This window comes from Centropristis striata, chromosome 14 (assembly GCF_030273125.1).
Source record: "Centropristis striata isolate RG_2023a ecotype Rhode Island chromosome 14, C.striata_1.0, whole genome shotgun sequence".
Taxonomy (NCBI): domain Eukaryota; kingdom Metazoa; phylum Chordata; class Actinopteri; order Perciformes; family Serranidae; genus Centropristis; species Centropristis striata.
The window spans coordinates 36,083,805-36,213,339 of record NC_081530.1 but is presented as its reverse complement, the minus strand read 5'-3'; the positions used below and the strand labels follow the sequence as shown (position 1 = coordinate 36,213,339).

Genomic DNA, 129,535 nt, shown 5'->3' with positions numbered 1-129,535 from the left:
GTGTCTTTTTGGTTGTTTCGTGTCTTTTTGTTGTCAGCTTTCGTTTCATTGCGGTTGTCATGTGTCTTTGCAGTCGTGTTGTGTCTCTTTGTGGTTGTGTTGTGTTTCTTTTTAGTCATTTAGTGCCTCTTTGTAGTCGTCGTGTGCCTCTTTGTGGTCGTCATGTGTTTTTGTGCTCTTTTTGATTGTTTTGTGTCTCTTTGTTGTCATCTTGTGTCTCTGCAGTTATTTTGTGTTACTTTGTAGTCATTTAGTGCCTCTTTGTAGTCGCCATTTGTCTCTTTGTGGTCGTCTTGGGTCTCTTTGTGATTGTCATGTGTCTCTTTGTGGCAGTTTTGTGTCATTGTGGTCATTTTGAGTGTCTTTTTGGTTGTTTTGTGTCTTTTTGTTGTCAGCTTGTGTTTCTTTTGGTTGTCATGTGTCTTTGCAGTCGTGTTGTGTCTCTTTGTGGTTGTGTTGCGTTTCTTTGTAGTCATTTAGTGCCTCTTTGTGGTCGTCTTGTGTGTCTTTGTGGTCGTCTTGAGTGTCTTTTTGGTTGTTTTGTGTCCCTTGTGGTCAACTTGTGTCTCTTTGTAGTCGTCTTGTGTCTTTGTGGACATTTTGTGTCTTTTATTTGTCGTTTTGTGTCTCTTTGTCACAACATTTCGTCACCTTCGCTCATTTTGTTTCCTTGTGGACGTTTTTTGTGTCTCTTTGAGGTCGTTTTGAAATCCGCTCTGAGAAACACAGAAGATGAATCTGTCTGATGAAATGTGTTGCCAGATATTAAACATATTGATATGAACATGAACTGATTATTGGCTGCAGCTTTAAAACACTGAACACTGTTAGAACTTGAAGTGTTGTTGTTCTCTGAGAGAACGAGGAGACGGAGACTGTAATCACTGCAAACCTCAAATTATCACACACACACACACACACACACTATAGAGGGTGTGTGTGTGTGTGTGTGTGTGTGTGTCCCAGCTGCAGTGACAGACAGCTGTGTTATTACAGGATGTTAATGTTAATGTGTGATGGAGGCGTCACAGCAGCTGCAACAAGACACAATCAGCCCTGTGTGTGTGTGTGTGTGTGTGTGTGTGTGTGTGTGTGTACTCCAGGTATAACAGTGTGTCGGTGTGATTCAGACTCAAGATGTTTGATCGGGACGTTAATGGATCAGTGTGGAGGATTTATTGGCAGAGATGGAATACTTTATATTCTCTCTCTCCAGTAACTAATATATATATATATGGGTCAAAGACGAGACGTCTCAATTTCAGGGTCCGAAGCATATTTATTATGTAATAAATAAATAAACATTTTAAAACACTACATTATGTTCTCCAACTCACTCCTCTTTACTTACTTATATCATTACCTATTGTAAGAAATAAACATTTAAGGAGCTATGGTGCTCCAAAGTACCCAAATGTCCTTCCTGAGTAACGTCCGGGCTTAAATCTAACTATAAAAATTTGACAAAATATTAAAAAAAATTAAGAAATGTATACATAATCTACTTGGGCATAATTGTGGTGTTGTTTGCAATAATACCTACTAATACAGTAACAACCAGAGGCTTTTTTACATTTTTACACAAGTAATACTTTTGTCCGCATTTTTGGATTTCCCTAATGTCCTCACTGGGTAACAGACATTGAAATTCCACCATTACCCATAAAGCATTTCTGTAGTCATTTGACCAGCTACAGCATAATCAAGAAGACTCTGATGGACCCAGACAACTTCTTGAAAGGTCAATAAGTCTCTCTTTAAATGCTGATATTTGGACCTTTTTGGTCACTGGTGTATGATGTCCTAAAATCATGTGTCTTCCTGGATAACGCTAATAAAACATATGCTGGTTTTATTATTTAAAAAATGGCTTTTCCATGTGAAATCTATCATTGATGTGATGAAGACTACGTTATGTTTTAGTTATCTAGGCCATTGTTTGGCCAAGTTTTGGCAGGAAAATAGCTTATTTGTCCTCCCTGGATAACAATATGTCCTCCCTGGATAACAATATGTCCTCCCTGGATAACGAAGATCTTCTGTTACCCAGGACATGTCCTCTGTTATCCACAATGGACATGTTGATGAATATAGTATTTTATTTCATATTTTTTAAGCATCAAGTTGATATTGTTATATTATATTAATAATAGACTTATGTGTGTCTGATATTTTATGATGTTAAGTTGTATTTTTTCTTCAATTCATGATAGAAACAGTTAAGATTTCCTTCTTCTTCCAAGTTTGAACTATGAACATGTCCACATATTTCATACTACATGAACACTTTATACAGTACATCCCTATACATCAGGTCCTACTCTTTCTGAAAATTTATGAATTTACATAGTGAGACCCTCAGTTTTGAGTTATGAAGATTTGTTTGGAGGCCTCATTTGTGATCATTCAAAAGGCAGAGTCGTTAACCCCCCGCACACAATTTATGAAATGCCAGCAAAATTAATTTATGAAATGCCTACATTTAACCCTCATACCGTCCTCAAGGGTCAAATTGACCCCATCTCTTTCTTTCTTTCTTTCTCTTTCCTTCTTTCTTTCTTTCTCGACCTGACTTGTCTTCTGTTAAACAGTCAGTTCTGTTTTTGAAATTAAGATTGAAAAATTATTTTTCAAATATTTAACAGTTCTCAGTGTCTCTCCCTTTGTACTATGTATGACTGTTGAAAAGATATATTCATGAGTAGTGAAAAACTTTGAAATCTTGCAGTACGTCATTCCTGGATAACAACATGTCACTCCGGGTAACAGTGATGCAGTGAAGTAATTTAAGCTAAAATGTAATATTATCTTACACAATCAGGTTTTCTTGAGTTGAGGATACAATGACAAATATTTTTGCCTTTACTCTAAAGTATTCTAATACATTTTCCAGTTTTCTTCTCTTTTTGGCATGAAAGATTGTACGATCAAGAGCACCTAATAAGCCCATTCCAGTATAACTAACCAAATATATCGCAAACATTTTTGATAAAACTATGTTTTTCTGAGCAGTAATTGTTTGTTTAACTCTAAAAATTGATATCTATTAACTTTTATAAGCTAACAATGGTAGAAATTTGAATTATTTTAAAATCCATTCCCGTTACCCGGGAAGGACATTTTTCATACATTTTGCATACAATCCACAAAAAATATGCAAATTTCATTCTTAAAGTTATTCTCTGTTGTTGAGTTGTATACAGAACAGTCTAATAAACATAGAAAGAGCTTAAATAGGCATTTTTAGACACTTTCATATATTTTCACATTTTAAATCCTTATTCGTCTTTGACCCATATATATATATATATATATATATTGAAAATGACACATCAAGTTCTTTAAAAAACAGAAAAAGGAATTAACTTGTTCATATTTTGGGAGTGTGCACTTAAAATTTAAATTGTTGGTTGACAGATTATTAGTAGAAGTTATGGTTGTTATTTAACAGAAACAAAGGAATACTTGCAGTAGTTTGGTTGAACCCTCTGACCGCACCAGCTAGTTCAGGGTGTTTATTGTTTGTTTGAGTTTCTCTGATCAATTATTTGTTTTAAATGTGAATAAAACTGAATTCATGCTCACAAGTGTCACAATTTCACAAATATTACAAAAAAACAACACAAAATGGCCAAAAAAAGAAGTAAAATTATGCAAAATTTTGTGTTTATTTTGATAGTTTTGTCTAATTTTTTGGTCATTTTTACATACATTTTTGGTCATTTTGTGTTTTTTTTGTCATTTTTACATCTATTTTGGGTCAATTTGAATCTTTTTTTGGTCAATTTGTGTCTATTTCGATAATTTTGTGTCTTTTTTTGTCATTTTCACATCTACTTTTGGTTATTTAGTGTCTTTTTTGGTCACTTTGTGTCTATTTCGATAATTTTCTGTCATTTTTTGGGTCATGTCTACATCTATTTTTGGTTATTTAGTGTCTTTTTTGGTCAATTTGTGTCTATTTCAATAATTTTGTGTAATTTTTTGGTCATTTTTTCATCTATTTTTGGTCATTTTGTGTCTTTTTAGTCATTTTTCCATCTACTAAGGGTAAATTTGCATCAATTTTTGGTCATTTTGTGTCTTTTTTAGTCATTTTTCAATATATTTTTGGTCAATTAGATAATTTTGTGTCTTTTTTTGGTAATTTTGTGTCTATTTCGAAAATGTAGTGTCATTTTTTTGGTCATTTTGCATCTTTTTTTGGTCAATTTGTGTTTATAAGTGACGTTTAAACTTGAATAATAATCCCATATGAGCTGCTGTGACTGTTAGACATTACCTGAACAGTTTACATGGATTTATTTACTCTAACTGACCGTTTATTGTAACTTTAAACACTTTATTTAGCTTATGCTAATGCTAATGCTAACCTCAGTGGCTGACAGGTGTTATGGTTTAACTGGTGACCATGGTAACTTGGTGACTTTCAGCCAAATGAACGTCTGTGGTTTAAAACACACTTCAACCTTTTTATGTAGACTTTTATAAAGACTCCAGACTTCATAATAAAATAAGTAGATACAGAGAGCAGCCATGTATTTTCTTTATTTGTGTTTAACTGTTGCTCTTCCGGTCACCAGTTAAACCGGTAACCAGTTCAACCGCAACACCGGGAGAAAGTCCGGGGAAGCGGCTGTTTGGAGCCTTTTTACCGGTTAACCAGACGGACCAAAACCAAACTAACCAGCTAGTCTTCATCCTTACAGTCTTTTCTGTTAGAGAAATGTAAAAAACGGGTTGTAAACACTCCCAATAAAGAATAAAACTCACTTTTGTGTCCGTTGTAGACGTTTGTTGTGTCGCCGGGTGCATTCTGTCCTCCGGCCACAGGAGGAGAGGGGGGCAGTAGTGAGCCCGCTGCCGCTCGGTGCCGCGAACAACAAGCGATGAAGAGTTGTTCAAATGTTACTTTTAAGGTTTTAGATGATAAAAAACCCACAAAATGACCAAAAAATAACTAAAATGACCCCAAAACAATGTAAAATTTCCACAAAACACCTTAAAATGAGCAAAAGACACACAAAATGACTAAAAACGGAGAGGAAAAACAGTAAAAAGACTTTTAAAAAGCCACACAATGACCAAAAAAATATGTAAAATGACTAAAAGAAGACACTAAATGATAAAGAAAGACACAAAATGACCCAAAAAAGAAGTAAAATTACTAAAAAACCACACTAAGTGACCCCAAAACAATGTAAAATTTCCAAAAAAGCACCTTAGAATGACCAAAACACACACACACACACACACACACACAATGATTAAAACGGACAGGAATAGAAGTAAAATGACTAAAAAAAGACACTAGATGACCAAAAAAGAAGTAAAATGAACTCAGTTCAGTATCATCTGCAGCCTAAACAAACGTGAAAACGTGAAAACATCTTTTTTCCTGCAGTTTAACACACTAATAGTGACTTTTGAATCATTGTTACCTGTGTAAAGGTGTTTGTCGTCCTGTGTGTTAATTCAACAGAATTACTGAACTGAGCTGATAGAGAAATAAGAACCATAACAGAGGTTATGACGCCACCTGCAGACTGCTTTTATTATAACACATAATATCATTTGTGACCTGCTCCACCAAAATGAGTCACATTGAGCCAGAAACACATTTAGAGATGTTGATATGTATATAAAGAGGAGACTCTTAGCTTCATGTCAATACCAACATTATGTTTCTACGCCAAATATTCCATGAGATATGATCATCCAAAGTTCCACTGTTATCAAACATTAGTTTAGAGAAAAAGGGCTTTAAAGGAAATGAAACAGATTCATCATGTTTCACATTAAAACACATTTATTAAGACTAGACTCCAAATAAACACAATATTTTTGGGTCAAAGGTGAAACCCCACATCTGTATGTGTAGTCTACTCATACTGTCACACATACACGAGCACATACACAACACAGTACAGGCCTAGAAGCCCATGTAGACAAGTATCCAAAACATAGAATACAATAATGATAAAATGTGAACAAATATACTGTACATATGATGTAATACAGAATATATGATGATGGGTATTTAAATATAATAATACTTTAAAAATATTAATATAAAGAATATTTATAAAATATCAAATATTGAGCCACATGTACTTAAACTTACTTACAAGTTCATATCCATACAGTTAAAAATATATATACAGACAATGTCCCTTTTCATATAATAATACAGAATATATTTATTATTTCATATTTGTTCATTATTATTTCATAATTAAACCGTCACATGCATCAAGGAAGCAGGCAGTCCTCTGGTGTTGCTGCTTCTCACACTGCATCCTCTCATAGAGTCGTATGGAGCTTCACAGGATGTTGAATTGTTGAATGAGGCCTGATCATTTCTGTATTATTGCTTCAATGTGATCATTCACTGACAGACAGACTGCAGCACAGGATTAATACAGCCCCATATTCAGAAACATAACATATTCACCATATACAGTTTATGATTCACCATATCAGATCTTTTAAACAATACTTTTACTATACATTAACCATACTTTAGGCTGTTTATTTTGTTATAGCCTGAAGATCTCCTCACCTTTGTGTCTCACAGCAACCCTGTCTCCTACAAATTATGTTTGTATATTACTGTCTAATAATTAGCCTCAGTTATGAGGTGATAAGGTAATCACTGCCTGGATTATGTTCACAAACAACACTTTTTTTTTTTTTTTTTTTAAGATTATTTTTTTGGGCATTTTTACATGCTTTATTGAAAGTGAGAGACAGATAGAAAGGGGGTGACAGAGGGGAGGACATGCAGCAAAGGGAGCTCAGGCCGGATTCCAACCCGGCTCCACCGCAGCGAGGACTGTAGCCTCTATACATGGGGCGCCTGTGTAAACCACTACGCTACGGACCACCCCACAAACACCACTTTTTTTGAGTGAATGAAACACTGATTTCCTCATTATGTTAATAAAAGTAATTTATAGGAGACAGTAGACACCTGAGACACGCCCACCTGGGCTAACGTTACACCTGACGTTATCACACATTAGCCTGCTCTAGTGATTTTATTAGCCCTTATTACCAGAGAAAAAGAGGATTATTAGCTATAACCACTATAAGAACTTACCATCAGTCGTCTCTTTAACTAGGTCGCATCTTCTCACGTCTCCTGCGGTGAACAGCAGCTAGCAGGCGCCGCCGTGGTGAAGTTTGCGGCTCCACTTGTACTCCCGAGCTATCACAGTCTCTTTAACATTGTCCTCCTTTAGATAACTACAGTCAGAGACATTGTCCTCCTTTAGATAACTACAGTCAGAGACATTGTATGCTACCATCGGCTCATCCATGAGCGCAATATCTTCCTCCTCATCTTCCTCCAAAACTCACTCTCTCCGTCATTATCTCGGCTAACGTTAGCCGGACCGTTAGCGTCCTAGCCGGAGGTCCCGCTGTCTCTCTCTCCTCTCGTCTCCTCACCTAGCGGTGTGGTGAAATAGTCCATAATTAACTCTGTCCAGTTATCATCACATGTCAGGCTTGGGCAAAAAGGAGGAGTCAGATGCAGATAGGCAGCGGTAATGACAGGTTTATTTATCTGAATAGATTTCTCTTTAAACAGCAATGATAAATAAACAGGCTATGAACTTCTAGGAGGTCCGAAGACACAACAAGAACACAAAACAAACACAGAACAAAAGGCGCTCCCGAAGGAGGAAAAACCTACTCTGATCTAAAAGGAAATACTCTATGAAAATTAGAAACAAAAACAAAACCACTCCGAAGAGGAAAAGCACACAGGCTAAGAAACTATCTACTCTATTTTATATTACAAAATTTACAAACAAAAAACGCTCCAAAGGGAGGAAAACAATGCTACAAAAAATTACTTAGACTTAGAAAATAAAAGAAGCTAACCAGAAAACTATGAACAAAAAATCACTCTGTTTCAGAGGAAAAGTATTCAACAAACAAAACTTGACACACTTAACTTGGTTCGAGACAGGACTGTGAACAAGGCTGGAGGTATTTGACAGGACGACGAAATCCTCTGGCAACAAGGACAGGGGAAGACAAAGACTATATACAGACGGGGGAGGGGAACACAGGTGGAAACAATCAGGAATCAGGGAAGACACCAGACCTGACACAGGAGGAAGGGCAAGTGACCTGAAACGAGAGGGAAGTTACTTTTCAAAATAAAACCAGAAGTTACTTTTCAAAATAAAACCGTAAATTCACAAGACAAAAAACCCAAGACAAGACATCCCTCACCGCGGTGTGACAGTAGCACCTCTATCTCTGATTAAATTGAAAAGTTTTCATTGTTCTCCTCACATTAATCCATCTAGTTAAGCCAGCGATCTTCACCACTATCTGAACCACGTCATCCAGCCCGTCTGTGTGCCGCCAAAAACTTTCTGACAACGCTACGTTTAAGAGCTTAAAAACTATACTTATCATTTGAATTTCATATTAATGTTAACATTGTCTTAAAGCTGAGACTTTATTTATTCAAAACGCATAAAACCCCAAAACAGCCCTAAATCACTTTTTCATGTTTAAACGTGTTTTTACAAGAACGGGCGGCTGCGACTTCCGACTCATTTTGATGGAGCGCCTCACATATTGCTCCCCCCGCTACATCCACCTGCCATAGGCTATGGGGGCCATAGACATGTATATATATATATATATATATATATATATATATATATATATATATATATATATACATGTCTATGATGGGGGCACGTGGGTCACTCCTAATTTAGATCAATCAGCAGCCACGTAAGTTACGTTACATTGCGTGACGTAACGTGCAATTAGAGTGATTGACAGAAAACCTGACAAGTTACAAAACAATGTGACCTTTTCAGCTCATCGTGAACCTGAACTTGGGAGGCCCCTGGGCTTCAGCCCAGGTAAGCCCGTGCATTAAAGCGGCCTTGTCTGCAGCCTAAACAAACGTGAAAACATCTTTTTTCCTGCAGTTTAACACACTAATAGTGACTTTTGAATCATTGTTACCTGTGTAAAGGTGTTTGTCGTCCTGTGTGTTAATTCAACAGTCTGAACTGAGCTGATAGAGAAATAAGAACCATAACAGAGGTTATGACGCCTCCTGCTGACTGCTTTTATTATAACACATAATATCATATGGCCAAGAAATGAAGTAAAATTACCAAAAAAGACACAAAATGACCCCAAAAAACATGTTAAATGACTAAAAAACTACGTAAAATTACCAAAAGACACACAAAAAGGCTAAAAACAGACGTAAAATGACCAAAAAACAACATAGAATTTCCAAAAAAAAACGGGACAAATAATACAGAACAACTTCTAAATGTATTTATTGTGTATATCCTCTTAAATAAATATATAAATGCCAATAAATCGTCAGAGAAGTCTTAGAAAACAGACGCTTGTTAAAACAGCAGAACTTGCCTGAGAAAAGTCTCATTTTAAAGTTTTATTCAGTATTAAAGTCATCCAGTGATATTTTTAACCAAACATAACAGAGGTTATGATGCCACCTGCTGACTGGTTTTATAATAACACATAATCTAATCTAATCTAATCTAATCTAATCTAATCTAATCTAATCTAATATAATATAATATAATATAATATAATATAAAATAATATAATATAATACACTACAATATGATATAATATAATATAAAATAATATATAATATAATATAATATAATATAAAATAATATAATATAATACACTACAATATAATATAATATAAAATAATATAATATAATATAATATAATATAATACAATAAAAGACAATATAAAATAATATAATATACTATAATATATAAATAAGAACATCTAAATGTATTTTAATGTGTGTATCCTCTTAAATAAATATATAAATTCCCATAAATCTACTGAGGAGTCAGCTTTTTCCTGATTGTGTTTATGTATTTAACACACACACACACACACACACACACACACACACACGCACACGCATACACACACATATTTCTATAAATGTTATATATATATATTTTCTATTTCCTATATTGCTAGAATTAACATATATATATATATATATATACATACAAATATATTCCTTTATTTCTTTATTTTAATTTTTAATTTTATTTATTATTATTATTATTATTATTATTTTAATTTAAATTTTTTATCTCTTTTCTATAAATATTAGATATTTTTTTCTATTTCCTATATTGCTAGGATTGTCATGTATATATATATATATATATATATATGCATGTGTGTGTATTTTTTATTTTTATTTTCTATATTTCTATAAATTTTCTATATTTCTATAAATTATATATATTTTTTCGTTTTTCTATATATCTATAAATGAAATTTTTTTTTACTATTTCCTATATTGCTAGGATTTATATTTTTCTATATATACATACAAATATATTCTTTATTTGTATTTTTTCTTCATTTTTTTTCTTTTATTTTTCATTTTAAAATTTAAGTTTTTTTTATATTGTTACATATTTTCTTTTTCTTTTTTCTTTCTTTAATTTTTATTTTCATTTTTTATACTAGCCGTCCACACTGACAGTAGATCTCTGTGTTGTGTTGTGTTGCTGTTGTGTTGTTGTGTTGTTGTGTGTCCTCTGGGAGGCGCTGTGGCTCCGTCACTAACAGGAAGACATCCTCAGCTCTTCATACAGGAGATGAATTATACATCACCTTTTATTTTTATTCAATGATTCTATGTATATATTTATTGTTTTAACGTTTATGTCATTTATTTAGTTTTAACACTGTGGAGAAACATTTGTTTCAGGTTTAATATCCGATGTTTCCTCTCTCTAAGAACCCAGAAAATCCATTTCTGCAAAAAATAAACTGACAAAAACACAAACATGTTTGCAAACTAAAAGCTATCGACGATAAAAAAAACACTAGATGACAAAAAAACGGTGTAAAATTACCAAAAGACACACACAATGACTAAAAACAGACAGGAAATGATGTAAAATGACGAAAAGAAGACACTAAAAGAGAAAGAAAGACACAAAACGACCAAAAAAGAAGTAAAATGACTAAAAAACTCCAGACTAAATGACTAAAAATGACATAGAAATACCAAAAAACACACAAAAATACCAAAAAACTGCGTAAAATTACCAAAAGTTGCACAAAAAGATGTAAAATGACAAAGACATACACAAAATAACAAAAAAAAATAACTAAAATGACCCAAAAACAATGTAAAATTTCCAAAAAAACACCTTAAAATGACCAATAGACACAAAATGACTAAATACGTATATTTTTTTCTTTTCTATATTCTATATTCCTATAAATAATATATTTTTTCTGTCCTTTTTTCTAGATTGCTACAGATTTATATATTTTTGTCGAATGTTGAAGACACAAACGTGTTAAAATAAAAACTGGAGTAATAAAATAAAGTTTGTTCTTCTTTAGATTAAAACTTTCTGTCACTTTTCATCTTCGCTTGATTTTTTCTGACTAAACTGATAAAATCCAGAGAAATACTGTAGAAGTACTGTACCATTGCAATTAATTGTTCTTTTCAAAATCATGTTCATTTCATAATCTTTTTCAAGTTAATTTACATGGAAACGAGGTGACAATGTGACAGTGGGCTCTTACAGGGCTGCAGAGCAAGGCTCCTTCCTCATCTCACATTTGGAATTCTGAGATAATTCCCATAACTTGTTCCCAATTCATTCCAAAATGATCATCATTCATCAAATCGGTCATTCGCTCCATTCCAAGGAGATCAAAAAATTCAAGTAACCATGATTCTTTTGAAAAACAATTTCTCTTACGTGTCTTCCAATTCATCTAAATCATTCATTTAGCAACCAAAAAGCCTCGGCCTGCTATTTTCCTATCTCTCTTTGACCTGAGTGGTGCAGCCCTGTACCCCAACAAACAAATGAGAGGACAAGGACAGAGTTCCAACTTCAGCATGAGTGACATTGAATGGACCACATCCTCCCAGAAGGATTTAACTGCCGGATAATGCCACAACATGTGGATCAAAGGAAGGATTTAACTGCCGGATAATGCCACAACATGTGGATCAAAGGAAGGATTTAACTGCCGGATAATGCCACAACATGTGGATCAGAGTAAGGATTTAACTGCCGGATAATGCCACAACATGTGGATCAGAGTTCCTACCTGACCACACCCATGCCAACAGAGGTCAGAGGAGCTGGGGTCTATTTTTTCATTCTTGCTGGTGTGATATATGCTCTATGATGAATTTTCATTTGTATGACTTAATCTGACCGATTTGGAAATGGCTGCCGGGTCCCTCCATATTCTTTCCCACTGTTTTGAATTTAATGAGACCCCTAAATCCTTTTCCCACTGTGGCTGAGTGTGGGCGTTAGGATTTGAAGAGGAGCATATTAATAATTTATATAGACCCGAGACTACGCCTCTGTGCGATACTAAACCTCTCAATTTATTATCTATTTCAACATTGTAATCCAAATTTTCTCTTGGGAATTTTGACAATATTGATGTTCATTGTGCATATTTTAAGAAAGCATTGGCATTTAAACTATACCTCTTTCTGAGCTCCTCAAAAGATAAAATCATCCCATTTTCTACAATTAGTCAAATAAGTCAATGCCAAAGCCATCCGGACCAGGTGACTTTCCGCTCAGAAATTCATTTATAGCGGTGACAACCTCCTGTAATGTAATTTCAGCATTAAGTTCATTTTGAGCATCGCAGTCTATTTTAGGAAGCGGGAGGGAGCGTCAGAGTTAGAATATCCTCCTCTGTTGCAGGACTTTGGGATTTATATAAGTTTTCATAGAAGTCCCTGAAGCACTTCTTTATTTCAACAGGGTCTGTAACAAGAGAGCTTGTCTGATTTTTTATCTCATTAAATAGCCCTGCTAGCTTGCGCCCCTCGTAGCTGGCGTGAGAGAAGAGGGCCAGGTTTATCCCCCAACTCAAATAGTTTGTGCCTCACTTTCAACAATAAAGTATTGATTTGTTGAGAGAGAGTACAGTTATATTCATGCTTTAACTTAACAATTCCCTTCAATAAAGGTGAGGATGGAGCCTCTCCATACTGTTTTTCAAGGAGGGAAAGCTGTGGGTCTATAACTGACAACCTCTGTCTCCTCTGTTCTTTCTGTGCAGCTTCATAGGATAGAACAAAACCTCTTATCACAACCTTCAAGGCCTCCCAGTGTTGAGTCTGAAACATCACCTGTATCATTAAAAGATAAATAGTCCTTTATCGAAAGTGAGCATTTTTCCAAAAATATTTTGTCATTGAGAAGACTTGAATCGCCAATTATAGTGGGGTTTTTTCCACCCAAAGTCCATACCTACAGAAACTGGGCTGTGGTCTGAAATGAAGATGTTGTGATATTTAGATGACTTAGTTATTGCTTTCAACTTAGAATCAATTAAGAAGTAATCAATCCTTGTGTATGTATTATGAACTTGTGAGAAAAAACCATATCAACCAGATTAAGCGACTTCATTAGATTATTTAGGACATTTGTGGAGTTTGAAGGACTAACTGGGCGGGGGGAGGACCTGTCCAAAAAAGTATCTAAAACACAGTTGAAATCACCACCTGCAATCAAGTTGGTTGTTGCTAGGTATCAGACGGAAGACACCTCGAAAATAGCCAGGGTTGTCAAAGTTTGGTGCATATAAATTAATGAGGGTAACGTGAACAGTCAAAATTTTGCCCGTCACTATTATGAAACGACCATTTGGATCTGATTTGGTTGAGATGTGTTGGAAAGGAATATTCTTTTTGATCAAAATTGCCACACCACGTGCCTTGGCTGTAAAGGTTGACCTAAAGATTTGTCCTATCCAGTTACACCTAAGTTTTGAGGCCTCCGTGTGTTTAATATGCGTCTCTTGCAAAAACAAGATATCAGCATGCAAATCAAGTAAATGAGAGAATATCTTGGCTCTCTTTGATGGGTTATTTAAACCTCTGACATTCCAAGAAGTTAGATTGATAATGTTAGTCATCATATGATCATTCGTTGGGCCACCCATGACACCCCTACAACATAAAAATGCAAGATGCCATTGTATTCAAACAAAATAAAATGAGTACAGCGTGAACCAAACTGATAGAAAATACCCCCCGAACTCCCTGCTTTGCCTTCCCCAAAGAAAAAGGGTAATATAAAGCCCACATGGCAGCAGAGCTGCTGAGGAAGGAGCCTATACATGCAGTAAAGCACCTGAGAAAGGGAACTAACACCTTATCCCCCATGTCAGCCCCTCACCACCCTCCTGGAAGTGAGTGGTGAACACTCCTTATAAATCAGGTAATTAGCATTTAAAACCTGTTTTCCAAGAAAATAAAGAACAAGAGACATGAAGAGTAGTAAGAAACAAAACACATTTTAAAGACTGCCTGTGACTCTTGTTTTTAAGTTTGTATTTTGTTTTTGTTTTCCTCAAGAAGGAATAATGTAACATATGAGCCAATCATAATAACTGACAGCAATAACTAAAAGTGACCTTACACAGACGTCGTAACGTTAAGGCAACAGAAGTGAACATAAACCCTGATTCTGAGTTCTGTAATTATTGCAAAAACACGTTGGCTTTTGCCTCACCGTTCGTTTGCTCCATCCATAGTGAGAATATCCACACCTGTGCAGGTAAGTCTGTGTCCCTCATACCAGATCCCGTCGCGCTGGCGGTACCCGGTCACTCAGCGGCATCAGCTGGTGCCGGCTGCATGAGTCTCAGTTTGGGGCTCGTGACATCGGCGGCAGCCTGAAGGTGGAGCCAGAGAGCAGCGCCCTGTACAGCACCGCCGTCGTCTTCAGCAGGGTCAGTCAGTCCACCTTAAATCAGTCAGTCAGTCCACCTTAAATCAGTCAGTCAGTCCACCTTAAATCAGTCTGTCTTTCCACCTTAAATCAGTCTGTCTTTCCACCTTAAATCAGTCTGTCTGTCCACCTTAAATCAGTCAGTCATTCCACCTTAAATCAGTCAGTCAGTCAGTCCACCTTAAATCAGTCAGTCAGTCCACCTGAAGTCAGTCAGTCCACCTTAAATCAGTCTGTCCACCTTAAATCAGTCAGTCAGTCCACCTGAAGTCAGTCAGTCCACCTTAAATCAGTCTGTCCACCTTAAATCAGTGTGTCCATTTTAAATCAGTCTGTCCACCTTAAATCAGTCAGTCAGTCCACCTTAAATCAGTCAGTCCGTCCACCTTAAATCAGCCGGTCCACCTTAAATCAGTCAGTCCACCTTAAATCAGTCTGTCCACCTTAAATTAGTCTGTCCACCTTAAATCAGCCGGTCCACCTTAAGTCGGCCCCCAGGTGTGAGGTGCTGACCTGTGACCTCTGACCCCCAGGTGTCCTGCTGGCTGTCGGTGGAGAACGGGTCCTCTGAGGTTCTGGGGTTCCTGCAGTGGAAGCCGGTGGCGTACCGGCGTGCGGCGCCGGCGCGGGAGGACGCCACGCCGTGCCGCCACTCGGAGCCGCGGCCTCAGAGCGGCACGGCGGCGGCGGAGGCGTCCGCGGGCCTTCGGGCTCATCGTGAGCTTTGGACTCGCCGGAGAACCGTTCTACAACAGTACCAAGTTCTTCAGCTGGTCGGTTCCCATGACGACGCTCGTTAGCTACAGTCACTAACGAGTTAATCAATCAATTAATTAATTAAGTCATTAACCCTTCTAATGCACAACATGACCCTCGTTCATTCCCATGTTAGCTAATGCTGCTGTGTGATTGATTGGATATTCCAAGTATTCTTTAAATATCTAACAGATCATTATTTCCATTTAGCCTCTCATACTTCATGAAGAAAAAAGGTTTTGTGTTATTATATAGCTAACTACTTAGCCAAGAAGTTAGCTAAGTAGTTAGCTTAGCAAGGTACTTGGCTTAATACTTAGCCAAGAAGTTAGCTAAGTGGCTAGCTTAGCAAGCTACTTAGCTAAATACTTAAGAGTTAAGTGTTTAGCTACATGCACACACAGGTAACTTTATTCGATTTTCGCTACACATACACACACAAACACGTTTCACACACACACACACACACACACACACACACACACACATTTTAAGGTTAAAGGGCATAGTTATAAATCTCTCAAGAATCTCATCATAGTGTACACACACCGGCAGTAGCCCCCGTGGCCCTTTCAGAATTTCCCCAGAGGAAATTTTCTAGTTATTAATTTAGGGTTCGACTGTAAATATGTTTGGTTTGGTTTTTCTCTGTTTCTGACAAAATAAACTGATGAGAAACAGTTTGTTGAAAAGTTTCTGAAGCAAGAAGAAAACATGAAAATGAATCAGGATATGAAGCCTCAGGGTCTTATTGTTCATATATATTCATATTATAATATATATTATAGATATATAATGTAATTATATCCTTTATCACAGCATCATTTCTACGTACAAACGTACTCGTGTCTCTTTTTTATGAGTCAGTTTATCAGTTTCCTCAAATTTTAAAATGCCTAAAAATGCTTCAAATAAGTCAATTATAGTCTGTTGATACATATTAGAGCATAATATGGCCAGAAATGACAGAAAACACCAAATTATGGGATGTCCAAAAAATGACCCAGGTTCATGCTGATTTTAAACAGCAGAGGGCGTGTTGAGACATTTTCAAACCACTAAATGATGATTTTTATACATTTGGTGATAAATGTGAGCAGATTCATCACTGATATACTTTCCAGTTGTACAGCGACCACTTTAATGAAAGATGAGTGTTTCTCTTCTTGCTGCTCACAATAAACCAACAGAGAGAAACAGACGTTCAGAGAAGAAACTTGAACAGAGAGAAAAAGATGCTGATGATCCAGTGAAGTGATTTCACAGAGTTTATTAGTATTGATTCACCTTCAGACAGACATCAGTGTGTTAACAGCAGGAGGTGGACTGGAAGCAGCTCCCCTCTGACTCTGATCTACTGTCAGTACATTCAGCTACAATAGAAATGAATCAAAGCCTTCCACCTGGAACAGGTCATCAACATAGTTCAACTAGTCACTACAAGCATGCAAACACATGAAGACACCAGGGTTTAATAGTGATATACTGTGGTTACATCAAATACAAGCAGGTGACATTTGATGGTAATGTACGGTGGTTAAATAGTACATCCCATTTTATAGTAATGTACGGTGGTTAAATAAGAGTACATCCCATTTATAGTAATGTACGGTGGTTTAATCAGAGTACATCCCATTTTATAGTAATTTACGGTGGTTAAATAAGAGTACATCCAATTTGATAGTAATGTACGGTGGTTAAATAAGAGTACATCCCATTTTATAGCAATATACGGTGGTTAAATAAGAGTACATCCCATTTGATAGTAATGTACGGTGATTAAATAAGAGTACATCCCATTTGATAGTAATATACGCTGGTTAAATCAGAGTACATCATGCAGTGAACGCAGCATTAAAGTTGGATTGTTGTTGGGTTCAACACAGCAGAATATTTCTCTCTGACTTCAGCTCTTCTGGACAAACTGATTCACATGTTGAAATGCTTTATATGTATATATATATATATATATATATATATATATATATATATATATATCAGGAATCAGGAAGTCCAGGTGGACGTGAGTTGAAGCTGAATTAACATTCAGGGCGATCTTCTCCAGACTGAGGACATGCTGATAGGCCTCTTCCAGCCACTCATCCTTTTTATTCTGAAGTTCTTCTATTTCCTTCTTCAGGTTTTCCAAAAGGTCTGTTGACTTCTCACTTTCTGCTTTGCCCTTTTCATATTTCTCTTTCATTTGTTGCTTGGTCTTCTGAACTGTTCTTGTCTTGGGCTCATAGATCCAGAAAGTTTTCACATGTGTTGAATCACGACACTCTCCCTCACATTTAATCTTTCACATGAACTGATGCAAGACACTTCCCGGTGCACACAGTGCAGTGGCCCCCTTTCATGACCTCACAGTGTTCTGGATACCAGGCCAGTGTGCATGGATAGTGGCAGTTCTCCTCACAGACAGTACAGCAGACTGCTGCTCCGTAGTTTAACCCAAACGCCAACACCCTCCACTCTCTGTCGACCGCTTTTTTTACTTTGTAGACCTCCTCTACTTCTATAGTAAATTCTGCTTCTTGTTTCAGTTCAATGAACTCGATCCTCTCTTGCAGGTTGTTGATGCAGGCTGCCAGTCTGATTCGCTCCTTCAGAACATCTACAGTGGTCTCCAGCCTTTGAGGTGCAGATTTTTCCAGGAAGTCTGTGAACTGACTCATGCCTTTCATTGATATTTCATCTGAACGTTGAAGTTCTTCTGGGTCCTCTGACCTGTCTTCATCCTGGTAGTTATCAAACAGGAAGTAGACAGGCTGATTCTTATCGTTTCTGGCACACTTAATGTTTGCAGTCTCGAGTGCTTCCAGAACATTTTTAGGTTTTCTTCCATTTGAGTGTGTGATGAGGGCGACTATGTTCTTCTCCATGTCTTTTCCAAACAGAGACACCACAGAGTCAAAGATGTACATCAGTCGGTCACTCACTCGATTCTCACTGGCTTTCAGCACCAGACCCACCGCATCCATCTCATGAACTCCTTCATCTGAGTGGAACAAGTCAAATAATCGTTCACTGACAATGGCATCTTGTTCGGGCCCTCTGGTGTCTCCGTATCCAGGAGTATCGATGATGGTCAGAGAGTAGGGCAGAGTTTTATCTTCAAAACCAAAGATCTGGTACACCATCACATCTGATGTCTGACTCTCTGATTGACTTTTCTTCTCGTCCTCTACGATCTGAAACCAGACATCGTCCTCCCACTTCACTCCCATGGCGTAGTTCACCAGAGCGTTGACCAGTTTAGATTTTCCTGTTCCTGTTTCACCCACAAGTAAGATGGTTTTGTTCATCTTTGTCACATTTCTTTCACCTAGAGTCATTTTTGTCAGAGTTCCAATGTTCTCTTTCCTTGGTATCAGCTGCCAGACTTCAGGAGATCCTGGCTGGATCAGAACTTTGCAGACAATGTGGTCATATTTGGGTGAGATTTTCCTGTAGAAAAGTAAAACATGAGCTCAAAAACTGCTGAACCATCACTACAATACGGTGGCCCTGAAGTGCAAAACACACCAGCAATTCACACAACACGCCAGCATTTCACCAAAACGCGCCAGCATTTCACCACAGCACACCAGCAATTCATCAAACCGGAAAGGGTAGCTACATATTGGACACTGATCCTCCTCCTGATTGGTTCCTGCCGTCGTTCACTTCTCCATAGTAAAACCAGTCGCCCATTTAGTGCGCCCGTATTGTGATATTTATGGTAAATTCATTGAGCCGGTCCAGAGCGAGCTGACATGAAGGATAAACACTTTACTGTCATTCTTTTTCACTTTGCAGTATAAAACTCTTACCTGCAGAGAGGAGATGAAGTGTTAACTTTACATGGACACTCCACGTGATATAATCAAATTGCGTCGCGCCGAAAATGTATTTGTTGTGTCGGCGAAATTCATAATAAAATGCGCTTGGATAATTACTGTACAGTAAATATCAAAGGGCATTTTATTCTGATATTCCACAGAGACACGTTCTGTGAGTTTGTGAGTGAGAAGACCCGAGGTCCTCCGGTATTAGACTGGAATTATTGATTGGAAACAGATTATTTTTTAATGTAATGTAATATTTACTGGGCTACACGGTGGTGTGGTGGTTAGCACTCTTGCCTCACAGCAAGAGGGTCGCCAGTTCAGCGGCTCCTGCTCAGGGTGGACCCCGCTTCTCCCCCAACGTCAGCTGGGATCGGCTCCAGCCCCCCGCGGCCCGAGTCCGGATAAGCGGAGAGGCTGAATGAATGAATATACAAGGGCATTGTATTGTGAATTTCGCCGACACAACAAATACATTTTCGGCGCGACGCAATTTGATTATATCACGTGGAGGGTCCATGTAAAGTTAACACTTCATCTCCTCTCTGCAGGTAAGAGTTTTATACTGCAAAGTGAAAAAGAATGACAGTAAAGTGTTTATCCTTCATGTCAGCTCGCTCTGGACCGGCTCTATGGCGTCATATTTGAGTGAAAAGTCGCGTGAGAGATAACACATCTGCACGCGCATTATTTCAACTGCGCCCCCACTTTTTTGATCTTCGTGCACATATTCAGCAACCGTGTGAAGCAGATTCTCCCCCATGCTCGCTCGCAGTGGAGCTCTGCTCACGCGGACCGAGGACTTTTGACACATTGGGGGCGGGGCCAAGGCTGACCAAGGCCTCTTATGATTGGTCATTTTGTGACCACTCACTCTCAACATTACAGAGGAGCAGTGCAACAACTTCATTGCCTTATTTAGAGCAAAAGTTGACACTATCCACTTTCTCTTCAGCTCCACCTGCCCGGACTGCTGAGCCACAGCCCTGATTCCCCAAATCTAACATCTCTGCTATAAATCACCTCATCACCAAAGTCAATAATCTCTCCCCACAGGCCGGCCATGTTCCATCTGCCTTAAAAACTGCTGTCATAACAACCACTCCTGAAAAAACCCACCCGACACCCAGATGTTTTTGCCAAGTAGAGGCCCATCTCCATCATTCTGTTTATCTCCAAGGTTCTGGAAAAAGCAGTTTCCACTCAACTTCACGACCATCTGCAACACAATGAATTAAAATGTCATTCTGGTTTCTGCTCTGCACACAGCACTGAAACAGCTCTGATCAGGGCCACAACCGACTTGCTGATGGGCCCTTGGCCGTGTCATCAGCAAGGCATGGAATTCAATTCCACTGCTATGCTGATGAGACTCAGCCTTACCTAAATGCAAATCCACCCCCCTCTGCACTCCTGCCATCCTGGAAGCTGACCACCTGCCTGCAGGAGACAGAGCTGTGGATGAAGAACTGATGATAAGGAGTTGAACAGCTCAGAATGGGCCTTCACCTGACCATGGAGGCCCAAGTTAAACACCTGTGCAAGAACTAACTACCACCTCAGGAGCATTACCAAACTTCGTCCCACACTCTCCCTGTCAGACGCCGAGAAATGTGTCCACGCCTTTGTCTCCTCCAGTTCCTGGTTGGACTCTAAAAGACAGTTTAAAGAGGAAATAAATGATGCAAAAGATAGAGTACCTCGCTCGGCACGGGTAAACCAGGGCCCCCTCCTGGAGCCAGACCAGACTAGAGGGCAGCACACAGGCGAGCACCTGGTGGCCGGGCTTACCCCGAAGAAATCACGTGGACCTGCCAACCTGTGGGCCCACCACCCACAGAGTTAGGCTTAAGAGTCGGGTGCAGTGTGAGCCGGGAAGCAGGTGAAGGAGGCTACCTGGGCATGCTGACCCCTGACCCCCGGCTCCAGCGGCTCTGGGGACGTGGAACGTCACCTCGCTGGCGGAAAGGAGCCCCAGCTTGTGCAGGAGGTGGAGCGTTACCAGCTAGAAATAGTTGGTCTCACCTCCACACATAGCCTGGCTCTGAACCAAACTCCTGGAGAGAGGCTGGACTCTCTCCTGTTGTTGCCCAGGGTGAGAGGCTGTGGGCGGCTGAGCTCCGCTGTGTTGGAGTTCTCCCAGAGGAACCAGAGGAGGAGAAGGTCTCTGACTGTTGTCTGTTCTTATGCACCAACAGCAGTCGGAGTACCCGGCCTTCTTGGAGTCTCTGGGTGGTGTCCTGCAGGGGAACCACCTGGGGACTCTATAGTTCTTCTGGTAGACTTCAACGCTCACGTGGGAATTTCTTCAGCATCCCGGGTGAGGCTGGGGACATGGAGTCCTAATGGGCCATGTTCAAAGCCTCAATTGTTGACGCGGCTGGTAGGAGCTGTGGCCTGAAGGCCATCGGTGTCGTGTCGGCAACCCAAGAACCTGCTGGTGGACACCAGTGGTGAGGGAGGCCGTCAAGCTGAAGGAGGAGGCCTTTCGGTCTTGGCTGGCTGAGGGGTCTCTGGAAGCAGCAGACAGGTACCGTTCGGCCAGAAGGGCTGCAGCTGCAGCAGTCGCTGAAGCAAAAACTCGGGTATGGGAGGAATTCGGGAGGCCATGGAGGAGGACTTTCAGTCGGCCTCAAAGAGGTTCTGGAAAACTGTCAGGTGACTCAGGAAGGGAAAGCAGGGCTTGGCCCAAGCTGTGTTCAGCGGGGGAGGAGACCTGCTGACCCAACCTGGGGATGTCCTCAGACGGTGGAAAGACTTTGAGGAACTTCTTAATCCAGCCAACACGTCCTCTGTAGAGGAGGCAGAGTCTGAAGACTCAGGGGAAGATGAGATTCTCCCTGAGATGAGTTTGGCTGATCAGGTGGGAGAGGCTAGCGGGTGGGAAATGTATTCGCTGTAGGAATGAGCAGCAGGATGTGGTGCTGAACTCTGTTATCTATTATCTGTACTGTTGTTATCTCAACGGCCATGAAGGTCATTTTTTATGGTTTGGTTTGTTATCTATGACAGTGTAAGGAGTGGTATGGAAATATCAAAAAGGAACAAAGGTTTGTTTTATATCAGTTGTAAATATATTTTAAAGTGATACATTTAAGAACAGAATTAGGAAATAATGTGTGCGTGCGTATGTGAATGTGTATGTGAGTGTATGTCTGTGTGTGTGTGTGTGTGTGTGTGTGTGTGAGTGTGTGTATGTGAGTGTGTGTGTGTGTGTATGTGTGTGTGTGTATGTGAGTGTGTGTATGTGAGTGTGTGTGTGTGAGTGTGTGTATGTGAGTGTGTGTATGTGTGTGTGGGTGTATGTGAGTGTGTGTGTGTATGTGTGAGTGTGTGTGTGTATGTGAGTGTATGTATGTGAGTGTGTGTGTGTGTGTGAGTGTGTGTGTGTATGTGAGTGTGTGTATGTGAGTGTGTGTGTATGAGAGTGTGTGTGTGTGAGTGTGTGTATGTGAGTGTGTGTGTGTGTATGTGTGTGTGTATGTGAGTGTGTGTATGTGAGTGTGTGTGTGTGTGTGAGTGTGTGTATGTGAGTGTGTGTATGTGTGTGAGGGTGTGTGTAGGTGTGTGTGTGTGTGTGTGAGTGAGTGTGTGTATGTGAGTGTGTGTGTGTGTGTGTACGTGAGTGTGTGTATGTGAGTGTGTGTGTGTTTGTGTGTGTATGTGAGTGTGTGTGTGTGTGTGTGTGTGTATGTGAGTGTGTGAATAAGAAATAGACATAGTTCTTATTAGCCTACTGTAATAATAATAATAATAATAATAATAATAATAATAAATAATAATAATAATACATTTTATCTATATTGCACTTTTCAGGGTACTCAAAGACGCATAAAGTAATTTCAGACATAAACAGTCTTGATTTCTTATATCATCATCACAATCAATTAGTATTATTATTGTTATTATCTCCAGATGGCCACAAATCTGTCTGTTTTTTGGTGAAAATATGTCGTCTAAAAACATATTCCTCGGGGCGTCCCTCTGTCACCCCCTTTCTATCTGTCACCATCAATAAAGCATGAAAAATACCAAAAAAAGAATCTTAAAAAAAAAAAAAACATATTCCCCATCCATAAATCCTGTTGATTGGTTCTGAGGGTTCAAAGTCCAGATCAGCAATAAAATTTGCTGATCTGGACTTTGCTTTAGCGATGTTTTCATCAAGATCTCTTCCGTCACTTACTGCTGAGCTCCTCCGCTATAGTCGTCTTCCACCATGATTTCAGTTCTGGAAAAGTCCCATGATGCATTCTGACACTCCCACATGTATTCTGATGTATTTCATTGGCCAAGAGACCGAAAAAAGGTGGAAAAAACTACAAATACTACAAAATGATGTATCCACTTTCTGCTTTAATGGTAGAATAACACAACAGCGCCCCAACAGGTTTTAATGGTAGAATAACACAACAGCGTGCCCGGTTTTAATGGTAGAATAACACAACAGCGCCCCAACAGGTTTTAATGGTAGAATAACACAACAGCGCCCCAACAGGTTTTAATGGTAGAATAACACAACAGCACCCCAACAGGTTTTAATGGTAGAATAACACAACAGCGCCCCAACAGGTTTTAATGGTAGAATAACACAACAGCACCCCAACAGGTTTTAATGGTAGAAATGCGATAATGCTTTCCAGCCTTAAATGGGTTAATGGTTGATGAAAATGATTTGGGGTCAAAAAGGAGGCAGGAGGGTTAACAAGGTAGTTCAGGTGCTTTCAATCATTCACCATCTGATGTAACCATCTGATAAGACGGAGTCATTAAGATCACATGTTTCTCAATAATTCACTGCTGTCTAAGTGACTCAGCTGTTTGTCTCCAAATCTGTTTCTGTGAAACCACCTGACTACAGGTGTGTCCCTCCCCTTTCTGCTGATGTATAACATGTTTTCTGCTTTCTTCCTCCTCAGCATCAGAGACCAACAACACAGGAAAGAACACTTTCAAACAGGAATGATGAGAAACTTTAAAATGTTAAGATTTGGAGGAAAAAACAGAAAATGTATTTGATGTAAAGACTGCACATTTATTTGATGTATTCATATGGTTTGATAGAAAAACGTTGAAATGAAAGAAGCTAAAGTTAACCTGAGAAATGTTTTCTTCAATTACATTTTTACTCAAAATTCAGAGAGACTGAACATTTTATTCTCATTTTCCAGCTTTAAGGCAAGGCAAGGCAAGGCAAGGCAAGTTTATTTGTATAGCAGAATTCAACACAAGGTAATTCAAAGTGCTTTACATACACATTAAAAACAGCAAGACACAATTGAAAACAGTAAAAACAGTCAATTAAAACAGGGAAGATACAGCAGGATAAAAAAAGAGATAAAATAATAAAAAGCACAAGTCAAACATTGTGTAGTTAAAAAGTAAGGGCAGTAGAGTAGAGCAGATAAGTGTTAAAGTTAAGAGTACGCTTCAGTAAACAATAGTGTTTTTAGTCCTGATTTAAAGGAGCTGACCGTTTGGGCAGACCTCAGATCTACAGGTAGTTTGTTCCACAGGTGAGGAGCATAATAACTGAAAGCTGCCTCACCCCGCTTAGTTCTTGTTTTTGGGACACGCAACAAGCCAGTTCCAGATGACCTAAGGGGTCTGGATGCTTCATAGAGAGGGAGCAGATCAAGCATGTAATTTGGTCCGAGACCATTCAGAGCTTTGTAGACCAGCAGTAAGTTTTAAAATCTATCCTCTGACTCACAGGAAGCCAGTGTAGTGATTTAAGGACCGGTGTAATATGGTCCAGTTTCCTGGTGTTTGTGAGGACTCTGGCGGCAGCGTTCTGGATCAGCTGCAGCTGCCTGATTGATTTTTTGTTAAGACCTGTGAAGATGCCATTGCAGTAATCCAACCTACTAAAAATAAATGCATGGATAAGTTTTTCCATGTCTTGTTTGGACAGAAGACCCTTAATTCTAGCTATGTTTTTCAGGTGGTAATAGGCAGATTTAGTGATAAGCTTTAGATGGCTGTTGAAGTTCAGGTCTGAGTCAATAATTACACCAAGATTTCTGGCTTGATTTGTAGCTGTCAATGACATAGAGCCAAGGTGAGCGCTGATCTTAGATCTTTCATTTTTAGGGCCGAAAATGATCACCTCTGTCTTCTCTGCATTTAGCTGGAGAAAGTTCTGGCACATCCACTCATTGATTTGATGAATACAGTTACTCAATGAGAGTAAGGGACTGTAGTCGTGTGAGGACACTGAAATGTAGAGTTGTGTGTCATCGGCATAAGTATGGTAGGAGATGTTGTGATGTTCCATAATCTGAGCTAGCGGTAGCATATAGATGTTGAATAGAAGCGGCCCGAGAATGGAGCCTTGAGGAACCCCACATGTGATCTTAGTTCGCTCAGACTCATGGTTTCCAATTGACACAAAAAAGTCCCTATCTTGTAAGTAAGACTTGAACCATTGTAGCACAGTGCCAGTGAGCCCCACCCACTGTTCCAGTCTGCTGACTAGTATGTTATGATCAACTGTGTCAAATGCAGCACTGAGATCCAGTAAAACCAGGACAGAGGATTTGCCTGCGTCAGTGTTCAGATTTATATCATTTAAGACTTTGATAAGTACAGTCTCAGTGCTGTGGTGTCGCCGAAATCCAGACTGAAATGCGTTAAAAAGATCATTTTGCATAATAAAAGCATGAATTTGCTCAAAAACAACCTTTTCAATGATTTTCCCCAGAAATGGCAGATTTGATATTGGCCTATAGTTACTAATTGTTGTGGAATCCAGATTAGATTTTTTTAGGAGAGGTTTTATTACTGCAGTTTTCAAAGTCTGTGGAAACTGTCCTAGATAGATAGATAGATAGATAGATAGATAGATATACTTTATTTATCCCAAGCTGGGAAATTACAGTGTAGCAGCAGCATTACACACAGAGACAATAACAGCACAATTAAATAAAAAGAACAACCTAGGCATACTTCAAGCAATAAAATATAAAAATACAATAAAAATAAAGTGTCTACAGAAGAGTATGTATTAAGGAGTGGAATAGAATTCCAGTGCAGAATAAATATGAATATACAGTATAAAAATGTTGGTGCTATGAAACAAATAAGGTGCAATGAACAGGGTGCATAAAAAACACATAAAGTGCATAGACAGCATGTAATGAACCAGGTTATTATTTGTTATTGTACAGTGTGATGGCATGTGGCAGGAAAGATTTTTTATATCTGTCCCTATGACAGCGGAGCTGGAGCAGCCTGTTAGAGAAGCTGCTCCGCTGTCTTTCTACTGTGTGATGGAGAGGCTGCTGATCATTGTCCATGATGGAGAGGGTGCTGATCATTGTCCATGATGGAGAGGGTGCTGATCATTGTCCATGATGGAGAGGGTGCTGATCATTGTCCATGATGGACAGCAGTTTGTTCAGTGTTCTCCTCTCCACCACAGTCTCAAAAGTCTCCAGCCTGAGACCGAGTACAGAGCCAGCCTTCTTGATAATCTTATCAAGTCTGTTGGTGTCGCTGGCTCTGATGCTGCTGCCCCAACACACAACAGCAAAGAAAATGGCGCTGGCAACAACAGACTGGTAGAAGATGTTAAAATAATTGATTATTTTCTATATTGGTAAATGGTTTTATGCTTTATTTCTGTGGTCTGTCTCTGTTCTCTGTGAGTGACGCAGGTCACTATCAAAGGTCAAACCTTGACTGTAATAAATATCTCTATGCATTTATATTAAGTCAGACAATAAGATTTGATACATTGATTGTGTTTGTGTGTTAATATTGATGTAGAAAACTATGATTACTTTAATTACATATATTCCATTTGCTTAAACTGATTAAGATTCTATAAATCACAAAGAATGACATCCAGATATATTGATACACAGTTTTTGCTGTGTGTGTATGTGCATTTGTGAGTGTGTGTGTGTGTGTGTATGTGTGTCTGGAGAGGGGAGACCACAGAAGGCCGAATGAAAATCCCGTGTGAGAATCTCTGTAAGTCATAACAAGGAAAAATGTTTGTGCTAACAAGTTTGTTAGTAGGCCAAGGCAAGGCCTGGTTTCGGCAGCAAGCAACCAGGTGGCATGACGTGCCGTTGTATGCATTAAAACTGGCGAATGAGCGGATCAAGAAGGCGGGACTTCCTGGAAGAAATGGACCAGCATGTTTTGAATGAATGAATGAATGAACCTTTATTGTCATTGCACAGAGTACAAGTACAGTACAACGAAATTAAGCCATCAACCCGTCCAGAACGCATAATACACCAACAAACAATATCACAAGGTAGACAGGACAGGAAGACAGGGTGTGAAGAGAGATAAAATACAGCACACATGGGGAGAGGAAAGGAGGAAAAAAGCATGAAAAAAAACCTCAGCAACATGGCATGGTACACTTTCACAACATGAATAGACGTATGACGTGCGGGGGGGGGGGGGCAGCAGCATAGCCAGGCGGCCATCCGGACCTGCAGCCATTTGCGGCGCTGTTCACAGACCCGCCTGTCTCGCTGGGGGTATGAAGCGTCGAAGGCGTGGGTTGGGGGGTGGTTGGGGGAGGGATGTAAGCATATCAGTATATGTGGAAGTTCGTGTATAGGCCTGAGACCCGCCTTTGTCAAGCACCAAACAGTTCGCATTTGTAAACAAATGTTAGTATTTTAATGGTTCCAGGGAGGGAGTCGTGGTTCAGACTTCACAAACTGAAACACGTCTGTTTGTATTCAGGGACATGAGTTAATTTTGAACCCGGAGATCTCTGTAAAGTGCACATTTTTTGACGTATTGTAATAAAACTTTTGTTAAACTGAGAAACTTGGACGTCTCCAGCTCTTCATTTCCCCATCAAAGAATGCGCAGAAAAATGGTGAGGTTTTTTCTGTTGGTGACAGATTTTTTCTGTCGGTGACAGATTATCAATTTTCAAGGTTTCCTCATGCAATTTTTCTAACAAAGATCTCCAACATCTTGCTGCACACATTGAAGGATCTCAGCTTCCTCAGGAAATAGAGTCTGCTCATCCCCTTCTTGTACACAGTCTCTGTGTTAGATTTCCAGTCCAGTCTGTTGCCGATCACCACTCCGAGGTATTTGTAGTCCTCCACCTCCTCCACCACCTCCCCCCTGATATGAAGTGGCTGTGGAAGCATCTTCTTCCTCCTGAAGTCAACCACCATCTCTCTGGTCTTGTTGACGTTCAGCTTCAGGTGATTCTGTTCGGACCACTCTACAAATCTGTCCACCAGTGTCCTGTACTCGCCCTCCTCTCCCTCTCTTATACACCCGACAACAGCTGAGTCATCAGAAAACTTCTGCAGGTGACATGACTCAGAGTTGTACTGAAAGTCAGTGGTGTATAAGGTGAAGAGGAAGGGAGAAAGCACAGTTCCCTGCGGAGCTCCTGTATCACTGACCACCACATCAGACAGGACACTGCCCAGACGGACAAACTGTGGCCTGCCTGTCAGGTAGTCAGTAATCCAGGAGATCCTAGAGTCGTCGACACCCATCCCCCGCAGCTTCCCACCCAACAGCAGAGGTTGAATGGTGTTGAGAGCACTGGAGAAATCAAAGAATGTGATCCTCACAGTGCTTCCTCCACCATCCAGATGCAAATGGGCTCGTTGCAGCAGGTAGATGACAGCATCGTCGACTCCTAAATGGGGCTGGTAGGCAAATTGCAAGGGGTCCAGAAACGTCCTCACCTGTGGCCTCAGCTGGGCCAAGACCAGTCTCTCCAGGACCTTCATCACATGAGATGTGAGGGCGACAGGTCTGTAGTCTGCTGGGTCAGATGGTCTTGACTTCTTGGGGACTGGGACCAAGCAGGAGGTCTTCCACAGCAGCGGGACTTTCTCCTGACTCAGACTCAGGTTGTACAGGTGTCCTAGTACAGGAGACAGCTGGCTGGCGCAGGTCTTCAGGATCCTGGGTGCGATACCATCAGGACCTGCAGCTTTACGCTGATGGAGTCTTTCCAGCTGCCTCTTTACCTGGCCTGTAGTCACCGCTGAGGGGGGGTTGGTGCAGATGTCATCAGTGTAGGAGGAGGAGGAGGAGGTGGGGGAGAAGGAGGGGGGGCAGATGGAGAGGTGCTGCACTGGAGAATGCTGGGGGGAGGGGGGAGCCATTCGGGACAGTGTGGATGTGTGGGGGGCAGGGGGAGTAGAAGGGGTGGCAGGCGGTGAGCTAAACCTGTTAAAAAAGCTGTTAAAGTGGTTTGCTCTGTCCAGGCTCCCTGACAACTGCCTGTCCTTCCCCTTCATCCCTGTGATGTGTTTCATTCCGGTCCACACATCCCTCACACTGTTCTGTTGGAGTTTGGCCTCCAGCTTCCTCCTGTAGGTGTCCTTACATGTCCTCAGCATCTCCCTGAGTTCGTGCTGCACTCTCCTCTGCTCCTCTCGATCTCCAGACATGAAAGCCCTTGTTAAAATAATTGATTATTTTCTATATTGGTAAATGGTTTTATGCTTTATTTCTGCTTCTCTGTGGTCTGTCTCTGTTCTCTGTGAGTGACGCAGGTCACTATCAAAGGTCAAACCTTGACTGTAATAAATATCTCTATGCATTTATATTAAGTCAGACAATATGATTTGATACATTGATTGTGTTTGTGTGTTAATATTGATGTAGAAAACTATGATTACTTTAATTACATATATTCCATTTGCTTAAACTGATTAAGATTCTATAAATCACAAAGAATGACATCCAGATATATTGGTGCACAGTTTTTGCTGTGTGTGTATGTGCGTTTGTGAGTGTGAGTGTGTGTGTGTGTGTGTGTGTGTATGTGTGTCTGGAGAGGGGAGACCACAGAAGGCCGAATGAAAATCCCGTGTGAGAATCTCTGTAAGTCATAACAAGGAAAAATGTTTGTGCTAACAAGTTTGTTAGCAGGCCACAAGGCCTTGTCCTGGGCAGCAGTGATTGTATTGCCCAGGTGGCCTGATGTGTGACGGTATGAAAGAAGACTGGCGAATCAGCGGATCAAGAAGGCGGGACTTCCTGGAAGAAATCGACCAGCAGGTTTTGTAAACAAATGTTAGTATTTTAATGGGTTCCAGGGAGGGAGTCGTGGTTCAGACTTCACGAACTGAAACACGTCTGTTTGTATTCAGGGACATGAGTTAATTTTGAACCCGGAGATCTCTGTAAAGTACACATTTTTTGACGTATTGTAATAAAACTTTTGTTAAACTGAGAAACTTGGACGTCTCCAGCTCTTCATTTCCCCATCAAAGAATGCGCAGAAAAATGGTGAGGTTTTTTCTGTTGGTGACAGATTTTTTCTGTCGGTGACAGATTATCAATTTTCAAGGTTTCCTCATGCAATTTTTCTAACACCCTCTTCTTCTTGTTAAGAAGTACCTTCAGGTCACTGGTAATCCAGGGCTTGTTGTTGGAGAATCAGCGTACCGTCTGGGCTGGCATGGTAGTGTCCTCACAAAATGTAATGTACTCTGTGATGCAGTCAGTCATATTGTCGATGTCCTCCCCATATGGCTCACAGAGTACATCCCAGTCTGTCGACCCAAAGCAGTCCTGCAGTCCTGCTTGGAGAGAAGAATTTATTATCTGCAGTACATCCGGAGCTATGCAGTTGAAAACAGTTTTAAAAAAGTTTGAAGGCAGAATATCAAGGCAGCAGGTTGTGGGCTTTAATTTTGAAACCGTTTCCGTGAGTGTTGTGTAATCTAGGAGACTAAAATGTCCTAGCTTGACTAGAGGATTTGAAGGCACCAGTGTTATCATTCCTGAGCTGGAGCTGCACACTGCTTGTCTTATCTGTAATATTTTGTTTGTGAAGAAGGCTGCAAAGTCATTGCATGACTTGTTAGACAGCAGCTCAGGAGGGACTGATGCTGTGGGATTTGTCAGTCTGTCTACTACAGAAAAAAGTGTGCGGGCATTATTACTGTTTCTATTGATAATCTCTGAAAAATATGACTGCCTTGCATTCTTCAGTTCCTGATTATAGTTGCGAAGACCCTCTTTATAAATATCGTAATATACCTGGAGTTTGTTCTTTCGCCACCTGCGTTCAGCTTGTCTACATACTTTTTTCTGCACTTTAACCAGTTTGGCGTTTCTCCAGGGTGACTTTTTCCTCCCCGACAGAACTTTGGTCTTAATTGGGGCGATAGAGTCGATAACAGTCATAACATTGGAACTAAAACTGTTAACAAGGTCATCAACTAGTGCTGAGGGCAGGGTTGGTGATGGTGTAAAATCCTGGGTGAATAATGCACAAGTGTTTTCATTTATATAGCGCTTCCTGATTACCTCTGCTTCACCTTTTGTTGGATTGGCAAGGGTGGTCATTTTAAACAAAACACAGTAGTGATCAGAAAGAGCAACATCGTTCACCACAACCTCAGAGATATTAAGACCTTTGGTAATAATTCGATCTAATATGTGTCCTCTGTTATGTGTTGGATCTGAAGAAAAAGAAGAAAAAATGAAGAAAAAATGAGAAAGCCCAAAGTTATCCAGAATATTTAAAAGTTCTTTAGCACACCCATCTTCAGGATTATCAACATGAATGTTAAAATCACCTACTAAAACAACACAGTCAAAATCTATGCACATGTGACCGGGTGAGCCATTTCCCTCCTGGTCACTGCATGACGCTGTGCCAGCTGTGTGCAGGTTAATTGGGGCGTGGCGCGGTGTGTGTGTGATTAAAACAGGTGTGTTGGTCACCACTCTCCCTTTTCTGATTCTACACCGCGGCGCGTCTGGTGTGTCAGGTCGCCGTGCATGTCCGTGTCTCCTCGGCGCAACATTAAGGTAGGCATCCTGTCCTAACTGCCGTCTTGTGTTACTTTTATTTGGCCCTGGGGCTTCATCCTCCCGCTCCGTTGCAGAGGCATTGAGCGACGGTGAGCCGGAGGGGGCAAGCAGTTCGGTCGGAGCGGGTGCTTGGGTGCAGTAGAGCTCAGAGGTAGGCTGCTCTTAATTGTCTGCTGTTGCAGTTTGCCTCTCAGTGCGCTAGTTGTGACACTCTCTCTTTGTCGCTGTACAGTGGGGCGCTGTAACCAGCGTCTCCCACTCTCCTAGTTCTGCACTTATCCGTTTGGCATCCTGGTGTGTATCCGGTCATCGGCCACCACGACGAGGTCTGCTGCTGTCCTGGCTCTGCTGGGTGTGGACTGGGAAGCTCCACTGTCTCGGGTCACTCCACGTGTCCACAGTTTCGGTCCTTTGTGGACGAGATTCAGATAAATTAAAGCCAAGTTTGGCTCGCCTGTCGCCTGTCTTTTTAATTAGTTTTCATAAGTCAATATTAATTTCAAGGAGTAAATATTTCGTTTGTTCAATTAAGCTTGTTTCTGTTTAGGGTTTGATTAATAATAGTTTGGGGTTATTTTTCTCATTATATTAGGTTGATAAGTATATTCTTTTGTTTAATTTTTGATTTGTTTCTATTTAGCCTAAGTTGGGTTATATTAGGATTGTGTTTAGAGCTTTTGATATTTCTATTCTGTTAATTGTGTTATCCCTTTGGCTCTTTTAACTGAGATGCCCCAGATGTCCCCACACTGTGCCTGATATTAATTGGTGTTTTCTTATTTTTACAAGGTGCTGGGTCCAAGCGAGCGGCAGCCTTCCCCTGGTGGTGGTGTTTGACACAGTTTGGTTGCAGTGCACTGGTGGTTTAGTTTGCATTTATCCCCTTTTGAGTTCCCTGCCGCCGTGGTAAGCCCAGCCCTGATTGGTATCTTTTGTTTTCCCCCGCCAGTGTGGTGGCCCCATCTGGGTGCACTTGTTCCACCTTGCAACACACTTATTTTAGTTATTTTAATAATTTTGTTAAATAAAATTGATTTACTTTGAAACTACGACCTCTGGCCCGTGTGTGATTCCAGACCTGTGTTGGCCTTTGTATGGCAATTTCCTGGGTTAGAATCCCAGGTGGCGTTGTTGGCAACTCACATTACACATATACACGCATACACAAACACACTCACACCCGCTCCCGCCACACACACAACAGACAGTAGTTTGGCAAAGTCATCAAAAAACCTTGCATCATATTTGGGGGGTCTGTAGATGGTCAAATAGATTGCTCTATAGGGTGATTTTAACTGAATGTCAACATATTCAAAGGAGTCAAACTGACCATAAGACATGTTTTTGCATTGGAAGCTGTCCTTGAACAGGGTGGCAACTCCACCTCCTCTCTTATGTATTCTTGCTTCACTGAAGAAACTAAAATTTGGCGGGGTTGACTCAATAAGAACTGCTGCACTATTATCCTGACTTAACCAAGTTTCAGTTAAAAACATAAAATCAAGGTTGTGCTTGTGAATAAAATCATTGATTAAGAAAGATTTGCCAACCAGAGATCTGATATATAAAAGAGCTAAATGTAAATCCTTAACAGGAGACGGCGGTGAGTTTCGAGGATGACATGCTATACTCAGTAGATTGGCAGAGTTAATTGAACTCTTTTTATTTCTCACCAGTTTGATCCACCGGGAGGGCGGTGACTTTTGGTTGAGCGTTCTTTCCGAGGTGGTGGAGTGGGAGGGGCTGGATGTGGGAGGTTAAGGGGGGTAAATAAGGGATTTTGGCGAGGTGTTAGCTGGATTCCAATCTTGACAAGGCTCTTCATCCTGTCTGCGAAATCCAGAAGTGGGGAGTCCTGGCTGCATGGAGAGAGTTGGAGGCTGGGTGGGGTCTGGGGGGGTGAGGATTGGGGGCTGGGTGGAGTCTGGGGGGGTGAGGGTGGGGGCTGGGTGGAGTCTGGGGGGGTGAGGGTGGGGGCTGGGTGGAGTCTGGGGGGGTGAGGGTGGGGGCTGGGTGGAGTCTGGGGGGGTGAGGGCAGTGGTCTGGGTGGGATCTGGGGGGGTAAGGGTTGGGTGTCTCCTGCCGTGACTCGGTGAGACTCCTCTCGTTGGGCTGTTGGGGCTGGTGGAGACTCCATTTTTTGGGGAGAGGATGATGATGCTGGCGGCCCTCTCAGACTTTGCTGTCCTCCATGGTCAGTCCTTATCATAGCGCCCTCACCAGAGCGACGTCTTATCTGTTGTTTGGGAACGTCTTGCCTCATGTCCTTGACACAGGCTGCTTGTGTGTGATGCAAATGATAAAAAATGTTGGAGCTTAGCAACTGCACTCCTGCCTTGTTAAGGCGAAATCCATCTGCCTTAAAGAGGTGCCTGCGTCCCCAAAAGATGTTGAAATTGTCAATAAAGTTCATTGATTGAGCGGCACACATATCTTTGAGCCATCTGTTTAGCATCATCAGCCTGCTGAATCTCTCATCCCCTTGCCGAACTCCTGGTAGTGGTCCACTGAAAAACACCTCAGTATTTAAACATCGAACTTTGTTAATCAGATCAGTGAAGTCTTGCTTTAATACCTCTGATTGTTGCTTCACAACATCAAGGGCTCCTGTGTGTATGATGAGAGCATTAGCTGTTGGATGCTCAGCAGCAATGTTCAGGATCTTCTTTGAGATATCAGACACCATGTCGTTGGTAAAACAGAGTACTTTGGTGTTCTTGCTGCAAGAGCGTTTTATCTCATTCAAAGCTCCATCACCCACTATCAGAGTTTGGGGCCCAGTGGTTAGCTCTTTCTGTAGCCTTTTAGCATATGAATTAGCCTCATACCTTTCTCTGGAGCTGGAAGATGAGCCCACTTTCGGGGAGTCAGGATTCTGGGAGAGTGGAGCAAATCTGTTCTTCCGTAGAATTCCTGTGTCTTGGGGCAATTTGCTCTTCGTTTTTGTTGTAACCTTGGTCCATGGTTGCTTTCTCTTTGGTACTGGGGTTGAAGCGACATTCCTGTATGATGGTAGTGCAGGCCACTCGGTGTCATCGTAAGTCTCCAGGTGCTGGGTTCTGCCTGATAACCGTCTTCCCAAAACTGAGGGAGGTGATTTGTAGTGCTTTGGCTTTGCACCAAGAGAGTTCCAGGGAGGACTCGTTGGTTTATTGCCATTTACACCCAGCTCCTGCTGCGTCTTGGTGGTGCTAGTTAGCTTTCCGTTAGCCTGCTCCCTTTCACTGTTAAGGGAAATCGGCAGAGTAGTTTCATTCCCATTCTGTCCATTTACCTCCACATTCACTTCGAGCCGGTGAATTTTTGTTTCCAGTACTGCTATCTTCTGGAACAGTTTGTGGTAATCATCCGTGGAAAAGGGAGGCGTCTTGCTGCTGGAGTCTGCTAATCTTATAAGAGCTCACAAATACACGTCTGCACTCCTCTGCTGCCGGAAGTCGGACCCAATCTGTGCTTTTATTGATTTAGTACTTTGGCTTCAATCATCTGTCAGTTTTTAGATTACTCAAATAATTTCCTAATTCTGTTCTTAAATGTATCACTTTAAAAATATATTTCCAACTGATACATATTAAAAGAAACCTTTGTTCCTTTTTGATATTTCCATACCCATTCCTTACACTGTCATAGATAACAAACCAAACCTAAAAAAGTACCTTCTTGGCCGTGGAGATAACAACAGATAATAGTACAGATCATAGATAACTGAGTTCAGCACCCTGCTGATCATTCCAATAGTACACTTTTCCGCTCCACCTGCTAGCCTCTCCCACCTGATCAGCCAAACTTTAACAAGGGTGTCAGCTAAGGGAACTAAATACCTACCCTTCATCTCCAAAATCCTGGAAAAAACTGTTGCCTCCCAGCTCCACTCCACAATAATCTCTATGAACAGTTCCAGTCTGGTTTCCGCCCACTCCATAGCACTGAAACAGCACTCATCAAAATCACCAATGACCTCCTTATGGCATCTGATTCTGGACTCCTCACCATCCTCATCCTCCTCGACCTGAGTGCAGCTTTCGATACCATCTGTCACACCACCCTCCTCCGCAGGCTTTCTTCCATTGGCATCACCCACACCTCCTTGGACTGGTTCACATCATACTTCTCTGGCCGCACTCAGTTCATTCAACTCAAGTCGCACAAATCCATCCCTTCCTCCGTCACCTCAGGTGTGCCCCAGGGCTCTGTCCTGGGGCCCCTCCTCTTCATCATCTACCTCCTTCCCCTCGGCAATATCTTCCACAAATTTAACATTCACTTCCACTGCTATGCCGATGACACCCAGCTCTACCTCACCACCAAACCCTCGTCCTCTCTTCCACCTACCTCCCTCACCTATTGCATCTCTGAAATAAGAACCTGGTTCACCTTAAACTTCCTTAAACTAAACAGTAATAAAACAGAGGTTCTCCTCATTGGTACAAAATCCACTCTATCCAAAACTGACAGCTTTTCCCTCAACATTGACAACTCCTCTGTTTCACCCTCCCCCCAGGTTAAGAGTCTGGGTATCATCCTGGACAGTACACTATCCTTTCAATCCCACATCAACAACATTACCCGGTCTGCCTACTTCCATCTACGAAACATCAATCGCCTCCGCCCCTCCCTTACCGTCACTTCCCGTCTGGATTACTGCAACTCTCTCCTCTTTGGCCTCCCTCAAAAATCACTCCATAAACTTCAACTGGTCCAGAATTCCACTGCCCGCATCATCACAAGAACCGCCTCTATCCACCACATCACCCCTGTCCTCCAACAGCTCCACTGGCTCCTGGTTCAGTTCTGGATTCAATACAAAGTCCTCCTGGTAAATTTCAAGGCTATCCACAACCTCGCCCCCCCACATCTGTCCCACCTCCTCCATGTTCCCACTCCCTCCCGCTCCCTCAGATCCTCTTCCTCAATACACCTGTCTGTCCCCTCCGCCCGTCTCACCACCATGGGGAGCAGAGCATTCAGCCGCTCTGCTCCCCGCCTCTGGAACTCACTACCAGCCCAACTCAGGAACATTGACTCACTCCCCCATTTCAAGTCACTACTCAAAACACATCTGTTTAAAACTGCTTATTCCGTCTGATGACTTTTACCCTGTCCAATCTATCTTTTGTATTGTATTGTTATTAATTCTGTGTATTTTATTGTATTTTATTGCTGTTTCTTTTCTATCCTTTTGTACGTTGTCCTTGAGTGCCAAGAAAGGCGCCTCCAAATAAAATGTATTATTATTATTATTATTACCTGCCAGGTATGGTCTGTGGAGACTTTTCTCTGGTCTGAATAAAACCAGGACGTTGCACTCAGGGTGGGAGAGAGGGGAGGTGGACGGGTCAAACAACCAGGATTTACAGCATTTATTTCCTCTTTAAACTGTCTTTTAGAGCCCAACCAGGAACTGTTTGGCCCTAACCTTAGACAAGTGCTGACGGAGCACTAATTCAACCAAACCAAAGCTTTTTTTTACAACCTTGAACTGTACGTGTATGTATAATGACGTGTGCTGTTTGTGGATCTAAAACAATATGTGCATGCGGTTGTTTGATTTGCGCGCGAGCGGGTCTCATTACGCATTTGTGATTTATGTCAGTGTTCTAATCCCACACATGACTATTTTAGTTTAATATAAACCAGCAAACTGACAGGCAGCACTCAATTTCTAAGAATTCCAATAATTAAAAACTCTCCATCCTCACTTCACTTCTTGTTTTATTAATGGTTCCTCAGATTATTTGGCACCAAAAATTCAGAAAGCATCTTTTAACCCTCATTAGTCCTCCTGTCGACTATACACCCATCCTCCTCAGGGGTCAACAGGGACCCCATGAAACAAGACTGTTTTCAGGACATGTAGAACAAAAATATTACCAACTTTTTTTATTCACCTTTTAAAGCAACTCATGACCAACACATTGATGTATAATTTTCATATTTTTTCATTATTATTGGTCAATTTTAGTCAAATATACCAAAATTAGGGCCTAATTTCAAAGTTTGACTGTGTGTGTGTTTGTGTGTTTGTCTGAGTGTGTATGTGAGTGTGTGTGTGTGTGTGTGTGTGTGTGTGAATAAGAAATAGACATAGTTCTTATTAGCCTACTGTAATAATAATAATAATAAATAATAATAATACATTTTATCTATATTGCACTGTTCAGGGTACTCATCGACGCATAAAGTAATTTAAGACAAAAAACAGTCTTGATTTCTTATATCATCATCACAATCAATTAGTATTATTATTGTTATTATCTCCAGATGGCCACAAATCTGTCTGTTCTTTGGTGAAAATATGTCGTCTAAAAACATATTCCTCATCCATAAATCCGGTCGATTGGTTCCGAGGGTTCAAAGTCCAGATCAGCAATAAAATCATCGGCGCTGTTTTCATCAGATCTCTTCCGTCACTTACTGCTGAGCTCCTCCGCTATAGTCGTCTTCCACCATGATTTCAGTTCTGGAAAAGTCCCATGATGCATTGTGACACTCCCACATGTATTCTGATGCATTTCATTGGCAAAGAGACCGAAAAAAGGTGGAAATAACTACAAATCCTACAAAATGATGTATCCGCTTTCCCGGTTTTAATGGTAGAATAACACAACAGCGCCCACGGTTTTATTGGTAGAATAACACAACAGCGCCCCAACAGGTTTTAATGGTAGAATAACACAACAGCGCCCACGGTTTTAATGGTAGAATAACACAACAGCGCCCCAACAGGTTTTAATGGTAGAATAACACAACAGCACCCCAACAGGTTTTAATGGTAGAATAACACAACAGCACCCCAACAGGTTTTAATGGTAGAATAACACAACAGTGCCCCAACAGGTTTTAATGGTAGAATAACACAACAGCGCCCCAACAGGTTTTATTGGTAGAATAACACAACAGCGCCCCAACAGGTTTTAATGGTAGAAATGTGGTCATGCTTTCCCGCCTTAAATGGGTTAATGGTTGATGAAAATGATTTGGGGTCAAAAAGGAGCCAGGAGGGTTAACAAGGTAGTTCAGGTGCTTTCCATCATTCACCATCTGATATAACCATCTGATAAGACGGAGTCATTAAGATCACATGTTTCTCAATAATTCACTGCTGTCTAAGTGACTCAGCTGTTTGTCTCCAAATCTGTTTCTGTGAAATCACCTGACTTCAGGTGTGTCCCTCCCCTTTCTGCTGATATATAACATGTTTTCTGCTTTCTTCTTCCTCGGCATCAGAGATCAACAACACAGGTAAGAACACTTTAAACAGGAATGAGGAGATACTTTAAAATGTTAAGATTTGGAGGAAAAAACAGAAAATGTATTTGATGTAAAGACTGCACATTTATTTGATGTATTCATATGGTTTGATAGAAAAACGTTGAAATGAAAGAAGCTAAAGTTAACCTGAGAAATGTTTTCTTCAATTAAAATTTTCCTCAAAATTCAGAGAGACTGAACATTTTATTCTCATTTTCCAGCTTTAAAGGACCCAATCTGTGCTTTTATTGATTTAGTACTTTGGCTTCAATAATCTTTTAGTTTTTAGATTAATCAAATTATTTCCTCATTCTGTTCTTAAATGTATCACTTTAAAATATATTTACAACTGATACATATTAAAAGAAACCTTAGTTAGCCACGTGGCAATCGCACCGAGCACTGGCCCCTACAGCAATAGCTGCACTATTGTTATACTGTGGATTTTTGTGTGTGCTTGCTTGCAAAAGCACACTAATTGTTATTCCATGGGCTTATTTTTATTTTGTGTGCTTGCAAAAGCACACTAACTACTATTCAAATCCCCCCAACTTAACCCTATGGAGTCTAGAGTGATGAGGTTATCATGCAGTGTCGAGGGAGAGAAAAAAATTTCAAAAAATGAATTTGAAAACTGCGCTCCAGGCCGCAAATTCCACTCTACAGAAATAATGTATCCATAGAAACGTAGGAAAATTTGTCTTCTCCCTCACAATCCTCTGGTAAAGCTGTCAGAGTTATAGTTTGGGCGTACGACGCACAGATGATCCACCAACACGCACCAACAGCCCCTCTTATCTAAGCCCAGTTACATTACTCACAGTCCAGTTGGAAAGGGGGGAAATCCTTTTTCAGTGGCGGGCGTGGAAAGAAGGAAGTTTGATCTCAGGTTAAGTTTCAATAATTTGCCGTCTTGCAAATGAAGTTGCTGGTTGTCCTTGTTGTTGAGGTGAAGCTTTCTCTGGCAGTTGCAATGAACATTGTGTTCATTAATGCAACTTTGGTGCGCAGAGAAGGTCAGAGTTGCAGTTGTTCCGGATTCCTTGTGTAAAGGAGGCCTCAGAAGGAGGAGGATGGGGGCTGGTGGATCCAGGCCTCTGGGTCCCCTCCTGAAGGAGGTGTTTCTGCTCCGGGGCAGTGGAGAAAGAGAGAGATCACGCTCTGTTAACTGTTGTGTGTGTATGCTGTCAAACCCACCTCACTGTCCTCACCTGTTGGACGGTTGGGTTCATTTCACCTGGGTCCTCAGACCCACAGAGACTCTGATCTGTTCTGCTGAATTGAACTGTGCTGCCACTTGCCTGTCAGCTGATTATCTCCTGCCGTATATAAACTGGTCTGTTGTCGGTTGAGCTGCAATTGGGTGCAAACTTTACCTGTAATAAGGTAGATATTAATAACAGTTTACTGACTGTTTTTTCTTTCTTCACAGAACATTTAAGGAGCTCTGTCCTCTTTCCTCTGTAAAGCTGTTACCATGGCAACGTGAGTAACTCTAATGTTTCTAAAACAGCACAGTTTCAGTTTTGATGTTTTTATTCCAAAAATGTGATGAAACACTGCTGGATCAAATTAACTACATGATTAAACAATTTATAATATGAGATTATAATAAGACTGAAAAGTCAGTTTACCATAATTGTGTAAACAGTTCAAATCAGGTACTTTAAGAACCAGAAACATGTTTTTACTAAAAAGGTTAAACAGACACAAGTAGAAGTTTAAAGTGCTCGTCTGGTGAGTGAGCTTCTTACAGGTTATTGATACATACGACTAAATCCACAATAAACCTATCGGGACCTTATTACGGTTAATGGGAGCATCTGGTTGAGACAGCAACTGTTTTCACACAATGATAGTATTGGAAACTATACTACGATATCGGTTAAAATGTGAACAGTAACCCAGTAACAACCCTCATTACTACATTATTACATTTATACATTACTTAATTATTATTTTACTATATAAGTGTACTAAGTTAGTGATTCCCAACCGATGTGTGTGCCGTTAGAAATCATCAGGCGTGCCGTGGAAGATTATCCAATTTCACCTGGTTGGTACTCTAAGTGAGCGGCGTGAAGTGAGAGGCAGAACAATTAAATGCTCTTCCAACAGAGAGCAGTGTATCAGCGAATCTCGCAAATTCAAGTGTAATCAAATGATATAACCGGAAGAGAATCAACATCTCCTCATTAATGACTGGAGACAAATCCAGCAACTCCGTCTTAACGAGTGCTAACTTAGCGGCAGTTAGCTACAGCTAGCTCTGTAGCAGTACAGTGTGTATGTGCTAACAGGCTAACAGTTAGCTCTGTAGCAGTACAGTGTGTATGTGCTAACAGGCTAACAGTTAGCTCTGTAGCAGTACAGTGTGTATGTGCTAACATGCTAACAGTTAGCTCTGTAGCAGTACAGTGTGTATGTGCTAACAGGCTAACAGTTAGCTCTGTAGCAGTACAGTGTGTATGTGCTAACAGGCTAACAGTTAGCTCTGTAGCAGTACAGTGTGTATGTGCTAACAGGCTAACAGTTAGCTCTGTAGCAGTACAGTGTGTATGTGCTAACAGGCTAACAGCTAGCTCTGTAGCAGTACAGTGTGTATGTGCTAACAGGCTAACAGCTAGCTCTGTAGCAGTACAGTGTGTATGTGCTAACAGGCTAACAGTTAGCTCTGTAGCAGTACAGTGTGTATGTGCTAACAGGCTAACAGTTAGCTCTGTAGCAGTACAGTGTGTATGTGCTAACAGGCTAACAGTTAGCTCTGTAGCAGTACAGTGTGTATGTGCTAACAGGCTAACAGTTAGCTCTGTAGCAGTACAGTGTGTATGTGCTGCTGCTGCAGGAGGTGTTAGCTTAGCGATCTCTGTTTGTTTACAACAAGCAGCAGAGTGAGCGGTGTCAGTGGGGTGAAAAGACGAGTGAAAACCTCTAACCTGTTGACTTCAGGTCTGTCGCCGCCCGTCATGACATCTTCAAGTTGTGAAATTTGAAAATATACCGGATGTTTTATTTTGTGTCTGTGCACGACTTCCTGCCACGAACGATCTGCTCTGTGCCGAATTGATGCGCCGCGCTCCGTCGGCCGACAAAATAGTCTGCAAATGAATCGTGCAAAGTCGCCAGTCTGTTTTGGGTCACTTTTGCCGGTTCCTAGGCAGATAAAGTAGGAGGGTTGGTATGGTGACAGTAAAAAACACCCTAAATATGTTTAGAACTACATGTGTCACCTGTCTTTTTGACATTTTGTTTTGGTGGTATGCAATGTGATTTTTCTAATGTAAAATATGTGCCGTGGCACACAAGAGGTTGGGAAACACTGTACTAAGTAACTAAATAGTATTATGTATCACATGACACAAAAGGGTAAATAGTCATAAGATAATGATGGTAATGGACTATCTTGTAAAAACGATAACTGTTTGATTAACCTCCTGAGATGTGAGATTTTATTTGGTAGTATTTAATTAATTAATCAGGGATTTATAGAACCTGATAACTATGAAAACTTTTTAGGAGAATAGTTTAAAAAAAAGATTTACTCATATTTGGACAATCTATTTGACAGTATAATGCAAGTGTGTGCCAGTGTATAAAACTGGTTATTTATGACTGAACATGGCTTTAAAAAACTAAATTACAAACGTAGCAACACATCTAAAACCCTTGTGATGTGTTTCATGTTCTGTATCATCATTCATATTATATTTGAATCATATTGTAGAATTATTGGGAGCTCTGGTATTAAGACACCTGACAGCTTTAATCAGAGGTTGTAGTTATGGTTCAGCAGTTTTTGAGCTCATGTTTTACTTTTCTACAGGAAAATCTCATCCAAATATGACCACATTACCTGTAACGCTCTGATCCAGAACAAGTCAGGATCTCCTAAAGTCTGGCAGCTGATACCAAAGAAAGAGAACAATGGAACTCTGACAAAAATGACTCTTGGTGAAAGAAATGGGGAAAAGATGAACAAAACCATCTTACTTGTGGGTGAAACAGGAACAGGAAAATCTAAGCTGGTCAACGCTCTGGTGAACTACGCCATGGGAGTGAAGTGGGAGGACGATATCTGGTTTCAGATCGTAGAGGACGAGAAGAGAAGTCAATCAGAGAGTCAGACACCAGATGTTATGGTGTACCAGATCTTTGGTTTTGAAGGTAAAACTCTGCCCTACTCTCTGACCATCATCGATACTCCTGGATACGGAGACACCAGAGGGATCGAACACGATGCTGAGATCAGTGAACGATTATTAGACTTGTTCCGCTCAGAAGAAGGAGTTCATGAGATGAATGCGGTGGGTCTGGTGCTGAAATCCACTGAGAATCGAATGGATGACCGACTGAGGTACATCTTTAACTCTGTGGTGTCTCTGTTTGGAAAAGACATGGAGAAGAAGATAGTCGCCCTCATCACATACTCAGATTTTATCACAACTGGAAATGCTCTGAAAGCACTCGAGGCTGCAGACATTAAGTGTGCCAGAGATAATGAGAACGAACCGGTTTACTTCATGTTTAACAACCACCAGACCACTCCGAGAAACAAAAAGAACAAGGACGCTCTAAAAGGAGCATGGGACATGACAATGGACCAAATAAAAAAATTCAGTGATTTCCTGCGGAAAACTAAACCTCAGAAGCTAGGGAAAACAGTTGAGGTGTTGAATTCACACGTTACAATAACAGCCTGCATTCAAAACCTGCAAGATAGAATAAAGTTGACTGAACTGAAACAGAAAGAAATCCAACAGACCTGGGAAGCTCTGGAGAAACAGCAGGGAGAGATGAAGAACAGTCAGGACTTCACTTATTATGTTGACGAGTCCTACAGAGCAAAAGAAACCATCAGTGGTGGGAGTTGGGGCTTGGGGTTGTTTTATGAAGGAGCAGTCACCTGTAACGTCTGTGAGGAGAACTGCCACTATCCTGGATGCACAGTGGCCTGGTCTCCAGAAGGCTGTGAGGTCATGAAAGGTGGCCGCTGCACTTCATGCTCCAGGAAGTGTCATGTATCAGTTCATGTGAAAAAACAGTGGAGGTACGTGACCAAGACAAAGAGAGTTGAAAAGACCAACGAAGATATGAAGAGAGTGTATGAAAAGGGCAAAGCAAGCTGTGACCAGACTAAAGGCATTCTGGAAACTCTTCAGGAGACCAAGAACAAACTTCAGAGAGAAAAGGATCAGTGGCTGGAAGAGGTCTATCAGCATGTCGTCAAGCTGGAGGAGATCGCCCTGAATGTTAATGCAGCGTCCACTTACGTCCACCTGGACTTCCTGATTGAGAAGATGAAGGAGAAAGGAGACACAGAGAAGGTCCAGAAACTGGAAGAGATGAAAGAACGAATGGAGAAAGATAAAGGAGTCAAAGCAGCGCTGTGGTACGGTTTGGTAAAGTAGCAGCTGCTGGTAAAGCTTTTACAGCAAGGTTTACAGAATGATGGTGAGCAGACAGCTGTGTAGGACAGGAGGTCTACACTGGATAAATCTGTCTCATTCTGTATCTAAAGGCTGTGATGATGATGAAATAGCAGAACATACATACAGAACATACATACAGAATATATATATATATATATATATATACAGAATATATATATATATATATATATATATATATATATATATATATATGTATATATATATATAAACATATAAAGCATTTCAACATGTGAATCAGTTTGTCCTGAAGAGCTGAAGTCAGAGAGAAATATTCTGCTGTGTTGAACCCAACAACAATCCAACTTTAATGCTGCGTTCACTGCATGATGTACTCTGATTTAACCACCGTACATTACCATCAAATGGGATGTACTCTTATTTAACCAGCGTACATTACTATCAAATGGGATGTACTCTTATTTAACCTCCGTACATTACTATAAAATGGGATGTACTCTGATTTAACCGCCGTATATTACTATAAAATGGGATGTACTCTTATTTAACCACCGTACATTACTATAAAATGGGATGTACTCTTATTTAACCACCGTACATTACTATAAAATGGGATGTACTCTTATTTAACCACTGTACATTACTATCAAATGGGATGTACTCTTATTTAACCTCTGTACATTACTATAAAATGGGATGTACTCTGATTTAACCGCCGTATATTACTATAAAATGGGATGTACTCTTATTTAACCACTGTACATTACTATCAAATGGGATGTACTCTTATTTAACCTCCGTACATTACTATAAAATGGGATGTACTCTGATTTAACCGCCGTATATTACTATAAAATGGGATGTACTCTTATTTAACCACCGTACATTACTATAAAATGGGATGTACTCTTATTTAACCACCGTACATTACTATAAAATGGGATGTACTCTTATTTAACCACCGTACATTACCATTAAATGTCACCTGCTTGTATTTGATGTAACCACAGTATATCACTATTAAACCCTGGTGTCTCCATGTGTTTGCATGCTTGTAGTGACTAGTTGAACTATGTTGATGACCTGTTCCAGGTGGAAGGCTTTGATTCATTTCTATTGTAGCTGAATGTACTGACAGTAGATCAGAGTCAGAGGGGAGCTGCTTCCAGTCCACCTCCTGCTGTTAACACACTGATGTCTGTCTGAAGGTGAATAAATACTAATAAACTCTGTGAAATCACTTCACTGGATCATCAGCATCTTTTTCTCTCTGTTCAAGTTTCCTCTCTGAACGTCTGTTTCTCTCTGTTGGTTTATTGTGAGCAGCAAGAAGAGAAACACTCATCTTTCATTAAAGTGGTCGCTGTACAACTGGAAAGTATATCAGTGATGAATCTGCTCACATTTATCACCAAATGTATAAAAATCATCATTTAGTGGTTTGAAAATGTCTCAACACGCCCTCTGCTGTTTAAAATCAGCATGAACCTGCAGAGCAATGCTCAGATTTACTGTTCACTTTATTTATTGTGCACAAGTTGATATGAACATAGAACATATAGAAACTATAGGAAACAAAACATAAAAATATAATGTGTTCACATTTAAACTGCCAGAGTTTAATTACAGTTTTCTGTTTTTAACAATAAATTAGATGATGCTATAGTGTTAAAATTAATTAATAGAGGAAAGAAAAGTTTGGTTCCAGACCATTTTAGGCCCAAATCCTTTTTTAGGAAGTCTGGACAGTAAAAATAAACATTATGAACATTATTTTACATTAAACCCTCTAACAGGCCTTTAATATATTGAGAATGTCAGCAACAAATGATTTATTTTCCATGTTTTCTGTCTGTATTATTTCCTCTCAGCTCTTTGTGACTCACTACAAACACCAGAGACTCTACAGATGTTGACAGTGATGTAATAAACATACAAATATAGATATATTTTTAAATCTTTATTACAACTGACTCTATTTAACATTTAACTGAAATGTTTCAACAGATTATAATTGGCCCATTTTCAGCATTTTAAAATTTGACCATTTTTGACAAAAATCAACATTTCATAGTATGAGTTTTTTTTGATTGGGTCATTTTTTGGACATCCCATAATTTGGTGTTTTCTGTCATTTCTGGCCATATTATGCTCTAATATGTATCAACAGACTATAATTGACTTATTTGAAGCATTTTTAGGCATTTTAAAATTTGAGGAAACTGATAAACTGACTCATAAAAAAGAGACACGAGTACGTTTGTACGTAGAAATGATACTGTGATAAAGGATATAATTACATTATATATCTATAATATATATTATAATATGAATACATATGAACAATAAGACCCTGAGGCTTCATATCCTGATTCATTTTATGTTTTCTTCTTGCTTCAGAAACTTTTCAACAAACTGTTTCTCATCAGTTTATTTAGTCAGAAACAGAGAAAAACCAAACCAAACATATTTACAGTCGAACCCTAAATTAATAACTAGAAAATTTCCTCTGGGGAAATTCTGAAAGGGCCACGGGGGCTACTGCCGGTGTGTGTACACTATGATGAGATTCTTCAGAGATTTATAACTATGCCCTTTAACCTCAAAATGTGTGTGTGTGTGTGTGTGTGTGTGTGTGTGTGTGTGTGTGTGTGTTTGTGAGTGTGTGAAACGTGTATCTGGAGGAGTGTGCGTGCTTATGCGCGCATTTGTGTGTGTGTGTGTGTGTGTGTGCGCGCGTGTTTGAAGCATATGTATGCATGTGTTAGGAGTGTGGCAAAGGCAATCAGAGCAGAGCAATCAACAGAATTAACTGCCACCTGAATGTTCCTGAACAGCGACAGCAGCCAGAGGTGGACAGACTGGAATTTCTGGCCTCGAACAGAAAGCATTTTTGGCAAAACCATAATACCTATCATTGATCCGACTTCACTTTGAGCGTCCTGAGTTCTTCATTAACATCTACATGTTTTTTTTAAGAAAAATGAAAAAATAGCTTTGTTAGAGCGATCTAAAAAAACTGTTACATCTCCCTTTTTATCTCTGTTTTTAATATGGGAGCCAATGAGGCTGTTGGTGGTGTTGGTGGATCATCTGTGCGTCCTACGCCCAAACTATAACTCTGACAGCTTTACCAGAGGATTGTGAGGGAGAAGACTAATTTTCCTACGTTTCTATGTATAAATTATTTCTGTAGAGTGGAATTTGCGGCCTGGAGCCAGTTTTCAAATTTATTTTTTGACAGTTTTTTCTCTCCCTCTACACTCTGGCGATGACGTCACACACTGTGGCACGAATATTCCGTGCAATACACGCCCATTATAATCTCAGAATTTCTCCAAAAATGATCATGGTCATTGAACAGGGATTGATAAAAAACTATATGACCTATCGAAACGTGGATTAATACACCGATACACAAGACTTGTGTCTACTGTTTAAAGTTTAAATGGAGTCTCTAGGTGAAATTATGCCGGAGACGGAGATGTTTAAAAATCTCCAATTATTTTTTTTCGCTCATTTTTTTCAGCCGTCCCATTCATTTCAATGCAAAATTTTGGGCAGTTTTTCGCGACGTAAGTAAGTATTCTGTAGAGAAAAGTAATAGCACACCGATCCCGATCAAACCGCACGTTTTGATATATAATTTGTCCTGCAACTCTTCAAGTTGCAGGACTAGTAGCGGGACGAAATTGCGTCCGGAAGAGGAAGAAGAAGAAATCCACAGTATAACAGTAGTGCTCGGGGCTTCATTGCTGTTTTCAGTTGCTTTAATAGTGCGGACCACATGATATTTTCTCCTTGATTTACAATTTTGGAATCGAGTCATGGGCCGGATTGGACAGTTCGGCGGGCCGGATTCAGCCCGCGGGCCGCCAGTTGATGATCACTGGTCTAAAGTGACCCGACAGAGTTTTTATGTTCTATATCTTTACAATAAATTATTTTCATCTTTCAGTATTCCAAGTTTCCCTCAATTAGTTTGTTTTTGATCATCATACATAATAATTTTATGTTTTCCTTTATTCATTTTTAATAAAATGCCTTTTTGTGTCACTGCTCTTTTAATGCACAACATGTAGCTAAACACTTAACTCTTAAGTCGTTAGCTAAGTAGCTTGCTAAGCTAACTACTTAGCTAACTTCTTGGCTAAGTATTAGGCTAAGTAGCTTGCTAAACTACCTACTTAGCTAACTTTTTGGCTAAGTAGCTTGCTAAACTACCTACTTAGCTAACTTTTTGGCTAAGTATTTAGCTAAGTAGCTTGCTAAGCTAACTACTTAGCTAACTTCTTTGCTAAGTATTTAGCTAAGTAGCTTGCTAAGCTAACTACTTAGCTAAGTTTTTTGCTAAGCATTTAGCTAAGTAGCTTGCTAAGCTAACTACTTAGCTAACTTTTTGAGTCTGCTTCCTGTCCCCAGCTGTTGGAGTATGATGACGTGAACGACACGGCCGAGCCGACCTTTGACCTTTTCCCGCCGTACGAGCTGCAGAACTTAACGAAAATGATTAAATAATAAAATCATCAAAGACTAAACTGATCAATAATAAAATGAATAAATAATGAAACAATACAATGATTAAATAATAAAATGATCAAAGAAAAAAATGATTAAATAATAAACTGATTAAATCATAAACTGATTAAATAATAAACTGATTAATTAATAAATTGATTAAATAATAAACTGATTAAATAATAAACTGATTAAATGATAAATTGATTAAATCACTGATTTGATTTGATTAAAAAGCATCTTGTAAAAAGCACAAACAGTTTGTTATTAAAACTTATTTATTATTTATTAAACCACAGAAGGAGAAAAAAAACACTTAATCACATTTTGAAGGAAATTAATAAAAATAGATGTTTATTTTTTTATTAATTCCTGTTTTAAGATTCAGTAACTTTTTATAATAATTAATCTAATAAATATTTAAACTCACAGCAGAAACATAAACAAATAAACATTTAAATAAATAAAGACTGTTTACTGAAACAACAAACAGAATCCGGATGTTTGAGTTTTAAACTCTTTATTTGTGTTGATTAAAATGTGATTATTGTTTTATTTTTCAACCTTTAAAGTTCAGAAATCTGAAACTTTTGTAACTTAAATCATCAAGTAGATTTAAACTATTAAATGTATTTAAATAAATATAAAATACTGAGATAAATTAAACGTTTCAACGGATTAATTTCTGTCTGAAACTAAACAATACTCAACTCAACTTTCAACTTTTATTTGTAAAGCACTTTAAAACAACAACAGCCACAACAAAGTGCTGTACATAAACAAACAGAACAAGAGACAATAAAATAAATAAAACAGGAAATAAACACTAAAATAAATAGATTCATTGCTTTTTAAAAGACAATAAAAAAAAACAATAAATAAAAGCAAACCACAAAACACTAAAAACAAGAGCAAAGTGTTCCATAGTTTGGATTTAATTACTCTAACTGACCGTTTATTGTAACTTTAAACACTTTATTTAGCTTATGCTAATGCTAATGCTAACCTCAGTGGCTGACAGGTGTTATGGTTTAACTGGTGACCATGGTAACTTGGTGACTTTCAGCCAAATGAACGTCTGTGGTTTAAAACACACTTCAACCTTTTTTTGTAGACTTTTATAAAGACTCCAGACTTCATAATAAAATAAGTAGATACAGAGAGCAGCCATGTATTTTCTTTATTTGTGTTTAACTGTTGCTCTTCCGGTCACCAGTTAAACCGGTAACCAGTTCAACCGCAACACCGGGAGAAAGTCCGGGGAAGCGGCTGTTTGGAGCCTTTTTACCGGTTAACCAGACGGACCAAAACCAAACTAACCAGCTAGTCTTCATCCTTACAGTCTTTTCTGTTAGAGAAATGTAAAAAACGGGTTGTAAACACTCCCAATAAAGAATAAAACTCACTTTTGTGTCCGTTGTAGACGTTTGTTGTGTCGCCGGGTGCATTCTGTCCTCCGGCCACAGGAGGAGAGGGGGGCAGTAGTGAGCCCGCTGCCGCTCGGTGCCGCGAACAACAAGCGATGAAGAGTTGTTCAAATGTTACTTTTAAGGTTTTAGATGATAAAAAACCCACAAAATGACCAAAAAATAACTAAAATGACCCCAAAACAATGTAAAATTTCCACAAAACACCTTAAAATGACCAAAAGACACACAAAATGACTAAAAACAGAGAGGAAAAACAGTTAAAAGACTTTTAAAAAGCCACACAATGACCAAAAAAATATGTAAAATGACTAAAAGAAGACACTAAATGATAAAGAAAGACATAAAATGACCCCAAAAAAGAAGTAAAATTACTAAAAGACTCACAAAAAGATACACAAAATGACTAAAAAACACACTAAGTGACCCAAAAACAACGTAAAATTTCCAAAAAAGCACCTTAGAATGACCAAAACACACACACAATGATTAAAACGGACAGGAATAGAAGGAAAAATGACAAAAAAAAGACACTAGATGACCAAAAAAGAAGTAAAATGAACTCAGTTCAGTATCATCTGCAGCCTAAACAAACGTGAAAACGTGAAAACATCTTTTTTCCTGCAGTTTAACACACTAATAGTGACTTTTGAATCATTGTTACCTGTGTAAAGGTGTTTGTCGTCCTGTGTGTTAATTCAACAGTCTGAACTGAGCTGATAGAGAAATAAGAACCATAACAGAGGTTATGACGCCTCCTGCTGACTGCTTTTATTATAACACATAATATCATATGGCCAAGAAATGAATATATATATATATATATATATATATATATACACACATACAAATATATTCCTTTATTTGTTTTTTCTTCTTTTTTTCTTTTATTTTTCATTTTAAAATTTAAGTTTTTATTATTATTTTATCTTTTGTTTTTTCTTTTTTTTAATCTTTTATTTCTTTTTTCTTTTCTTTTTCATTTTTTATACTAGCCGTCCACACTGACAGTAGATCTCTGTGTTGTGTTGTGTTGCTGTTGTGTTGTTGTGTTGTTGTGTGTCCTCTGGGAGGCGCTGTGGCTCCGTCACTAACAGGAAGACATCCTCAGCTCTTCATACAGGAGATGAATTATACATCACCTTTTATTTTTATTGGATGATTCTATGTATATATCTATTGTTTTAACGTAAATGTCATTTATTTAGTTTTTACACTGTGGAGAAACATTTGTTTCAGGTTTAATATCCGATGTTTCCTCTCTCTAAGAAACCAGAAAATCCATTTCTGCAAAAAATAAACTGACAAAAACACAAACATGTTTGTAAACTAAAAGCTATCGACGATAAAAAAACACTAGATGACAAAAAAACGGTGTAAAATTACCAAAATACACACACAATGACTAAAAACAGACAGGAAATGATGTAAAATGACTAAAAGAAGACACTAAAAGAGAAAGAAAAACACAAAACGACCAAAAAAGAAGTAAAATGATTAAAAAACTCCAGACTAAATGACTAAAAACGGCATAGAAATACAAAAAAACCCACACAAAAATACCAAAAAACTGCGTAAAATTACCAAAAGTCGCACAAAAACACAAAAAAAAAGATGTAAAATGACAAAAAAATTACACTAAATGACAAAAAAAAATACACAAAATTACCAAAAAAAGAACTCAAATGACCCAAAAACGACATAAAATTTCCAAAAAAGCACCTTAAAATTACCAAAAGACACACACAATGATTAAAGACGGACAGGAAAAGAAGTTAAATGACTACAAAAAGACACTAAATTAATAAAACATGATGTAAAATGACTAAAAGAAGACACTAAAAGATTAAGAAAGACACAAAATGACCAAAAAAGAAGTAAAATGACAAAAAACTCCACACTAAATGACTAAAAACGACATAGAAAAACCAAAAAACACACAAAATGACCAAAAAACTGCGTAAAATTACCAAAAGTTGCACAAAAAGACATAAAATTACAAAGAAATACACAAAATAACAAAAAAAGAACTAAAATGACCCAAAAACAATGTAAAATTTCCAAAAAAAGCACCTTAAAATGACCAAAAGACACAAAATGACTAAATACATATATTTTTCTCTTTTCTCTTTTCTCTGTTTCTATAAATAATACATTTTTTCTTTCCTTTTTTCTAAATTTCTACAGATTTTATATATTTTTGTCGAATGTTGAAGACACAAACATGTGTTAAAATAAAAACTGGATTAATAAAATAAAGTTTGTTCTTCTTTAGATTAAAACTTTCTGTCACTTTTCATCTTCGCTTGATTTTTTCTGACTAAACTGATAAAATCCAGAGAAATAATAATAATAATAATAATAAATCTCCTGCGGTTGTTTCAGAGTCCAATAACAGAAAGAATCGTCTTGTTTTAGGTTTCTCTGCTTCATATTAAAGTCCATAAATTCACAGCAGCTCCACTTTATGCTTTTAATATTTCCTGATGAAATCAAACTCGTATTTCTGCTCAAAGGTTCAAATGTTTCAGACGATCAGATGATAAAACTACTTCACTGATCCACGTTAATGAAATAAAATCAATAATCTGATGTTTGTTTCACTCATCGGACATTTAAACATGTTAATTATTGTCGTCATCATGCCGTCTTTCTATTTTAATAGAAATCAAATGTTCTCAATTTACTTGATTTTGTGTCTTTTATTGGTCATTTTTTGTCTTTTTATTAATTTTGTGTCATTTTTTAACAAATTTGTGTCTTTTATTGGTCATTTTGTGTCTTTTTATTAATTTTGGGTCATTTTTCAACAAATTTGTGTCTTTTATTGGTAATTTTGTGTCTTTCTTTGAAAATGTACTGTCTTTTTGACAATTTTGGGACATTTTTCTGTATTTTTATGTCTTTTTTGTGTCTTTCTATGATAGTAATGTTGTTTTTTTTGTGTAATTTTTGTGTCTTTTAATTTGTAATTATGTGTCTTTTTTGGACAAATTTGTGTCTTTTATTTGTAATATTGTTTTTTTTTGGTAATTTTGTGTCTTTTTTGACAATTGTATGTAAATCAAATGTAGTTTGTGGTAGAAACCATGCAGGTTTTCTCATGGAGATAGTGAGAAAAAAATGACATGTGGAGTTCCACAAGGCTCCATTCTGGGTCCTCTAACTCTTTGGAACCAACCACAATAACGTTCCAGGAGAAAAGGAGTAAAATGTGTTATTGTGTCCTCTTGTGTGAGTCTTTGTGCATCCTGGGGTCCTAAACAGTCTGTGAGCTGCATCAATGGGGTCTTTTTGTTCCTTTTTTGCTAATTTTGTGTCATTTTTGGTAATTTTGTTTCTTTTATTCGTAATTGTGTGTCCTTTTTGGTAATTTTGTCTTTTTTGGTAATTTTGTGTCTTTTTTGTTGATTTTTTTGGTAATTTTGTCTCATTTTTAGTAAATGTATTTATTTTTTGGTAATTTTGTATATTCTTTTGGTAATTTTTTTGGTTATTTTGCATCTTTTTATTAGTAATTTTGTTTCTCTCTTGTGTAATTTTGTGTCTTTTTTTGGTAATTGTGTGTCTTTTTGACAATTTTGTGTCTTTTTATCAATTTTGTGACTTTTTTGACAATATTATGTATTTTTTAGTAATTTAATCTTTTTTTTATCGTGATGCAAAAAGTTGAATGATGTTTGAATCACATGGTTTACTCTTTTCATTGTAATTATTGTGTCTTTTTGTGTCATTTTGTGTCTTTTTTGTGTCATTTTGTGTCTTTTTTGTGTCATTTTGTGTCTTTTTTGTGTCTTTTTTGTGTCATTTTGAGTCTTTTTTGTATCATTTTGTGTCTTTTTGTGTCATTTGTTGATCCAGAGATGGTTGTCTGAGACTCTCAGGTCTAGAGAAGCTGCTGTTGACCTGCTGTCCCCCCCTGATCAGCCCTGAAGACGTCCCGCCACAATAAGACAGAACGTCTCTGTCGGAGGTTAGAGTCTCTTTGTGTTTCTGTCTTTAGAGAATCTCTTGATTCTGTTTTCTCTGGAAAAATGGATTCATAAACACATGAAACAGTTTGTTATCACGCCACAATCTGACCTGCTGCTGGTTTACACTGTGTGTGTGTGTGTGTGTGTGTGTGTGTGTGTGTGTGTGTGTGTGTGTGTGTGTGTGTTCTGGCTGCAGCTTTAATGAACTCTGAATGTAATAAAGCTGTTTTTCTTCAGGGAGCTGACTGATATCAACACTAAATAATCTCATCCTGCCCCAAACAATAACACACTCCTTTAATATTACACTGAGTGTGTGTGTCTGTGTGTGTGTGTGTGTGTGTGTGTGTGTGTGGCCTCAGATATTATGACTGAAAATAAACACCGTGCAGTTGGAAAAAGCAGTTAAATTAAAGCTGAGAGCAGATTTTGCATGTTGCTGTCAGACGCTGAGCGGCCTGTGGACACACAACAACACACAACAACACACAACAACACACAACAACACACGACAACACACTACAACACACGACAACACACAACAACACACAACAACACACGACAACACACGACAACACACGACAACACACGACAACACACAACAACACACGACAACACACAACAACACACAACAACACACAACAACACACAACAACACACGACAACACACAACAACACACAACAACACACTTATTTATATATATAATAAATAATAATATATATCATAATAATTTAACCTCCTTTTGGTAATTTTGTGCCTTTTCTAGTAATTTTGTGTCTGTTTTTAGTAATCTTTGGTCTTTTTTAGTAATGTTGTGTCTTTTTAAGATAATTATGTGTCTTCTTTGGTCATTTTTATTTTTTTGGACAATTTTATGTCTTTTAAAAAAAAAGTAATTTTTAGTCTTTTTTAGTAAATTTTATGCTTTTTTTTTTTAGTAATTTTATGCTTTTTTTGTAATTTTATGTCTTTTTAACCACTTTGTGTCTTTTTTTAGTAATTTTATGTCTTTTTTGATGATTTTGTGTCTTTCATTGGTCTTTTGTGTCTTTTTTTGGTAACTTGTCTCGTTTTTAGTCAATTAATATCTTTTTCTTATCTTTTTGTTGTTGTTTTCACTGAGGAAACAACAACACGATGCAGGTTAAAAGATGAACCGGAAAAGACAAAAAACAGCAGAATTTATGAGAACAAAAGTAACTCGTTGTTGCACCAGGTTTATCTATAATCACTGTTTGTCAACAAACTGTTTGTCAACAAACAACTGTTTATCTATCAGCTGTTTCCTGTTGCCTAGCAACCAATGTTTCATATGAGAAATTTACAAGCTGCTCAGATTACAGAAAACACACACTGCTGCTGATAATATCAGATAATATAAAAGGTGTGTGTGTGTGTGTGTGTGTGTGTGTGTGTGTGTGTGTGTGTGTGCTGATTGAGTCATAAAATCAGTCCTGGTGTTGATTGTTCTGAGACACAAGAAGGTCTCTGAACAATCTATTTAATTAACACACACACACACACACACACACACACACACACACACACACATGAAAGAGTTGATTCTGGTAATATTTATTTTTTAGGCTAAATTAAAAATCAAAAGGTTAAAATATTACATTTATATAATAACAAACATGACAGCTTCAGTTATTTTACACCTTAAAAACATTGATCTTATAAAACGTTTTTGACTGAAATTTTTTTTCTCTTTTTTTGTTATTTTGTGACTCTTATAATTTGCCGTCATGGGACTAATAAAATAAATGTTCATCTTTATCTTTTTTTGGGATAATGTTGTCCTTTTTTTTCGTAATGTTATGTCTTTTCTGGTAATTTTGTTAATTTTGTGTCTTTTTTTGTTAATTTTGTGAGGTTTTTTTTGTTAATTTTGTGTCTTTTTTTAGTAATATTATGTATTTTTCAGTAGTTTTATGTCTTTTTGATCATTTTTTCTTTTTTTCGTAATGTTATGTTTTTTTCTGGTAATTTTAGTAATTTTATGTCCTTTTTTGTTAATTTTGTGTATTTTTTTGTTAATTTTGTGTATATTTTTTAGAGAGAAATAAATGTCTCCTCTTCTATAGGAGGAACTCCACGAGGTTTTAATCTGCTGGACACAAAAGATGTGCTTTAATATTTCATCTGCATTTAATCTGAAGCTGAGAGAGACAAGATGAGAGACGAGGAGGACTCCTGCTCCTGGCCCAGATACTGCTGCAGGGAGGAGGAGGAGGCGCAGAGAGGAGGAGGTGCAGAGGAAAGGAGGAGACAGAGAGGTGAAGAGGATTTCAACTCTTTTCTTGGAGGATTTCAGTCTTTTGTGTTGTGAGGAGTCAGTCTGGGCTGCTGCTGGATTACTCTCTGAAGAAGAAGGAGAAGGAGAAGAAGAAGAAGGAGAAGAAGAAGAAGGAGAAGAGGAGCTGCTGGTTTTGTTAATCTCAGTAATCCTCCTTTCTGTCTCCTCCTGCTGCAGCTGGGAGGAGACTCTGCACCTCCTCGTGTGGCTGCCAGATGAACAGTCTGACACTAAAACACTTTATTTTCTCATTATTAGGAATAAAGAGGGTAAACAGTCTAAATCATTAGGAATAAAGAGGGTAAACAGTCTAAATCATTAGGAATAAAGAGGGTAAACAGACTAAATCATTAGGAATAAAGAGGTAAACAGACTAAATCATTAGGAATAAAGAGGGTAAACAGACTAAATCATTAGGAATAAAGAGGTAAACAGACTAAATCATTAGGAATAAAGAGGTAAACAGACTAAATCATCAGGAATAAAGAGGTAAACAGACTAAATCATTAGGAATAAAGAGGTAAACAGACTAAATCATTAGGAATAAAGAGGGTAAACAGACTAAATCATTAGGAATAAAGAGGGTAAACAGACTAAATCATGAGGAATAAAGAGACTAAATCATGAGGAATAAAGAGAGTAAACAGACTAAATCATTAGGAATAAAGAGGGTAAACAGACTAAATCATTAGGAATAAAGAGGATAAACAGACTAAATCATTAGGAATAAAGAGGGTAAACAGACTAAATCATTAGGAATAAAGAGGGTAAACGGACTAAATCATTAGGAATAAAGAGGGTAAACAGACTAAATCATTAGGAATAAAGAGGGTAAACAGACTAAATCATGAGGAATAAAGAGAGTAAACAGACTAAATCATTAGGAATAAAGAGGGTAAACAGACTAAATCATTAGGAATAAAGAGGATAAACAGACTAAATCATTAGGAATAAAGAGGGTAAACAGACTAAATCATTAGGAATAAAGAGGGTAAACGGACTAAATCATTAGGAATAAAGAGGGTAAACAGACTAAATCATTAGGAATAAAGAGGGTAAACAGACTAAATCATGAGGAATAAAGAGAGTAAACAGACTAAACAGACTAAATCATTAGGAATAAAGAGGGTAAACAGACTAAATCATTAGGAATAAAGAGGGTAAACAGACTAAATCATTAGGAATAAAGAGGGTAAACAGACTAAATCATTAGGAATAAAGAGGGTAAACAGACTAAATCATGAGGAATAAAGAGGTAAACAGACTAAATCATTAGGAATAAAGAGGGTAAACAGACTAAATCATTAGGAATAAAGAGGGTAAACAGACTAAATCATGAGGAATAAAGAGGTAAACAGACTAAATCATTAGGAATAAAGAGGGTAAACAGACTAAATCATGAGGAATAAAGAGGGTAAACAGACTAAATCAATAGGAATAAAGAGGGTAAACAGACTAAATCAATAGGAATAAAGAGGGTAAACAGACTAAATCATCAGGAATAAAGAGGGTAAACAGACTAAATCAATAGGAATAAAGAGGGTAAACAGACTAAATCATTAGGAATAAAGAGGGTAAACAGACTAAATCATCAGGAATAAAGAGGGTAAACAGACTAAGTCATTAGGAATAAAGAGGGTAAACAGACTAAATCATTAGGAATAAAGAGGGTAAACAGACTAAATCATTAGGAATAAAGAGGGTAAACAGACTAAATCATGAGGAATAAAGAGGTAAACAGACTAAATCATTAGGAATAAAGAGGGTAAACAGACTAAATCATGAGGAATAAAGAGGTAAACAGACTAAATCATTAGGAATAAAGAGGGTAAACAGACTAAATCATGAGGAATAAAGAGGGTAAACAGACTAAATCATTAGTAATAAAGAGGGTAAACAGACTAAATCATTAGGAATAAAGAGGGTAAACAGACTAAATCATTAGGAATAAAGAGGGTAAACAGACTAAATCATTAGTAATAAAGAGGGTAAACAGACTAAATCATCAGGAATAAAGAGGTAAACAGACTAAATCATTGGGAATAAAGAGGGTAAACAGACTAAATCATTAGGAATAAAGAGGGCAAACAGACTAAATCATTAGGAATAAAGAGGGTAAACAGACTAAATCATTAGGAATAAAGAGGGTAAACAGACTAAATCATTAGGAATAAAGAGGTAAACAGACTAAATCATCAGGAATAAAGAGGTAAACAGACTAAATCATCAGGAATAAAGAGGGTAAACAGACTAAATCATTAGGAATAAAGAGGGCAAACAGACTAAATCATTGGGAATAAAGAGGGTAAACAGACTAAATCATTAGGAATAAAGAGGGTAAACAGACTAAATCATTAGGAATAAAGAGGGCAAACAGACTAAATCATTGGGAATAAAGAGGGTAAACAGACTAAATCATCAGGAATAAAGAGGTAAACAGACTAAATCATTAGGAATAAAGAGGGTACACAGACTAAATCATTAGGAATAAAGAGGGTAAACAGACTAAATCATCAGGAATAAAGAGGTAAACAGACTAAATCATTAGGAATAAAGAGGGTACACAGACTAAATCATTAGGAATAAAGAGGGTACACAGACTAAATCATCAGGAATAAAGAGGGTAAACAGACTAAATCATTAGGAATAAAGAGGGTAAACAGACTAAATCATTAGGAATAAAGAGGTAAACAGACTAAATCATCAGGAATAAAGAGGGTAAACAGACTAAATCATCAGGAATAAAGAGGGTAAACAGACTAAATCATTAGGAATAAAGAGGGTAAACAGACTAAATCATCAGGAATAAAGAGGGTAAACAGACTAAATCATCAGGAATAAAGAGGGTAAACAGACTAAATCATCAGGAATAAAGAGGTAAACAGACTAAATCATTAGGAATAAAGAGGGTAAACAGACTAAATCATTAGGAATAAAGAGGGTAAACAGACTAAATCATTAAGAATAAAGAGGGTAAACAGACTAAATCATTAGGAATAAAGAGGGTAAACAGACTAAATCCTGCTGTTGTTTCTCTAATCACTGATCTGTTGGAGTTGAACTGCAGCACAGAGACTCTCGTTCTTTATGAAGAGATGAATTATTCTCTGGGAGACAAATCCTGCTTTTATTTCTGCAGCCAAACATCACAACTCACAGCGGTGTGATGCTGAGCTGCTTCTGCAAACGTCCGCATGATTTAACTGACTGAATATTGTAATATCAGGTGCTGTGCATCGCCCAGAATGAAGTTTTTATGAGAAATGAGAAGGACATATGTATGATTTCCTACAACATTTTGTTCTGTGAGGAAACAAAATGAACCTAAAATATCTGATTTAACTGACATCAAGTCTCCTGTAGAACAAATGACGAAATTATTAATTATAACTCTGATTGATAATCAACTTAATACTTTAACACATCGATGTTGAGAAAAGGTTTAAGAGTTTGAAAATTAATAACAATGTTTATGATCATGAGTTTCTTCTGATTGCCATTTTGGGAATAAATGCAAATGCTCTTCTATGCAAAGAACTCCAACATCTCTCAGCTTTTTCTAAATATTAATATCATAATCTGGTTATCATTATTAAATTGATCAAACTGTTCGATAAAATCAATCTATCGAACAGTTTATTCAGTTAATTTCTTCTGATAGCCATCTTTGTAATAAATGTTTCAGAAGATAAATATTACCTATTTAATGTTTCACATGAGTGGATGATGCCAACCTCTTCTATGCAAAGAACTCCAAAATCTTTCAGCTCAAAATATGCCCAATATTGCCTAATTTTCAATTATTATGTGAGACAATAAAATAATGCATTTTCTTCATTTCATAAACACATTTTTCCCTGATTAAGGTAAAGAATGTCTCATAAGGATAATTTTGTCGTCTATTTTACAAAACTGTGAAAAAAGTTATCATTAAATTAATAAAACTTTAATTAAAATGTTTTTTTTATTAACAGGAAGTGAAACAAATCAGTACAACAAGCAAGGAAAATTTAGCTAAATCCACAAATGTAATAACATTTGTTATAACAGCAGCTGGGTTAATAGAGTGTGTATAGGCAAACAAACAAACAACAACAACCAAAACGAACATTATTCACTACGTTATTACATTTGTGGGAAGTTGTTGAAGATTTTCACTTCCCCACAAACGTAATAGTTATTACTATGATCACAACCTCTTCTATGCAAAGAACTCCAAAATCACTTCTCCACAAATGCAATAAGTCTCTGCAAACGTAATAGTTATTATTACATTTGTGGGAAATCTCGTGTTATGTTTGTTGTAGGCAGTGGCGATTACGTTTGTGCAATTATTTTTGTTACGTTTGTGGGATTATTGCATTAAAAATTGCAGATTTTTGTTACGCTTGTGGGATTATTGCATTAAAAGCTGCAGATTTTTGTTACGCTTGTAGGATTATTGCATTAAAAATTGCAGATTTTTGTTACGCTTGTGGGATTATTGCATTAAATCTGCAGATTTTTGTTACGTTTGTGGGAATATCGCATTAAAAGCTGCAGATTTTTGTTACGTTTGTGGGAATATCGCATTAAAAACTGCAGTTTTTTGTTACGCTTGTGGGATTATTGCATCAAAAACTGCAGACTTTTGTTACGTTTGTGGGAATATCGCATTAAAAACTGCAGATTTTTGTTACGTTTGTGGGAATATCGCATTAAAAATTGCAGATTTTTGTTTTGCTTGTGGGATTATTGCATTAAAAACTGCAGATTTGTATTACGTTTGTGGGATTATTGCATTAAAAACTGCAGATTTTTGTCACATTTGTGGGATAATTGCATTAAAAACTGCAGATTTTTGTTACGTTTGTGGGATTATTGCATTAAAAACTGCAGATTTTTATTACGTTTGTGGGAATATTGCATTACAAACTGCAGATTTCTGTCACATTTGTGGGATAATTGCATTAAAAACTGCAGATTTTTGTTACGCTTGTGGGATTATTGCATTAAAAGCTGCAAATTTTTGTTGCGTTTGTGGGAATATCGTATTAAAAACTGCAGATTTTTGTTACGTTTGTGGGATTATTGCATTAAAAACTGCAGATTTTTGTTACGTTTGTGGGAATATCGCATTAAAAACTGCAGATTTTTGTTACGTTTGTGGGATTATTGCATCAAAAACTGCAGATTTTTGTTACGTTTGTGGGAATATCGCATTAAAAACTGCAGATTTTTGTTACGTTTGTGGGATTATTGCATCAAAAACTGCAGATTTTTGTTACGTTTGTGGGAATATCGCATTAAAAACTGCAGATTTTTGTTACGCTTGTGGGATTATTGCATTAAAAGCTGCAGATTTTTGTTACGCTTGTAGGATTATTGCATTAAAAATTGCAGATTTTTATTACGTTTGTGGGATTATTGCATTAAAAACTGCAGATTTTTATTACGTTTGTGGGAATATTGCATTACAAACTGCAGATTTTTGTCACATTTGTGGGATAATTGCATTAAAACCTGCAGATTTTTGTTACGCTTGTGGGATTATTGCATTAAAAACTGCAGATTTTTATTACGTTTGTGGGATTATTGCATTAAAAACTGCAGATTTTTGTTAAACTTGTGGGATTATTGCATTAAAAACTGCAGATTTTTATTACGTTTGTGGGATTATTGCATTAAAAACTGCAGATTTTTGTCACATTTGTGGGATAATTGCATTAAAAGCTGCAGATTTTTGTTACGTTTGTGGGATTATTGCATTAAAAACTGCAGATTTTTATTACGTTTGTGGGAATATTGCATTAAAAGCTGCAGATTTTTGTTATGCTTGTGAGATTATTGCATTAAAACCTGCAGATTTTTGTTATGCTTGTGGGATTATTGCATTAAAAACTGCAGATTTTTATTACGTTTGTGGGAATATTGCATTAAAAGCTGCAGATTTTTGTTATGCTTGTGAGATTATTGCATTAAAACCTGCAGATTTTTATTATGTTTGTGGGATTATTGCATTAAAAACTCCGGAGGACGGGGAGGTGATGGGATTCAGCCTCAGACTCCAGAGGAAACTCCACCGAGAGAGACTTGAGACTTGAGAGACGGAGCTGTGGGAGGACTGCAGCTCATTATCAAGTCTCACTTTAATATCACGCAGACAGGAGAAGAAGAAGAAGTAATTATCACCTGTCAGAGGAGAAGAAGAAGAAGAAGAAGAGAATCCTGCCAGAGAAACAATTTTGTTAAAAATATTCATCTGGACAAAATGATTGACTGTGTGAATACAAACCATCAGGAAATCACATTTACTGATAAATATCAATACATACAGTGATCTATTATTTGTTATGTATTACAGAAACAGGCGTTATTATCAGAGTTTGATCTTTCCGACGGTCCATGAACGCATCGTCAGTTATAAAAAGTGACCGTTACTTGTGTTTAATGTTGATATTAGTGGGCAACGAGAGGCTGTTTACACAGAGCAGAGGGGAGAGGACAGGAGAGGCTGTTTACACAGAGCAGAGAGGAGAGGACAGGAGAGGCTGGAAACATGACAACACTGAGAATATGTGGAGAAAACAGTTTATTTTGTGTATTATGGTCATTTTACGTCTGTTTTTGTAATTTTGTATCTTTTTAGGTCATTTTGTGTCTTTTTGTGTAATTTCGTGTCGTTTTAGGTCATTTTGTGTAGTTTTGGTGTAATCATGTGTCTTTTTTGTGTCTTTTTTGCGTCATATTGTGTCTTTTTGTGTGTTTTTCAGTAATTTTGTGTCTTTTTGTGTCATTTTACATCTTTTTTGGTCATTTTGTGTGTTTTTCAGTAGTAGTTTTTTGGTCATTTTACATTTGTAACAACATTCCTGACACTTCTAACTCATAATTCATCAGAGAAATTCTCCTTTTCTTCTGATTTCTGAAAATCGTCTCGTTGGGTTCAGAGGGTTAATAAACTGATGATCTGCCCCTCCTGTATGTTGTGGGTTATTTATGAATTATACTTCCTTATTTCTTGCAGCTTTTAGAACAAACAGGAAATGAGAGAAACGTCTGAGACACTTTCAGACTGATGAAGCTTCGAATGAAACTTCAATCAAATCATTTTCTAAAGCATCGTCTCTCAAAACTTTCTGGAATTTATTGAATTCTGATTGAAACTTTCAGAAAATATGAAAATCTTGAATATGACTTAAATTTCTTTAATATCTCTTATAAAATAGTTACTTTCATCTGTAGCATTCTATAGAAATATTTCTAAATATACTTTGGTTTCCTTTTTTTAAATATTTTTCTGATTTTTATTTATCAGATTTTTTATATTTTTAAGTCTTTTTATGGTTATTTTGTGTTTTTTATTTATTTATTTATCTTGTGTCTTTTTAAATATATTTAGTTTGTGTCTTTTTTATTTATTTCATGCTATTTTGTCTTTTTCTTTAGTCTTTTTTAAAATGTTGTGTCTTTTTAAAATGTATTTTGTGTCTTTTTGTGTTTTTTTATTTATTTATTTTGTCTTTTTTTAAATTCATTTCATGTGTTTTTGTCTTTTTCTTTAGTCTTTTTTAAAATGTTGTGTCTTTTACATTTTTGTGTCTTTTTAAAATGTATTTTGTGTATTTTTGTGTCTTTCTTTGGTCTTTTTTAAAATGTTGTGTCTTTTTTGTGTCTTTTTAAAATGTTGTGTCTCTTCAGAGCTTCAGATTTGTAGAAAGGGTTTGAATGGTTGCGGATTTTTGTGCAGCTTCACTCTGTTCATCACAGATGTCTTTCTGCTTCCTGTCTGATAATAAACTTCTCCTTTCTTGTTGTCGTCATGTTTGTGAGATGAAATCATTGGTGTGTAAAGAAATAAAAGGAAGTGAGTCGACCTTTAGTCTTGATCTGCTGCTGCTGTCGTGGAAACACGTCGTCGTGGAGACGAACCGTGAGTCCAAAAACTCAGATTTATTTGTGATTTCTCTGCAGCTGTTTGTGTTTTAAAACATATTTATGAATAATAGATTCTGCTGTTATCAGTCGCTCTTTCTGTTTGGTGTCAGGAGTTTCCTAGAATGCACCAGAATCTTGAAAAATGTTATTTAAATCTTTTCTTTGTCGTGTTTGATGCTAAACTGGAATGTTTGGGGCTGCAGGAATTTAAATGAACCTATTTCACCATTTTCTGACATTTCAAGAATGAAGCAACCGATGAAATAAATAATTGTTTGATTATTAGATAGTAAATATGATCTTTAGTTGCAGCCCTGAATGGGGACAACCATTGTTCTGATGTCCACAAATGTCCAACTTTAATACAGAAAAATCCAACTTTAAAACAGAAATGTCCAACTTTAATGCAAAAATGTCCAACTTTAATGCAAAAATGTCCAACTAATGCAAAAATGTCTAGCTTAAAGACAGAAATGTCCAACTTTAATGCAGAAAGTCCAATTTTAATGCAAAAATGTCCAACTAATGCAAAAATGTCTAGCTTAAAGACAGAAATATCCAACTTTAAAACAGAAATGTCCAACTTTAATGCAAAAATGTCCAACTTTAATGCAAAAATGTCCAACTAATGCAAAAATGTCCAACTAATGCAAAAATGTCTAGCTTAAAGACAGAAATGTCCAACTTTAATGCAGAAAGTCCAACTTTAATGCAAAAATGTCCAACTTTAAAACAAAAATGTCCAACTTTAATGCAAAAATGTCTAATGTTAAAACAGGAATATCAAACTTTAATGCTAAAATTCCAACTTTAAAACAGAAATGGCCAACCTTAATGCTGAAATGTCAAACTTTAATGCAAAAAATGTCCAACTTTAATGCAAAAAGACCAATTTCAAAACAGAAATGTCCAATTTAATGCAAAAAGTCCAACTTTAAAACAGAAATGTCCAACTTTAATGCAAAAAGTCCAACTTTAATACAGAAATGTCCAACTTTAATGCAAAAAGTCCAACTTTAAAACAGAAATGATAAACTTTAATGCAAAAAGTCCAACTTTAAAACAGAAATGATAAACTTTAATGCAAAAAGTTAAACTTTAAAACAGAAATGTCCAACTTTAATGTGGAAATTTCCAACTTTAAAACAAAAATGTCCAACTTTAATGCAAAAATGCCCAACCGTATGTGGAAATGTCCAACTTTAATGGAAAATGTCTAATGTTAAAACAGGAATATCAAACTTTAATGCTAAAATTCCAACTTTAAAACAGAAATGGCCAACCTTAATGCGAAAATGTCCAACTTTAATGCGGAAATATCCAACTTTATTGCAAAAATGTCCAACTTTATTGGAGAAATGTCCAACTTTAATGTGGGAATATTCAACTTCAATGCAGAAATATCCAACTTTAATGCTAAAAATCCAACTTTAAAACAGAAATGGCCAACCTTAATGCTGAAATATCAAACTTTAATGCAAAAATGTCCAACTTTAATGCGGAAATTTCCACTTTTAATGCAGAAACGTCCAACTTTAATGCAAAAAGACCAATTTTAAAACAGAAATGTCCAATTTATTGCAAAAAGTCCAACTTTAAAACAGAAACGTCCAACTTTAATGCAAAAAGACCAACTTTAAAACAGAAATGTCCAATTTAATGCAAAAAGTCCAACTTTAAAACAGAAATGTCCAATTTAATGCAAAAAATCCAACTTTAAAACAGAAATGATAAACTTTAATGCAAAAAGTTAAACTTTAAAACAGAAATGTCCAACTTTAATGTGGAAATTTCCAACTTTAAAACAAAAATGTCCAACTTTAATGCAAACATTTTCAACTTTAATGTGGAAATTTCCAACTTCAATGCAGAAATGTCCTAGCCTGGGTATACCCATACTGCCTTGCACGCTCGAATTTCATTTCAAAGAACGAAAGTTGATTTTAAAAGAAGAACGTTTGACCTTATACTCCTGTTTCACCACCAAAAAGGATGTTTTAGCCTTGCTTCCGACAGGATTTGGGAAAAGTCTAATCTACTAATCTACCAACTTGCGCCGCTAACAGCCCCGCTACTAGCCCTGCTACTAGTGCCGCTACTAGCCCCGCTACTAGCCAACTTTAAAAGAGAAATGTTCAACTTTCATGCAGAAAGTCCAACTTTAAAACAGAAATGTCCAACTTTAATACAGAAATGTCCAATTTTGATGCAAAATGTCCAATTTTGATGCAAAATGTCCAACTTTAATGCAGAAAGTCTAACTTTATTACAGAAATGTCCAACTTTAATGCAAAAAGTCCAACTTTAAAAAAGAAATGATAAACTTTAATGCGGAAATTTTCAACTTTAAAACAAAAATGTCCAACTTCAATATGGAAATGTCCAATTTTAATGTTGAAATTTACAACTTTAATGCAGAACTGTCCAACTTTAATGACATGTTGTCTTCTCTTGCAGCAGAAACTCAACACACCAGCCGGTCGTCAGCGATGGGACGTTTGTCTTTCTCCTTAAAACGGAGACTTCTTGTCTCACTTCTGTGTCTCCTGCTTCATCTGAACTCTTCACGGGGTTATTCTCTGAAGCACTGCTCAGTCGGTTTCTCCCAGGATGCCTCCTCTGAGGTGGTTGTGGATTGTGGGAACGCTCAACTTGTGGCGGTTCCTGATGACCTCCCCAGAGACGCCGGCGAAATAAGACTCTGCTACAATCATCTCCGACAGATTAACAGGGGAGATTTCGGCAAACTGTCACAGCTGAGAATTTTGTACTTGGACTCAAATCAGATCTTTCACGTGGACGACGGAGCTTTTATCCACCTGGGGGCGTTGACGGAGCTCACAATGACCAACAACCAACTGAGCAGCCTGACAGGAAACATGTTCCAGGGATTGTCCAACCTCACCCTGCTCAACCTCAGCAGGAACAACATTAAGCTCATACACCCCTTGGCCTTCCAGTCCTTGTCCCGCCTACAAACTGTGATTCTCAACATAAACAAGCTGCAACATCTCCCCGACCTGCAGCCCATCCTCCAGCTGCCAAACCTGCACAAACTCAGCATCAGAGACAACCTCTTTCCGTCTTTTGAGACCAAAGATCTGCAGCTGAACGTGTCCTCCAGCCTGAAGGTGTTAGATATTTCTGATAGTAAGTTGGAAAGGTTCAGCATCACAACGAAGATCTTCCCTCACCTTCAGATGATCGATTTCTCTCGCTGCGGCCACGCTGAAGGACTGAAGTGGGACATACCTGACAAGACTCTACTGAGCAACATCACTGAGTTGTATTTCAGTATCGTTCCTCTTAAAGAGATCCGAAAAGTCCTGCAGAGTCTCGACTCACTGACGCATCTGACACTGAATTATATGGAGATGTTGATCAACAGAGGTCTCTTAGCTACAGTCTGCCGGATCCCGACACTGAAGACACTCGTCCTGATTAACAACAATGTTGCCAATTTAAGTGCCAAACTCTCAAACTGCTCTCAGCTCATTGGGCTCGATTTGTCCGTCATGAAAATGAGCGAGCTGCCTGAAGGCTCCCTACGACTGATGACGCAGCTCAGCTCCCTGAATGTAGAAACCAACTTCCTCTCCAGAGTGCCAGACGACATTCGGAGTCTCTCCTCCCTCGAGATCCTGAACCTCAGTGACAATCTGATCTCCGGGTTGAACTGTGAGGATTTCGCAAACACAACGCGGCTCACAAACCTTTTTCTGAACACCAACCGTATCTCCAAACTGGACAGGTGTGTCTTTGAGAATCTGAATGAGCTGCAGGTTTTAGATCTGAGCGACAACCTGTTGTTGACATTCGGCGGTGTCTTTAAAACCGGCCCGCAGCAGCTCCAGCTCCTGGATTTGGGCAAAAACCTTGTATCTATTCTCGAAAAGGGTGATTTCCAAGGTTTAGGCTCCCTAAAAAGTTTGGATGTGGTGTCAAATAACATCGGAAGGGTGAAACATGAAGCTTTTCAAGGACTGAGCAGCCTCAGGAATCTCAGCGTGTCTCTGCCACTTCAGTTAGAAAATGACTTCAGAAGTTTACGGCAGCTAGAAAATCTGACAGTTTACTTGTTTATCGAAGACAGTCTCAAAATTCCTCATCCAAACTTTTCTAAAGCTTTCTTCCAGTTAAAGTCTTTGAAGGTTTTCACGATAATATGCAAAGGAGCTCACTATTCCTTGCCCGACATCCCGGCCGAGACGCTCCGTGCCATGAGACATTTAGAGGACTTCACAGCTGAGAACTTCTACGTGTCCGCCTCAGATCTGAACATGGTTGACTTCAATCCCCAGCTGAAGAGTCTCACAGTTCACCAGTCTGACATGTCCGGTTTAGAACCTGAGCAGTTTCATCCGATCCCAAACCTGCAGCTTCTCGATCTGTCCGGGACGAATGTCAAGACTTTGGACTTCCTGTCCCGGGCCAACCTGTCCGCCCTCAGATGTTTGAAACTAAGAGACAATGAGATCACAGTGATCGACGAGTCCATCTTCCAGTCTCTCCCCGCTCTAACATACCTGGACCTGTCCGTTAACCCTTTCACTTGTGACTGCTCCAACGCCGGATTCATCCAGTGGGCGAAGAACAACAACCAAACTCTGGTTGATAACGGACATCAGTACGACTGTGCCTTTCCTGCGGCTCAAAGGGGGAGAAAGCTGCTGGACTTTGACGTCCAGTCCTGTTGGACGGACTTTGGCTTCCTCTGCTTTGTTTCCAGCACCTGTCTGACTTTACTCACTCTCCTCACGTCCTTCACCTACCACTTCCTGAGGTGGCAGCTGGCCTACACCTTCCACCTCTTCCTGGCCTTCCTCTACGACAGCAGGAAGAGGAAGAAGGGCGCCGCTCATCAGTACGACGCCTTCATCTCCTACAACGTTCACGACGAGGCCTGGGTCTACAGGGAGATGCTTCCTGTGCTGGAAGGAGAGCAGGGCTGGAGACTGTGTCTGCACCACCGAGACTTCCAACCAGGTAAACACTGAGTACACCTGTACCTGTTCCAACCAGGTAAACACTGAGTACACCTGTACCTGTTCCAACGAGGTGAACACTGAGTACACCTGTACCTGTTCCGACCAGGTAAACACTGAGTACACCTGTACCTGTTCCAACCAGGTAAACACTGAGTACACCTGTACCTGTTCCAACCAGGTAAACACTGAGTACACCTGTACCTGTTCCAACCAGGTCAACACTGAATGCAGGAATGTCCAACTTTAATGCGGATATGTCCAACTTTAACACAGAAATGTCCAACTTTAATGCAAAAATGTCCAACTTTTATACACAAATTTCCAACTTTAATGCAAAAATGTCCAACTCTAATGCGGAAACATCCAACTTTAATACATAAATGTTCAACTTTAATGGAGTAATGTCCAATTTTAATGCAAAAATGTCCAACTTTAATGCGGAAACATCCAACTTTAATACGGAAATGTCCAACTTTAATACGGAAATGTCCAACTTTAATGGAGTAATGTCCAACTTTAATGAAGTAATGTCCAACTTTAATGCAGAAATGTCCAACTTTAATGGAGTAATGTCCAACTTTAATGCAGAAACTGTCCCCACAAGGTAGAAGATGTTCAAACCAACTATCTATTTTTAAGATTCCCTGAAGAAACTCTTGATGCAAATAATTTAGTTTGCATCAATAAACGAAGTGTTGGACGTTGTTGTGTGCTTTTTGTAGGAAGTTGCGATCTTCTAGAAATCACATCGACATGTTATTAATTAATACATTGCTAGAAATATAATGTGCCGTTTTTTGTCAATACGAAGTATTGTGTTGTTTCTGCCAACAAACAAAGCATGATTTGTTTTTATCATTGTTCTGTTTAAAGCGGTAACCAAACCAACCAACCAACCAACCAACCAACCAGACGTATATGTGTACATACATTTATTTCAGGTGTCAAACCTTCATCAGGCAAAGTTAAAAAAAAAAGAGAAGCCAGTCTAAGTAACGGAGCTAAATAACAGACAAGAAATACAGAAAAACATCGATTAGCATCAACGAGAACAAATCACCCTGAATATAAAACTCATAAAAGCCCCCAAAACATCCATAAAAAAGAAATATTTGATGATGAAGAATACTAATTAATGTTCCATGTCGTGCAGGTTCAATGTGAAACTGCAGTTTACAGCCTGGAAACACAGTTCTGCTCCGTCTCTGGAGTCTCACTGAGGAAAGAGTCCACAAATGCTCTCGTTTGAATATTTTCACTGACTTTTATTTCCACTGAATTTATTTGGTAGCTGCTTTGAGATTTAATATAAAAAATAATTTATCTGTCAGCACTGGGGGAGTTGTTTCAAACTACATTTGTCACTTTAATCGCCAGAGATGACATTTAGATTTCTCTCGTCTGTTTCCTCTTTCTCTTATCTTCTTCCTGTCAGATACAGTTTATTTTTAAAGAACGTCTCTGAGAGGTTTCACATCTCTGTCTGTTCATCTGATTCACTGGTTTTGTGGTTGTTAGATGCATTCAGCAGCTACGTGGAAAACATATCTGAGTCAATATCAAGCTTTAGAAAATCAAAGGTTTGCAGCAGCTGCAGAACTCAACCTGCGAACAGCTTACAGTGATTTAATTTATGTAGCTAAAACATTTGATTTCAGAGTGTAGTGGAAAATCTTAAGAGACAAGAGTTTCTAGAAAGGCAGCCCAGGTCCTTGGTCTGAACAGCAAATGAACAGTTTTCCTATTTCTGTTTCTGTTACTTTATACCTAATGTTCGTGTGTCAGGTCTGTTGTTTTCATGTTATTGTTCCAAATGGTGCAGTGGGATTTCCTAAATCAGAGCTGCTCTGATCTTAATCAAGCAGGATTTTCCTTTAAAAAGACTGTGACTGTTGGCCAGATTTCTGTGTGTTTGTCAAAACATGTGATGCATATTAAACTGCTTTATGTCTGATACTTTTATACATCTTCAAATTAATTCACAACAAGAGCATTCCTACCATGCAAACGGATAATATTAACTTATTGTAATTAAATGTTGTTTGCGATGTTAACAGGACAAAGTTTGTCTTACTGTGACTTTGTCCTTTTTTTTAATGCACATTTTTAATTTTCTTTCTGAAAAATCTAAAAGCTCCAATAAGCTCAGTGACCTTTTATCAGAAATCTTTTTTTTTCCATCAACTGTGGGTAGCGAGTTTACTGTGCTCCTGTTGGCTCCATTGTTTGGTTTATTTAATGTCTTTACCACCAGTTGCTGAGCTCCCTGTGTCTCCTGTCGTCTCTCAGGTAAGCCCATCGTGGAGAACATCACAGACGCCATCTACGGCAGCAGGAAGACCATCTGTGTGATCAGCCGGCGCTACCTGCAGAGCGAGTGGTGCTCCAGAGAGATCCAGATGGCCAGGTGGGGGCGCTCACGTCCATTGATTGATTAATTGAATTTGACCATTCTTGATATAAAAATATGGGTGATTCGTGCAGACCATTGCACCTGCCGTGGGCCTTTTTGAGATCGTACTTCTCAGCATCAGACCATTGATGTATATATCAGATAGCAACAGGCAGATGCAAATCATCAATTTTCCGCCGTTTACTTGCCGTTTGTCGCCGTTCTTATCTTTGCGCCTGGCTCACAATTATGATTTTCACTTATTTAAGTTCAAAAAAGTTTTGTTGTGCTTTAATGCAGAAAGGTTCAACTTTAATGCAAAAATGTTCAACTTTAATGGAGAAATGTCCAACTTTAATGGAGAAATGTCCAACTTTAATGGAGTAATGTCCAACTTTAATGGAGAAATGTCCAACTTTAATGGAGAAATATCCAACTTTAATGGAGAAATGTCCAACTTTAATGGAGAAATAACCAACTTTAATGCGGAAATGTCCAACTTGCTGTTTTGTCGCCGTTCTTATCGTTGCGCCTGGCTGGATACCAGCATGGACAGAGGAATGTGTCCATGAGGATTTTCATGCCATAACCAAACTGTCTATTAAGTAAAGGTTTGTTTGTATTGTCACAAAAGTTGTGCCCTTCAAACCTGATTTCGGGTCCAGTGTCTAAAAATATTTTTTTAATCATGTTTGCTAAAAACACTACAAGCACACCAGACTTGTCACCAATCACCACCACAGCTCCTGCTTTGACCTCCCGTCCTCTGATGTGTCCTCCGTCTGTCCCAGCAGCTTCCGTCTGTTCGACGAGCAGAAGGACGTGTTGATCCTGCTGTTTCTGGAGGACATCCCGGCCCGCCAGCTGTCTCCGTACCACCGCATGAGGAAGCTGGTGAAGAGACGCACCTACCTGAGCTGGCCGCTGGCCGGCCGCCACACGGGAGTCTTCTGGCAGAACGTCCAGAGAGCTCTGGAGACGGGGGACGCCCCCACCGAGACCCCCAACCTGCTCGCTGCCAGCCTGCCCCACTGTATTCTTTCAAGATAGAAATACGTTTCTAGATAAAGAATCTCAGGCTGCAGCTCATAGGTCCATTATAGATTAATCTGATGATTATTTTCTTGATGCTTTTGCAGATTAAAATGAGCAAAATCACAATTATGATTCACATATTTAAGTTAAAAAAAGTTTTGTTGTGCTTTAATGCAGAAATGTCCAACTTTAATGGAGAAATGTCCAACTTTAATGCAGAAATGTCCAACTTTAATGGAGAAATGTCCAACTTTAATGCAGAAATAACCAAGTTTAACGCGAAAATGTCCAACTTTGATGCAGAAATGTCCAAATTTAATGGAGAAATAATCAAGTTTAATGCGAAAATGTCCAACTTTAATACAGAAATGTCCAACTTGAATGCATAAAAATCCAAGATTCAAAGGCCAAACCTCGTGCCTTTATCTGGGCACATTTGACTTTTCTGAATTGATTGTTAAATATGTTTTATATTGTTTTTTATTGCAGCAGAGTTCAGGCTGTGACCCAGTTCTGGTTTCAGCCGGTTTGAAGCAGTTTTGTACTTTATACTCGTGTGTTTTTGTCTCTTTATTTGTATGCGTTGGTGGCAGAGGGTAACTCAATAAATCAGTGAATGATTAATACACAATCCAAACAGTGTCATCATGAAGTCCTTCAGCCTGAACGTCCCTTTAAACCTGCAGGAGGGACATGTGTCCTGCCCAACTCTGAGCTAAAGGTCAAACTGGGGACAGCACTTTTTTAAAGGCTGATCGGCTCGATGAGGCTCAGTCAGAGATCGACTGAGCTCTTCTTCACTTAGATTCTGAGTCCTTTCGACTGGAGCATCATGAACCTGCAGCTCGGCGGTCTTCTCCTGGTGGCGGCGCTGTTTCTGAGCAGCTCGGCTCTGACGCCTGACGAATGCAAACCCTTACTGACGCCTCTGTCTCTGGACAACGTCTCCACGGTAAGCCCTCATCCAACCCTTCCACTCAGAGAGTATCAAGATGCACACTGCAAAAAAGGTGTTTAGTCTAAAAACCAGATAAAACACTAAATTTGAGGGAAATGGTCTTGCTGCATGGACAGATAATTGACCTTGACAAGATTTCTTAAATTAAGATTATTAAATCTAGAAATAAGCATGTTGAATGTTTAAAATGAGAAATTAACTCTTGAAACAAGATCAATTATCTAACTACGGAAGTCCTAAACGGCCATGCATCCATTTTTCCCCCCTAATTTTTCTCATGATAACAAGTTAATTTCATTAGTTTTCTCGAGATAATGAGATAATTATCTCCAGATCTGTAGTCCAGACGTGTAGCCAATAATGGGACAACAGAAAGGTTAAAGGCCGGTGTTGTGTCCTTACTGGTTTCCACACTAACTGGTTGCCGTAGGCTATGATCTGAGCATGTTCTGTTACGCATGAGCTGTCCGTGGTACTGAAACAACAATCGCCGTTAATGTGAGGATTCTGTCTGATGTTATGCTGTACTTTAACACATTATCTACTGTTTGGGTTCATCTGTAGTCGGCACTTTGTGCAATAAAATTATTTATTGTGCCGTGCGATAGAGCCGATACGCATGTTTTGTCTTTCCTGTTGTATTGTGAACAGCCTTTATAGAGCTCTGTTGGGAGAGCTTGTGTTATGGGCAGTGTTTTGCTGTCACTTCCTTTGCCACTTTAAATCTCATAAATGTGCCACTTTTTTCTCATAGATTTGCCACTTTAATCTCAAATTTGCCAGTTTTTCTTCTAGATTTGCCACTTTTAATCATCTGATACACATACACAATCACTGTACACATCTAAAAAAATTCCACTGTTAGAGGTGCTCAGATCTTTTGCACCAGTAATGCCTTCACACTGCTGCCACTGACCGACTCCTGGTTCTCTGCAGATGTACGGCAGGTGGAACTTCCACATGGGTTTCATCGATAACGAAGCGTTTCGTGCGATCCTGAAGGTCACCGAGAGCTCCTGGATGAACATCACGCTGTCAGACGATAAAACATTTGTGACTCAGCAGGAGAAACTGTGAGTTGATTAAACTGCTACAGAATCTATCTCTAGGATTGGTTGACAGGAGGTCGAGCATCACCACGGTACATCGATGAGAATGTAGGAAGAACAACTGATGTTTACGTTTAAGCCATTTATTGTCACTATGCACACATTCAGAGCAATAGGAGATGAGACTTGGCGGTTATGGTTTTCTAATCATGATGAACAGAAAAACACACAAGAATTACAATACAGTTAATCAATGTATGACATCACACTTAATTAGGTAACTAACAAACAATCAATGTTGGTACTCTTATGTGCCACCAGAAACTGAATTTGAACTATTTATATTTGAATTTGAATTGTTTAACTTGAATAATTGCATTAAAAAAAATGAATTTGAATCACATAATTTGAATTTCTATTGTTCAATTTGATTCATTGCATTGAAAAACTGAATCTGAATTGTAATTTGAAATTGAATGTATTAGTTTGGAACAGAACATTCAGTTCTAACAAATCAAATTCAGTTTGCAAAATTCAATTTAAATTTTCTGCGATCAAGATATACAGAGCGCCTCCTCGGCCAATCAGCACCTCCGTTTTCTTTTGTAACATTTGTTGCTACCCGGTTGCCATAGCGCCTCTTCGGCCAATCCCTGGTCAAGCCAGACTAACTTCTTCCTCTGTTTAGTGGCGCCATGGCAACCAGGTGGCAACAAATGTCACAAAAGAAAACGGAGGTGCTGATTGGCCGAGGAGGCGCTCTGTGTACTTCGACCGCAGAAAATTGAAATTGAAGTTTGCGAACTGATACTCAATACCTTATTTTATCAATAAAACCTTTTAAGTCAAAGGACAATTTCTCCAACTGTGGACTGGTGAATACCTGAAGTCTTTGAGGTTACTTTCTAACTCGTTACAGATCAACAATTCTTGATCGCAGGTCTTCGGACATCTTTTTTGTGAGGCATGGTTGAGCAGATGCTTCTTATGAACAGCAAACTCAGAAAGTTTAAGTTTTTTTTTACATGTCAAAGTATCTCTACACCGCACTCACATTTCACTTAATTGTTAGGACTCCAAGTTTGCTAATTCCTGACTCCAATTAGCTCTTAATGGAGTCGTTAGCCAAATCATTCACTTACTGTTTCCACCAGCATTATGAACGTTTAATGGATGTGTTCAATAAAGACATGACATATTATAATGGTTTGTCTGGTATTAGGTTAGGCATGTTGTGTTTGTCTATATTTGGGACTTAGATGCAGATCAGATCACACTTTTTGACAAATGTATGCAGAAAACTCTTCTTTTGCAACTGTAATTGTTAACTAGCAGCCATGAATTCTACCAGCTGAACCTTTAATAAACAGGTCTCAGGACAAAGTCAGCATCCTCACCATCAGATGATTCATTTAGAAGACATTTAACCCTTTATAGGGTTAAATGTCTCCTGGAAATTAAAAACATCAACCCTGAAGTGTTATTGGAGGATATTACAAGACTTCTTGCAAAATGTTTCATTTTTATATTGCAAATCGAGGTCAGTTGAGTCATTATTATTATTATTATTATTATTATTATTATTATTATTATTATAGTTTATTTCCAACAGCAAAATAAATAGACAAATACACATCATCTGCATCCATCACCACTTTATCTTTTACCTTAAAACTATTTATTATCTTTTTAGACTACTTATTACATATGCGTTATGTCTGAATGTCTTTTTTAAAGCACCTTACATATGAGAAGCACACATACATTTAGTTGTATACTTTTTTAAATACAATGACAATAAAGGAAAGCTTGAATCTTGTATGATTTACTGATTGGTCAGATGCCACAGTGTCACTATCTGTGATGGAGAAATCCATGTGGTTCTATGAGGAGACCTGTTATAGATGTTAAGTTAAGTTTAAAAAAAAATAAAAAAAAATAAAAGAATGTCCGCTCAAGTTACCAAATATGGTTCTTTGCCTGATAAAGGGTTAAAGATTCAGATACAAAATACAGAAATAGATAAATTACAGAGGTAAAATGTATACTTTTGAAAATGAAGATGGAGCAGGACAGTTTACCTGATCTTACTTTTATTTAGACGCCGTCGCCGTTTTCCCTTCCATCCATATGTCCTCAGGAATGACCGGCCTTAATGGACACTTTTATCCAAAGTAACTTACAATAAATGCATCCAGTCATGTTGGTTCAGCCTGAACAAGTGCAAGAAACCTGCCGGTACATCAGCTGATTTAAGCACTGTGTTTAGAGACGATACAAGAAAAAGAAAGTCCGTTTTTTCAGCTGACTGAACAGTATTCCATGATTATTTATTCACAGAAGATAGGAACATTAAACTGTGAGGTCTTCAGCTTTCAGAATCCGTAAAACAAATGATTTCTGATTAGGAAATATTTTAAAAGGTGGTATGTTCCTCTAACATCTCTGTCAGAATGGACTCATTGTTTCCTCTTTTTGTTTTTCACAGAAATGGAACGTGTCTGGCCACAAAGGTCGAAGTACACATTAACGGAGACACTGTGACAATTTCAGGTGAGTTAACGGATCCGTTAGTTCTGTTTCTGATCAATTAAAGCTGCAGATTCTTCACATGACTGTCAGGTTTTAATTTACTGAAGGATATAAAGTAGCTTGGGACGCTTCTAAGAATCAGCATTGGCCTTTTTCTGTGTACAGACAGATTCTCAAAGTCAAGGAATTTACAAGCAGTTTTAACCAAACTAGCATCGCAGCTCTGAGACGGTCAGTCCACCAAGACTCCAAACTAGAGATTGTTGCAGTAATGTTGCCACCAGAACTTCCTCTGAGGTAATAAATGAGGTGAGAAGTCATCTCGGTTTGTATTGAGTTAGATAGGATCGTGGCAAATCTACAAGAAAAAAGTAGCAGATTTGTGAGATTGAAAGTGGCAAATCTAGGAGAAAAAGTTGCAAATTTATGAGAATTAAAGTGGCAAATCAACAAGAAAAATGTTGCAGGTCTATGAGAAAAAAGTGACAAATCGAAGAAAAAATTGCAAATTTATGAGAATTAAAAGTGGAAAATCTAGGAGAAAAAATTGCAAATTCATGGGATTAAAGTGGCAAATATATGTGAAAAAAGTCACAAATTTATGAGATTAAAAGTGGCAATTCTAGGATTAAATGTTTCAAATTTATCAGATTAAAAGTGGTAAATCAATGGGACTTAAAGTGGCAAATCTACAAGAAAAACATTGCAGGTCTATGAGAAAAAAAGTGACAAATCTACAAGGAAAAAAGGGGTAAATCTAGGAGAACCATCCTGTAGCTGCTGCCTGGTTCAGATGCAGATTATTGTTGTTTTTTCTGTCTTTGTTTCTGTCCTCAGTCCCCAACAAATAGGCAAATCTACAAGAAAAACTTTGCAAATTCATGAGATTAAAAGTAGCAAATCTACAAAAAAAAAGTTGCAAATTTACAAGAAAAAAGTGGCAAATTTATGAGATAAAAAGTGGCAAATCTAGGAGAAAAATTTGCAAATGTGTGAGGATTAAAAGTGGAAAATCTAGGAGAAAAAATTGCAAATTAATGGGATTAAAGTGGCAATTCTAGGATAAAATGTTTCAAATTTATCAGATTAAAAGTGGTAAATCAATGGGAATTAAAGTGACAAATCTACAAGAAAAAAAGTTACAAATATATGAGATAAAAAGTGGCAAATCTAGCAGAAACAGCCTGTAGCTGCTGCCTGGTCCAGATGCAGATTATTGTTGTTTTTTCTGTCTTTGTTTGTGTCCTCAGTCCCCAACATCACCTCCCACTTCCACCTGATCCCGGGCTGTGACGGCTGCATGGTGATGAACATCAAGAACACGGCCAGGAACCTCGGCAGCCTGGTCCAGAAGCTCCACCTCAACGCCAACGTCACAGACGAGGAGCTCCACTTCCCTGCTCTTTATCTGATGGGTAGGAAGGAACGAACCTCAGAGCTAAATCACTCATTTTATATATCTGAAACATTCATTAATTGTTGATGTTTTGTCTGCAGCCAGAGAGTCGAGCCTGCAGGACTCGGACCTGGAGCGCTTCAAGCAGCAGGCGAGCTGCCTCGGGTTCTCCGGAGAACCAGACTACCACTACGACCCCAAGAACGGTGCTCCACCTGCTACACCTGCCTGGTTAACCCTTAATACAGGGGTGTCAAACTCAAATACACAATGGGCCAAAATTTAAAACTTGAATAAAATCGCGGGCCAACATTGAACAAATAAACCTTTTAATATCTACCAAACATGTTTTGCTTTAACATTAAATATGGAACCAGCAACGCTTATAAACATACAATATATAACTAAATAGTGCAGACATGCAAAATCAATTTTCAAATAAAAAACAACATCAATGTCATTAATTTATTAAATAAAAATTAAATAAAAATCGTATGCCTCTTTTCTATTTGCATCCTTCTGATTTAAATATCAAAATAAACTTTTTCAACAGGTTAATACATTTAAAAATAAAATAACAATAATTTATCTAGTATTAGTGGTAAATGCGGCATATAATACCGGCGGGTCAGCTTTTATAGTACAATAATTATATAATAATTTGATATTGGCTCGCGGGCCAAATAAAATTACACTGCGGGCCAAATTTGACCCGCGGGCCAGAGTTTGACACCCCTGCCTTAATAGGACACTCATTGAAAAACTTGCAAATTCCAAATTTGAACCCTAGAGAATATTGGAGGATATTACATACCGCCAGAATGTGTAAAAAAAACCCATATGAAAATAACATTTTGAGAAAAAAGTTTACTAGATTAAAGTGGCAAATCTACGAGAATTTTTTTTGCAGATTTATGAGATTTAAAGTGTTGAATCTGGGAGAAAAAAGTTGCTTTTTTTCTCGTAAATCTGCTACTTTTTTCGCACAGACTTGCCACTTTAAATCTCTTAAATCTGCGACTTTTTTTCTTGTAGATTTGCCACTTTAATCTGGTAAATTTTTTCTCAAAATATTACCTGAAGTTACTAAATATAGTTCTTTGCCTGATAAAGGGTTAAACAATGCGAGATGTGTGACGTCAGGCAGAAAGAACTGATTCCTTTCTCTCTCTCTTTCTGTCTGCAGAGTTCTGTGCTGAAGGCGAGGGCGTGATGCAGAAGTTTGTACTTTGAAAACAGCTTTCCTGAACACTGAAACTGAGGAAGTAAAGAGACAAAACGTGATCAAACATCAAACCTGTGGTCTGTGTTTTTTTTATTCATAATTAATGAAAAACGATACAGTTTAAATCCCTTCAAATCTGCATCTTTGCTGCGCTTTGCTGTTTTAACTTCTCATAATGAAGTTAAAGCCAGTGTCAGTGTTTAGTTTGTTTCCTTTAAGCTTTTACTTTGAAATCCTGTTCGCTAAACGTTGTGAAAATGAACGCTCGATTTAAAGGAAGTGACTGTGAGTCGTGTCCGACTTTTTTAATCTCATAAATTTGCCACTTTTTTTCTTCTAGATTTGCCACTTTTTTCTCATATATTTCCCACTTTAATCTCATACATTTGTGACTTCTTTCAATCTGTGACTTTTCTTCTCATAGGGTTACCGCTTCTAATCTCATAAACTTGCCACTTTTTTCATGTAGATTTGCCACTTTAAATCTGATAAATCTGTGACTTTTTCCTCCTAGATTTGCCACTATAATCTCATAAATTTGCCACTTTTTTCTCCTAGATTTGCCAATTTAAATCACATAAATCTGCTACTTTCATCTCGAAATATTCCCTCCCCCTAAACATCCAGTGGGGGTCGAACACTGAGAATGATGCATGCTGGTCCGATGGGCGGGGCTCAGCAGAGATTATAATATATTTAACAGTGATGAGCGAATGTTTGCCTAAACATTTCTGCCTGCCTCTCCAGCTTTAATCGTAATGTAACACAACTAAGTGATGGAAGAGTTTGATACGTCCAGGCTGTCTCCGTCCTGACCTCTTGTACTTTATTCTCTGTGTTTGTACAAGCAGGACGCCGAGTAAATCAGTAACTTAATAATACACAAAAACATCAGTGTTGTTATGAAACCCTGCGTCAACACTGCAAAAAAGGTGTTTAGTCTAAAAACCAGATCAAACAGTAAATCTAAAGGTCTAAAACCAGATCAAACAGTAAATCTAAAGGTCTAAAACCAGATCAAACAGTAAATCTAAAGGTCTAAAAACCAGATCAAACAGTAAATCTGAGGGAAATGATCTTGCTGCATGGACAGATAATTTACCTTGACAAGATTTATTAAATTAAGATTATTAAATCTAGAAATAAGCATGTTGAACACTTAGAATAATAAATTAACTCTTAAAACCAGATAAAGTAAAGCTGCCAGCAGTGATGAACTGGCCCGAGCAGAGTGACCTGATGATTATTTGGTTCTTAGCAAGATAAAAAAAAAACTTTAGATTTAGAAGTGTTAGATAATGTTAATTTCTTAGTTTAAGCTTTCAACATGCTTATTTCTAGATTTAATAAAAACCAGGAAAAATTGTCAGAAAAGCAGAAAAAAATAGTTAGAAAATCTGAAAAAAGAGTCAAAATAAGAAATGAACTCTTTCTGTTTTTCTAAGTGTTCAACATGCTAATTTTTAGATTTAATAAAACAACAAAAAATAGTCTGAACAACAGGAAAAAATAGTCAGAAAAACAGAAAAAAATAGTCAGAAAAACAGAAAAAAATAATCAGAAAAACAGAAAAAATAGTCAGAAAAGCAGAAAAAATAGTCAGAAAAGCAGAAAAAAATAGTTAGAAAATCTGAAAAAAGAGTCAGAAAAACAGAAAAAAATAGTCAGAAAAACAGAAAAAAGAATTAGTCAGAAAAACAGAAAAAATTGTCAGAAAAACTGAAAAAAATTACCATGAAAAACAGAAAAAAATCACCATGAAAAACAGAAAAAATTGTCTGAAAAACAGGAAACAATAATAAGAAAAACAATCATTAAGTTATATGTCCATGCAGCAAGATCGTTTCCCTCAGACTTACTGTCTTATCTGGTTTTGAGACACTCCTCTTTTACAGCGTACAGCTTCACCTCAGATCTCCTCTGAACCTGAAACAGGAGGTGGATAAACAAACAAACAATCATTTTATGTCAATAAAACCCAGAAGCTTGTAAGTGTATAAAGGCGGAGCGGCTCCCGGAGCTCAGTCATTATATCCTGAATCATCATGAACCTGCAGCTCGGCGGTCTTCTCCTGGTGGTGGCGCTGTTTACCAGCAGCTCGACTCTAACGCCTGGATGCAGATTCTTTCGTCCTTTTTCCCTGACCGACCCCTCCACGGTAAGTCTGACTCCTTCTGACTCCTTCTGACTCCTGGCCCGGTCGCTGGGTTCGTTTATGGGCGCTGAAGGGACAGTTTGGGGTTTTGGATGTGAAGTTGTATGAAATAAAGAACTTCTGTTTTCAAATTTAATTGATTTTTATTCGTTTTAAACCTCTGAAGTTCATCAGATTTTGGTTCAAATTAGTCAACTTCCTCTGCATTAATTTCTGTCTGTTCAGCATCTTTCAGTCTGTCCTTACATCACATCATGGCTCCTTTTTCTACACAGAAACTAGCTATCAGTCAGATTTTACATTTTATTTTAATTAACAAAGTATAAAGCTGCCAGGAACCCGAAATACAAACAAAAGACACAGGTTTCTATGGAAATGTACCTTTTTTTTGTTTTTTGTTTTTTTTGTTTTACCATTTATACATACAGAAACAGCAGTCATTTTGTTTCTTTGTAAGACATTTTGTGTCTTTTTGTGTCTTTTTTGTATCTTTTTTTAGTCATTTTATGTCTTTTTTGGTCTTTTTGTGTCTTTTTTGATCATTTTGTGTCTTCTGTGTGTTTTTTTGGTCATTTTGTGTTTTTTTGTGATCATTTGTGTCTTTTTATAGTCATTTTGTGTCTTTTTTGGTCATTTTGTGCCTGTTTTTAGTCATTTTGTGTCTTTTTTTGGTCATTTTGTGCCTTTTTGTAGTCATTTTGTGTCTTTTTTTGGTTATTTTGTGTCTTTTTGTGGTCATAGTCTGTCTGGATGTGATGAAGAAGTCATGATTTGGAGCTTTTGGAGACTCCAGAGTTACAGGAACCTCTGAAGTCAGGAGATTTTGGTTCAAATTAGTCAACTTCCTCTGCATTAATTTCTGTCTGTTCAGCATCTTTCAGTCTGTCCTTACATCACATGCATGGCTCCTTTTTCTCCACAAAACTAGCTATCAGTCAGATTTTACATTTTATTTTAATTAACAAAGTATAAAGCTGCCAGGAACCCAAAATACAAACAAAAGACACAGGTTTCTATGGAAATGTACCTTTTTTAAAACCATTTATACACACAAAAACAGCAGAAAAAACAATAAAAATTAACACTACAAAACAGTCTATTTGCATGTAAATTAAAAATAGTAATAGTTTTCATTGTAGAAAGAAAATTCACATTTTTAAAAATGGTCTAGAAACATAAATGTCACACTCTGATTGACCTTACCTGTAAATGTTTGATATATATGAGAATATGTTTTTCTGTATATTCTGTGTTGTTCCTGTGGACCCCAGGAAGACTAGCTGGTTACTAAGGTACCAGCTAATGGGGATCCTTAATAAATAAACAAATAAATAAACAAACTGTGAAAGCTCCTATGATTGAACTTTAACTGCTTTCTCAGCTTGTCTACATATCAGATATAAATAAAGTTATTACTGTAAATAAAACGTGTATTTTCAATAAATCGATGGACTCCAGAGGGTTATGGGTGAGTTTGCTGGTTTTTAATTTTTTTGTTTTAGTTTTTTTATAATCTGCCACTTTCTTTTGTAGATTTGTCACTTTAAATCTCATCAATCTGCCACTTTTTTCTCCTAGATTTGCCACTTTTAATCTCATAAATTTGCCATTTTTTTCTCATGAATTTCCCACTTTTAATCTCATAAATCTGTGATTTTTCAAAAGGATTTTGTATTAAAAAAAGTTGACAATTTTACTCAGTTTTTGTTTAGTTTTGTAACCACATAATACAGTTTCACTTAGTTATCGTTTTTTTAATTCTTATTTCAGTTAACAAAAAATGTTTTTTCAATTCTAGATTTCGTTATTTTGTTATTTTCCCTTAACTACAATAACCTTGGTGTGTGTGTGTGTTTGTGTGTGTGTGTGTGTGTGTGTGTGTGCAGATGTACGGCAGGTGGAACTTACTCGCCGGTTTCAGCGATTGTGAAATATTGAACGCCATGTCGAGTAAAAACCGGAGCTCGTGGCTGAACATCGCGCAGTCACCCAACCCCAACGAGTTTGTGCTGACTCAGCATGACCGGATGTGAGTCCAGAACTGATGACTCATCACTTCTGTCAATTACATTTTTGAAATATTTTCCTGCTGTTTTGCTGGAAGACAGAATCCTTCTGTCGATGCAGAGGAACGGTTGTTTTCAGATTGTTTTCCACTCGCGAGACCTTTTCCAGGATTTCAAATATGTTCTTGAATCATCAGAAGAGGCTCCGCTAGATTTGCCACTTTAAATTTCATGAATTTGCCACTTTTTTTCTCTTAGATTGCCACTTTAATCTCATAAATTTGCCACTTTTTTATTCTAGGTTTGCCACTTTATTCTCATAAATCTGCTACTTTTTTCCAAGATTTGCCACTTTAATCTCATAAATCTGTGACTTTTTTCTCCTATATTTTCCACTTTAATCTCATAAATTTGACACTTTTCTTCTCCTAGATTTGACACTTAATCTCATGAATTTGCCACTTTTTTCTTCTAGATTTGACACTTTAAATCTCATGAATTTGCCACTTTTTTCTTCTAGATTTGACACTTTAAATCTCATGAATTTGCCACTTTTTTATTCTAGGTTTGCCACTTTAAATCTCATAAACTTGCCACTTTTTTATTCTAGGTTTGCCACTTCATTCTCATAAATCTGCTACTTTTTTTCCTAGATTTGCCACTATTAATCTCATAAATCTGTGACTTTTTTCCTCCTAGATTTACCACTTTAAATCTCATGAATTTGCCACTTTTTTCTCTTAGATTGCCACTTGAATCTCATAAATTTGCCACTATTTTATCCTAGATTTGCCACTTTTAATCTCATAAATTTGACACTTTTCTTCTCCTAGATTTGACACTTAATCTCATGAATTTGCCACTTTTTTCTTCTAGATTTGACACTTTAAATCTCATGAATTTGCCACTTTTTTATTCTAGGTTTGCCACTTTAAATCTCATAAACTTGCCACTTTTTTATTCTAGGTTTGCCACTTCATTCTCATAAATCTGCTACTTTTTTTCCTAGATTTGCCACTATTAATCTCATAAATCTGTGACTTTTTTCCTCCTAGATTTACCACTTTAAATCTCATGAATTTGCCACTTTTTTCTCTTAGATTGCCACTTGAATCTCATAAATTTGCCACTATTTTATCCTAGATTTGCCACTTTTAATCTCATAAATTTGCCACTTTTTTCTTCTAGATTTGCCACTTTTAATCTCATGAATTTGCCACTTTTTTCTTCTAGATTTGCCACTTTATTCTCATAAATCTGCTACTTTTTTTTTCTAGATTTGCCACTTTAATCTCATAAATCTGTGACTTTTTTTCTCCAAGATTTGCCACTTTAATCTCATAAATTTGCCGGTTTATCTTCTAGATTTGCCACTGTTAATCTCATAAAGTTTCCACTTTTTCTTCTAGGTTTGCCACTTTATTCTCATAGATCTACTACTTTTTTTCTCCAATATTTGCCACTTTTAATCTCATAAATTTGCCACTTTTTTCTTCTAGATTTGCCACTTTAAATCTCATGAATTTGCCACTTTTTCCTCCTAGATTTGCCACTATTAATCTCATAAATCTGTGACTTTTTCCTCCTAGATTTACCACTTTAATCTCATAAATTTTCCACTTTTTTATCCTAGATTTGCCACTTTTAATCTCATAAATTTGCCACTTTTTTCTTCTAGATTTGCCACTTTATTCTCATAAATCTACTACTTTTTTCTCCTATATTTGACACTTTATTCTCATTAATCTGTGACTTTTTTCTCCTATATTTGCCACTTTAATCTCATAAATTTGCCACTTTTTTCTTTGTCACAACTCTGTGTTTTCTTCCAGAAATGGAACCTGCGTGGTTACATCTATGACTGTTGCCGTCGACGGCGACACGGCCACGATGTCATGTGAGTTACTGGAGTTGCCATGTGTTTGTTCTGTTGCCGGGCAGATTACGTTTCTGACCTTTTACTGTTATTCTCCTAGATTTGCCACTTTTAATCTCATAAACCTGCAACTTTTTTCTAGTAGATTTGCCACTTTAGTCCCATAAATTTGCATTTTTTTCTCCTAGATTTGCCACTTTTAATCTCATAAATCTGCTACTTTTTGCTTGTGGACTTGTCACGTTAATCTCATGAATTTGCAACATTTTTCTCGCAGATTTGTCACTTTTTTTTCTCATAGAACTGCAACGTTTTTCTTATAGATTTGCCACTTCAATCTCCTGAATTTGCTATTTTTTCTTGCAGATTTGTCACTTTTTTTCTTAGAAAATTTGCAACTTTTTACTTGTAGATTTGCCACTTTTAATTATCATAAATTTGAAACTTTTTCTTGTAGATCTTCCAATAAATCTGCTACATTTTGCTCATGGATTTGCCACTTTAATCTTATGAATTTGCAATTTTTTACTTGTATATTTGCCACTTTTGAATGAACTGAATGAATGAACTCTTTATTGTCATTGCACAGAGTAACAAGTACAAGTACAACGAAATTGAGCCATCAACCCGTCCAGAATGCATAAAACACCCACAAACAATATCACAAGGTAGACAGGACAGGAAGACAGGGTATGAAGAGAGAGAAATACAGCACACATGAGGAGAGGAAAGGAGGAAAAAAGCATGAAAAAAAACCTCAGCAACATGGCATGGTACACTTTCACAACATGAATAGACTCATGACGTGCGGGCGGGGGGGGGGCAGCATAGCCAGGCGGCCATCTGGATCCGCAGCCACCCGGCGCAGCTCTCAGACCCGCCTGTCTCGCTGGGGGTATGAAGCGTCGAAGGCGTGGGTTGGGGGGTGGTTGGGGTAGGGATGTATGCATGTCAGTATATGTGGAAGTTCGTGTGTGTAGGCCTGAGACACGCCTATTGTCAAGCACCAAACAGTTTGTCTCAGTTCGCTGGAATTACAAAAGTGATAAGCCTGGACGTTGCTAAGGAGATGACCTTCCTTCCTGGGCTCCAGGGCAAAGGCAGACAGTTCAACAGGTGGTTGTGGGAGTCGAGAGGGGGGGAGGATGGGATGGTAGTGTCCCACTACATATCTCAGCAGGGAAGATTAGCAACGGCCTTCGAGCCAAGGCTGTTGTTTTGGGGAAGCCAGATAAGATTGGAATTTGAGCTGTGGGTGGAAGTGGTTTCGATTTCTGCTACTAATCCTGTCGATGGTAAAAATGTCCCTCCCGGTCTCCGGATCGTTCCCTCTCCAGGGCTGCCACCCTTTCCTGAATGGTATCCACGGTGCGGTTTGTGACCACAGTCTGAGCTCCGACAGCCCTGGCCATACATTCAATCATCACGGGCAGCTTAATGGGGCCTTTGACAGCTGACACCTTTTCCTTTGTGTTGTGTGATAAACCAGAGCAAAGCCCAATCCAAACAGCAAAAACCCTGTTATCATGGTTCCGAATAGGTAAAGATCTTCAATGTCCTCCAGAGACAGAGGTGCCAGGCACACGACACGCCACCTGCTCCAGGCGTCCATCGTGTACCCAGCCACAAAAGTCCCCTCGGGACAGGCGGGCTCCCCAGAACTGCGACTTCTCGTCGAGAAGATGGTGTCAATTGCGTTAAGAGACCAGTTGATCAAATCCATGGTTTTGGTTTTTTTGAGAGCAGTGTAGAGAGAGTCTTCCAAAAGTTAGACAGTAGACGAGACGAGACGAGAGGAGCGAAGCAGGGAAAAACACAATGGGAGGGAGAGAGAAAAAAGATGCGACCGCCTCCGTTGAGAGCCAAACAAGCTTTTTTTAATTAAAATTTAATTTAAAGCACTTTTAATTCTTATGAAGATTCTAGCAAACACAAAATCAGTTTCCAGAAATGTTACAATGCACACGTTCTTAGGACTTCAGTCTAAATATCCATTTTCTCTTTCCAAAGTCGGCAACGTCTCCTCACAGTTCCAGCTGCGTCCGGCCTGTGATGACTGCCTGTTCATGAAAATGAACAGCACGGTCAGGAACCTCAACAAGATGCTTCAAGGGACCAACTCCGACGGCAAGATAACAGCGGACGAGACTTCTTTTCGTCATTTTTATCTGATTGGTAGGAATGAACGGGACTGAGAGCTAAATCACACATTTTATATGTGAAACATTCATTAATTGTTGTTGTTTTGTTTGCAGCCAGAGAGTCGAGGATGCAGGACTGGGAGCTGGGGCGCTTCAAGCTGCCGAACTCGGAACTGGAGGGATCCGAGTACTCAGAACTGGAGATCTTCAAGCAGCAGGCGAGCTGCTTCGGGTTCTCCAGAGAACCAGCATTTCAGCACGACCCCAAGAACGGTGCTCCACCTGTTACACCTGGCTGACTAAACCATGACGTCTATATTGTGTGACGTCAGGCAGAAAGAACTGATTTCTCTCTCTCTTTCTGTCTGCAGAGTTCTGTGCTGAAGGCGAGGGCGTCAAGATAACAATCTGAAGTTAACAATAACAACTTTCCTGAATCTTTCAAACAGAAACTGAGAAAGTAAAGAGACAAAAAGTGACATCCATAGTGTGATTTATTCCTCTGGATTTATTTAGTCAATGTTGTAATACAAAGGCTTTAAAACTGCCACCATCTCACCATTCCTGCAGCCTTAAACCCTTAATAGGACACTCATTGAAATACATGCAAATTCCAAATTTCAACACTAGAGAATATTGGAGGATATTATATACAGCCAGAATGTGTAAAAAAAAAGAAAAAAACATACAGACCCGGGGGAGTGGAGTAATATTTAGAAAAAATAGTTTATGAGATTAAAGTGGTGAATCTGTGAGAAAAAAGTTGCTTTTTCCCCACTTTTTTTCTCGTAAATCTTGTAGATTTGCCACTTTAACCTAGTAAATTTGCAATTTTTTATCTTAGATTTGCCACTTTTAATCTCATAAATTAACCACTTTTTTGTTCTAGATTTGCCACTTTAATATCATAAATCTGTGACTTTTTTCTCCTAGATTTGCCACTTTAAATCTCATGAATTTGCCACTTTTTTCTCCTAGATTTGCCAATTTAATCATATAAATTACCAACTTTTTTTTCTCCTAGGTATGCCACTTTTAATCTCATGAATCTGCAACGTTTTTCTCCAAGATTTGCCACTGTAATCTCATAAATCTGTGACTTTTCTTCTCTTAAATTTGCCACTTTAATCCCATAAATTTACATTTTTTTCTCCCATATTTGCCACTTTTTATCTCATAAATTTGCAACTTTTTTCTTGTAGATTTGTCACTTTTTTTCTCGTAGACCTGCAACATTTTTCTTGTAGATTTGCCACAAAATAATCCCATAAATTTGCAACTTTTTCTTCTAGATTTGCCACTTTTAATCTCTTAAATCTGCAACTTTTTTCTCCTAAATTTGGTACTTTTTATCTCCTAAATTTGCAACTTTTTTCTTGTAGATTTGTCCCTTTTTTCTCATAGACCTGCAATGTTTTTCTTGTAGATTTGCCACATTAATCCCATAAATTTGCAACTTTTTCTCCTAGATTTGCCACTTTTTATCTCATGAATTTGCTACTGTTTCTCATAGATTTGCCACTTTTAATTCTCAGAAATGTGCAACTTCTTTAGCCTAGATTTGCCGCCCCCTTTTTTTTTTTAATGAATATGCTACTTTTTTTCAGAGTTTAAAGCACAAAGTGTCAGTTAGGCAGCGAAGGGAGGTGGACGGGTCAGAAAAACAGGAATTTCACCAGGAGACATGAAAAAAAAGAATCAAATAATACATAAAAATACCCCAAAAAATGTTTAAAATGGCCAAATTACATGTAAAAAAAAACGGCTAAAATGTCTCTTTCGTTTTTGTCACAGTTTCCTGGACGATAAACTGAACTACTGTTTGCTCTCTGTGCTGTCCTGCACCGTAGACAGACGGATGACAATAAAGTTTCTCTTATCTTATAGTTTTGCCTTGATTTAGCTGTAGCTTTTCACACCAGAGCCTTAAATCCTCGTCAAGTGCACCACTGGGGCACAAGATTGCAAAGAGGCTCTTGTTTGCTGTTAAAGAATTGGAAAAATGTCGATGCAAAGAACATAGAGACATTCTCATATGCTGTAACAGCATCTTAGAAATCTGCAACTTTTTTTCTTTTAGATTTGACACTTAATCTCATAGATCTGCTACTTTTTCTCCTAGATTCGCCACTTTAACAACAATATGTTTGCCAGTATGTGTTTTTCTCCTTTCAGAGGCTGTAGCTGGCTCAGTTTAGAGGCTGTAGAAATTATATTATATGAACAGAGAAGATCCATGATGGAATAAAATAATAATACAATAATGCGCCAATATTCTGCTATTTTTAGTGAGAACTTGGTGATTTTTCTCTGACCTCAAGATATCTGATATAAAAATGGCCCGATATGTCTCCACAATGACAGACTGTTTCATGATGATAACATGCAGATTAGATTATTATTAAAAAGTTATGAGCGAATGTTTGCCTAAACATTTCTGCCTGCCTCACCAGCTTTAATCGTAATGTAACACAACTAAGTGATGGAAGAGTTTGATACGTCCAGGCTGTCTCCGTCCTGACCTCTTGTACTTTATTCTCTGTGTTTGTACAAGCAGGACGCCGAGTAAATCAGTAACTTAATAATACACAAAAACAACAGTGTTGTTATGAAACCCGCCTCTGCAGCTTCCCGTCAGATCTCCTCTGAACCTGAAACAGGAGGTGAATAAACAAACAAACAATCCTTTTATGTCAATAAAACCCAGAAGCTTGTAACTGTATAAAGGCGGAGCGGCTCCCGGAGCTCAGTCGTTATATCCTGAATCATCATGAACCTGCAGCTCGGCGGTCTTCTCCTGGTGGCGGCGCTGTTTACCAGCAGCTCGACTCTGACGCCTGGATGCAGATTCTTGCTTCCTCCTTTTTCCCTGACCGACCCCTCCACGGTAAGTCTGACTCCTTCTGACTCCTTCTGACTCCTGGCCCGGTCGCTGGGTTCGTTTATGGGCGCTGAAGGGACAGTTTGGGGTTTTGGATGTGAAGTTGTATGAAATGAAAAACTTCTGTTTTCAAATTTAGTTGATTTTTATTCGTTTTAAACCTCTGAAGTTCATCAGATTTTGGTTCAAATTAGTCAACTTCCTCTGCATTAATTTCTGTCTGTTCAGCATCTTTCAGTCTGTCCTTACATCACATCATGGCTCCTTTTTCTACACACAAACTAGCTATCAGTCAGATTTTACATTTTATTTTAATTAACAAAGTATAAAGCTGCCAGGAACCCAAAATACAAACAAAAGACACAGGTTTCTATGGAAATGTACCTTTTTTTTGTTTTTTGTTTTTTTTGTTTTACCATTTATACATACAGAAACAGCAGTCATTTTGTTTCTTTGTAAGACATTTTGTGTCTTTTTGTGTCTTTTTTGTATCTTTTTTTAGTCATTTTATGTCTTTTTTGGTCTTTTTGTCTTTTTTGATCATTTTGTGTCTTCTGTGTGTTTTTTTGGTCATTTTGTGTTTTTTTGTGATCATTTGTGTCTTTTTATAGTCATTTTGTGTCTTTTTTGGTCATTTTGTGCCTGTTTTTAGTCATTTTGTGTCTTTTTTTGGTCATTTTGTGCCTTTTTGTAGTCATTTTGTGTCTTTTTTTGGTTATTTTGTGTCTTTTTGTGGTCATAGTCTGTCTGGATGTGATGAAGAAGTCATGATTTGGAGCTTTTGGAGACTCCAGAGTTACAGGAACCTCTGAAGTCAGGAGATTTTGGTTCAAATTAGTCAACTTCCTCTGCATTAATTTCTGTCTGTTCAGCATCTTTCAGTCTGTCCTTACATCACATGCATGGCTCCTTTTTCTCCACACAAACTAGCTATCAGTCAGATTTTACATTTTATTTTAATTAACAAAGTATAAAGCTGCCAGGAACCCAAAATACAAACAAAAGACACAGGTTTCTATGGAAATGTACCTTTTTTAAAACCATTTATACACACAAAAACAGCAGAAAAAACAATAAAAATTAACACTACAAAACAGTCTATTTGCATGTAAATTAAAAATAGTAATAGTTTTCATTGTAGAAAGAAAATTCACATTTTTAAAAATGGTCTAGAAACATAAATGTCACACTCTGATTGACCTTACCTGTAAATGTTTGATATATATGAGAATATGTTTTTCTGTATATTCTGTGTTGTTCCTGTGGACCCCAGGAAGACTAGCTGGTTACTAAGGTACCAGCTAATGGGGATCCTTAATAAATAAACAAATAAATAAACAAACTGTGAAAGCTCCTATGATTGAACTTTAACTGCTTTCTCAGCTTGTCTACATATCAGATATAAATAAAGTTATTACTGTAAATAAAACGTGTATTTTCAATAAATCGATGGACTCCAGAGGGTTATGGGTGAGTTTGCTGGTTTTTAATTTTTTTGTTTTAGTTTTTTTATAATCTGCCACTTTCTTTTGTAGATTTGTCACTTTAAATCTCATCAATCTGCCACTTTTTTCTCCTAGATTTGCCACTTTTAATCTCATAAATTTGCCATTTTTTTCTCATGAATTTCCCACTTTTAATCTCATAAATCTGTGATTTTTCAAAAGGATTTTGTATTAAAAAAAGTTGACAATTTTACTCAGTTTTTGTTTAGTTTTGTAACCACATAATACAGTTTCACTTAGTTATCGTTTTTTTAATTCTTATTTCAGTTAACAAAAAATGTTTTTTCAATTCTAGATTTCGTTATTTTGTTATTTTCCCTTAACTACAATAACCTTGGTGTGTGTGTGTGTTTGTGTGTGTGTGTGTGTGTGTGTGTGTGCAGATGTACGGCAGGTGGAACTTACTCGCCGGTTTCAGCGATTGTGAAATATTGAACGCCACGTCGAGTAAAAACCTGAGCTCGTGGCTGAACATCGCGCAGTCACCCAACCCCAACGAGTTTGTGCTGACTCAGCATGACCGGATGTGAGTCCAGAACTGATGACTCATCACTTCTGTCAATTACATTTTTGAAATATTTTCCTGCTGTTTTGCTGGAAGACAGAATCCTTCTGTCGATGCAGAGGAACGGTTGTTTTCAGATTGTTTTCCACTCGCGAGACCTTTTCCAGGATTTCAAATATGTTCTTGAATCATCAGAAGAGGCTCCGCTAGATTTGCCACTTTAAATTTCATGAATTTGCCACTTTTTTCTCTTAGATTGCCACTTTAATCTCATAAATTTGCCACTTTTTTATTCTAGGTTTGCCACTTTATTCTCATAAATCTGCTACTTTTTTCCAAGATTTGCCACTTTAATCTCATAAATCTGTGACTTTTTTCTCCTATATTTTCCACTTTAATCTCATAAATTTGACACTTTTCTTCTCCTAGATTTGACACTTAATCTCATAGATCTGCTACTTTTTTCTTCTAGATTTGCCACTTTAAATCTCATGAATTTGCCACTTTTTTATTCTAGGTTTGCCACTTTAAATCTCATAAACTTGCCACTTTTTTATTCTAGGTTTGCCACTTCATTCTCATAAATCTGCTACTTTTTTTCCTAGATTTGCCACTATTAATCTCATAAATCTGTGACTTTTTTCCTCCTAGATTTACCACTTTAAATCTCATGAATTTGCCACTTTTTTCTCTTAGATTGCCACTTTAATCTCGTAAATTTGCCACTATTTTATCCTAGATTTGCCACTTTTAATCTCATAAATTTGCCACTTTTTTCTTCTAGATTTGCCACTTTTAATCTCATGAATTTGCCACTTTTTTCTTCTAGATTTGCCACTTTATTCTCATAAATCTGCTACTTTTTTTTTCTAGATTTGCCACTTTAATCTCATAAATCTGTGACTTTTTTTCTCCAAGATTTGCCACTTTAATCTCATAAATTTGCCGGTTTATCTTCTAGATTTGCCACTGTTAATCTCATAAAGTTTCCACTTTTTTCTTCTAGGTTTGCCACTTTATTCTCATAGATCCACTACTTTTTTTCTCCAATATTTGCCACTTTTAATCTCATAAATTTGCCACTTTTTTCTTCTAGATTTGCCACTTTAAATCTCATGAATTTGCCACTTTTTTCTCCTAGATTTGCCACTATTAATCTCATAAATCTGTGACTTTTTTCTCCTAGATTTACCACTTTAAATCTCATGAATTTGCCACTTTTTTCTCTTAGATTGCCACTTTAATCTCATAAATTTGCCACTTTTTTCTTCTAGATTTGCCACTTTTAATCTCATGAATTTGCCACTTTTTTCTTCTAGATTTGCCACTTTATTCTCATAAATCTGCTACTTTTTTCTTCTAGATTTTCCACTTTAATCTCATAAATCTGTGACTTTTTTTCTCCAAGATTTGCCACTTTAATCTCATAAATTTGCCGGTTTATCTTCTAGATTTGCCACTGTTAATCTCATAAAGTTTCCACTTTTTCTTCTAGGTTTGCCACTTTATTCTCATAGATCTGCTACTTTTTTTCTCCAATATTTGCCACTTTTAATCTCATAAATTTGCCACTTTTTTCTTCTAGATTTGCCACTTTAAATCTCATGAATTTGCCACTTTTTTCTCCTAGATTTGCCACTATTAATCTCATAAATCTGTGACTTTTTCCTCCTAGATTTACCACTTTAATCTCATAAATTTTCCACTTTTTTATCCTAGATTTGCCACTTTTAATCTCATACATTTGCCACTTTTTTCTTCTAGATTTGCCACTTTATTCTCATGAATTTGCCACTTTTTTCTTCTAGATTTGCCACTTTATTCTCATAAATCTGCTACTTTTTTCTTCTAGATTTTCCACTTTAATCTCATAAATCTGTGACTTTTTTTCTCCAAGATTTGCCACTTTAATCTCATAAATTTGCCGGTTTATCTTCTAGATTTGCCACTGTTAATCTCATAAAGTTTCCACTTTTTCTTCTAGGTTTGCCACTTTATTCTCATAGATCTGCTACTTTTTTTCTCCAATATTTGCCACTTTTAATCTCATAAATTTGCCACTTTTTTCTTCTAGATTTGCCACTTTAAATCTCATGAATTTGCCACTTTTTTCTCCTAGATTTGCCACTATTAATCTCATAAATCTGTGACTTTTTCCTCCTAGATTTACCACTTTAATCTCATAAATTTTCCACTTTTTTATCCTAGATTTGCCACTTTTAATCTCATAAATTTGCCACTTTTTTCTTCTAGATTTGCCACTTTATTCTCATAAATCTACTACTTTTTTCTCCTATATTTGACACTTTATTCTCATTAATCTGTGACTTTTTTCTCCTATATTTGCCACTTTAATCTCATAAATTTGCCACTTTTTTCTTTGTCACAACTCTGTGTTTTCTTCCAGAAATGGAACCTGCGTGGTTACATCTATGACTGTTACCGTCGACGGCGACACGGCCACGATGTCATGTGAGTTACTGGAGTTGCCATGTGTTTGTTCTGTTGCCGGGCAGATTACGTTTCTGACCTTTTACTATTATTCTCCTAGATTTGCCACTTTTAATCTCATAAACCTGCAACTTTTTTCTAGTAGATTTGCCACTTTAGTCCCATAAATTTGCATTTTTTTCTCCTAGATTTGCCACTTTTAATCTCATAAATCTGCTACTTTTTGCTTGTGGACTTGTCACGTTAATCTCATGAATTTGCAACATTTTTCTCGCAGATTTGTCACTTTTTTTTCTCATAGAACTGCAACGTTTTTCTTATAGATTTGCCACTTCAATCTCCTGAATTTGCTATTTTTTCTTGCAGATTTGTCACTTTTTTTCTTAGAAAATTTGCAACTTTTTACTTGTAGATTTGCCACTTTTAATTATCATAAATTTGAAACTTTTTCTTGTAGATCTTCCAATAAATCTGCTACATTTTGCTCATGGATTTGCCACTTTAATCTTATGAATTTGCAATTTTTTACTTGTATATTTGCCACTTTTGAATGAACTGAATGAATGAACTCTTTATTGTCATTGCACAGAGTAACAAGTACAAGTACAACGAAATTGAGCCATCAACCCGTCCAGAATGCATAAAACACCCACAAACAATATCACAAGGTAGACAGGACAGGAAGACAGGGTATGAAGAGAGAGAAATACAGCACACATGAGGAGAGGAAAGGAGGAAAAAAGCATGAAAAAAAACCTCAGCAACATGGCATGGTACACTTTCACAACATGAATAGACTCATGACGTGCGGGCGGGGGGGGCAGCATAGCCAGGCGGATCCGCAGCCACCCGGCGCAGCTCTCAGACCCGCCTGTCTCGCTGGGGGTATGAAGCGTCGAAGGCGTGGGTTGGGGGGTGGTTGGGGTAGGGATGTATGCATGTCAGTATATGTGGAAGTTCGTGTGTGTAGGCCTGAGACACGCCTATTGTCAAGCACCAAACAGTTTGTCTCAGTTCGCTGGAATTACAAAAGCGATAAGCCTGGACGTTGCTAAGGAGATGACCTTCCTTCCTGGGCTCCAGGGCAAAGGCAGACAGTTCAACAGGTGGTTGTGGGAGTCGAGAGGGGGGGAGGATGGGATGGTAGTGTCCCACTACATATCTCAGCAGGGAAGATTAGCAACGGCCTTCGAGCCAAGGCTGTTGTTTTGGGGAAGCCAGATAAGATTGGAATTTGAGCTGTGGGTGGAAGTGGTTTCGATTTCTGCTACTAATCCTGTCGATGGTAAAAATGTCCCTCCCGGTCTCCGGATCGTTCCCTCTCCAGGGCTGCCACCCTTTCCTGGATGGTATCCACGGTGCGGTTTGTGACCACAGTCTGAGCTCCGACAGCCCTGGCCATACATTCAATCATCACGGGCAGCTTAATGGGGCCTTTGACAGCTGACACCTTTTCCTTTGTGTTGTGTGATAAACCAGAGCAAAGCCCAATCCAAACAGCAAAAACCCTGTTATCATGGTTCCGAATAGGTAAAGATCTTCAATGTCCTCCAGAGACAGAGGTGCCAGGCACACGACACGCCACCTGCTCCAGGCGTCCATCGTGTACCGAGCCACAAAAGTCCCCTCGGGACAGGCGGGCTCCCCAGAACTGTGACTTCTCGTCGAGAAGATGGTGTCAATTGCGTTAAGAGACCAGTTGATCAAATCCATGGTTTTGGTTTTTTTGAGAGCAGTGTAGAGAGAGTCTTCCAAAAGTTAGACAGTAGACGAGACGAGACGAGAGGAGCGAAGCAGGGAAAAACACAATGGGAGGGAGAGAGAAAAAAGATGCGACCGCCTCCGTTGAGAGCCAAACAAGCTTTTTTTAATTAAAATTTAATTTAAAGCACTTTTAATTCTTATGAAGATTCTAGCAAACACGAAATCAGTTTCCAGAAATGTTACAATGCACACGTTCTTAGGACTTCAGTCTAAATATCCATTTTCTCTTTCCAAAGTCGGCAACGTCTCCTCACAGTTCCAGCTGCGTCCGGCCTGTGATGACTGCCTGTTCATGAAAATGAACAGCACGGTCAGGAACCTCAACAAGATGCTTCAAGGGACCAACTTCGACGGCAAGATAACAGGGGACGAGACTTCTTTTCGTCATTTTTATCTGATTGGTAGGAATGAACGGGACTGAGAGCTAAATCACACATTTTATATGTGAAACATTCATTAATTGTTGTTGTTTTGTTTGCAGCCAGAGAGTCGAGGATGCAGGACTGGGAGCTGGGGCGCTTCAAGCTGCCGAACTCGGAACTGGAGGGATCCGAGTACTCAGAACTGGAGATCTTCAAGCAGCAGGCGAGCTGCTTCGGGTTCTCCAGAGAACCAGCATTTCAGCACGACCCCAAGAACGGTGCTCCACCTGTTACACCTGGCTGACTAAACCATGACGTCTATATTGTGTGACGTCAGGCAGAAAGAACTGATTTCTCTCTCTCTTTCTGTCTGCAGAGTTCTGTGCTGAAGGCGAGGGCGTCAAGATAACAATCTGAAGTTAACAATAACAACTTTCCTGAATCTTTCAAACAGAAACTGAGAAAGTAAAGAGACAAAAAGTGACATAGTGTGATTTATTCCTCTGGATTTATTTAGTCAATGTTGTAATACAAAGGCTTTAAAACTGCCACCATCTCACCATTCCTTCAGCCTTAAACCCTTAATAGGACACTCATTGAAATACATGCAAATTCCAAATTTCAACACTAGAGAATATTGGAGGATATTATATACAGCCAGAATGTGTAAAAAAAAACAAAAAAACATACGGACCCGGGGGAGTGGAGTAATATTTAGAGAAAATAGTTTATGAGATTAAAGTGGTGAATCTGTGAGAAAAAAAGTTGCTTTTCCCCCACTTTTTTTCTCGTAAATCTTGTAGATTTGCCACTTTAACCTAGTAAATTTGCAATTTTTTATCTTAGATTTGCCACTTTTAATCTCATAAATTAACCACTTTTTTGTTCTAGATTTGCCACTTTAATATCATAAATCTGTGACTTTTTTCTCCTAGATTTGCCACTTTAAATCTCATGAATTTGCCACTTTTTTCTCCTAGATTTGCCAATTTAATCATATAAATTACCAACTTTTTTTTCTCCTAGGTATGCCACTTTTAATCTCATGAATCTGCAACGTTTTTCTCCAAGATTTGCCACTGTAATCTCATAAATCTGTGACTTTTCTTCTCTTAAATTTGCCACTTTAATCCCATAAATTTGCATTTTTTTCTCCCATATTTGCCACTTTTTATCTCATAAATTTGCAACTTTTTTCTTGTAGATTTGTCACTTTTTTTCTCGTAGACCTGCAACATTTTTCTTGTAGATTTGCCACAAAATAATCCCATAAATTTGCAACTTTTTCTTCTAGATTTGCCACTTTTAATCTCTTAAATCTGCAACTTTTTTCTCCTAAATTTGGTACTTTTTATCTCCTAAATTTGCAACTTTTTTCTTGTAGATTTGTCCCTTTTTTCTCATAGACCTTCAATGTTTTTCTTGTAGATTTGCCACACTAATCCCATAAATTTGCAACTTTTTCTCCTAGATTTGCCACTTTTTATCTCATGAATTTGCTACTTTTTCTCATAGATTTGCCACTTTTAATTCTCAGAAATGTGCAACTTCTTTAGCCTAGATTTGCCCCCTTTTTTTTTTTAATGAATATGCTACTTTTTTTCAGAGTTTAAAGCACAAAGTGTCAGTTAGGCAGCGAAGGGAGGTGGACGGGTCAGAAAAACAGGAATTTCACCAGGAGACATGAAAAAAAAGAATCAAATAATACGTAAAAATACCCCAAAAAATGTTTAAAATGGCCAAATTACACGTAAAAAAAACCAGCTAAAATGTCTCTTTCGTTTTTGTCACAGTTTCCTGGACGATAAACTGAACTACTGTTTCCTCTCTGTGCTGTCCTGCACCGTAGACAGACGGATGACAATAAAGTTTCTCTTATCTTATAGTTTTGCCTTGATTTAGCTGTAGCTTTTCACACCAGAGCCTTAAATCCTCGTCAAGTGCACCACTGGGGCACAAGATTGCAAAGAGGCTCTTGTTTGCTGTTAAAGAATTGGAAAAATGTCGATGCAAAGAACATAGAGACATTCTCATATGCTGTAACAGCATCTTAGAAATCTGCAACTTTTTTTCTTTTAGATTTGACACTTAATCTCATAGATCTGCTACTTTTTTCTCCTAGATTCGCCACTTTAACAACAATATGTTTGCCAGTATGTGTTTTTCTCAATATTCATCAATCTTCAATATTCTGCTATTTTTAGTGAGAACTTGGTGATTTTTCTCTGACCTCAAGATATCTGATATAAAAATGGCCCGATGTGTCTCCACAATGACAGACTGTTTCATGATGATAACATGCAGATTAGATTATTATTAAAAAGTTATGAGCGAATGTTTGCCTAAACATTTCTGCTTGCCTCACCAGCTTTAATCGTAATGTAACACAACTAAGTGATGGAAGAGTTTGATACGTCCAGGCTGTCTCCGTCCTGACCTCTTGTACTTTATTCTCTGTGTTTGTACAAGCAGGACGCCGAGTAAATCAGTAACTTAATAATACACAAAAACAACAGTGTTGTTATGAAACCCGTTCAGAGGAGATCTGACGGGAAGCTGCAGGCTTCCCGTCAGATCTCCTCTGAACCTGAAACAGGAGGTGGATAAACAAACAAACAATCCTTTTATGTCAATAAAACCCAGAACTTGTAACTGTATAAAGGCGGACCGGCTCCCGGAGCTCAGTCATTATATCCTGAATCATCATGAACCTGCAGCTCGGCGGTCTTCTCCTGGTGGCGGCGCTGTTTACCAGCAGCTCGACTCTGACGCCTGACGAATGCAAACCTTTGATCACGCCTTTGTCTCTGACCAACTTCTCCATGGTAAACCCTCGTCTGACTCATTTTTGTTGTATATTTGCCGCATTTAATCTCACAAACCCGCAATCTCATAAATCTGCTACTTTCTTCATAGATTTGCCAATTTTGATTTTCATAATGTGCAACTTTTTCTCCTAGATTTGCCACATTTATCATCTCATAAACCTGCAATTTTCTTCTTGTATATTTTCTTGAACACTGATTGATAATTAACTCCTATTTAGATTTAATAATGGTTGAAGGAATTTGGAAATCTTTTCATAGAAGAGGTTGACATGTCGTTTACAGTGTACAACATTAATTGGACAGCATGTTTATTCCAAAATTATATTTATAAATATTATAAATTATATATTATAAATAAACAAAGTAATGCAAAAAAAGAAGCACACAATCTATGGAGTATAGAGCTAAAATGTCTAATCTAAGCTAGGCTTACAAAAGAGGGACAAAGTGTGTGTTTAAAGTATATTGTACGTGTGTGAGCAAATCAAAGAAGTTAGTAGAGTTGGATTGCATGTACGTCTGTGTAAAGCAAGGTGAACATACAACTTTAAATGATTTACCTACACCAATATCACAACAATGAAAACACACAAAAACCAAATCATTGATTACAGGTCAAATCCTTTGTACTTAAAGTCATCTGCTACTTTCTTCGTAGATTTGCCACTTTTAATCTCATAAACCTGCAACTTTCTTCTTGTATATTTTCTTCTTTAATGCCATAAATTTGCAACTTTTTCTCATGAATATGCCACTTTTAATCTCATAAATCTGCTACTTTTTCTCCTAGATTTGCCAATTTTGATTCTCATGAATTTGCAACTTTTTCTCAGAGATTTGCCACTTTTAATCTCATAAACCTGCAACTTTCTTCTTGCATATTTTCTTCTTTAATCTCACAAATTTGCAACTTCTTTGTCCTATATTTGCCACTTTTTACATAAATCTGCTCCTTTTTTCCCCCTAGATTTGCCACTTTTAAATTTCATAAATCTGTGACTTTCTTCTTGTAGATTTGCCATTTTTAATCTCATAAATCTGCTACAGGAGTACTGTTCCATTTTTGGAAATTATTAATTACTTGCCAGTAGTGAAGTGGATGCAAAGTTATGAGCTTTCTTTCTGAGTTCTGGTGGTAGAACAGATGTCATGAAACTATGAGGTTTTACTCGCCAAAGACGGCTGGCTCCTATTTTCTGGCTTTTTCAAGAACCAAAACAGTGCCAAGTGAAGTTGCTTCTTCATAGTTTTGAAGTGAATGTTTGATGTTTAGTGAACTCGTAGTGTGTGACTCTGCCAGCTTTCTCTGAACTTTCTATTCTACGATCCGAACCAGTCATAAAAAAAAGCTGATAACTTTGCTTCCACTACTGGCAAGTATTCCATAGAACTTTATGTCCAAAATCCGGAACTGTCCCTTTAAGGCAGCTTTCCACAGATTTTGCCTCTCATGGTGATAAGCGGTAAATCAAGAGCTTTGCCTTCCGGCTCAGCTCCTTCTTTACCACGACGGTCCAGTACAACGCCCGCATCACTGCCAACGCCGCACCAAACCGCCTGTCCATCTCACGCTCCGTTCTACCCTCACTGCTGAACAAGACCCCCAGATACTTGAACTCCTTCTCTTGAGGCAGTACCTCTCTCCACCCAGAGGGGGCAGTACCTGTCTCCAACCAGAGGGGGCAGTACCTCTCTCCACCCAGAGGGGGCAGTACCTCTCCCCACCCAGAGGGGGCAGTCCACCGTTTTCACCCAGAGAACCATGGCCTCAGACTTGGAGGTGCTGACTCTCATCCCAACCGATTCGCACTCGGCTGCAAACCACTCCAACGAGTGCTGGAAGTCCCGGTCTGATGATGCCAAAAGAACCACATCATCTGCAAAAAGCAGAGATGCAATTCTAAGGTCACCAAACCGGATCCCTTTCTCCCCCCGGCTGCTCCTTGGCTGATGATGATGGCTGATCCTGTCCATGAAAACCACCAACAGAATCGGAGACAAGGGGCAACCCTGGAGGAGGCCAACACACACTGGGAACGTGTTTGACGTTGTGCCGAGTATGCGGACCCAGCTCTCACTTCGGTTATATAGGAACCGTATAGCTGGTAGCAACGAGCCCGGTACCTCATACTCCCGCAGTACCCCCCACAAGACTCCCCGAGAGATACATAAGCCTTCTCCAAGTCCACAAAACACATGTAGACTGCATGAGCAAACTCCCATGACCCCTCCAGAAGTCTCAGAGGGTAAAGAGCTGGTCCGTTGTTCCACGAACAGAACAGAAGCCGCATTGTTCCTCCTGAATCTGAGGTTCGACAATCGGCCGGAGCCTCCTTTCCAGCACCCTGGAGTAGACTTTCCTGGGGAGGCTGAGCAGTGTGATTCCACGGTAATTGGAACACCCTCCGGTCCCTTTTTAAAAATGGGAACCACCACCCAAGTCTGCCACTCCACTGACACTGTCCCAGACCTCCACGCGACACTGAAGAGGTGTGTCAACCATGACAGCCCAACAGTGTCCAGAGCCTTCAGCATCTCAGGGAGAATCTCATCCAACACTGGCGCCTTGCCACCGGGCAGCTTTTTAACTACCTCTGTGACTTCTGCCAGGGATACTGATGAGTCTTCCCCTGAGTCTTCAGACTCTGCCTCCTCTACAGAGGACGTGTTGGCTGCATTAAGAAGTTCCTTAGTTCCTTCTGACGACATCCACAGGTCGGGTCAGCAGGTCTCCTCCCCCGCTGAACACAGCTTGGGCCAAGCCGTGCTTTCCCTTCCTGAGTTGCCTGACGGTTTTCCAGAACCTCTTTGAGGCCGACCGAAAGTCCTCCTCCATGGCTTCCCCGAATTCCTCCCATACCCGAGTTTTTGCTTCAGCGACTGCTGCAGCTGCAGCCCTTCTGGCCGAACGGTACCTGTCTGCTGCTTCCAGAGACCCCTCAGCCAGCCAAGACCGAAAGGCCTCCTTCTTCAGCCTGACGGCCTCCCTCACCGCTGGTGTCCACCAGCAGGTTCTTGGGTTGCCGCCACGACAGACACTGACGACCTTCAGGCCACAGCTCCTACCAGCCGCATCAAGAATTGAGGCTCTGAACATGGCCCATTCGGACTCCATGTCCCCAGCCTCACCCGGGATGCTGGAGAAATTCTTCCGGAGGTGTGAGTTGAAGACCCTGCAGACAGGGGCCTCCGCTAGACATTCCCAGTTCACCCTCACTACACATTTGGGTTGCCAGGTCTGTCCAGCAGCCTCCCCCACCACCTGATCCACCTCACCACCAGGAGGTGATCAGTTGACAGCTCTGCTCCTCTCTTCACCCGAGTGTCCAGAACATGATCAGATCTGATGATACGATAAAGAAATCAATCATTGATCTTTGTCCTAGAGTGCTCTGGTACCAGGTACACTCATGAACAACTCTATGTTCTAACATGGTGTTTGTTATGGACAATCCGTGACTAGCACAGAAGTCCAATAACAGAACACCATTCGGGTTCAGATAGGGCCGTTCCTCCCAATCACCTCCTCCAGTTACCATCATCGTTACCCACGTGAGCGTTGAAGTCTCCCAGAAGAACTATAGAGTCCCCAGGTGGTTCCCCTTCCAGTTGGTGCATAAGCACAGACAACAGTCAGAGACCTTCTCCTTCTCTGGTTCCTCGTGGAGAACTCCAACACAGCGGCGCTCAGCCGGGGGCTTGTGAGTATCCCCACACCCACCCACAGCCTCTCTCCCTGGGCAACAACAGGAGAGCCCAGGCTATGTGTGGAGGTGACCAACTATTTCTAGCTGATAACGCTCCACCTCCCGCACAAGCTCGGGCTCCTTCCCCGCCAGCGTCTGTGTAAAGTAAGGTGAACATACAACTTTAAATAATTTAGCTACACCAATATCACAACAATGATACTTAAAACACACAAAAACCAAATAATTGATAACAGGTCAAATCCTTTGTATTTAAAGTCATTGCTGATTTTCTTATCTAGGCCCAGTTACATTACTTACAGTCCAGTTGGAAAAGGGGTTTAGGGTTAAGCTTTCCACAGATTTTGTCTCTCATGGTTTAGCATTAGCACTGGAGTCAGAGCTAACACATAACACACTTCCCAAGATGTGACTCTGTTTCCAACCCAGGAACCCTCTCTGTTTGTGCTGCTACTTGAAAAACTGGTTAAAATAACTTTTATAACTTGCATTGGTCTTTAATTTCTTTCATCCGGACGGTTGAAACGATTCTGAAAACACCGTCAGAACAACAGTCAGTCTGTTAAACCTGCTTCTGTCTACAGTAACTCACTCTGAAATCATACGTTAAAAGTAATAATTTTAGTTTCAATCGTGGTGAATTTGAGACTTTGCCTCATTTTGACAAATGTTATTTTTCAATTGAAAGACACATTATTTTCACACAGATTAACTATAATATTTGTACCATTTCAGTTGCCGTATTTGATCACAAAACAGTTCAAACATGTTTTGTTTCTGTTGTCTGTGCTGCTCAAAATATATCAAACCTGTATCCTGTTCCAACCCGACACACACCAGATTAAATACATCTTATTTTAAAACTTATTTCATTGTTTTCATAAACTATATTATTACAATACAGGACTTAACGTAATTGTGTTTTTCTGCAAACTCTTTTTGTTTTCAGTGCGTCCGCTGTCACTAAATGACTCCGTGTGTGTGTTCAGATGTATGGCAGGTGGAACTACCTCATCGGTTACATTGAAATGGAAGGATTTAACTACTTCGAGAGAACCCAAAGCGTGTGGCTGAACATCAACCAGTCACCCAACCCCAACGAACTCATCCTTACTCAGCGTGACCGGATGTGAGTCCAGGACTAATGACTCATCAGTTCTGTGAATTAAAGCTTTGAGACATTTTCCTGTTGGTTGCTAGGAGACAGAATCCTTCTGGTGATGCAGAGGAACAGTTGTGTTCAGATTGTATTCCACTCACAAGACTTTTTCAGTGATTTCAAATGTGTCCCTGAATCATCAGAAGTCCTAGCGGCTCATTCAGAACCTGAACAGAACTCTTCTTCTGTGTTTTTTTTCCAGAGGTGGAACCTGCGTGACTTCAATTTTGAATGCAACCTTCGATGGCGACACATTCTCGATATTATGTGAGTTACGTGATCTCACAGGATCCTGGAGCTTCCATGTGTTGGTCGATGGATGTATGGTTGGACTGACATATCTCAGAAACTGTTTGATGGATTAGAAATAAATTTGGTTCAGATATTCATTGATTCCAGAGGACGACTCCATTTGAATTTGGTAATGGTCTGACTTTTCCTTTAGTGCCTGCATGAGTTTCATATTTGTGAGTTTAAGTGGATTATCCCAACAGATATTGGTTGGATTTTGATGAAATTGTAATAACTTTGGTGATCGTCTGACGCCATCATCAGGTCACCATCAGAATGTGTCCAGTACTTTAGTTTATGACCAAAAACCTGCAGAACTAAAGACATTCCCATCAGCCTCAGACACCCACAGTTAGATTTAATAATCAGCAGACTGGAACCTGGAGACCGGGGTTCATATCCTGGAAGTTTTGTCCGGGAGCACTGTTCCATGTTTGGAAATTATGTTTGGAATGAGTGTTTTTTTAAGGTCTGAGCTTGTTTCGTGTTTTTACTCCTGACCTGAATGGAATGGTACTGGTGCAGAACCTGATCCCAAACGTTTGTGTTTTACAGCATGTTTCAAGCAGGTCCCACAGAAACCTTCATATCTAATATGTTTATGATACAATGAAGATTCTAGCAAACACAAAATCAGTTTCCAGAAATGTTACAATGCACACGTTCTTAGTACTTCAGTCTAAATATCCATTTTCTCTTTCCAAAGTCACCAACGCCTCCACACAGTTCCAGCTGCTGCCGGCCTGTGACGGCTGCATGGTCAAGATCTTCAACAGCACGTCCAGGAACGTCGAGTTTCTTCGACGGTTGAACATCATGAAGTTACTTAAAGGGATCGACTTCGACCCCAAAATAAAAGAGATTTCCTTCCGTCATCTTTACATGATGGGTAGGAATGAACGGAACTGAGAGCTAAATCACACATTTTATATGTGAAACATTCATTAATTGTTGTTGTTTTGTTTGCAGCCAGAGGGTCGAGCCTGCAAGACTCGGACCTGGAGCGATTCAAGCAGCAGGCGAGCTGCCTCGGCTTCTCTGGAAAACCAGGATACCACTACAACCCCAAGAACGGTGCTTCACCTGTTACACCTGCCTGACTAAACCATGACATCAAGATGTGTGACGTCAGGCAGAAAGAACTGATTTCTCTCTCTCTCTTTCTCTCTGCAGAGTTCTGTGCTGAAGGCGAGGGCATCAAGGTCGTCATTAGTTAACAACAACTTTCCTGAATTTTTCAAACAGAAACTGAAAAAGTAAAGAGACAAAACGTGACTCAAAAACATCCAAGTCTGATTTATTTCTCTGGAATTATTTATTGAATGTTGTAATACCAAGGCTTTAAAACTGCCACCATCTCACCATTCCTGCAGCTTTTAATCACGAGGCGTGGATAAGTCATGAGCAAAGAGTTATTCTTGATGTAGGCAATTTAGGATGTCTCTTTTATGAATACATTTTAAAAAAAAGAGCGTTATCATAAATACTATCCCTCCCATAAGGATATATAGCAAGCTCTTCACACAATGAGTTGTAAATACCATGCTATGAAGGGATGGCCTGGGCCATGCGTGGCTGTACAAGCTTCCACAGAACTGTGCATTTGTTAAAAGCCAATTTAAAGTATACTGTATGTGAATCAGTGTGTGAGCAAATCAAAGAAGTTAGTAGAGTTAGTTTGCATGCACGTCTGTGTAAAGCAAGGTTAACATACAACTTTAAAAGATGTAGATACACCAATATCACAACAATGAAAATGTAAAACAAGCAAAAAACCAAATCTTTTGTGACAGGCCAAATCCTTTGTACTTAAAGTCATTGCTGATTTTCTTATCTAGGCCCATTACTTTACTCAAAGTCCAGTTGGAAAAGGGGAGAAATCCTTTTCAATAATTTGTCATCTTACAAATTAAGTTTCTGGCTAATCCTTGTTGTTGAGGAAGTTTCTGGCAGTTGCAATGAATGTGGTCTGGTGAATCCAAGCCTCAGGTCAGATAAGGTGTGCTGGGATTTATACAGTACACCAACTATGCTGTCATAGGTCTCCTGACCAATTAACTCATCTGTAGGTGTCATAAATGCCAAGCATCATGGGACATGAGACAGCTGGCTCTTCCTTATCAGAGAACCATAATGGAAGGGAGATGGAAATGCTGCTGCACATCAGTTCAAATTCACAAATGAACCCAAGATTCACATGTGGCACGATCAAAACATTGATGTCTGTGTATATTTTATGTATTTTTTGTTCTCTTCAATCTGATTCAAATAACTTGACTTAAGACCTTCAGATAATTGATACAGACGCCAGAATCTGTCCTGCTGCATCTGCTCTCCTTCACGTCTCCATCTGCAGCCAGTGGCACCCTCTAGTGGCCGTAGTGGTTCAGTATAAAGCACAAAGTGTCAGGTAGGGTGGGAGGGTCAAACACACCAGGACTTTCACCAGGAGACGTGAAAAAAAGACATGAAATGACCCCAAAAATATATTTAAAAAATATTAAAAACGCCAAAAACATATGTAAAAATACCTTTAAAAACACATGTTAAAAATACGTAAAAATATGTTAAAAAATCCCCCCCCCCTCTCCCCAAATATGTGAAATATGCCAAAAATAAATGAATAAAAAAGACATAAAATTACTAAAGGAAAGTCAATAAAGACCAAAAAAAGCCGTTAACCCCAGCAGATCATTGTTGGTGCCCCGTGCGAGGCCAAAGGGCAGCATGTGATTCAAACATTTCTTAACTTCCTGCATCAGGTTTTTACTGAACTATGTCACTTCCAGTCGTCATGTTGTCCTCCTAACTACTTCACTTCCACCATTTACATCATTTTTTTCCTCTTTAAACTGTCTTTTAGAGCCCAAACAGGAACTGTTTGGCCCTAACCTTAGACAAGTGCTGACGGAGCACAAATTCAACCAAACCAAAGCCTTTTGTTCCAGCAGTAAACCTTACCATGTCCTGAGACTCTCATAGCAGTCCATGGGAGCTGTGATAGAGACTCTCATAGGAGTCTATGGGAGCTGTGGTAGAGATACTGAGGGTTAGACGAGCTGCTCTGTCGTAATAAATGTCATACAGTTGTTTTGCCAACCAAACTTTCTTAAATCTATATGAACAGAACAGAGACGACAGAAACCAACCTCAGTTGTTTGGTCATTTTGTGTCTTTTTTTGGTCATTATGTGTCTTTATTTGTATTTTTTTTGTAATTTTGTGTATTTTGTTTCATTGTGTGTCTTCATTTGTAAATTTGTGTCTTTTTGGTGATTTTCTGTGTTTTTTGGTGATTTTTTTGTCTATTTTTGTAATTGTATGTCTTTTGGTGATTTTTTGTCTTTTTTGGTGATTTTTTTGTCTATTTTTGTAATTTTGTGTCTTTTTGCCATTTTGTGTCTTTTTTGTCATTTCGTGTCTTTCTGGTCATTCTGTGTCTTTTTTTTTTGCTCATTTTGTGTCTTTTTTGATTATTTTGTGTTTCTTTTGTCATTTTGTGTCTTTTTGATCATTTTGTATATTTTTCTGGTCATTTTGTGTCTTTTTTGGTCATTTTTGGAGCTGTGATAGAGACTCTCATAGGAGTCTATGGGAGGAGGCAGCAGGAGGGAGTTATGTGCATTGCAAGCAATTTTAAAGTCTAAAGTCAAGTTATTTGTAGCAGCTTTAAAAAAACAAAAACAACGAAGCATTTATTACAAACATAATTCCAACAGGGTCTCCTGCTTTAAAGTTTTGGGTTTGTTGTACAGAAGAAACATAAAACATGGAGCTCCTCCTACTGATCAAACTTTAATGTCTCATTAATCTTTATGACCTCACTGATTACTGTGTGTGTGTGTGTGTGTGTGTGTGAGCAAGTGGAGAAGAAAATAAATTAAAGTTCAGTAATGGAGAAGAATTACACTGTGTTATTATAGATTTCACATTTCAAACATCAATATTTAATTTTCTGGAGCGACTTCCTCTGATTCATTTTTATTGGATTTCATGTTTTCAGATTGATTTCATTAAATAAGTTAGTTCTAGAGTCTGTGAGGCAGCTCGGGGATTTAATGGTACGAACAATTATTATTTTATGTCTTTAATATCACCAGTGCAAACTCTGGTTCAAACGGTTTATACTGTGGTAGTTTTTAAAAAAATTCCTTAATTTTTTTTCTCCATCTTTTTAGTGTTTGGAGAGATTTAGGGAGACAGTTTGTGCAACAAGTTCAGGGTTGATATCGTTTATTGCTACATTTTTACCACTTTTGAGCACTTGAGAATGCATTAAAATGTATAAACTCCCTCCAGAATCCCACATTCAGACTCCAAGAGAGAAAAATCCATGCTGTGATCTGGTTTCAGAAACTTCTGACATTTAGAAGATTTGTGTATTTTGTGCGATTGTATGGCAGCTCTTGTGTTGCTGCTAATTAAATGACCAGAATTGACACAAATTGACCAAAAAAAGACACAAAAAGTAAAATTCTTGAGGACTTCTCTCCATTTTCTCTCTTTCTGTAATTGTGTCCATCTATATGACTCAATTGCCATTTTGTGCCGCAAAAAAATCACTGTTGTGTTGCTGTTTATTGTGAATCTAGTGTGTCAGCCATCCATCCTCTGAATGCTCCAGGTCTCTAGTCTGAATGCTCCAGGTCTCTAGTCTGAGTGCTCCAGGTCTCTAGTCTGAATGCTCCAGGTCTCTAGTCTGAATGCTCCAGGTCTCTAGTCTGGATGCTCCAGGTCTCTAGTCTGGTGCTCCAGGTCTCTAGTCTGAATGCTCCAGCTCTCTAGTCTGAATGCTCCAGGTCTCTAGTCTGGATGCTCCAGGTCTCTAGTTGGAGGTCTCAGCAGCTCATTTTATACTCTGAGCTCAAGTTTCACTCACTAACATCATCAACATGAAGAACTTTGGGCTCATTGAATCCACAAGAGTCTCAGCTTTACACTGGTAGACCCCATTTATGCAGCTCACAGACAGTTTAGGACCCCAGGATGCACAAAGATTCACACACAAGAGGACACAATTACACATTTTACTCCTTTTCTTCTGGAACATTATTGTTGTTGGTACCAAAGCGTTAGAGGACCCAGAATGGAGCCTTGTGGAACTCCATATCTCATTTTGCTCGCTCATGAGAAAACTTTCTGCCGCAAACTACATTTGATTTACATAGGTTGGCATGTCTGGGTATAAATAGAACACTTTTCTATTCAGATATCTTGAGGTCAGAGGTCAAGAGTCTCAGTTTTCCAGTCAGACCCGATTTATGCAGCTCACAGACGCTTTAGGGACCCCAGTTTGACCATATATTCACTAAAATATGTTAAAAAAACCAGCATAAAGTGGGCATAACTTTGGAGTGTTATTTCACCTCCTTCCTTCCTGACAAGATATAGAGGTTAAATAAAATTGGGCTCATTGAATCCACAAGAGTCTCAGCTTTCCAGTCAGACCCGATTTATGCAGCTCACAGACTGTTTAGGGATGATCCATGGTGGAATAAAATAATAATACAATAATGTTCCAATATTCGGCTATTTTTAGTTAGAACTTGGTGATTTTTCTCCGACCTCAAGATATCTGATATAAAAATGGCCCAATGTGTCTCCACAATGACAGACTGTTTCATGATGATAACATGCAGCTTAGGCAAATTACCACAGAGTTATCGTCATTGTGTCCTCTTTCTGCACACTGAGTGTCTTTAAACAGTCTGTGAACTGCATGAACTGGATAGGACTGGAAAGCTGAGACTCTTGAGGATTCAGTGATTCATCACTTCTATGTGTCATCTCTTGCTGACTTGAGCAGAGAGGGGAGGAGACTCACCACCTCAATTATAATATATTTAATAGTGATGAGCGAATGTTTGCCTAAACATTTCTGCCTGCCTCACCAGCTTTAATCATAATGTAACACAACTAAGTGATGGAAGAGTTTGATACGTCCAGGCTGTCTCCGTCCTGACCTCTTGTACTTTATTCTCTGTGTTTGTACAAGCAGGACGCCGAGTAAATCAGTAACTTAATAATACACAAAAACATCAGTGTTGTTATGAAACCCTGCATCAACACTGCAAAAAAGGAGTTTAGTCTAAAAACCAGAATAAACAGTAAATCTGAGGGGAATGATCTTGCTGGACAGATAATTTACCTTGACAAGATTTAATAAATTCAGATTATTAAATCTAGAAATAAGCATGTTGAACACTTAAAATAAGGAATTAACTCTTAAAACCAGATAAATTAAAGATGCCAGCAGTGATGAACTGGCCCGAGCAGAGTGACCTGATGATTATTTGGTTCTTACCAAGATAAAAAAAACAACTTTAGATTTAGAAGAGTTAGATAATTTATCTTGTTTTAAGAGTTAATTTTTCTTAGTTTAAGCTTTCAACATGCTTATCTCTAGATTTAATAAAAAACAGGAAAAATTGTCAGAAAAATAGAAAAAAATTACTCAGAGAAACAGGAAAAAATTACTTTGAAAAACAGAAAAAAAAGTCAGAAAAAAAGAAAAAAAATTATCAGAAAAGCAGAAAAAAGAGTCAGAAAAACAGAAAAAGAGTTAACTTCTTATTTTAAGTGTTCAACATGCTAATTTCTAGATTTAATAATCTTAATTTAAGAAATCTTGTCAAGGTAAATTTTTCCATCCATGCAGCAAGATCATTTCCCTCAGATTTACTGTTTTATCTGTTTTTTAAAATAAACACCTTATTTGCAGTGTACAGCTTCACCTCAGATCCCCTTCTGAACCTGAAATCGTGGGTGTGCTGGAAGGACGAACAAAAAAAACAAACAAACAAAATCTATTATGTAAGTAAAACCCAGAAGCTTGTAAGTGTATAAAGGCGGACTGGCTCCCGGAGCTCAGTCATTATATCCTGAATCATCATGAACCTGCAGCTCGGCGGTCTTCTCCTGGTGGCGGCACTGTTTACCAGCAGCTCGACTCTGACGCCTGACGAATGCCAACCTTTGATCACGCCTTTGTCTCTGACCAACGTCTCCACGGTAAACCCTCGTCTGACTCATTTTTGTCGTATATTTGCCACATTTAATCTCACAAACCCGCAATTGTTTTCTCCTAAATTTGGTACTTTTAATCTCATAAATCTGCTACTTTTTTTCGTAGATTTGCCAATTTTGATTCTCATAAATTTGCAACTTTTACTCAGAGATTTGCCACTTTTAATCTCATAAACCTGCAACTTTCTTCTTGCATATTTTCTTCTTTAATCTCACAAATTTGCGACTTCTTTCTCCTAGATTTGCCACTTTTAAATCTCATAAATCTGCTACAGGAGTACTGTTCCATTTTTGGAAATTATTAATTACTTGCCAGTAGTGAAGTGGATGCAAAGTTATGAGCTTCCTTTCTGAGTTCTGGTGGTAGAACAGACGTTAGGGTCATGAAACTACGAGGTTTTACTCCACAAAGACAGCTGGCTCCTATTTTCAGTCTTTTTCAATAACCAAAACAGTGCCAAGTGAAGTTGTTTCTTCATAGTTTTGTGTTGAATGTTTGATGTTTAGTGAACTCGTAGTGTGTGACTCTGCCAGCTTTCTCTGAACTTTCTATTCTACGATCCGAACCAGTCATAAAAAAAAACTGATAACTTTGCTTCCACTACTGGCAAGTATTCCATAGAACTTTATGTCCAAAATCCAGAACTGTCCCTTTAAGGCAGCTTTCCACAGATTTTGCCTCTCATGGTTAAGCATTACCACTGTACTGCAGCCTTTAATCATGAGGCGTGGACAAGTAATGAGCAAAGAATTATTCTTGATATTGGGAATTTAGGACGCCTATTTTATGAATAAATTAAAAGGAAAAGGGCGTTATCATGAATGCAATCCCTCCCATAAGGTTATCAAATATGTAAGGAGGAACCTGAGTAACACTTATGTCGGTATCACGGTTCAAAATTTGGTTAGATGGCTATCAGGATTACTAATAATTATCATTAATAATTATTAGTTATAACAAATGATATGACTTGATTTACTCTAAGTCACCTTGAAAAGGGGCACCACATCTGTAAAACAGAGAAAAATATAGCCAATTCAGCTAAATCAGTCTCATAAAGTTACTAAACTATCAATTTGGAACACTGATTAATAATTAACTCAATAACTATAATCAAATAACCATATTTAGATTTAACAATGGTTGAAGGAATTTGGAAACCTTTTCATAGAAGAGGTTGACATGTCGTTGACAGTTTACAACATTATATAGAAAGCATCCATCCATCCATTTTCCACTGCTTATCCGGGTCGCGGGGGCAGCAGGCTAAGCAGGGCGTTCCAGGCGTCCCTCTCCCCAGCCACAACGTCCAGCTCCTCCTGGGGGACCCCGAGGCGTTCCCAGGCCAGGCGAGAGATATAATCCCTCCACCATGTTCTGGGTCTTCCCCGGGGCCTCCTACCAGTTGGACCTGGAACTCCTCTAACGGGAGGCGCCCGGGAGGATCCTTACCAGATGCCCAAACCACCTCAGCTGGCTCCTTTAGAGGAGAAGGAGCAGCATCTCTACTCCGAGCTCCCTCCGGATGTCTGAGCTCCTCCCCCTATCTCTAAGGCTGAGCCCAGCCACCCTACGGAGGAAGCTCATTTCAGCCGCTTGTATCCGTGATCTTGTTCTTTCAGTCACTACCCAAAGCTCATGACCATAGGTGAGTGTTGGAACGTACATGGAGCAGTAAATCAAGAGCTTTGCCTTCCGGCTCAGCTCCTTATACGGTCCGGTACAACGCCTGCATCACTGCCAATGCCGCACCAAACCGCCTGTCCATCTCACGCTCCGTTCTACCCTCACTGCTGAACAAGACCCCGGGATACTTTAACTCCTTCTCTTGAGGCAGTACCTCTCCCCACCCAGAGGGGGCAGTCCACCGTTTCCCAGCAGAGAACCATGGCCTCAGACTTGGAGGTGCTGACTCTCATCCCAACCGCTTCGCACTCGGCTGCAAACCACTCCAACGAGTGCTGGAGGTCCCGGTCTGATGATGCCAAAAGAACCACATCATCTGCAAAAAGCAGAGATGCAATTCTAAGGTCACCAAACCGGATCCCTTCCTCCCCCCGGCTGCTCCTTGAGATCCTGTCCATGAAAACCACCAACAGAATCGGAGACAAGGGGCAACCCTGGCGGAGGCCAACACCCACTGGGAGCGTGTTTGACGTTGTGCCGAGTATGTGGACACAGCTCTCACTTCGGTTATATAGGAACCGTATAGCTGGTAGCAACGAGCCCGGTACCAAATACTCCCGCAGTACCACCCACAAGACTCCCCGAGGGACACATAAGCCTTCTCCAAGTCCACAAAACACATGTAGACTGGATGAGCAAACTCCCATGACCCCTCCAGAAGTCTCGGAGGGTAAAGAGCTGGTCCGTTGTTCCACGACCAGGACAGAAGCCGCATTGTTCCTCCTGAATCTGAGGTTCGACAATCGGCCGGAGCCTCCTTTCCAGCACCATGGAGTAGACTTTCCCGGGGAGGCTGAGCAGTGTGATTCCACGGTAATTGGAACACCCTCCGGTCCCTTTTTAAAAATGGGAACCACCACCCCAGTCTGCCACTCCACTGGCACTGTCCCAGACCTCCACGCGACACTGAAGAGGTGTGTCAACCATGACGGCCCAACAGTGTCCAGAGCCTTCAGCATCTTAGGGAGAATCTCATCCAACACTGGCGCCTTGCCACCGGGCAGCTTTTTAACTACCTCTGTGACTTCTGCCAGGGATATTGATGAGTCTTCCCCTGAGTCTTCAGACTCTGCCTCCTCTACAGAGGACGTGTTGGCTGCATTAAGAAGTTCCTTAGTTCCTTCTGACGACATCCACAGGTCGGGTCAGCAGGTCTCCTCCCCCGCTGAACACAGCTTGGGCCAAGCCGTGCTTTCCCTTCCTGAGTTGCCTGACGGTTTTCCAGAACCTCTTTGAGGCCGACCGAAAGTCCTCCTCCATGGCTTCCCCGAATTCCTCCCATACCCGAGTTTTTGCTTCAGCGACTGCTGCAGCTGCAGCCCTTCTGGCCGAACGGTACCTGTCTGCTGCTTCCAGAGACCCCTCAGCCAGCGAAGACCGAAAGGCCTCCTTCTTCAGCCTGACGGCCTCCCTCACCGCTGGTGACCTCCAGCAGGTTCTTGGGTTGCCACCATAACAGGCACCGACGGCCTTCAGACCACAGCTCCTACCAGCCGTGTCAACAATTGAGGCTTTGAACATGTTGAACATGTTGAACATGGCCCATTCAGACTCCATGTCCCCAGCCCCACCCGGGATGCTGGAGAAATTCTTCCGGAGGTGTGAGTTGAAGACCATGCAGACAGGGGCCTCCGCTAGATGTTCCCAGTTCACCCTCACTACACATTTGGGTTGCCAGGTCTGTCCAGCAGCCTCCCCCACCACCTGATCCACCTCACCACCAGGAGGTGATCAGTTGACAGCTCTGCTCCTCTCTTCACCCGAGTGTCCAGAACATGATCAGATCTGATGATACGATAAAGAAATCGATCATTGATCTTTGTCCTAGAGTGCTCTGGTACCAGGTACACTTATGAACAACTCTATGTTCTAACATGGTGTTTGTTATGGACAATCCGTGACTAGCACAGAAGTCCAATAACAGAACACCACTCGGGTTCAGGCCGTTCCTCTCAATCCTCCAGGTATCATCATCGTTACCCACGTGAGCGTTGAAGTCTCCCAGAAGAACTATAGAGTCCCCAGGTGGTTCCCCTTCCAGTTGGTGCATAAGCACAGACAACAGTCAGAGACCTTCTCCTTCTCTGGTTCCTCGGGGAGAACTCCAACACAGCGGCGCTCAGCCGGGGGCTTGTGAGTATCCCCACACCCACCCACAGCCTCTCTCCCTGGGCAACAACAGGAGAGCCCAGGCTATGTGTGGAGGTGACCAACTATTTCTAGCTGATAACGCTCCACCTCCCGCACAAGCTCGGGCTCCTTCCCCGCCAGCGTCTGTGTGAAGTAAGGTGAACATACAACTTTAAATAACTTAGCTACACCAATATCACAACAATGATACTTCAAACACACAAAAACCAAATCATTGATAACAGGTCAAATCCTTTGTATTTAAAGTCATTGCTGATTTTCTTATCTAGGCCCAGTTACATTACTTACAGTCCAGTTGTAAAAGGGGGTTAGGGTTAAGCTTTCCACAGATTTTGTCTCTCATGGTTTGGCATTAGCACTGGAGTCAGAGCTAACACATAACACACTTCCCAAGATGTGACTCTGTTTCCAACCCAGGAACCCTCTCTGTTTGTGCTGCTACTTGAAAAACAGGTTAAAATAACTTTTATATCTTGCATTGGTCTTTAATTTCTTTCATCCGGACGGTTGAAACGATTCTGAAAATACTGTCAGAACAACAGTCTGTCTGTTAAACCTGCTTCTGTCTACAGTAACTCACTCTGAAGTCATACGTTAAAAGTAATAATTTCAGTTTCAATCGTGGTGGAGGCTTTGCCTCATTTTGACAAATGTTCTTATTTATATTGAAAGATACATTATTTCAAACATGTTCAAACATGTTTTGTTTCTGTTGTCTGTGCTGCTCAAAATATATCAAACCAGGGGTGTCCCGTTGGCTCACACCGGTAGAGCGCTTGCCATGTATGCCATGTGCTGCGGCGGAGCCGGGTTCGAATCCGGCATGAGCTCCCTTTGCCGCATGTCTTCCCCTCTATCACCCCCTTTCACTCTGTCACTATAAATAAAGCAACAAAAATGCCAAAAAAATATATATCAAACCTGTATCCTGTTCCAACCCGACACACACCAGATTAAATACATCTTATTTTAAAACTTATTTCATTCTATCGTATTTCATAAACTATATTATTACAATTCTGGACTTAATGTAATTGTGTTTTTCTGCAAACTCTTTTTGTTTTCAGTGCGTCGGCTGTCACTAACTGACTCCGTGAGTGTGTGTGTGTGTGTGTGTTCAGATGTATGGCAGGTGGAACTACCTCGTCGCTTACATTGAAATGGAAGGATTTGACTACTTCGAGAGAACCCAAAGCATGTGGATAAACATCAACCAGTCACCCAACCCCAACGAACTCATCTTTACTCAGTGTGACCGGATGTGAGTCCAGGACTAATGACTCATCAGTTCTGTGAATTAAAGCTTTGAGACATTTTCCTGTTGGTTGCTAGGACACAGAATCCTTCTGGTGATGCAGAGGAACGGTTGTGTTCAGATTGTTTTCCACTCACGAGACTTTTTCAGTGATTACAAATGTGTGCCTGAATCATCAGAAGTCCTAGCGGCTCCTTCAGAACCTGAACAGAACTCTTCTTCTGTGTTTTTTTTTCCAGAGGTGGAACCTGCATAACTGGAACTGTGAATGGAACCTTCGATGCCGACACATTCTCGATATTATGTGAGTTACGTGATCTCACACGATCCTGGATCATCCATGTGTTGGTCGATGGATGTATGGTTGGACTGACATATCTCAGAAACTGTTTGATGGATTGGAAATAAATTTGGTTCAGATATTCATTGATTCCAGAGGACGACTCCATTTGAATTTGGTGATTGTCTGACTTTTCCTTTAGTGCCTGCATGAGTTTCATATTTGTGGGTTTAAGTGGATTATCCCAACAGATATTGGTTGGATTTTGATGAAATTGTAATAACTTTGGTGATCGTCTGACGCCATCATCAGGTCACCATTAGAATGTGTCCAGTACTTTAGTTTATGACCAAAAACCTGCAGAACTAAAGACATTCCCATCAGCCTCAGACACCCACAGTTAGATTTAATAATCAGCAGACAGGAACGTGGAGACCAGGGTTCATATCCTGGAAGTTTTGTCCGGGAGCACTGTTCCATGTTTGGAAATGATGTTTGGAATGAGTGTTTTTTTAAGGTCTGAGCTTGTTTCGTGTTTTTACTCCTGACATGAATGGAGTGGTACTGGTGCAGAACCTGATCCCAAACGTTTGTGTTTTACAGCATGTTTAAAGCAGGTCGCCACAGAAACCTTCATATCTAATATGTGTATAATACAATGAAGATTCTAGCAAACACAAAATCAGTTTCCAGAAATGTTACAATGCACACGTTCTTAGGACTTCAGTCTAAATATCCATTTTCTCTTTCCAAAGTCGGCAGCGTCTCCTCACAGTTCCAGCTGCTGCCGGCCTGTGATGGCTGCATGGTCAAGATTTTCAACACCACGTCCAGGGACGTCCAGTTTCTTCGACGGTTGAACATCATCAAGTTACTTAAAGGGATCGACTTCGACCCCAAAATAAAAGAGATTTCCTTCCGTCATCTTTACATGATGGGTAGGAATGAACGGAACTGAGAGCTAAATCACACATTTTATATGTGAAACATTCATTAATTGTTGTTGTTTTGTTTGAAGCCAGAGGTTCGAGCCTGCAGGACTCGGACCTGGAGCGCTTCAAGCAGCAGGCGAGCTGCCTCGGCTTCTCTGGAGAACCAGGATACCACTACGACCCCAAGAACGGTGCTTCACCTGTTACACCTGCCTGACTAAACCATGACATCAAGATGTGTGACGTCAGGCAGAAAGAACTGATTTCTCTCTCTCTCTTTCTCTCTGCAGAGTTCTGTGCTGAAGGCGAGGGCATCAAGATAATAACCTGAAGTCAACAACAACAACCTTCCTGAATATTTCAAACCAAAACTGAGAAAGTAAAGAGACAAAAAAAGTGACTCAAAAACATCCAAAGTGTGATTTATTTCTCTGGAATTATTTATTCAATGTTGTAACACCAAGGCTTTCAAACTGCCACCATCTCACCATTCCTCTCTTTTATGAATACATTTTAAAAAAAAGGGCGTTATCATAAATACTATCCCTGCTATAAGGATATGTAGCAAGCTCTTCACACAATGAGTCATAATTCCCATGCTGTGAAGGGATGGCCTGGGCCATGTGTTGTTGTACAAGCTTCCACAAAACTGTGCATTTGTTCGAAGCCAGTTTAAAATATACTCTATGTGAATCCGTTAGTAGAGTTAGTTTGCATGTACGTCTGTGTAAATCAAGGTTAACATACAACTTTAAAAGATGTAGATACACCAATATCACAACAATGAAAATGTAAAACAAACAAAAAACCAAATCTTTTATGACAGGCCAAATCCTTTGTACTTGTACTGGCCCATTACTTTACTCACAGTCCAGTTGGAAAAGGGGAGAAATCCTTTTCAATAATTTGTCATCTTGCAAATTAAGTTTCTGGCTAATCCTTGTTGTTGAGGAAGTTTCTGGCAGTTGCAATGAATGTGGTCTGGTGAATCCAAGCCTCAGGTCTCCTTCTGAGGGAGATGGACGTGTTGCTGCTTGGCCAGCAGTGGAGAGAGAGAGCTAGAAGATAAGGCATGCTGGGATTTATACAGTACACCAACTATGGTGTCATAGGTCTCCTAACCAATTTACTCATCTCTAGGTGTCATAAACGCCAAGCATCATGGGACAAGAGACATCTGGCTGTTCCTTATCAGAGAACCATAATGGAAGGGAGATGGAAATGCTGCTGCACATCAGTTCAAATTCACAAAATTAACTTGTGGCATGATCAAAACATTGATGTCTGTGTATATTTTACAGCTCGTTCTCTTCAATGTGATTCAAATAACTTGACATCGCACCTTCAAATTATTGATACACACGCCAGAATCCGTCCTGCTGCATCTGATCTCCTTCACGTCTCAGTCTGCAGCCAGTGGCGCCCTCTAGTGGCCGTAGTGGTTCAGTATAAAGCACAAAGTGTCAGGTAGGGTGGGAGGGTCAAACACACCACGACATTCACCAGGAGACGTGAAAAAAAGACATGAAATGACCCAAAAAATATGTTTAAAATTTTTTTATAAATGCCAAAAACATATGTAAAAATACCTTAAAAAACATGTGTTAAAAATACGTAAAAAATATATTAAACCCCCCCCCCCCCCCCCCCCCAATTTATGTGAAATATGCCAAAAAATAAATAAATAAAAAAGACATAACATTACTAAAGGAAAGTCAATAAAGACCAATAAAAGCCGTTAACCCCAGCAGATCATTGTTGGTGCCCCGTGTAAGGCCAAAGGGCAGCATGTGATTCAAACATCTCTTAACTTCCTGCATCAGGTTTTTACTGAACTATGTCACTTCCAGTAGTCACGTCATCCTCCTAACTACTTCACTTCCACCATTTACATCATTTATTTCCTCTTCAAACTGTCTTTTAGAGCCCAACCAGGAACTGTTTGGCCCTAACCTTAGACAAGTGCTAACGGAGCACAAATTCAACCAAACCAAAGCTTTTTGTTCCAGCAGTGAACCTTACCATGTCCTGAGACTCTCATAGGAGTCCATGGGAGCTGTGATAGAGACTCTCATAGGAGTCTATGGGAGCTGTGGTAGAGATATTGTGGGTTAGACGAGCCGCTCTGTTGTAATAAATGCAATGCGGTTGTTTTGCCGTCCAAACTTTCTAAAATCGATGTGAACAGAACAGAGACGACAAAACCAGCCTCAGTTGTTTGGTAATTTTGTGACTTTCTTTTTGGTCATTATGTGTCTTTTTTTGTAATTTTGTGTATTTTGTTTCATTGTGTGACTTCATTTGTAATTTTGTGTCTTTTTTGGTCATTCTGTATCTTTTTGGTGATTTTTTTTTGTCTTTTTTGGTGATATTTTTGTCTATTTTTGTAATTTTGTGTCTTTTTCAAGGTCATTTTGTGTCTTTTTGCCATTTTGTGTCTTTTTTGTCATTTCATGTCTTTCTGGTCATTCTGTCTTTTTTGCTCAATTTGTGTCTTTTTTTGCTTATTTTGTGTTTCTTTTGTCATTTTGTGTCTTTCTGGTCATTTTGTGTCTTTTTTGGTCATTTTGTCTTTTTTGGTCATTTTTAGAGCTGTGACAGAGACTCTCATAGGAGCCTATGGGAGGAGGCAGCAGGAGGGAATTATGTGCATTGCAAGCAATTTTAAAGTCTAAAGTCAAGTTATTTGTAGCAGCTTTAAAAAACAAAAACAACGAAGCATTTATTACAAACATAATTCCAACAGGGTCTCCTGCTTTAAAGTTTTGGGTTTGTTGTACAGAAGAAACATAAAACATGGAGCTCCTCCTACTGATCAAACTTTAATGTCTCATTAATCTTTATGACCTCACTGATTACTGTGTGTGTGTGTGTGTGCAAGTGGAGAATAAAATAAATTAAAGTTCAGTGATGAGAAGAATTACATTGTGTTATTATAGATTTCACATTTCAAACATCAATATTTCATTTTCTGGAGCGACTTCCTCTGATTCATTTTTATTAGATTTCATGTTTTCAGATTGATTTCATTAAATAAGTTAGTTCTAGAGTCTGTGAGGCAGCTCGGGGATTTAATGGTACGAACAATTATTATTTTATGTCTTTAATATCACCAGTGCAAACTCTGGTTCAAACGGTTTATACTGTGGTAGTTTTTAAAAAATGTCCTTATTTTTTTCTCCATCTTTTTAGTGTTTGGAGAGATTTAGGGAGACAGTTTGTGCAACAAGTTCAGGGTTGATATCCTTTATTGCTACTTTTTTACCACTTTTGAGCACCTGAGAATGCCTTAAACTGTAAACTCCCTCCAGAATCCCACATTCAGACTCCAAGAGAGAAAAATCCATGCTGTGATCTGGTTTAATTTAGTAGATTTGTGTATTTTGTGTGATTGTATGGCAGCTCTTGTGTTTTGTTGCTGCTTATTGTGAGTCTAGTGTGTCAGCCCTCCATCCTCTGAATGCTCCAGGTCTCTAGTTGGTGGTGGTAAATTTTCATGAGGATATGATTATCATAGAGGATAATTTTATACACTAAGCTCCAGTTTCACTCACTAACATCATCACACATGAAGAACTTTGGGCTCATTGGATCCACAAGAGTCTCAGCTTTACACTCAGACCCCATTTATGCAGCTCACAGACTGTTTAGGGACCCCAGGATGCACAAAGATTCACACACAAGAGGACACAATTACACATTTTACTCCTTTTCTCCTGGAACATTATTGTGGTTGGTACCAAAGAGTTAGAGGACCCAGAATGGAGCCTTGTGGAACTCCATATGTGATTTTTGCTCACTTTCTTCATGAGAAAACCTGTATAGTACAGTTTACTGCAGGAGAAACACTGCATGGGTTCTGCCTCAAACAGCTTCTGATAAAGTGTATAAAGTGGGCATGGCACGTCTAAAAACAGCTAAAAAAATTTAATAAAGTATCAGATCACAGAGTTTAGTCTTGTTGTCTCTACAGATTTATGCAGCTCACAGACTGTTTAGAGACCCCAGTGTGACCAAATATTCACCAAAATACGTTTAAAAAAAACATAAACATAAAGTGGCCATGTCTTCGTGAAAATTCAGTCCAACTTTGAAGTGTTATTTCACCTCCTTCCTTTCTGACAAGATATAGAGGTTGAATAAAATTGGGCTCATTGAATCCACAAGAGTCTCAGCTTTCCAGTCAGACCCGATTTATGCAGCTCAGAGACCTGGAGCTTTATGGACCCCAGGATGCACAAAGACTGATCTACAAGAGGCAAATTTGTGCAAAAATATAATATTTGCATGAAAAAAACTGAAGGTTTCTGCCTTAAACTGCATGTAATCAGCATAAAGTGGGCATGTCTGTAAAGAGGAGACTTATGGGGACACATAGAACCCAATTTATTTGGATATCTGGAGGTCAACGGTCAAGGGGCAACTTTTAAAATGGACATTTGGTTTCATTGAATCCACAAGAGTCTCAGCTTTCCAGTCAGAACCGATTTATGCAGCTCACAGACTTTTTAGGGACCCCAGGATGCACAAAGATTAACACACAAAACAGATTAGACATTCATAATTAATGTTAAATATGCTGATAAATATTAAATTATGACTCATACTTACTCGGGTTAATTATTTAATCATAATCAATACCAATTTTCTTCTTTAGTTATTGACATTTTGCACGTTTTAATGTTCACTTCCTGCGGTGCCTTTATTTAATTAAAAGTACATTCATTATGGGATTACATGAGTTTTAACCTGAGAGTGAATCAGTTATTGATCAGGAACATAAATCTGCTGCAGAGTCGATCAGAGAACCTAAAAACAGCCACCAGCTGATTAATGAAACCTTTAATTTCCTCAGTCGATACTTCCTTAATACGCCCGTATCGATCAGTGTGTGTGTGTGTGTGTGTGTGTGTGTGTGTGTCTCATACATCATTAGTGAGTATCCTTCGGTCTAATTAATCAAACTCCAGTTTAAATGAGAGAAGCTTCATCACTCTGTTCTTCATCTTCAGCTCCATTATTCTCAGACTGTTTCAGCTCATTATTTCTTTCTTTTTATTATTAACCTCAACAAGCTCTTTCTACATTCTCCTCACTGTGTCTTTTTATTTTACTGCGATATATAAAATCTCTATAATCTCAAAGTCCTGCAGCACAATCATAACAACTCAAACAGTCTTTGTGCAGAATAACACGGTTTGAATGACAGAAATAAGAAAAAAGTTGAATTTCTCTGATAAATTATGAGTTATAAGTGTCATGAATGTTGTTACAAATGTGAAATGACCAAAACAGACACTAAATTACTGAAAAACACACAAAATGATGAAAAATATGTAAAATGACACAAAAAACGACCAAAGAATATGTAAAATGACAAAAAAGACACAAAAAGACCAGAAAAAGAAAAATGACAAAAAAAAAAATCACCAAAAAAGATGTAAAATGAGACAAAAAATGACACAAAGTGACCAAAAAAGATGTTAAATGACACAAAAAAGAGACAAAATTTCCGCCAATGACAAAATAAAAGGACACAAAAATAAAAAAAAAGGAAAAAAGTGATTGGATTTCTGTGATAAATTATTGTATTAAAATAGACTTTATCTATAAACACTTTTCCAAGGGCCTACAAGTGTCACAAATGTTGAAACAAAAGACATAAAAAAATGACACCAAAAAATACACAATATCAACAAAAAAGGATAAGAAAATTGACAAATGACAAACAAAACACACGAAAAGTTATAAAATCAACAAAAAAATACACAAAATTAACAGAAAAAGAAATAATTTAAACCAAAAAAGACACAAAATGACCAACAGAAAAATATATAAAATTAACTAAAACAATGTAAAATGACCAAAATCAGCTTTCTCCTCGGCTCTCCTCTCTGCTTTCTGCATTCTGACACAAATATCAACATTTAACACAAGTTTTGGTCATTTTTTATAAATGATGATGTGTTCAAGGACCATCGGAAAGTTCAAACTCTGATGATAATGTCTGTTTTTACAGTTTCACTCTATGATAAAAGCTGGATTTTTGTCGATTGTTTAAATAAACCAATTTTTTTCTCTATGTAAAGACTTTAATCAGTGAACTATCTCTGAAACCTCCATTCTCTTTTCTCTTCAACTCTTTTTTTCTTCAACTGAGTTTTTCTGTCGAGTCGACTGCAACTAAAAAACATTTTGCAATAAAGCAGATTAAAGCATAAAAAGGGAATTAAAGGCTAAATTAAGCTCATAAAGTAAGAGCAGCAGCCATAAAACTAGAACTACATTAAGACGAATCCACAGAGGCTCATTTTATTAAAGAGAAACTCAGAGTCATCACATCACAAAGACTCGTTACAGAGACCTGAGGCCCGAGGAGGAGTTTCATCCTGCAGCTGAGAGGAGTTCTGGAGTCTCACAGTGACATTAAAAACTTTCTGTTTCTCAGACTTTATGCATCAAATGAGCACAAACTGGATACTTGTTTCAGCTCGCACCAAATTCAGAACTCTAATGCTCGCCTACAAACTCTCTGTTTGTTGTTCCAACCAGAGACCAACCAGACACCAACCAGAGACCAACCAGACACCAACCAGACACCAACCAGACTTCAACCAGACACCAACAAGACACCAACCAGACACCAACCAGACACCAACCAGACACCAACCAGACTCAACAAGACTCCAACCAGACACCAACAAGAAACCATCAAGAAACCAACTAGACACCAACAAGACACCAACCAGACACCAACCAGACTCCAACCAGACACCAACCAGACTCCAACCAGACACCAACAAGACACCAACCAGACTCCAACCAGACACCAACCAGACACCAACCAGACTCCAACCAGACACCAACAAGACACCAACCAGACTCCAACCAGACACCAACAAGACACCAACCAGACTCCAACCAGACACCAACCAGACTCCAACCAGACTCCAACCAGACACCAACCAGACACCAACAAGACACCAACCAGACACCAACAAGACACCAACAAGACACCAACAAGACACCAACCAGACTCCAACCAGACACCAACCAGACTCCAACCAGACTCCAACCAGACACCAACCAGACACCAACCAGACTTCAACCAGACACCAACCAGACACCAACAAGACTCCAACCAGAGACCAACCAGACACCAACCAGACTCCAACCAGACAACAACCAGACACCAACCAGACACCAACCAGACACCAACAAGAAACCATCAAGAAACCAACTAGACACCAACAAGACACCAACCAGACACCTACCAGACTCCAACCAAACACCAACCAGACTCCAACCAGACACCAACCAGACACCAACCAGACTCCAACCAGACACCAACAAGACACCAACCAGACTCCAACCAGACACCAACAAGACACCAACAAGACACCAACAAGACACCAACCAGACTCCAACCAGACACCAACCAGACTCCAACCAGACTCCAACCAGACACCAACCAGACACCAACCAGACTCCAACCAGACACCAACAAGACACCAACCAGACTCCAACCAGACACCAACAAGACACCAACAAGACACCAACAAGACACCAACCAGACTCCAACCAGACACCAACCAGACACCAACAAGACACCAACCAGACTCCAACCAGACACCAACAAGACACCAACAAGACACCAACAAGACACCAACCAGACTCCAACCAGACACCAACCAGACACCAACAAGACACCAACCAGACTCCAGACACCTAAAATCACACTTTAAAAGTGTCTGCTAAATGACTAAATGTAAATGTAAACACACTAAAGTGTTGAAGCTGCTTCTGGAGTTTTATTTTAACTCTTGTGTTGTTTCTCTGAGCTGCAGATCTGAAGTGTTTGCAGAAAAACTCAGTTTCAGTTTCTGTTGGACAGTTCAGATCCTCTCTCTCTCTCTCTCTCTCTCTCTCTCTCTCTCTCTCTCCGCCTCTGGCCTCCTCTGTCTGTCCAGCTGCAGTCAAACAGGACAAGAATCAAAGGCAGAAACTGGATGAATAAGAGATGAAAGGAGAGCAGGAGGAGAGAGAGAGAGAGAGACAGAGAGAGAGAGAGGATGAAATGATGAAACAGTCAGTTGGTTTTATCAGATGGTACATTTACTGCTATCGATTGTGTGTGTTTGTTATTATATAATATATATATAATAACAGTGAATGAAGACTTTTTTTTTAGTTCAATCTTAATTAACTTTAATATTAAATATTAAACATAAACATTGTTTATTGCAGTTTAGTTTAGGAAGTTAAAAATAAACGCTGTTTATGGATTATGTGTGTAGTTCTGATCGTCACCAGCAGGAGGCCACGTGTCTTCAGCTCCTCCAGCAGGAGGGCACGTGTCTTCAGCTCCTCCAGCAGGAGGACACGTGTCTTCAGCTCCTCCTGCAGGAGGCCACGTGTCGTCAGCTCCTCCTGCAGGAGGCCACGTGTCTTCAGCTCCTCCAGCAGGAGGCCACGTGTCGTCAGCTCCTCCAGCAGGAGGCCACGTGTCTTCAGCTCCTCCTGCAGGAGGCCACGTGTCTTCAGCTCCTCCTGCAGGAGGCCACGTGTCTTCAGCTCCTCCAGCAGGAGGCCACGTGTCTTCAGCTCCTCCTGCAGGAGGCAACGTGTCTTCAGCTCCTCCAGCAGGAGGCCACGTGTCTTCAGCTCCTCCAGCAGGAGGCCACGTGTCGTCAGCTCCTCCTGCAGGAGGCCACGTGTCTTCAGCTCCTCCAGCAGGAGGCCACGTGTCATCAGCTCCTCCAGCAGGAGGCCACGTGTCTTCAGCTCCTCCTGCAGGAGGCCACGTGTCGTCAGCTCCTCCTGCAGGAGGCCACGTGTCTTCAGCTCCTCCAGCAGGAGGCCACGTGTCGTCAGCTCCTCCTGCAGGAGGCCACGTGTCTTCAGCTCCTCCTGCAGGAGGCCACGTGTCTTCAGCTCCTCCAGCAGGAGGCCACGTGTCTTCAGCTCCTCCTGCAGGAGGCCACGTGTCTTCAGCTCCTCCAGCAGGAGGCCACGTGTCTTCAGCTCCTCCAGCAGGAGGCCACGTGTCGTCAGCTCCTCCTGCAGGAGGCCACGTGTCGTCAGCTCCTCCAGCAGGAGGCCACGTGTCGTCAGCTCCTCCTGCAGGAGGCCACGTGTCGTCAGCTCCTCCTGCAGGAGGCCACGTGTCTTCAGCTCCTCCTGCAGGAGGCCACGTGTCGTCAGCTCCTCCTGCAGGAGGCCACGTGTCGTCAGCTCCTCCTGCAGGAGCATCAGGATCTAAATCAACTTAACGTGAAGGAAAAACTTTTATTCGTTGTGATGCAGATTTCGCTCAGTTTAATTTGTTTCTTATATTTGTTGTAAGCTGGAGGGTTAATATGTTGTTTATTAATTACAGAGAGAGAAGTTTTATTCAACACCAGCTCCTCCTGCAGGTGTGTGTCTGTGTGTGTGTGTGTGTGTGTGTGAGTGTGTGTGTATGAGTGTGTGTGTGTGTGTGTGTGTGTGTGTGTGTGTGTGTGCGTTTGTGTGTGCGTTTGTGTGTGTGTTTGTGTGTGTGTGTGCGTGTGTGTGTCTGTGTGTGTGTGTGTTTGTGTGTGTGTGTGTCTGTGTGTGCGAAACTGAGACGTGTGTGTGTGTGTGTGTGTGTGTGTGTGTGTGTGTGTGTGTGCGAAACTGAGACGTGTGTGTGTGTGTGTGTGTGTGTGTGCGAAACTGAGACGTGTGTGTGTGTGTGTGTGTGTGTGTGTGGACAGAAGAGGCGGTTTAAGGGCGACAAATTGACTGAAGGTTAAACCAGATCCAGTCTGAAGGAAACAATGAAAAGATAAACCAGTAAACAACCGTAAACAACAGTAAGTTATTTACAGATAATGTATTTAAAAATACTGACAATAAACAGAAATGTAAATGTATGTATTTGCTTTTATTGTTTGTGTAATTCATCATTGTTATGAAGTGTTTTTGTTTATGTATGCATTCTCCTTGAGTGTAAGTGTGTGAGACAGTGTATTAGCTTGTGTGTGTGTGTGTATGTGTGTGTGTATATTT

At 38.9% G+C, this 129,535-nt stretch overlaps 9 protein-coding genes across 10 annotated transcripts in view; 7 read left to right on the top strand and 2 right to left on the bottom strand.

Annotated features, from left to right (window-relative positions):
- LOC131984615 (cortexin-2-like) overlaps positions 1–4,830 on the bottom strand; it is a 25,908-nt gene extending 21,078 nt beyond the window's left edge. Inside the window, exon 1 of the mRNA XM_059349504.1 lies at positions 4,774–4,830. Within this exon, the coding sequence (XP_059205487.1) occupies positions 4,774–4,815 (42 nt within the window). The 5' untranslated portion in view covers positions 4,816–4,830. The remainder of the gene's footprint in view (positions 1–4,773) is intronic.
- A 12,724-nt stretch (positions 4,831–17,554) lies between these two features.
- On the bottom strand, positions 17,555–21,724 carry LOC131984446 (uncharacterized; the record flags this gene model as incomplete). The annotated part of the gene is made up of 5 exons (XM_059349262.1): positions 21,685–21,724; positions 20,961–21,040; positions 20,772–20,857; positions 18,057–19,008; positions 17,555–17,857 (listed from the first exon to the last, which is right to left on the bottom strand). Coding segments are annotated over exons 1-5 (1,461 nt in total), but the record flags the coding sequence as incomplete, so codon positions are not given.
- A 43,176-nt stretch (positions 21,725–64,900) lies between these two features.
- LOC131984608 (toll-like receptor 13) lies at positions 64,901–73,649 on the top strand. Its single transcript, XM_059349495.1, has 4 exons — positions 64,901–64,961; positions 67,427–69,952; positions 72,244–72,361; positions 73,141–73,649. Exons 2-4 carry the CDS (start codon positions 67,456–67,458, stop codon positions 73,394–73,396), a joined length of 2,871 nt encoding a protein of 956 aa, XP_059205478.1. The 5' UTR covers positions 64,901–64,961; positions 67,427–67,455; the 3' UTR covers positions 73,397–73,649.
- Positions 73,650–74,095: 446 nt separating this feature from the next.
- LOC131984614 (uncharacterized) lies at positions 74,096–80,612 on the top strand. The gene is made up of 6 exons (XM_059349503.1): positions 74,096–74,333; positions 75,276–75,412; positions 77,877–77,941; positions 79,171–79,335; positions 79,418–79,522; positions 80,503–80,612. The coding sequence occupies exons 1-6, from the start codon at positions 74,214–74,216 to the stop codon at positions 80,547–80,549; spliced, it is 639 nt and encodes a 212-aa protein (XP_059205486.1). The 5' UTR covers positions 74,096–74,213; the 3' UTR covers positions 80,550–80,612.
- Positions 80,613–82,539: 1,927 nt separating this feature from the next.
- LOC131984610 (uncharacterized) lies at positions 82,540–89,199 on the top strand. The gene is made up of 6 exons (XM_059349497.1): positions 82,540–82,700; positions 84,584–84,726; positions 86,536–86,600; positions 88,590–88,754; positions 88,835–88,993; positions 89,092–89,199. The coding sequence occupies exons 1-6, from the start codon at positions 82,587–82,589 to the stop codon at positions 89,130–89,132; spliced, it is 687 nt and encodes a 228-aa protein (XP_059205480.1). The 5' UTR covers positions 82,540–82,586; the 3' UTR covers positions 89,133–89,199.
- Positions 89,200–91,054: 1,855 nt separating this feature from the next.
- LOC131984609 (uncharacterized) lies at positions 91,055–98,672 on the top strand. The gene is made up of 6 exons (XM_059349496.1): positions 91,055–91,607; positions 93,490–93,632; positions 96,019–96,083; positions 98,063–98,227; positions 98,308–98,466; positions 98,565–98,672. Exons 1-6 carry the CDS (start codon positions 91,491–91,493, stop codon positions 98,603–98,605), a joined length of 690 nt encoding a protein of 229 aa, XP_059205479.1. The 5' UTR covers positions 91,055–91,490; the 3' UTR covers positions 98,606–98,672.
- A 2,150-nt stretch (positions 98,673–100,822) lies between these two features.
- LOC131984611 (uncharacterized) lies at positions 100,823–107,448 on the top strand. Of its 2 annotated transcripts, none has more exons than XM_059349499.1 (6): positions 100,823–101,013; positions 105,713–105,852; positions 106,085–106,149; positions 106,880–107,062; positions 107,143–107,247; positions 107,347–107,448. In XM_059349499.1, the coding sequence occupies exons 1-6, from the start codon at positions 100,894–100,896 to the stop codon at positions 107,388–107,390; spliced, it is 657 nt and encodes a 218-aa protein (XP_059205482.1). In that variant the 5' UTR covers positions 100,823–100,893; the 3' UTR covers positions 107,391–107,448. The 2 variants fall into 2 exon arrangements, with proteins under 2 accessions (XP_059205482.1, XP_059205483.1); XM_059349500.1 differs by having other exon boundaries at positions 100,881–101,013; positions 105,673–105,852.
- Positions 107,449–112,989: 5,541 nt separating this feature from the next.
- Positions 112,990–119,938, top strand: LOC131984612 (uncharacterized). The gene is made up of 6 exons (XM_059349501.1): positions 112,990–113,183; positions 118,158–118,297; positions 118,531–118,595; positions 119,327–119,509; positions 119,590–119,694; positions 119,794–119,938. Exons 1-6 carry the CDS (start codon positions 113,064–113,066, stop codon positions 119,832–119,834), a joined length of 654 nt encoding a protein of 217 aa, XP_059205484.1. The 5' UTR covers positions 112,990–113,063; the 3' UTR covers positions 119,835–119,938.
- Positions 119,939–126,016: 6,078 nt separating this feature from the next.
- On the top strand, positions 126,017–127,261 carry LOC131984445 (uncharacterized). The gene has a single exon (XM_059349260.1). It carries the CDS (start codon positions 126,017–126,019, stop codon positions 127,259–127,261), a length of 1,245 nt encoding a protein of 414 aa, XP_059205243.1.
- Positions 127,262–129,535: the final 2,274 nt, after the last annotated feature.

Excerpts from the sequence above, each read along its gene's own strand:
- LOC131984611 (XM_059349499.1), top strand. The coding sequence starts at position 100,894 with ATGAACCTGCAGCTCGGCGGTCTTCTCCTGGTGGCGGCGCTGTTTACC. Across the intron at positions 105,853-106,084 it reads CTTACTCAGCGTGACCGGAT|AGGTGGAACCTGCGTGACTT; the intron begins GTGAGTCCAGGA and ends TTTTTTTTCCAG. Across the intron at positions 107,248-107,346 it reads CCACTACAACCCCAAGAACG|AGTTCTGTGCTGAAGGCGAG; the intron begins GTGCTTCACCTG and ends TTCTCTCTGCAG.
- LOC131984609 (XM_059349496.1), top strand. The coding sequence starts at position 91,491 with ATGAACCTGCAGCTCGGCGGTCTTCTCCTGGTGGCGGCGCTGTTTACC. Across the intron at positions 96,084-98,062 it reads CGACACGGCCACGATGTCAT|TCGGCAACGTCTCCTCACAG; the intron begins GTGAGTTACTGG and ends CTCTTTCCAAAG. Across the intron at positions 98,467-98,564 it reads TCAGCACGACCCCAAGAACG|AGTTCTGTGCTGAAGGCGAG; the intron begins GTGCTCCACCTG and ends TTCTGTCTGCAG.
- LOC131984445 (XM_059349260.1), top strand. The coding sequence starts at position 126,017 with ATGCTCGCCTACAAACTCTCTGTTTGTTGTTCCAACCAGAGACCAACC.
- LOC131984612 (XM_059349501.1), top strand. The coding sequence starts at position 113,064 with ATGAACCTGCAGCTCGGCGGTCTTCTCCTGGTGGCGGCACTGTTTACC. Across the intron at positions 118,596-119,326 it reads CGACACATTCTCGATATTAT|TCGGCAGCGTCTCCTCACAG; the intron begins GTGAGTTACGTG and ends CTCTTTCCAAAG. Across the intron at positions 119,695-119,793 it reads CCACTACGACCCCAAGAACG|AGTTCTGTGCTGAAGGCGAG; the intron begins GTGCTTCACCTG and ends TTCTCTCTGCAG.
- LOC131984614 (XM_059349503.1), top strand. The coding sequence starts at position 74,214 with ATGAACCTGCAGCTCGGCGGTCTTCTCCTGGTGGCGGCGCTGTTTCTG. Across the intron at positions 74,334-75,275 it reads CTCTGGACAACGTCTCCACG|ATGTACGGCAGGTGGAACTT; the intron begins GTAAGCCCTCAT and ends GGTTCTCTGCAG. Across the intron at positions 77,942-79,170 it reads AGACACTGTGACAATTTCAG|TCCCCAACATCACCTCCCAC; the intron begins GTGAGTTAACGG and ends TTGTGTCCTCAG.
- LOC131984608 (XM_059349495.1), top strand. The coding sequence starts at position 67,456 with ATGGGACGTTTGTCTTTCTCCTTAAAACGGAGACTTCTTGTCTCACTT. Across the intron at positions 69,953-72,243 it reads CCACCGAGACTTCCAACCAG|GTAAGCCCATCGTGGAGAAC; the intron begins GTAAACACTGAG and ends GTCGTCTCTCAG. Across the intron at positions 72,362-73,140 it reads AGAGAGATCCAGATGGCCAG|CTTCCGTCTGTTCGACGAGC; the intron begins GTGGGGGCGCTC and ends CTGTCCCAGCAG.
- LOC131984610 (XM_059349497.1), top strand. The coding sequence starts at position 82,587 with ATGAACCTGCAGCTCGGCGGTCTTCTCCTGGTGGTGGCGCTGTTTACC. Across the intron at positions 86,601-88,589 it reads CGACACGGCCACGATGTCAT|TCGGCAACGTCTCCTCACAG; the intron begins GTGAGTTACTGG and ends CTCTTTCCAAAG. Across the intron at positions 88,994-89,091 it reads TCAGCACGACCCCAAGAACG|AGTTCTGTGCTGAAGGCGAG; the intron begins GTGCTCCACCTG and ends TTCTGTCTGCAG.